The 106,326-nt window shown below is 46.2% G+C and overlaps 1 protein-coding gene across 1 annotated transcript; it reads left to right on the plus strand.

Annotated features, from left to right (window-relative positions):
- The first annotated feature begins 26,051 nt into the window (after nt 1-26,051).
- Nucleotides 26,052-74,124, plus strand: LOC141197758 (uncharacterized). The gene is made up of 7 exons (XM_073662847.1): nt 26,052-26,107; nt 28,829-28,963; nt 29,091-29,270; nt 29,354-29,477; nt 29,560-29,657; nt 35,230-35,320; nt 70,527-74,124. The coding sequence occupies exons 2-7, from the start codon at nt 28,862-28,864 to the stop codon at nt 72,053-72,055; spliced, it is 2,124 nt and encodes a 707-aa protein (XP_073518948.1). The 5' UTR covers nt 26,052-26,107; nt 28,829-28,861; the 3' UTR covers nt 72,056-74,124.
- Nucleotides 74,125-106,326: the final 32,202 nt, after the last annotated feature.

The raw sequence follows: 106,326 nt of genomic DNA on the forward strand, positions 1-106,326 counted from the left end.
GCGGAGCCGTGCGTGTACGAGGTGTACTGGGCGGAGCCGTGCGTGTACGAGGTGTACTGGGCGGAGCCGTGCGTGTACGAGGTGTACTGGGCGGAGCCGTGCGTGTACGAGGTGTACTGGGCGGAGCCGTGCGTGTACGAGGTGTACTGGGCGGAGCCGTGCGTGTACGAGGTGTACTGGGCGGAGCCGTGCGTGTACGAGGTGTACTGGGCGGAGCCGCGCGTGTACGAGGTGTACGGAGCGGAGCCGCGCGTGTACGAGGCGTACGGAGCGGAGCCGCGCGTGTGCGAGGCGTACGGAGCGGAGCCGCGCGTGTGCGAGGCGTACGGAGCGGAGCCGCGCGTGTGCGAGGCGTACGGAGCGGAGCCGCGCGTGTGCGAGGCGTACGGAGCGGAGCCGCGCGTGTGCGAGGCGTACGGAGCGGAGCCGCGCGTGTGCGAGGCGTACGGAGCGGAGCCGCGCGTGTGCGAGGCGTACGGAGCGGTGTGTGTACGGAGCGGAGCCTCGTGTGTACTTAGCCGTGTGTGTACGAGGTGTACGGAGCAGAGTCATGTATGTATGGAGCGGAGCAGAGTGTGTTCTAAGCGGAGTCCTGTGTGTACAGCATCGTGTGCATACGGAGCAGTGTGTGTACAGTGCCGTGTGTGTACGCTGTATACAGCTGTATACTCCCAGGTTCGGTCGGAGACAATGCGGCTCTTTATCAGACTGTAGAAGAACTGACTCTGGACACTCGGTAAAACTGCGCTCGGACGTCTCCTGTTTCTCGCACAGATATTGATAACATAAGATGGAGTCAGACGAACCCTCCTACAAAACCTGATAACAAAGTCATTACTACAGGACTGGATGAGAAAGGGATTTATTCTACAAGAAATGCTGGGGCCACAAATGAGAGAATCCGGGCCCCGTGGCTGGATACTCCGGGCCCCCCGCCGTGTTAGGACCAGATGGGGTCTTTGTCCCTGGAGCTTCTCTGCTCGGTATAATGAGACTCTGATCTTGTTCTTATAAAGAGGGTTGGAGTAAAATAGAAGCTGCCTGAATATGAGGACCTTGTCTGATCTCTATGTCCTTGTGTACAAAGCTATGGAGATAGCGCTATTCTCTGTATAATAGATGTGATGTCGCTGTAGCCCTAATATTCCTGTACAAGGGTCTCTGTAGAGATAATCTTACCCCAGCATTATGGATTGGGAGAAGGGAAAAAGGGATTGGGGACATTTTATTGTAATTTACCTTTAAAAAATGTGATAAAAAAATAACCGATTATAGAAAGTGTTTCGTTTTCCCGCCATGTTGGTTGTAGGAGAAGTAAAGAGTCGGGGCTGAAGATGCTTTAACTCCAGAAGTCTACAATAGAGGGAGGATTGGAAACTTCCAATGTCCTTGTCTATTTTGGGATTGGGAGTTAGGAAAAGAGGCAGGAGCACATTTTGGGATTTGCTTTGGGGGCAAGAGATGCAATATTTGTCCATATAGTGTAAATATATGAATACAGGTAGGTCCAGAAATATTTGGACAGTGAATCTTCATGATTTCAGCTCTGCAGGCCACTAATCTGGATTTAAAATGAAATAATAGTGATGAGCGAGCACTAAAATGCTCTGGTACTCGAGTCGAGCAAATTGGAATGCTCTGGTGCTGGACCCAAGCAACGAGCCCAATGTAAGTCTATGGGAAACTCAAGCATTTTTCCAGCGCCTGCAGGGGGCCTAAAATTTGCCGAAGTTGATGGGAACAGTGCTCAAATGACATGGGAACAGCATGGGGAAGACCCCTGGAAGCATCTCTGACTCCCAGGTCACTGCTGTGAACAATGTTGTCAGAGGTAATACGCCACTTTTACGGACTCACAATAAAACATACAAAAACGAAACCAAAATGGATTTTCCTGGGAAATATGTTAAGGAACATCCTTTCCATGGTAATGACTTGTATATAAGGCAAAATAAATAACCAAAAACAAAAATACTCCTCCACACCTTGGGCTATGTTCACACAAAGTGTTTTTGATGCGTTTTTGCACTTTTGCATTAATTTCAACTGTGAAAAATACATTCACCGGTAAATTACATTTTAACATTTTACAACCTTATCTGGCCATGTGGCGTGTGAGACATGATCAGGCTCATCCATACAGTGCTGAAAAGACATGGGAACAGCGTGGGCAAGACCCCCGAAAGCATCTTTGACTCCCAGGTCACTGCCTAAAACCATGGTCATCAGACGTGATCCTATATTACTGCGGTAATAATACAGACATTTTTGGCAACGTGACAAATCTTAAACTCCATTTAAAATGGGCAACACGCGTGGCAAGGGAGGGGGAAGTGGACATGCACGCCGAGGCCATGGGCAACATGAAACTGTTCCTGCTGGGGGAGCACAATAGGCACCCACATCATGTCAAACTACCTTCCTGTCCCAATTTCTAGGGGGCCGCGTAATACCACTCTTAAAGCCAGAGCAGTGTGAAAAAGTTGTTGGCAGGTGTTAGAAAAACTAACACTTCCTTACTTTAGAAAAGGGGTACGATGAGAATAGAGAGGAAAACAATCTTGAGTCGTGTGGATAAAACAAAAGCTTATTTAATGTTCATTCAAAGGTAATTACAAAAATGAAGAAAAATAGTTCATAGTGTAAAGGACATATTGATATTCATGCTACAGCATACTCCTTGCATAACATACATTCTTTCCTTCTTTTTTCATGCATCTTTCCCACACTAACCTTTTCTCACAAGAATATTCTGTGAGACACCCTGCTCCTGTTATCTAACTAGTCTGAGCCAGGATGGGTAACCTTGTAAATTTCCATTGTGCTTCAAACTAACGATGATATATGACCATATATGTGTTTTCGTAATAATTGCACTAACATTGGCTTAAGCCTGTAGTACGACTGTAGGTGATTGGCTATTGATATACTCAAAATAATATAAAATGCTAAGTAGAAATAAACGGGGTTAGAGATTCTCTGAATCCTCCCATACAGAGCACTGTCTCCGTCTAGTTTTCTGTGGATTGCAATCAACCTTATAACATAATAATTTGACACTCACTTGGTCAACCGTGAAGGGCCATTGCCCTCCCTCAACAATAGCACACAAGAAGAAGTATCAGGTTAGAAGAGAGAAAGGAAACAATTATAGGTTCTTACATATCCAGTATAGAAGCATGATTCGTGTTGGAGATACTCGAGGAATGAGTGATCTCCCCCATTCATTTCTGGCTCTGCTTATATACCATCTTGCCTCATAGACATACATTGGAGAATATTTTTACAGTTTCATAACCCAATATGGTGACTTGCTCGTATATTAGTAGCTTCTACCATATTAGAACAAAACTAGTAACTCATGAAATGTGCATGTAGCCAAAATGCATATCACCTCATGTTGGTATATTTTAAACATATGGTTAGTGACCTTTAAAGGGTCATACTCACTAGTTATCTCCAAATAACCCATATAGACAAGAGTCCTATAGGTTTGACAAACAGAACAGGTTTCTACCAAGGTCCCAGAATAACTGCACATTCTTTCTCTATATTTGAATCTAAGCATGGTTAGAGCCTAAGCATGTTAAAGCTTATGTATATATTTTTTAGCATTAGAGATTAATATTTTACAGTCCCCCCTGATTATGATTTAAAAAATATCATAATCAATCCTAAACTCATTCTCTCACCATTCGTATCGCATTCATTCTTTATTCTGAAAACCTTGTATCAACACCTGTTCTGAATGTCATATGAGTTCCCAAAAACTTCTAAATGAAAAATAAAAATTAAATCAAAAAGTTCTATTTTTTTATTTTAACATTTCTCTTAAAATATCATTGTTTTAATTTCTGTCTTTATCTTTTTTGAATATTTTCTTAATTTTACACATAATAAAAATCTGATAAAAAGTACACAGCAAGACTAAAATAAATATGATTATGATTGGATTTGTTAATACATTTCCTGCTGCCATTTTGGCTGAAGACTGTGACCAACTAGTTACTGATCTTCCTAGATTTTTCCACCAAGATGAGCCTGACATACTTGTCCATTTGTTACGGGTCCGGGTGGTGGAAGGTGCAAGGAGGGACCCAGAGGGGCGTGACTAAGTATCCACCCGAACCGACCCTGGTCGTACGGCAGCTAACGACACCGTGACCAGGGAGGATCCGGGCTGAGGGACCAGGTGCTACTCTGGGGACGACCTTGTAAGAGAGCAGGTGGCTCCCACGGGTCAGATAGCTGGGACTGACCGGTATGGTGGATGGACACGGCAAGCAGGCAGAAGTCTTTGGTAGCAGACAGGTGGTCACAGTTCGAGAAAGCAGGGCAAGTAGCAGTCTTTAGTATTACCAGGAAGGTGGTCACAGCAAGTGACGGCTGGGTCTCCAGGCAGGCTGGCAGGAAACAGGCAGGTGCTCCCAGGTGAGCGGGCAGACAGACGAAGCGGGTAACTGGCAGGTAACTGGTGGGTGCTCCCAGGTGAGCCGGCAGACAGACGAGGCAGGTAACTGGCAGGTAATTTGGCGGGTGCTCCCAGGTGAGCGGTCTGACAGACAAGGCAGGCGGATGCTCCCAGGTGAGTGGACAGATAGCCAAGTCAGGTAACCGGCAGGTAACAGGTGAGCGCTCCAGGTGAGCAGTCTGGCAGGTAACGGGCAGATAATAGGCTGGCAGGTGGGACGAGAAGTCAGGCTAGCAGCGGGACCTGAGGGCTGAAGCACAGATCAGACACAGTGCAAACAACTTTGCTCGGGCACCTCCATTTTGGAGGAGGTGCCTTATATATGGGAGGTCCTCCGGCAATTGGAAGCAGCGGGGAGAGAAGCGCTAGAGAGCGGGGAGGTTAGCGGGACGGCGTCTCTGCCTAGCAAGGGGCAGAGACGCCGATGCAACACCATTCATGTTCAATATCATTTAAATGATCTTGTTCATGTCTGAATACAATTTCAGCTTCTTTTAGTTGTTTTGTTAACAAATTTAACAAACCTTTGTCTTTCTTTATCTCATTTGTCCACATATCCCAAGGGAAATTATTTATTTGGCACAAACTGAACTGTATCGGAAGGATTTTCAGATTTCTTGTCCCTATTGATGTAATATTAATACTTCCTTCCTTCTTGGAGATAGTTTTCACATTTCCCTCCATACAATATAAACCTATTGTCAGATTTTCAGCATGTACACAAGAGGAGAAGAATGGCGAAAAAACTTCTTTTTCGGACATAACCTGGAAACAAATATTGTTCGAGCTTATTGGGGTCACCAAGTTATGTATCGTGTGCACATTCTCAACTCTGGCATGACATGAGGTATGATTATGGAAACACGAGTTATAAATGACTTTATCCTGTCCAGGTAGACACATTACCTTACAAACAAAATGTAAGCATGAAGAAATGTCTAATTGTTCAGTGTTTGTAACACCAAATGCAAAATCTGTGTACTGTAATAGATAATATAGTAATTGTGTATTACTAACAGGAATGCTCAGTAATAGGAACCATGGTTTCTTCTCTTCCCGATATTGGGATTAGTGATGTTCCTACATAAATGTTCTGTTCCCATCCTAACCACTTATTTACCCCCAAATCTGTATGATTTAACGCAAAATTATATTCTGTAGGCAAATTTCTCATTATTCCTAAAAGGGTAATTCCACTCTGCAATGCCTGTGCAATCATTTTCAGATTGGTGGCATATTCAATCTGAATTTCTAGACATGCTCTGGCTACTTGGGATTCCTGCTCACTTTCTATTAGAGCTAAAGAAGCATCTTGTAGATGTGACACCGAAGATCCCAGCACAGCAGCAGTGTTCAAAATCATCTTCTCAAGGAGTTGATGCAAACTTTTCTGAATTTTTACCCCTTTGCCTCCAATATACCCAATATTTTCCAAATCTGATTTAAGTGTATGAATGTCCATAGTATTAATTAAACTTCCTACTGTTCCTAATCCCCCCAAAATACCTTCTAATATCCCCCTCTTACTTCTAACATGTGTTGAAATTCTTTTCCCAAACCATTGTTCTATTCCCATCTCCATGTTCATGAGATGTGATTGACACTGGGGATATCTGGATGAGATTTTCCAACTAGACATGCTAAAAGTCCAGACCATAGTCATCAACACTCCATCTCTTAATAGAGGTTTAGATTGGAATTTATTGATTTGGAAAGGAGTAGATGGTTGAAACCTTGTCTGTGTACATACATTATCTAATCCTGACCAAACATTTACATCTTTATATTGTTTATAATTATTTTTAGTTAAAACGCAACATTGGTAAAGTCCCGAATCCTTAGGAGATGGATTATCTAGAGAAAAATCAAAATTCTTATCCAACCATCTCACATTCCCATATTGACTTCTATGTATAACATTTGTTGGACCATTTGAAAAACTTCCCAAAAATAATTTGTTTCTGGTCCATGTTAACAAAGACTCGGGAGGTAACTCTAACCTTGTGTTGCATTTCAATAAAAGAGGAGACATATTTTCATGACGATGTATTGCTTGTGGTGCAACCCTTACTTCTGGAGTGATATTATTTGTTACTGTAAAAACTACAGATACTTGTACTGATTCTCTGGTTATCTGGAAATTCCATGTTTTTACCCAATCTTCATCTCCTTCTGTAATAGAAAGTAATGAAGGATCCAAAATTTTCCCCAAAAGTTGTGTCTTTAACATAATCTCTGTTTCGGATGTTCTAACTGTCCCTTTTGTGATCATATCATTAGTAATATCACCCAACCACACAGCTTTCTCTTCACCTCTTATCTCTATATTCCAGTATAACACATCTGTAGGATTGCATTCCCATGTGCCTGTCTTATTATTATGTATATAATCTCCTTGTAACTGTGCAAATTTAGACTTAGGTCCTATGGCAGCATGTAATATTAAGTGTCGTGTATGAAGTGTAGCTCAATGCAGCATTTTACACCATAACCCATGCAAATGTTTCCAGTAATATCTACTGAATCGTCCGGTATGTCTTCATCTATTAGATTTTGTAGACTTGATCCTCTTGGTTTCCGTGAATGTAAAGTTCCTTTGATATGTCCATTCACTTCACTAGTATTTGTTCCATGATATAAAATGAATGTCTTCTGCGTAGATCAAAATTGAAATAGTACAAAGTAGCAGAAATATGGTTCCCATCAGATAGTAGCTTTTCTTGGGAAACTTTTTCTTTTCTTGAAGGATTGGTGTTGAATCCCTTCCATCAAGGACATGGTATTCCGTATTCCAGCTCTTATTGGAATCCATTTCTTCCTAAAAGAAATGCAGTATCATTATTTTGCAATATACAATTTGCATTGATCAACATGTTCCCACAATTTTTTGTTGTCTGCGGGTATTTTTAACCACGTTGGATGCTGGTTGCACTAGGATCATAACTCATCCCATGGTGTCGATTATTTCAAAGGGACCTTCCCAGTTTCTTTCCCAAGGTCCATTCTTCCTGAAAGTTTTAATCATGACCAGAGCCCCTATTTTAATTTGGATTCATATGGTGGCTCCATCCTCTGCATTCTTGATGCAGGATGTGGAAGAATGGTTTTCAAGTTTTCCTGCATCAATTGCAACCATTTGGACCTTGCAACAGCATCTTTTTGAGGTGTGGACAAAAATGGTTCATGTGGGAAAATCAATGGCATTTTCCTTCCTGACATTAGTTCAAAAGGAGTAAACTGAGTTGTGGAGGAAGTTGTTCCGTTAACACTCAACAGTACAAAAGGTACTGCATCCACCCAAGTATTACCTTTGTCCAATAACATTTTGGCAATTCTGGATTTTATTGTCCTATTCATCCTTTCCACAATACCAGCAGACTGTGGATGGTAAGGTACATGAAACTGTTGTTGTACCCCTAGAATAGTACAAACCCCTCAATAGTGACCCCTCTCTGTCCACTTCTATGGGAGCAGTTATGTAATGTGTGACCCCGCTCCGTCCACTTCTATAGGAGCAGTGGTGTAAGGTGTGACCCTGCTCCATACATTAGAAACTGTATCTAATCCCATCCTGTGTGATACACTCTGCTGAGCTCAATATCTAATCCCATACAGGACTACACTTAGTCCTGTATCTAATAGCAGCATGTGTTACTCTAAGCGTATCTAATCGCGCATGTGATACAGTCCACATATCTAACCCCAGTTTATGATACAGCAAGCAGCACCATCTATCAGGATCAGCTCTGCCGGCTGTCCTCAGTGACACTGTACTTGTCAGTATCGCTGTCGGTCACCAACAAAATGTGCGATACTCCCCAGACCCGTGTATTTAATCCCGTCATTGTGTGCAATATGCCCCGGACCGGTGTATCTCATCCCATCATGTGATACACTACACTGAATCCTATATCTAGATATGTGTAGTGTATCATGTGCTGTGAATAATCCCACTGTGTGTAACACTCCGTATTGTTATGGTAAATATTTATACTTTGATTTGATTATTATTTTAGACAATTAAATCTACCTATCGTATTTTTCGGACTATAAGACGCACCCTTATATTTTGGGGTGGAAAATATAAAAAAAATATTTTTTATAAGATGGGGGTCCATCTTATAGTCTGAATAGGTATGGTATCTTACTTGGGGGGCAGTGAAGCGAGGGTCACAGGAGGCAGGGTCACTCAGGAAGTCGGCGGCTGCAGCAGAAGAGGTCAGATGCTGTGGAGCCTGTGCCAGGCTGGGGCCTGTGCCTGGCTGAGGCCCTCAGCCTGGCCGATTCCTGTGCTCAGGCCTGTGGCTGGGGCTGAGGCCTCTGGCTAGGGTTGAGGCCTCTGGCTGTGGCTCAGGCCTCTATATGGGGCTGAGGCCTCTGGCTGGGGCTGAGGCCGGGGCCTCGGGCTGGGGCCTGTAGTGGACTGAGCCCGGGGCCTTGGGCTGGGGCCTGTACCGTGCTGAGGCCGGGACCTCGGGCTGCGGCAGGTGCCGGCAGTGAGTGGCGAATCAGTGCGGACTGCGCAGGTTTCCGGTGTGCGCGGCCATCTTCCTAGAGCTGTGATCTACAGGAAAATGGCCATCGGAGCTATGGTCTGCACATGCGTCGGCTTGGGCGGCCATTTTCCTGTAGATCACAGCTCTAAGAAGATGGCTGCGCACACTGGAAACCTGCGCAGGCCGCACTGCCTCGCCACCCGACGCCGCTCACAGCCCGACACCTGCCCCAGCCCCAGTACCGGCCGGGCACAGGTCCCGGTCCCGGCCCCACCTGCTCTGCCTCACCTCTGATGCCGCTGACGCCGCTACCACCACCGCGATCCTGGAGGGCCCTGCAATCCCACTTCACCACCACCGTAGGTAACGTTCGGACCATAAGACGCACCCCCAATTTTCCTCCTAAATATTGGGGGAAAAAAGTGTGTCTTATGGTCCGAAAAATACTGTATATATTTTTGATAATTTAATATTTTAATATTACACTTGTAAGTGTTACTCATAAAAGCGATAACACGGCATTGTATGAAATATAGAGCTGCCTTCGTGTTAAGCTTTCCTTCTTTGTTTTTTAAAGTATAGTAAATTGGACAGAGCTGCTTTCAAGGACTGTTATTTCTAATTAAAATAGTTTCTTTCTTAGGTAATGTTAGCCACCCCTTTCTTCTGGGGGTGTAATAAAATACTTGTTGCTTGGGTTCTGAGGGCAGACAAGAATTGAACACTCAGACACTGGCTGTGTGTTATTTTATTCCTCCGATGCGTCATATTTATTTATTTAATTTGAACCAAAAATGGCAGATTTGGAGATAATTATCTCAATCCAAATTCTTGGAAGGGCTACCATGACAGTATCTAACCCCAGCTTATGATACAGAGAGCAGCATTAACAGAGTTGGCACTGCCGGCAGTCCTCAGTGACACTGTACTTGTCAGTATCACTGGCAGTCACCAACAAAATGGCTCCACACTGTGATCCTAAATTTCATCCTCTCTTATCCTGTTACAAACACCCAGAAAGGGAGGAGAGGAGCGACATCACACACATGTACAGTGTCCATTTTAGGACATGATCAGATAGCAGAACGATGTCAGTTTGAGGCTAAATACCCTCTCTGACAAGTGATTCTGACAAGTGATTTTAAGGGACTTTTACAACTGTAATAATAAAAATAGTCACTGTTCGCTGATGGGACTTGAACCCAAAATTCTATGTCCAGAAACTAGTGCGCTAACCACAGAGCTATTAACTCAATTGAAGAAACCTAAGAGTTATATTTAGATATATAAGTTTCAGTGCAAACCTGATTGAAACTCATTGGGACTTATGCGCAGACTGCAAGCAAGCCAAATTCAAATGATGTTTGATTTTGATGTGTGAGTCTGATGTGTGACTTTCTTCAAACATCAGAATCACAATGACTTTTAGTCACCCGGAGTATTTTCATGGTTGATCTCATAAGACAAAAAAGCTTCTGGTTACTATCACTTGACTGGATACCTCAATGGTAAGGCGTCAGCCTCTGAAACTACAGTGTCACAGTTCAAATCCCAATAGAAATATTATTATTATTTTTTTTTAAATTATGCCTGTTTAGCACACAAACTACAGGGGTGTTTTACTTTTAATATGGGACATTTTGATTGTCATCCTGACGTGTTAAGAGTTTCAGACACGCTGTCTATTTGCATGGTAAATTACATAGCCAAACTAAATTGGAAGGCACTAATTTACTACATATCGATTTCCAAGTGACTGTACATTTACATAATTTCTTAAAAGGGTCTAATGATAACATTTCTTTGTCAATTTTTCTTTCCATCCACCCAAGAACTGTCTGCAAACTCCCAATTTACTTTTGCAATGTAATTATTATTATATATCACTACCTAAATAATCAAATAATGAACCTATAGTTTAATGGTAAGGCATCTGTGTCACGTAGTTTTGGTTTGAAAGGATAATAATAATAGTAATAATAATAATAATTAATAATAAAAAGTTCAGTGTCCCTACAGGTTTTTCTTGGCTTATGAGATTAACCATGATAATACTCAGGGGGTCTAAAAGTAATTGTGATTCTCATTCTGATGTGTGAGAAAAGTCAGATATCAAAGCCAAGCATCAGTGAAGTTTGTGTGCTAGCCAGCATCATTTAAAAAAAAACAAAAGATTATTTTTTCTGCACCAGGAATGTAAACTCAGAACGCCCACTCTGTGACGCAAGAGAGTTACCATTCTGCAATAAGCTCAAATGATGCTGCTAGATGTTTTTTCTTGGTTTATGATATTTACTATGCAAATACTCATGGTGTCTGGAAGTCCTTCTGATTTTGATGTGTGATGAAAGTCAGGTATCAAACTCATTCATCAAACTCATACATCATTTGAATTTGGTTTGGACAATGTCTGTGTTTAAGTCCTGCTTGCACTGGAAATAACATAACCAAGTAAAATGCCCACTTTTTTTTAATAAGTGTATAGCTCACTGGTAAGTGTGCTGACTACAAAACATATGCTTTTGGTTTCAAGTCCCTGTAGGGACACTCAACTTTTTATTATGAATTATTATTACTAATAATGTATTATTGTTATTATTAGTGTTGAGCCACCCCCGTAGTGTTCGAGTTCGGTTCGGTTCGTCGAACACCCGTGTGTTCGCCGAACTGTTCGTCGAACTGTTCGTCGAACACCTTCGAACACCGTTAAAACCAATGGCAGGCAAACAAAAACACATAGAAACACATAGAAAACACCTTCAAAGGTGTCCAAAAGCTGACAAACTGCTCAGAAGACACAACTAACACATGGAAAAGTGACAAGTACATATAGTCATGCGAAAAGAAAAGAGGTGGAGGAGTAAAAGGAGGGGGAGACACAGATATAGGCATGTCATGCCCTTCTAAAATCCAAAAAGTGAGAAGCCGACACGTTCAGTCCGCTCCTGCCCATGCCACCTCCGTGTCGCCGGGTTTGTGCCAGAGCCGCGGTGAACCCTGACGGCCAGCCCCCCTCTCCCAATACTGGTGCCTGTCCGCTGGTGGGTCGAGCGAGCCCCCCTGTGGTGGAGGCAGCTCTAAGCTTTTTAATTTAAATTGTCTCTCTAATTTGAATAAATACACTTTAAATCCATTTACAAGGATCTATTGGAGGGCAAGTCTCATGCCAGCAGCCGCGTAATTCCAGCTCCAGTAGCGTCCACTAAAGCTGCTGCAGTTAAAAAGCTTTTATAAGGATCGAGCTCGGCTGTCCACCGCAAGGCATCCTACTGCCAGTCCGAGCCCCTATGCCTTGGGGTGCCTCCTGATGCTCTTCACTCAGTATCCCGTGGTCCCGAAGCATTTCCTTTGAAAAAATGAAGTGTCCAAACTACAGGTGGTGTAGCTTGCTTAACAGCCGGGATAATCCGCTGACTAGCAGACACTGCTACTAGGCACAAAGTATTTCCTGGGCTAGATGCAGTTAAAAATTTGTAATTAGATACTCTCGTTGGATGCTGAGAAAGCATTCCATAGAGTCTCCTGGCACGCCATATATGATTCTCTTAAAAAGCTTGGGGTAGGGGTCCAGGGGACCCTTTTATAGCCAAAATCACGGCCCTGTATCGCAATACGTCACCTAGGCTGAAGATAAATGGAACTGTAGCACCCTGAGGGCTCGGTTGCTACAGAGGTATTGCACCTCACCCAGAGGTGTGATATCTCACTCTCAGGTAAGGATGTAGTGTGGATCAGGACCCGACACCTGCATGCATTACACCACATTGCCGTGGGGCAGGGCGACCAATATGCCCCTGAGATGGGCACGACAGTCCCTGTCCCTGGCTGGAGTGGGGGGAGTTAACACTGAGGAAGGGGAACCCTGTAGTGCAGGAGCAGGGAGGAAGCAGTTCCTGGGTGCATTGAGAAGGAAGTATAAAAGGTGGGCACCATCTTAGTTCAGTGCAGAGAAGTCTGAGCAGAAGTGGCAGGGAGCAGGGGCTCTGCATGAGCTCTGCTCCGGAGGCGGGCCTAGTAACAGAGGCCCAGGCCTGGAAGAGGGAGAAGGAAGGAAGAGGAGCGGAGAAGGCTCCAGGAACGAGGAACGAAGGGATCTCAGGGGTGCGGACGGGCGAGTCGCCACCGCACGCCCGAATCCACCTGCATGGAGGGGTCAGGCCAAAGGGGGAGACCGGTCCCCGAAACTAGTGGAGGCAAGAAACGACCCTCAGCTAGAAACAGGAGGCTGTGACATTTTATGTGGCGCAGCCCCTCGCTACACCCGCTAGGAAGGCACCACATAGGGTCAGGGAAACTGGCGCCAAGTTTACCAAGAGGAGGCCCGAGGCAGCCGGACAGAAGGGTTGGTAAGAAAGGCCAGACAAAGGACACACAAAGGGGGTCCTGTGAAGCACTCCAAAGTTATCTGGGAGTTGTCTGAGCCCCTCACCTGGTGAGCACAGTACGACGTGGGCAGCCGTTACCTGCAGACGTGGTCTGGATAATAAGAACTGTGAGTAAAGGCCCTGGACTGCATCACTGACTCCGTGTCATTACTGCTGCTGCCCTGCACCATCACCCCCATCCTCCGCATACACTGCCCTGAGGCTATACTCCTCCCGTGGGGAGTTATGCTACGCTCTGCTGCACCCACAACACCAGCCTCAGCGGTCTGCCCTGGAGCGGCGGTTCACTCTGACCGCAATCCACGGGTGGCGTAGTCGGACATTTAAACATCAAAACCACATAAATAGTTCCGCCACTGGTTTGACCGCCCTGAGCCACGGAACCGGGTTGCCGCCACGGAGACTACAACCACCAGCATCCACCAAAAAGGGTCCGGCTCTGGGTGTCCCAAGGCCCAGGGGGTGCATCAGAACATTTTCATCACCTTTCACAATCACCAATGGGACAAGGCAGGGATGTTCTCTGTCCCCTCTCTTATACATCCTAGTGACGGAGCACCTGCTCTCATCAATTCGCTATAACCCCAATATTAGGTGGATTGAGGTGGGAGGCACCGAGTACAAGTGCTCTCTATTTGCTGATGATGTCCTAATATATATCACTCAATCACATATATCCATCCATGCTGTTATGGCTGAAATAGATCACTTTGTTACATGGTCAAATTTTAAAATCAATGCAGCGAAGTCTGAGGCCCTCGATGTCTCCCTCCCCAAATCCATACAGGATTCCATCCAGTCCAACTTTCCCTTTGCCTGGCCCTCACAGGGTATCAAATACTTAGGAATTCCTATTTATAGAGACCTCTCCCATCTATGTTATTTTAATTTTGGGCCCTTTATTGAACAACTCCATACAGACCACGGTTGGCAAGTTAGAACTGTAAGATTCACTACGTGAACCACTGGTGTTTTGTGGAAAAGCACATGTACACTGTGTTCCAAATTATTATGCAAAAAGTGTTTAGGAGTGATAAGGGAAGAATTTGTTTGTTTGTCAGTTAAACTCATTGATGGTGATGTGTGTCAGGGCTCTTTATATCACTGTAAGCAATTGCAGACACCTGTGCTAATTAGTTTGGCAGGTGTGTCCAATGAAAGGCAAGACTACTTAAGAAGGCTGTCTCACATTATTAAGCAGCCTACATTTTCTGCCAAAATGGGAAAGAAAAAGGATGTGTCGGCTGCTGAGAAGCAACAAATTGTGGAGTGTTTAGGTCAAGGCATGACTACAATCAACATTGTGCGATGATCAGGATGAAGTGTCTTGGCAATCAAGAAGTATGTAGCTGATTCACAGTACACACGTGTGCGTGCTGATAAGGGCAAATTGAGGACTCTTTCCTACAGGCAATTACGTCAGGTTGAAAGAGCAGCGGCAAAAAAGCCTTGTCATAGCAGCAGACAAGTTTTTGAAGCTGCTTGTGCCTCCAACGTCCCCCGAACAACAAGATGCAGGGTCCTTCAGAGGTTTGCAGCTGTGCATACGCCATCCTGTCGACCTCCTCTATCCACTTCACACAAGCAGAAACGGCTCCAGTGGGCCAAACATTACATGAAGACTGATTTCAAAACTGTTTTGTTCACGGATGAGTGCCGTGCAGCGCTCGATGGTCCAGATGGATGGAGTGGAGGATGGCTGGTTGATGGACACCCCACGCAAACACGGCTACAGCGCCAACAAGGAGGAGGTGGAGTAATGTTTTGGGCTGGAATCATGGGGAGAGAGATTGTCGGCCCCTTTAGGATCCCTGAAGGCGCTAAAGATGAACTCCATAATGTATGTGGATTTTCTCAAACAGCACTTCCTGCCATGGTTCAAGAAGAAGAACCGTGTATTTCACAGCAAGATCATTTTTCTGCATGATAATGCACCATCTCATGCTGCACATAAAACATCTGCATCTCTGGCTGATATGGGCATAAAAGGGGACAAACTTATGGTGTTACCCCCATGCTCCCCTGACCTCTACCCCATTCAGAACCTTTGGAGCATCATTAAAAGGAGTGTCTATGATGGCGGGAGGCAGTTCACATCTAAGCAACAGCTCTGGGAGGGTATTCTGTCCTCATGCAAAACAATTGAAGCAGAAACCATCCAAAACCTGACAAATTCAATGGACGAGAGAGTTCAGAAGCTCCTTTCGAACAAGGGGTCCTATGTGAAAATGTAACATCACCTACAATAAAGTTTTGAGTTGAAAACTGTTTGATTTCAGTTTCTAACAACCTGCTAATGCTTATAATTTCAAAAATGACCATTTTTTTGGTCTTTATTAAAATTAAAAGGTTGATCGAAAAGTTTGGGGGATCTAAGAGTGTGGCAACCCAGTAGTCATGATTACTTCGAATTCTGACAATATGAGGGTCATGCTGCAGGTAGTGCAGCAAGAAGGCACTTATGTGTCTTGCGCATCTCGGAGCCCCAAAATTATTTTCCGGGCTAGATGCAGCTAAAAATTATTATTAATTTTAAATCTGGTGAAGCTTTAGTATAGATGGCCTAATAGGATCAGTGCTGCACACTGCTACAAAGCCCAAATTATTTTCCAGTCAAGATACAGATAAACATGATTAGTAATTTTAAATCTGGTGGAGCTTATTATAGATGGCCTAATAGAATCAGTGCTGCACACTGCTACAAAGCCCAAATTATTTTCCAGCCAAGATACAGATAAACATGATTAGTAATTTGAAAGCTTAAAACGGTTGGTAGGGTGATTTTAACCAATCATCAAGCTTTTACTCTCCCCAGGATGACACAGGGGTAGAAAAGTCGTTTCAGATCCATGATTTGTTCATCTTTATGAACGTGAGTCTGTCTACATTATCAGTGGAGAGCCGCGTGCGCTTATCTGTCAGCACACCACCAGCAGCGCTGAACACACGTTCAGACAGAACGCTGGCTGCGGGGCATGACAAGATCTCCAAGGCGTAAGTGGCTAGCTCCGGCCATTTATCCAGATTGGAAGCCCAAAAAGAGCAAGGGTCCAGTGACACAGTCGTGGCTTCAATGTTTACTTGGAGATACTCCTGTACCATCGTCTCTAGGCGTTGACTATGTGTCAGACTTCTTGTCTCCTGTGGCCTTGCAAAGGATGGGCTAAAAAAGTGGTGAAATGATTCCGCAAAATTGATGTTACCAGCAGATACTGTGGTTCTGTTACGGTTTGAGTGCTGAACACTTGACGGTCCCACGGTTGGCAAGTTGGAACTGTGAGATTCACTACGTGCACCACTGGTATTTTGTGGAAAAGCACATGTAAGATTCTGCAACAGTCTCTGCTGATACTCCTGCATGCGTGCATCCCTTTCTATGGCCGGAATAATTTCTGCAAATTTACTTTTGTACCGGGGATCTAACAGTGTGGCAACCCAGTAGTCAGGATTATTTTTAATTCTCACAATTCGAGGGTCATGTTGCAGGTAGTGCAGCAAGAAGGCACTCATGTGTGTTGCGTATCCATGAGCACCAAGTCCCTGTTGTGTTGGTGGCGAGGTAACAATCATGCTTCCTTCCTCTGTCCTCTCCCCCTAACCTCGCACAACAGAAATGTGATCAAGGTCTCCCTCATCTGATGAGTCTTCCATCAGTTCGTCCTCCACCTCTTCCTGGGCTCCTGCACCTTCCTCACTAGTTTGGCTGCTACCATGCGCCCTGGTAAAACCATCTCCCCCACCCTCACATGCCTGCCGCCTTGGTGCTGCCGACCGTCTGGACCTTGCAGATGTTAGCCCTTCCGCATACAACTCCTCCTCCTCTACTTCCTCCACCTCCTCTTGTGCCACCACCTGACTCCGAATTCTGTTTAACATGTGCTCCAGCATGTAAATCACCGGAATAGTCATGCTGATAATGGCATCGTCAGCACTAAACATCTTCGTCGCCATTTCAAAACTGTGCAGAAGGGTGCATAGGTCCCTGATCTGAGACCACTCCTCCAGCGTGATTTGCCCCACCTCTGGATCTCGTTGGCCCAGGCTATACGTCAGAACGTATTGCACCAGGGCTTGTCGGTGCTGCCACAGTCGCTGCAACATGTGCAGAGTTGAATTCCACCGGGTAGGCACATCGCATTTTAGCCGGTGAAGTGGCAGGCCCAACGACTTCTGTAGAGATGTAAGTCGCTGAGCTGCGGGATGCGAACGGCGAAAGTGAGCACACAGCGACCGTGCCCTCTGCAGAAGGCCATCTAGTCTGGGATAGTGGGCTAAAAATTGCTGGACAACCAGGTTCAACACGTGAGCCATACAAGGCACGTGTGTGACATTGCCCCGGCGAAGGGCCGCACCCAGGTTTGCAGCATTGTCGCACACGGCCTTCCCTGGTTTCAGGTCCAGTGGAGACAACCATTCATGAAATTGGTTCTCCAGAGCTGACCACAACTCCTCAGCTGTGTGACTCACATTTCCCAGACATTTCAATGTAAAAACCGCCTGATGACGTTGAGCCCTACTGCCAGCATAGTAAGGAGGTGTGCAGGATCCCTTCTGCGCAGTTAGAAAGCTTGTGGCATGACCAGACAGGCTTTGGGTGCAGGTGGAAGACCGAGAGGAGGTTGAGGAGGCAGAAGCAGTGGAGGAACTTTGACATAAAGAGGATTGACGCACAACTCGTGGGGACGGCAAGACTTGGACAGCAGCCCCTTGTCCTGCTGTCACCATAGTTACCCAGTGCCCAGTCAGCGACATGTAACGCCCCTGTCCATGCCTACTCGTCCAAGTGTCTGTGGTGAAATGCACCCTGTCACACACAGAGTTTCTCAAAGAAGCGGTGATGTTGTGTGCGACATGCTGGTGGAGCGCAGGCACACCTTTCTTTGAGAAGTAGTGCCGACTGGGCATCTGGTACTGGGGCACTGCGACGGACATAAGGTCTCGAAAATCCTCTGTGTCCACCAGGCGGAAAGGCAGCATTTCTGTAGCCAAGAACTTGCAGATGGTGAAATTCAACCTCTTAGCTTTCTCATGGCTAGGAGGAAATGGTCTTTTACTTGTCCATATCTGAGGGACCGAGGGCTGGCTATTGTGCTTAGACGGGGTTGATAAGGGTGTCCCCGGCAAACTGCCGGTCTGTGAGGAAGATGCAGGCGGACATGTTAGGTTGCCTTGATCCAAAGGTGGTGCTATCGATGTCGGACAGCGCTCAACACCAGCTGGTGTTACCACCTCCAAAGAAAATGATGACCTGCCAATCATGCTGGCTGTTGCGGGTAAAGAGTTGGCAGGTCTGCGCCCCAAAACAGGTGTGACTGCTGTCCCCCCAGTCACAGAGGATGAAGAGGCCGCGGATGCACAAGATATGGCAGACGGTGGTTGGCCCGGCCGGCTAGGCCGCATTGTAGCACACTGAGCTTCCCACTGCAACTTATGCTTCATGTCCATGTGCCGGTTCATGCATGAAGTACTCAAACTATGTATTTTTTGGCCTCTACTTAGCTTTTGCTGACAAATGTTACAGATAACACGAGTTGGGTCATCTTTATCGATCTGAAAAAATGCCCAGGCTATGCAAGGCTTAGCACCCATGCGACCTGAAGAGCCACCACGACTTGTGGTGAGAGGCAGAGTTGTGTTTGAGGATGCAGTTGTTGACGTGCTTCCAGTACTACGTCTCTGTCCAGGAAGGCGCAACCTGACCTCGTCGTCACTAGCATCTTCCTCCACCTCCTCTGCTGACCTCATCTCTTGGCTGACTGTGGGTTGACAGTAAGTGCGATCTCCAACCTCATCATCATCACCCTGTGCGTTATCACACCCGTCGTCCTCAGAGCCAACCTGTTCCTGCCCTGATAAAAAACAAAAGTTGTCGCTCCAATCAGGTATTTGAGTCTTATCATCGTCTTCCTCATTGTCTCCACCAACAGGAGTTACAGTTTGGGAATGAGGGTCTACATTATGGTCAGAACCTTCTGCGTCTGGTCCTGGATCCGACTCATAAAGATTCTGGGCATCAGTGCAGATCATTTCCTCGTCTGGATTCACAGAAGCGCTGGAGTCGACCTCTGATTCCCAGGCTATAGTATGAGTAAACAGCTCTGCAGACTCAACCATCTGTTCTACCTCATACTCAGAGGGGCAGCTGGAGATTTGGGAGCTGTGAGGAAGCAAGTGCGATTGGGGTGACACCTTTGAGGACTGGAGTATTTGTGATGTTGAAGTTGATGTGGAGGAGAGCCCACTTAAAGGAGCACTTGATATCCGTTGAAGCACCTGCTGTTTTTGTGCCTCATCTGGAATTTGTAGCGATTGGCATGGCCGTAAGAAAGGGATCTTATCACATTGTCCGCTAAAAGAAGTAGACATTTTAGTTTGGCTGGAAGATGGTCTTTCTTCTGCAGATGTTACTGTTGCTTTAACACCTACCCCACGGACACACCTTTTTTTCCCCTTCCCAACACGCCTATTCCCCTTTCCACCAGCAGCAGGCCTTTTTCCACTCATTTTGGTGGTTAACTAATTAACAACTCTGGAGTTGTTTGCACAAAAAAACAATGGATGGGAACCGAGCAGAGCTGAGTGGCCAAACTGTGGTATTAGGCCAAAACTATTGGCTGGGTTAGATGCAGAAAAAAATTATATTCAATTTGCAACCTGATGGAGGTCAGTATAGATGGACTAATAGAGAAAGTCCCACACACTGCTAGAAGGCCAAATATTTTTTCAGAGCTAGATGCAGAAAAAAATATATTCAGTTTTCAACCTGATGGAGGTCTGTATAGATGGATTAATAGAACAAGTCCCACACACAGCTAGAAGCCCAATATTTTTTCAGAGGTAGATGCAGAAAAAAATATATTCAGTTTGCAACCTGATGGAGGTCAGTATAGATGGACTAATACAACAAGTCCCACACACAGCTAGAAGCCCAATATTTTTTCAGAGGTAGATGCAGAAAAAAATATATTCAGTTTGCAACCTGATGGAGGTCTGTATAGATGGATTAATAGAACAAGTCCCACACACAGCTAGAAGCCCAATATTTTTTCAGAAGTAGATGCAGAAAAAAATATATTCAGTTTGCAACCTGATGGAGGTCAGTATAGATGGACTAATACAACAAGTCCCACACACAGCTAGAAGCCCAATATTTTTTCAGAGGTAGATGCAGAAAAAAATGTATTCAGTTTGCAACCTGATGGAGGTCAGTATAGATGGACTAATACAACAAGTCCCACACACAGCTAGAAGCCCAATATTTTTTCAGAGGTAGATGCAGAAAAAAATATATTCAGTTTGCAACCTGATGGAGGTCAGTATAGATGGACTAATACAACAAGTCCCACACACAGCTAGAAGCCCAATATTTTTTCAGAGGTAGATGCAGAAAAAAATATATTCAGTTTGCAACCTGATGGAGGTCTGTATAGATGGACTAATACAACAAGTCCCACACACAGCTAGAAGCCCAATATTTTTTCAGAGGTAGATGCAGAAAAAAATATATTCAGTTTGCAACCTGATGGAGGTCAGTATAGATGGACTAATAGAACAAGTCCCACACACAGCTAGAAGCCCAATATTTTTTCAGAGGTAGATGCAGAAAAAAATATATTCAGTTTTCAACCTGATGGAGGTCTGTATAGATGGATTAATAGAACAAGTCCCACACACAGCTAGAAGCCCAATATTTTTTCAGAGGTAGATGAAGAAAAAAATATATGCAGTTTGCAACCTGATGGAGGTCAGTATAGATGGACTAATACAACAAGTCCCACACACAGCTAGAAGCCCAATATTTTTTCAGAGCTAGATGCAGAAAAAAATTATATTCAATTTGCAACCTGATGGAGGTCAGTATAGATGGACAAATAGAATGATGCTATGCCCAAAAGATTTTACTTCACTGGGTGCAGTAAAAAAATTGGTATTCTATACACAGGTGGTATATCTTGCAACACAGATAGGCTACTCCACTGACTAACACACTCTGCAATAGGCCAAAAAGGATTAGCTTTGCTAGATTCAGCCAAATGCTGTGAAAAAAACTTGCACAGCACTGGCACAGACCTGCCTGGCAAAAACTGATAGGAACTGATGTAACCTAGTCCTGAAAAGGACTCCAATTACAATTAGTCCTTACTCCCACAATCAAGCTGACGCGCCCCTGGGCCTGTGCTGAGTAGCGTTGCGCACGCGGGAGCCTACCCGGAGCCGGATCTGATAGGGGTAGTAGTCTCGTGGCGGTGACCCGGTCCGTGCCCAGGGAGTCAAACTGTGTGGCTGAGTATTAGCAGTAGATGTAGGACGACTACGCCACCTGTTGAATGCAGCTATGGAGCTGCCGCTGCAGGGCAGACCGCTGAGGCCGGTGGTAGGATAGTGCAGCGTAGATGGTATAACCCCCAACGGGAGGGGTATGGCCTCAGGGCAGCCGACGTGGATGATGGGGGTAGCAGGAACCACTCAGAGACGATGCGGTGTAGTTCAGGGTCTATACTGGTGACAAAGATAGACCCTCCCGGAGTACTGGCTAGCGGTCGGGGCCTGGTCAGTCCTTGAGCAGATGGGATCCCCCTTGGCCAGGCGGAGTTGTAGGCCTCCCCAACTAATCGTACTCTTCTGGCTACCTTGCTAGAGGCGGGTAAAAGTAGCCCACATCCCTGAGTGTACCGTGTGGTGCTCACCCGTATGGCCGGTGACTCGGGGCCTTCTAGTGGCTTCCGCTCCACGACGGCGGTGCTGGTCCCACGCGTGTGACCGTGCCTTCGGGTTTCTTGGCCAGAGGACCTGCAATCCCCTGCCGGGCGGTTTCTGCTGCTGGGTCTGGGTTAATCCCCACAGCCTCGGACTCCGGGTCCGGTAGTAACTCTTCAATCAGGGCGAGCTCTTCAGCTGCCAGCCCCTGATTCCTTTTAGCCTGCTCCCACAGAGCTCCTGATCTTTCTTTCCTATGCTGCTTCTCTTCTTCTCAACTCTTCTCTTCTCACTAACCCTGCCTCAGCCCCAGTTTTATATAGGGGAAGTTCTTCCCCTCCCAGGACTGGGCAGGAGGTGTGGCATGCATAGGATTCCTGACCAAGAGACCTCCCACCTGCTCTCAGACATAACATTGCTATTACTGTGGAGACCAGACCCCTGGGGTGCCACATATCTATTTAAGAGCACAGACCTGCCTGATAAAAGTCGTAGGAAATGCTGTAACCTAGTCCTTAAAAGGACTGCAATCACAACTATTCCCTACTCCCAAGCTATCTGTAGATTTGTGCGAAAATTGGCTTGAAATTAACAAGGTATAGCGCACACAGCAATAGCGGTGCCGTCTAACACGCAGCTGCAGCAGTGAGAAAATGGTGGCGACGGGGAAAATGGCTTGGTCTTATAGGGCAAGGACATGTGACATACACTGCCAATGACACATGCCCTTGCTTGTGTGAAAAAAAGCACTTCGCTCCGTGTGTGCGCTGCTGATAGGCTGACAGATTGCACCTCCCCACTGTAAATGCGGGAAAGAGAAAAAAAATAATGGAGATCTTCATTGTTCCTGCAGAGATCCATCCCCTGCCCCTCCCCCCACCCCGCTGTACACTCAAACTGCGTATTAACATTAATTTTCATCATTACTGAGAAAAAATCCAGTTATGATTTTGGTGCACGAACAGTTATCGAACATAACCTCGAACAGCCGAATTTTTCTCAAATTGTTCGTGTTCGCCGAACGGCTCGAACACCGCCCAAAACAGCTCGAATTTGAGATTGGCGAACAGTTCGAGTAGAACAACGTTCATCTCTAGTTATTATTACTATTACTATTATCCTTTCAAACCAAAACTATGTGACACATATGCCTTACCATTAAACTGTAGGTTCATTATTTGATTATTTAGGTAGTGATATATAATTATAATAATTACATAGCAAAAGTAAATTGGGAGTTTGCAGCCAGTTCTCGGGTGGATGGAAAGAAAAATTGACAATAAAGAAATGTTATCATTAGACCCCTTTAAGAAATTATGTAAATGTACAGTCACTTGGAAACAGATATGTAGTAAATTAGTGCCTCCCAATTTAGTTTGGATTGTAATTTACCATGCAAATATACAGCATGTCTGAAACTCTTAGCACGTCAGGATGACAATCAAAATGTCAGATATTAAAAGTAAAACACCCCTGTAGTTTGTGTGCTAAACAGGAATAATTTAAAAATAATAATATTCCTAATGGGATTTGAACAACGACACTTTAGTTTCAGAGGCTGATGCCTTACCATTGAGCTATCCAGGAAAGTGACAGGAACTGGCAGCTTTTCTTGTCTTATGAGATTCACCATGAAAATACTCAGGGTCACTAAAAGTCATTGTGATTCTCATTCTGAAGTTTGAAGAAAGTCACACATCAGACTCACACATCAAAATCAAACATCATTTGAATTTGGCTTGCTTGCAGTCTGTGCATAAGTCCCAATGAGTTTCACTATTATTACAGTTGTAAAAGTCACTTGTCAAAATCACTTTTCAGAATCACTTGTCAGGATCACTTGTCAGACAGAGTATTTAGCCTAAAACTGACATCATTCTGATGTTTGATTTTGATGTCTGATCATATCCTAAAATGGACACTGTACTACAGAGACCCTGTACAGAAATATTAGGGCTCCAGCGACATCACATCTATTATACAGAGAATAGCGCTATCTCCATAGCTCTGTACACAAGGACATAGAGATCAGACAAGGTCCTCATATTCAGGCAGCTTCTATTCTACTCCAACCCTCTTTATAAGAACAAGATCAGAGTCTCATTATACCGAGCAGAGAAGCTCCAGGGACAAAGACCCCGTCTGGTCCTAACACGCCGGGGGTCCGGAGTATCCAGCCACGGGGCCCGGATTCTCTCATTTGTGGCCCCAGCGTTTCTTGTAGAATAAATCCCTTTCTCATCCAGTCCTGTAGTAATGACTTTGTTATCAGGTTTTGTAGGAGGGTTCGTCTGACTCCATCTTGTTATCAATATCTGTGCGAGAAGAGACGTCCGAGCACAGTTTTACCGAATGTCCAGTGTCAGTTCTTCTACAGTCTGATAAAGAGCCGCGGTGTCTCCGTCCGAACCTGGGAGTATACAGCTGTATACAGCGTACATACCCGGCTCCGTACACCTTGTACACACATGGCTCTATTTGCTGCAAAGGCAAATAAAATAAAGGGATGCATTAAAAGAGGCATAGATGCTCATGAGGAGAACATAGTTTTACCTCTATACAAGTCATTAGTGCGACCACACTTAGAATACTGTGTACAGTTCTGGTCTCCGGTGTATAAGAAAGACATAGCTGAACTAGAGAGGGTGCAGAGAAGAGCGACCAAGCTTATTAGAGGACTGGGGGGTCTGCAATACCAAGACAGGTTATTACACTTGGGGTTATTTACTGTGGAAAAAAGAAGGCTTAGGGGTGATCTTATTACTATGTACAAGTATATGAGGGGACAGTACAAACACCTTTCTACTGATCTTTTTACTCTGAGGCCAGAGACAGGGACAAGGGGGCATCTTCTACGTCTGGAGGAAAGAAGGTTTAATCATAATCACAGACGGGGATTCTTTACTGTAAGAGCAGTGAGACTATGGAGCTCTCTGCCGCATGATGTTGTAATGAGTGATTCACTGTTAAAATTTAAGAAGGGCATGGATGCCTTTCTTGAAAAGTATAATATTACAGGTTATATATACTAGATTCCTTGATAGGGCATTGATCCAGGGAACTAGTCTGATTGTCGTATGGAGTCGGGAAGGAATTTTTTCCCCCAATGTGGAGCTTAGTGTTGCCCCCATGGTTTTTTTTTGCCTTCCTCTGGATCAACATGTTAGGCTATGGGGTGAACTAGATGGACTTAGTCTTCCTTCAACCTTAAAAAACTATGTGTACACCTCATACACACACGGCTCCGCTCCGTACACCTCATACACACGCGGCTCTGCACACCTCGTACACACATGGCTCTGTACACACACGGCTCCGCTCCATACACCTCGTACACACGCGGCTCCGCTCCGTACGCCTCGTACACGCGCGGCTCCGCTCCGTACGCCTCGTACACGCGCGGCTCCGCTCCGTACGCCTCGTACACGTGCGGCTCCGCTCCGTACGCCTCGTACACGCGCGGCTCCGCTCCGTACACCTCGCACACACGCGGCTCCGCTCCGTACACCTCGTACACACGCGGCTCCGCTCCGTACACCTCGCACACACGCGGCTCCGCTCCGTACACCTCGTACACACGCGGCTCCGCTCCGTACACCTCGTACACACGCGGCTCCGCTCCGTACACCTCGTATACACGCGGCTCCGCTCCGTACACCTCGTACACACGCGGCTCCGCTCCGTACACCTCGTACATGAGCGGCTCCGCTCCGTACACCTCGTACACACACGGCTCCGCTCCGTACACCTCGTACATGAGCGGCTCCGCTCCGTACACCTCGTACACACACGGCTCTGCTCCGTACACCTCGTACACACGTGGCTCTGCTCCGTACACCTCGTACACACGCGGCTCTGCTACATCCACACTGTAAACCCCTCCTGACCCCACACATAAACTTCAGCTCATCCAGCACCATGACAACCAGCACAGCAGAGTCCTGCATCCACTGAGGCCCCTGATCATGTGACCCCTGACTCCTCCCCTCCTGTGACCTCATCACAGCTCCTGTGCGCACAGAGCAGCCATATATGTGGTGGCGGCTCTGCAGGTGGAGGTATGTGGAGATCCCCCATTACTGGGCGCAGGGGGCATTAACCCCTTCAGCACGGAGACTCTTTTGGGGTCTCTGTGTGGTGTGAACAGTGAGGTAACAGCTGTGGGCAGAATGCGGCTTTGCTGGTTCCCGTCCACATTAGATCCATTCAGACGACTGCAGGATGAAGGACCGAAGCCCAGCGCCATTATTCCTCTCCTAGCTCCAGCACAGTAATGTAGATACTGGTGATTTCTCTCCATTACTGGATCGAGTATCGGGGGAGTTGTAGTCCGCCCCCCGTATGTCTTGTATCTGTTATACGGCCAGTATACATTTGGGCATTGTCTGCCATACACTGTAGTGCTGTAGCCATGTTTTCTACTGGCATTACTGCGATTGTCCGGCCGCATCTTGTTATCGGTAGTGATGAGGGAACGTGCTCCGATAAGGGGTTAACCGAGCACGCTGGAGCATAACTGAGTATCATCGGAGCTCTCGTATATCATGTTCGAGTCCCTGTGCCTGCATGATTTGCGGCTGTTAAACAGCTTCAACACTTGAGGATTCCCTAACAAACAGGCAATCCCTGCATGTGTTGAGGCTGTCTAACAGCCGCATATCATGCAGGCACAGGGACTCGAACATGATATGCGAGCACTCTGATGATACTCAGTTATACTCGAGCGTGCTCGGTTAACCCCTTATCCAAAGACCATTCGCTGATCACTAGTTCTTGGGTCTTACAGAAGACCCTGCGATGCGATGCTCGGCCCACTGTCCTCAGAAAGTACGGTAGTTCAAGGAGAGTTGTTATAGGACTGAGTGCTTAGATTAATGTCCTCTCCCTCCCCCTAAATATTATAAAGTTGCACCCTTTAGTTCCTTCCATCTGGCAGTAAAGGATGTATTTCACCTTTTTTAAACCTATTAAATAAATAATGAATTTAAAAAAATGATGTGGAGTCCCCCCCCCCTATTTTTGATAACTGGCTAAGGTAAAGCAGACAGCTGGGGGCTGATATTATCCTGCTGGGAAGGTCCATGGATATTGGCCCCTTCCAGCCAAAAAATACCAGTCCGCAGCAGCCTCAGAATTTGCAAATCACATTAGATGCGACAAATTTTGGCACTTTGCCTGCCTCTTCCCAATTGCCCTGGTATGTTGGCAACCGGGGTAATATTTTTTGGCTTTACGTCAGTTGTGTATTCTCAGCTGTTATCAATCCCAAGAGTTAATATTGGAGAAACGTCTATCAGACACCCCCATTACTAACCCAGTAAACTAAAAGAAAAAAACCACACAAATATATTTTTTAGAAAACAACTCCCCGACAGACAACAGAGGAATAAAGTTCAGAGAAGAAGCTTCATAGAAAGACGTTGAAGTTACAGGCGTCATTTAACCCTTTGAGAGAAAGTGATTCCAGGGAGTAAATCCAGAACACGTCTCTGTAGAAGTTTACAGCGTTGTGATTGTGAATCCGATGCGGTCGTCTCTTCTAACACCGACCATCGGAGATCAGAACTTTTATCACCATCTCCGAGAAATGTCTGGCCACGGTGGTCTCCCCAAATGTCTGCTCTTCTTCATTCTTTTTCTTGCAGCAGCCGCAGTGGATTTCATCCTAGATTCATAGAGCCGAATAGAGGACGATGTTCCTTCAGTCTGTTTGTAACTGATCATTGTCCACTTTACCACAAGGGCACTTTACCGAGTAAATCACATCAGAACTGTAGCTGGTAAAAAAAACACCAATTTCCACGGTTGTCCCTTCTAATTGGTGGGAAAACTATCACCTCTAATAATCCTCACACAGTTCTGGAACGACAAACACGGAAAAGTGCCCCTTTATGGAAAGAAAGTCTGTTTAGACACTTTAGCTTAATAGTATCAGCTCTAATCAAATGGTTATATAGCGATTTACCCTGAAGATTCACAAATTGTGGGGTGGTTTTAAAAAATGTTATATTTAGGGTGTTTTTGTGAAGGAATCCTGTATTGCTCTCATAGTACAGTGCCCCTTTCATGGCCCCCACACACAGTATACTGTTCCCCTAGTACCGCCATCCCCCCACACTCTGTATAATGTTCCCCCAGTACCTCCATCCCCAATTGTATTTTTTTGGGGTATTTTTCATGTAATATATGGAAACCTACATGAAAATGCTAAAAAAATTCTATCATATCCAGAGAGAAAAAATACATTGTATATGGAGAATTTGGCATCAAATATCTCTTGTGTTGGTGTTCTTACAAACAAGCTTTTATAAATGTCTCAAATTTCTGTGTGTGAATCAGACCTGAGATCTAACGTGATAGAAGATTACAGTCCGGAATCATATAGACGGCCGGTGGTGATCTAGTGGGTGACAGGACTCTGGCCAAATATGTTTCTAGAGCTGTAGTTGAAGATCAAAATGTCATCCTCATCATGAAGTAGTTATTTGTCATGTGACGTGTAATGAATATCTCCTGCAGTATTGCTAATGCTGATTCCAGTGTCCGTAAATGAGACGAGAATTAGCGTTATGGAAGATGAGTCTATGAGAAACGTGTTCAGCTGCCGACTCCAAGGAAGAAACTGCTTGTTGTCTGTGGCCTAAAATATATAGGTTTTATTACTAGATGTAAAGAAGAAAACAAAATAGTAAATCTCATATATTTCCCTTATTATCTCCAGTGATTGTATTATTACACAGGATTTTTATGAATTTACATCGGCTCATCTTCTCATTCAGGTCTCTACAATATCGGATCCTCTAAATAAGAAAATGTTTCTGCTTCATCCATTAAGCATGGATATGGACAGGGACAAGATGGCGGAGAGGATATTACACCTCACCCTGGAGATCCTCTTTCGTCTTACTGGAGAGGTGAGAGATTCTGATGACGTCACATTACATCATTCTTATCTATGGGAATAAGAGATGGACAGAACTGGAGAGGTGAGGACTCTGGAAATGTCTGTAGTGGTATTTATTAATGTCTCTCCATAACCAGGATTACACAGTAGTGAAGAAGACCTCTAATGAGCACTGTCAGGATCCTGTGTCTGAGGGATGGGGAAGACCCCTGAGCCCAATCACGGGGCCTCCACCTCACCCCCTGATGCATGAGGACATCAATGACCAGAAGATCCTAGAACTCACCTACAAGATGATTGAGCTGCTGACTGGAGAGGTGACACTGCTGGGAATGCTGGGACTTTATACAGTAACGCTGTGAAGGGATCGGGGGGGTAACGGTATCATTGTATGTGTCAGGCTTCTATAAGATGTCAGGATGTCGCTGTCTATTTCTCCATGGAGGAGTGGGAGTATTTAGAAGGACACCAATATCTGTACAGGGACATCAAGATGGAGGTTCCCCAGCCCCTCACATCAACAGGTAATAAGACAGAACTAAATACACATGGCCTATTATCTGTATGTAAAGAATGAATTCAGTCCCTGTATGTGTTTTCCTTCAGATCTATCTAGTGAGAGGACAACACCAGAGAGATGTCCTCATCCTCTTCTTCCACAGGACTGTAAACCTGAAGATCCCGATGTTCCTCAGGATCATCAGGTAGATGGAGAGAATGTATCATGAGATCTCCCCTATGATGTGTAGACGGCTGTGAAGGTCTTGTGCTCAGTCTTGTTTTATCCACCAGTATTATATGTTTTATACTTGTGTAATGAGAATGGTGGAGATGGCAGGATTAGAGCTGATCATAGATGTGAATTCTCCATCTGTCTGTGACTGTTACGGATCCGGGTGTGAAACCTCTGTGCTGTGATACAAGGAGGGACCAGAGCGGCGTAACTAAGTGCCTACCCTGACTGACCCTGGCCACACGGCGGCTTAGTCGACTCCGTGAACCAAGGAGGGACCGGGAAGGTGAACCAGGTGCCACTCTGGGACCGACCTTGTGCGAGAGCAGGCGACTCCCACGGGACTGATGGCCGAAGCCGACAGGCACAGCAGATGAGCACGGCTGGTAGACAGGCAGGTGATGCGGGTAGACAAGCAGGTGGGCAAGGCTGATAGGCAGGCGGGCACTGGAACCTGAGGGCTGAGGAGAGTGTTAGCACACAAACAATAACCTTGCACAGGCACCTCAATTTTGGAGGTGCCTAATATAGGAGCAGTCCTCCGGCCATTGGCCGGGGACTCTTTTTAGGACTGATCGCGCGGCCCCTTTAAGAGGGAAGGAGCTCACGCGCGTGCGCCCAAAGAACAGTGCATGGAGAACTGCGTGTGGTGCACACACCCCATGCAGATGCAGCAGGGGAGCCGGAAGACGCCTGACCGGGACCGCGGTGGTGAGGGGATCGGCGTCTCTGCCTGGCAGGAGGCAGAGACGCCGACGCTACAGTACCCCCTCCTCTACGCCACATCTTCTTTAGGCTCGCAAGAATTTTTTCTAGAAGACAAGGAGCATGAATGTTCTCCCTGGGCTCCCAAGACCTCTCCTCAGGACCAAACCCCTTCCAATCCACAAGAAAGTCTTTCCTCTTACCCTCTTGATGGCCAAAATATTCTCTACCTCAAAGACGTCCTCAGTGGAGACTGGAGCTGGAGTGGTACCTGGATCGTCAGAGAAAGGATTAAGGACAATAGGCTTGTGGAGAGACACATGAAAGGAATTGGGAATCCTTAAGGAGGCAGGGAGTTTCAGCTTGTACGCCACTGGATTTATTTGGTTCAGGATCTAGAAAGAACCGATGAAACCCAGGCCCAACTTGTATGATGGTATCTTGAGATGGACATATTTGGAGGAAAGCCAGACCTTGTCTCCCGGATGAAATAGAGGTGGATCCAGACGTCTCTTATCAGCATGCTTCTTCATCCGTTCGGAGGACTGAAGAAGCGCGGATCAAGTGTCTCAAATTCACTGACGAGAGATTCCGCGGCAGGATTGTCCACTGAAGAAGAGATGGGAAACGGAATTCGGGGGTGTCAACCGTAAACCACAAAAAACGGAGACTTAGCAGCGGACTCGCTCACATGATTGTTATAAGAAAACTCGGCCCAAGGCAGAAGTTCTACCCAATCGCTATGATGAGCGTTGACAAAGTGCCGAAGAAAACTGGTAAGGATCTGATTAATACGTTCCATTGGACTGAGGATGATAGGCTGAAGAAAAGTCCAAAGAGACATCCAGCAGCTTGCACGTGGCTCTCCAGAAGCGAGAAGTGAACTGAACTCCTCTGTCTGAGACCATGTGGAGGGGTAAGCCTTGGAGACGAAAGATGTGACGGATGAAGTCCTTAGCCAGCACCGATGCGGACGGAAGACCAGGCAAAGGAATGAAGTGAGCCATCTTGGAGAACCGGTCAGCGACCACCCATATGACGGTAGAAACGACAGATACCGGAAGATCAGTCATGAAGTCCATAGCAATGTGTTGCCAAGGAGCAGAAGGCACGGGTAGAGGAAGAAGACGACCAGCTGGGAGGTGCCTGGGTATCTTGTTACAGGCACAGGAGGAACAGGCCACGACAAAATCCGCAACATCCTTGTGCAGGGTGGGCCACCAATAATGTCTGGCAATGAGCAGAAGCGTCTTCCTCTGGCCGGCATGACCAGCCAGTTTGGCCGAATGACCCCAGAGTAAGACCCTCTTCCGATCCTGAGCCGCTACAAAGGTCTTACCAGGAGCTAGATGAGACAGGTCAAACGGAGCAACAGTCATTATACTGGAGGGGTCAATAATGTGTAGAGGCTCCTCCTCTCGATCGGTAGACAGAAAAGAGCAGAATAGAGCTTCAGCTTTAATATTCTTGTCTGCCGGGCGGAAATGGAGAGTGAAGCTGAAACGAGCAAAGACCATCTGGCCCGGCCCGGATTTAATCTTTGGGCGGTCTGCAAGTAAGCGAGGTTTTTATGGTGAATGTAGATGACCACCGAGTGCAAGTAGCGCCACTCCTCCAGCGCTAATTTGATGGCCATCAGTTCTCGATTTCCTATGGAGTAATTGAGCTCGGACGAAGAAAAGAGTTTGGAGAAGAAGCCACAGGTCACCATTCGCCCGGACGAGGATTTCTGGGTGAGCACTGCTCCGGCCCCGGAGGAAGTGGCGTCAACCTCCAGGAAGAACTGTTTATTGCAATCTGGACGATGTAGCACAGGAGCGGAGGAGAAGGCTTGATTAAGAGAAACAAAGGCACTTTCCGCCTCGGAAGTCCATTCCCTGGGATTTGCTCCTTTACGGGTGAGAGCAGAGATGGGAGCAGTCCGGGAGGAGAAATAAGGAATGAAGAGGCGGTAATAGTTAGCGAATCCCAGAAACCACTGAATATCCTTAAACCCCTCAGGTCGGGGCCCCTTTAAGACAGCAGACACCTTCTCGGGATCCATCCGCAGTTCGGTCTCAGAGATGATATTCCCCAAAAATGGTAGGGAGGTCTGGTCAAAGAGGCATTTCTCGTACTTAGCATACAGACGATTCTTCCGGAGCCTCAGCAGTACCTGACGAACATCCTTCCGGTGAGAGGGAGGTCAGGGGAGAACACCAAGATATCGTTCAGGCACACCACCATGCGGGAATACAGGAGATCTCGGAAGATGTCATTCACTAACTTTTGGAAGACGGCTGGAGCATTAGAGACCGAAGGGCATCACGCGGTACTCGTAGTGACCATCCCAAGTGTTGAATGCCGTCTTCCACTCGTCTACCTGGCGAATCTGGACCAGATTGTACGCCCCACGAAGATCGAGCTAAGTGAAGATCTTTGCACCTTTTAGACGGTCAAACAGCTCCGAGATGAGAGGCATGGGGTACTTATTTTTGATGGTAATCTTGTTTAGGCCCCTATAGTCCATACATGGACGAAGAGAGCCATCTTTCTTTTTGACGAAGAAGAATCCTGCTCCAGCCGGAGAGGTGGATTTCTGGATAAATCCCCTAGCAATATTCTCTTCTATGTATTCAGACATAGCACGGGTCTCGGCCAGCGACAAGGGGTAGATTCGCCCGCGGGGAGGTGAAGCACCAGGTATTAGGTCGATGGGGCAATCATACGGCCTATGAGGTGGTAGTGTCTCTGCCTCCTTTTTATCAAAGATGTCTGCTTATGACCAGTAGGGTGCCGGCAGACCAGGTAGGTTAGCTTGAGTAGACGGAGGTCAAACAGGACGAATCGGAACCAGACAGGACTTATGACATTCCTGACCCCAATGGAGCACCTCACTCGAGCTCCAATTCAGGACGGCCTCATGTCTCTGTAACCAAGGCAGGCCAAGCAAGAGGGGATAAGAGAGACCGGACAGCATGTAAAAGGAGACCCTCTCCGAATGTAGCATTCCCACCTGAAGAGTTACAGGCTCAGTGACAAACAAGATGGTCTCAGAGAAAAGCTTTCCATCCACAGAGGAAACCGCTAAAGGATCAGCCAGACGTATGGTAGAAATCTGATATCGCTCCACAACGGCCTGTTGAATAAGGTTCCCAGCGGCTCCGGAATCCAGATAGGCAGTCTCGAAGAAGCGGGTCTCATCACTGGTAACTGAAACGGACAGAGTCAAAGGTGGAGAGGAAGAACTTTGGCCTAGGACGACCTCTCCAAGCGGTCCTAGACACTGGAGTTTCCCGGTCTCACCGGACAGGTGCAGATTGGATGCTCTATACTGCCACAGTAGAAGCAACTCCCCTCGGCACGGCTGATCTCCTGCTCAGACTTGACCATGTTAACTTGGTCTATTTGCATAGACTCTGGAGAAGACACCGGAGGGGATGCTGGTTGTGAGACTGGCCTTTGGAAGGTCAGTGCGATGCGCAGGGGCCTCCTCTCACGGGTCTTGTTCTTTAGAACGCTCCTGAAAACGGATGTCGATCCGTGTAGCTAATGACACCAGGTCGTCCAGAGAGGGAGGTATGTCACGACCGGCTAGATCATCCTTGATCCGTCCGGAAAGGCCCTCCCAAAAGGTGGACACCAGAGCCTCATTGTTCCAGGCAAGTTCAGATGCGAGGGTGCGGAAACGCGCGGCATACTGTCCCACAGAGAGACTCCCTTGGCGGAGTCGGAGAAGAGAAGAGGCAGTCGAAGATTTTCGTCCAGGCTCATCGAACACCTTCCAGAAAGCCGCGAGGAAGGCCTGGAGGTCGGACACCAGAGGATCCCCTCTCTCCTACAGAGGGTTAAGCCACGCCAACGCCTCTCCGGTGAGATGAGACATGATGAATGCCACCCTGGCCCGGTCGGAGGTGAACTGGTGTGCCAGGAGTTCAAAGTGCAGCGTGCACTGATTAATGAAGCCATAGGGCAGGGTGACCACCGAAACGTGGAGGAGCAGAAAGCTGGGGTCCTAAGCCGGATGCCACAGCGGCACTAGGTTGAGGTGTCGTCGGAGCGGGTGCCGCTTGGTTGGAGGCGGACACAGTCTGGGTGAACAGCGCATCCAAGTGGGAGTTGACTGTCCGCAGATAGGACAAGATAGTATCCTGTTGGGATCTCTGGTGAGACACCTCTTGGTACAGGTCTGAGAACGAAGGAGCCTGGGAGACACCGGATTCCATGGCCTGTGCAAACTGTTACAGATCTGAGTGGTGGAACCTCTGTGCTGTGACACAAAGAGGGACCAGAGGGGCGTAACTAAGTGCCTACCTGGACCAACCCTGGCCAGACGGCGGCTTAGTCAACTCCGTGAACCAAGGAGGGACCGGGAAGGTGAACCAGGTGCAACTCTGGGACCGACCTTGTGTGTGATTAGGCGACTCCCATGGGACTGATGGCCGAAGCCGACAGGCACAGCAGATGAGCACGGCTTGTAGAAAGGCAGGTGATGCAGGTAGACAAACAGACGGGCACAGCAGATACACAGGCAGGCGAGCACAGCTGATAGACAGGCTGGCGGGCACTGGAACCTGAGGGCTGAGGAGAGTGTTAGCACGCAAACAACAACCTTGCATCGGCAACTTCATTTTCGAGGAGGTGCGTAATATAGGAGCAGTCATCCGGGCCATTGGCTGGGGACTCTTTAGGACAGCAAGAACAGTGTCCGGGGAACTGCGCGTGCTGCGCACACCCCGGGCAGATGCAGCAGGGGAGCCGGAAGACGCCGGGACAGCGGCTGTGAGGGGATCGGTGTCTCTGCCCGGCAGGAGGCAAAGACGCCGACGCTACAGTGACTTTTACAATATTTGTTTCAGGGTGAAGATCTGACCCATATTAATACCACAGAGACATATGTGAGGGGAGATGAGAAGTGTAAAGAGGAGATTCCTACATATGACTACCCAGGTGAGTAGTAACCACTAAATACAGAGAAGTCACAGATTTTTCTCAGATAATAGTGTAGAAAACCGCAACACTGGTGGAATAGGTGCGCAAGTAGGGTCCAAAGCCATTCAAAAAGCAAATGAAACTTGACAGGCATAATTTTAAAGTATTTAATTGCAGTCCAACACAGGTACAATTGTTTTGGTCCTCAAGACCTTCATCAGTGTGTGCTGCAGCATAAAGAAATAAAAGTAAAAACTACATATATCAGACAAAAGCATAAAAAGTACTAGAAACAAACTGTCATAAGGTATTTCTGAAATTCATAATTATCTGAAAATCAAAAACATTGCAATAGAGTGCACATAATGGCTGTATAATAAGTGTGACCTACCAGACTGCTAGGAATATAGTTAAAGGTGAAAGCAGGAAGTACACAGTGTCTCAGTGGATAGACAGGATCTAGGGAGACAAACAGCCATAAGAACACCAGCCTCATAATGATTATCCAATAGGTACCAGCAGATATACAGTGGGTACGGAAAGTATTCAGACCCCTTTAAATTTTTCACTCTTTGTTTCATTGCAGCCATTTGGTAAATTCTAAAAAGTTCATTTTTTCTCATTAAAGTCCACTCTGCACCCCATCTTGACTGAAAAAAAACAGAAATGTAAAATTTTTTGCAAATTTATTAAAAAAGAAAAACTGAAATATCACACGGGCATAAGTATTCAGACCCTTTGCTCAGTATTGAGTAGATGCCCCCTTTTGAGCTAGTACAGCCATGAGTCTTCTTGGGAATGATGCAACAAGTTTTTCACAGCTGGATTTGGGGATCCTCTGCCATTCTTCCTTGCAGATCCTCTCCAGTTCCGTCAGGTTGGAGGGTGAACGTTGGTGGACAGCCATTTTCAGGTTTCTCCATAGATGCTCAATTGGGTTTAGGTCAGGGCTCTGGCTGGGCCAGTCAAGAATGGTCACAGAGTTGTTCTGAAGCCACTCCTTTGTTATTTTAGCTGTGTGCTTAGGGTCATTGTCTTGTTGGAAGGTGAACCTTTGGCCAAACCTGAGGTGCAGAGCACTCTGGAAGAGGTTTTCATCCAGGATATGTCTGTACTTGGCCGCATTCATGTTTCCTTCAATTGCAACCAGTCGTCCTGTGCCTGCAGCTGAAAAACACCCCCACAGCAAGATGCTGCCACCACCATATTGCACTGTTGGGATTGTATTGGGCAGGTGATGAGCAGTGCCTGGTTTTCTCCACACATACCGCTTAGAATTATCACCAAAAAATTCTATCTTTGTCTCATCAGACCAGAGAATCTTATTTCTCATAGTCATAGGTTTTGAGCAAACTCTATGCGGGCTTTCATATGTCTTGCACTGAGGAGAGGCTTCCGTCGGGCCACTCTGCCATAATGGCCCGACTGGTGGAGGGCTGCAGTGATAGTTGACTTTGTGGCACTTTCTCCCATCTCCCCACTGCATCTCTGGAGCTCAGCCACAGTGATCTTGGGGTTCTTCTTTACCTCTCTCACCAAGGCTCTTCTCCCACGATTGCTCAGTTTGGCTGGACGGCCAGGTCTAGGGAGACTTCTGGTGGTCCCAAACATCTTCCATTTAAGGTTCCTAAGAGCACAGTGGCCTCCATAATCCTTGAGTAATGCAGAAATTCTTTTATAACCTTGGCCAGATCTGTGCCTTGCCACAATTCTGTCTCTGAGCTCCTTGGGCAGTTCCTTTGAGCTCATGATTCTCATTTGGTCTGACATGCACTGTGAGCTTTGAGGTCTTATATAGACAGGTGTGCGCCTTTCCAAATCAAGCCCTATCAGTTTAATTAAATACAGCTGGACTCCAATGAAGGAGTAGAACCATCTCAAGCAGGATCACAAGGAAATGGACAGCATGTGACTTAAATATGAGTGTCTGAGCAAAGGGTCTCAATACTTATGACCGTGTATTTCAGATTTTCTTTTTTAATTTGCAAAAAATTCTACATTTGTTTTTTTTCAGTCAAGATGGGGTGCAGAGTGTACTTTAATGAGAAAAAAATGAACTTTTTAGAATTTACCAAATGGCTGCAATGAAACAAAAAGTGAAAAATTTAAAGGGGTCTGAATACTTTCCGTACCCACTGTATGTAGAAACATACCCAGTAGTGAGAGCAGGAAGTATGACAGGTGTGGAATGTGGTATTCCCCGCTGGTTCCTAAGGTCGCCATGTCAAGGGAGGAGAAAGCCTAGTATATGTGGTCAGAGGGCAGGACCTAATGTCCCAGGAGACCAGTCAGGGTGAACCGCTAGTGTAACGTTCCTGGAAGTGGACTGAAGCGATAGGAGGCGGTGTCTGGATAGCAGTGACGTCACCGGAAATGACGACATGTCGAGCGCCGCTAACGATTGCCTGAAGGCTTAGGAGGAGGCGTGGCTGGAGAAACTGAGGGCGAACGTGCGTTCCACGGTGCAGGATGTGCATGTCAGAGGCTGTGTCATGCGTTGCAACAGCAACGGTGTTCTGAGTGGGTGGAGTGCGTTCCAGAACAGGGGAGTTTGCATTTCACTATGTGATGAGGGATGGAGGTCGTGCAGGACAAAAAAATAATAAGCCTGGAAATGTGACAGGAGGTGAACATGTGTAAGTGGATCAGCCTGTGGGTAGTGGAGGATGATGATCAGTGATTAAAATAAGGAGAAGCCGTTCTGCAACATAAAGAATGCAAAATAAATACCATGATAATGAAAGAAAATCCCTTAAATGACATGCAAATACTGTATCTCAAAACACATATAAGTACACTCCAACAGTGAAAAACTCAAGGCTGAGAACAATGTGGTACAACTTATGCAGTTCTCTCTAAAATTATCACAGGAATGATAATAAAACATAATCCCTATTGAGCCCCCTGGGGGTAAGGGTTTGATGTTCATGGATCCAAAAGGCCTCCCTTACTTCAGTAGGCGTACACGTTCACCTCCTCGTGTAGGGGAAGCACCTGTTCAATGACCTGGAACTTGAGTTGAGATATGTTATGGCCTAATGTAACGAAATGTTGTAGCAAGAGTAGTAGTAGATTCTTACATCTAATTGTGGACTTATGCTTGTGGTTGTGTCGTCTCACCAATGTATGCCAGACCACAAGGGCATTTAATGAGGTATACTATGAAGTTGGTGTAACAGGTAAAATACCCTGTGACCGGGTATTGTTTACCGGTATGGGGATGGTAAATGGTGTTCCCATGTAGGACGTTGTTGCATTGGTGGCACTGCAAGCAGTGGAAGGTTCCCCTTAGGAATTTGTAAAAAACGTTGTTTGACCCCTGTATGTTTGGGGCCCTCGTCGACATGAATCCTTGAGATTGGGTACCCGATTGAAACACGGAAAAAATGATTATTGGAACTCTGGGATGTGGGGATAAGCAGATTGTAGGATGTGCCAATGTTTCCGGATGGTTTTGTGCAAAATGTATGCAAACGGATGGTAATTGTAACATAGTAACATAGTTTTTAAGGTTGAAGGAAGACTAAGTCCATCTAGTTCAACCCATAGCCTAACATGTTGATCCAGAGGAAGGCAAAAAAAAACCATGTGGCAAACACTACGCTCCACATTGGGGAAAAAAATTCCTTCCCGACTCCATACGACAATCAGACTAGTTCCCTGGATCAACGCCCTATCAAGGAATCTAGTATTTATAACCTGTAATATTATACTTTTCAAGAAAGGCATCCATGCCCTTCTTAAATGTTATTAGTGAATCACTCATTGCAACATCATGCGGCAGAGAGCTCCATAGTCTCACTGCTCTTACAGTAAAGAATCCCCGTCTGTGATTATGATTAAACCTTCTTTCCTCCAGTCGTAGAAGATGCCCCCTTGTCCCCGTCTCAGGCCTCAGAGTAAAAAGATCAGTAGAAAGGTCTTTGTACTGTCCCCTCATATACTTGTATATAGTAATAAGATCACCCCTAAGCCTTCTTTTTTCCACAGTAAATAACCCCAAGTGTAATAACCTGTCTTGGTATTGCAGACCCCCCAGTCCCCTAATAACCTTGGTCGCTCTTCTCTGCTCTAGTTCAGCTATGTCTTTCTTATACACCGGAGACCAGAACTGTACACAGTATTCTAAGTGTGGTCGCACTAATGACTTGTATAGAGGTAAAATTATCTTCTCCTCATGAGCATCTATGCTTCTTTTAATGCATCCCATTATTTTATTTGCCTTTGCAGCAGCTGCCTGACACTGGCCACTAAACGTGAGCTTGTCGTCCACCAATACACCCAGGTCTTTTTCAGTTACAGTTTTGCCCAGTGTTTTACAATTAAGCATATAATTATACATTTTATTTCCTCTGCCCAAGTGCATTACCTTACATTTATCCCTATTAAAGCTCATTTGCCATTTATCAGCCCAAGCTTCTAGTTTACATAGATCCTCCTGTAATATAAAATTGTCCTCCTCTGTATTGATTACCCTGCAGAGTTTAGTGTCATCTGCAAATATTGAAATATTACTCTGTATGCCCCCTACAAGGTCATTAATAAATATGTTAAAAAGAAGGGGGCCCAATACTGACCCCTGTGGTACCCCGCTGTTAACTGAGACCCAGTCTCAGTGTGTTCCATTAATAACCACCCTTTGTTTCCTATCACTGAGCCAATTCTTAACCCACATACATATATTTTCCCCTATCCCCATTGTTCTCATTTTATGTATCAACCTTTTGTGTGGAACCATATCAAAAGCTTTTGAAAAGTCCATATACACAACATCCACTGCATTTCCTTGGTCCAGTCCGGAACTTGCCTCCTCATAAAAACTGATCAGATTAGTTTGACAGGAACGGTCCCTCGTAAACCCATGTTGATATTGGGTCGTGAGGTTATTCTTCTTGAGATACTCTATTATAGCATCTCTTAGGAAACCCTCCAGGATTTTACCCACAGTAGAGGTTAAGCTTACCGGCCTATAATTTACAAGTTCAGTTTTTGTCCCTTTTTTGAATATTGGCACCACATTTGCTATACGCCAGTCCTGTGGTACAGACCCTGTTATTATGGAATCTTTAAAGATTAAAAATAATGGTCTATCTATGACGTTACTTAATTCCTGCAGTACTCGCGGGTGTATCCCATCCGGGCCCGGGGATTTGTCAACTTTAGTGATTTTTAGACACCGCCGTACTTCCTGCTGGGTTAAGCAAGTGACATTTAATGGAGAATTTTTGTTGTCACTAATCATGTTTTCTGTCATGCGATTTTCTTGTGTAAATACGGTTGAAAAAAAATCATTTAGCATATTGGCTTTTTCCTCATCCTCATCCACCATTTCACCCAGACTATTTTTAATGGGGCCAACACTATCATTTTTTAGTTTTTTACTATTTATGTAGTTAAAGAATATTTTGGGGTTATTTTACTTTCTCTGGCAATGATTCTCTCTGCCTCAATCTTTGCTGCCTTGATTTGTTTTTTACAGAATTTATTTAATTTTCTATATTTATTTAATGCCCCATCACTACCTACTTGCTTTAGTTCTCTAAATGCTTTCTTTTTGTCACTTATTGCGCCCCTTACAGCTCTATTTAGCCATAGTGGTTTCCTCCTATTTCTAGCATGTTTATTCCCAGAGGGTATATATTGTGCACAGGTCCTACTCAGGATGTTAATAAATGTCTCCCATTTGCTTTGTGTAGCTTTATGTCTCAGGATATCGTCCCAGTTTATTGCACTAAGATCATCTCTTAACCGTTGGAAATTTGCCTTCCTGAAGTTTAGTGTCCTTGTAACCCCTCTACTACACATCTTATTAAAGGTTACATGAAAACGTATTATTTTGTGATCACTATTACCCAAGTGACACCCAACTCGTATATTTGATATGCGGTCTGGCCTATTGGTTAATATTAGGTCTAGCAGTGCCCTCCTTCTTGTTGGGTCCTGAACCAGTTGTGAAAGGTAATTGTCTCTCATAGTTGTCAAAAACCTATTACCTTTGCTTGAACTACAGGTTTCTGTCCCCCAATGTATTTCAGGGTAGTTGAAGTCTCCCATAATAATGACTTCTCCTTGAGTCGCTGCTTCATCTATTTGCTTTACGAGGATATTCTCCGCTACTTCCATTATTTTTGGAGACTTATAACAAACCCCTATCAGTAATTTATAATTTTTTCCCCCTCCCCTTATCTTCACCCACAGGGACTCTACATTTTCATTAGATTCACATATATCCTCCCACAAGATGGGATTTAAGGATGATTTTACATATAAACACCCCCCCCCCCCTCGATTGTTTGTACGGTCATTTCTGAACAGACTATAGCCCTGTAAATTGACTGCCCAGTCATGGCTCTCGTCCAGCCACGTCTCAGATATCCCCACCATGTCATAATTATTTTCCAACAAAATTAATTCTAATTCCTCCATTTTGTTGTTGAGGCTTCTGGCATTAGTGTACATGCATTTTATGTATCTCTCTATACCTCTATTCCTTCTGTGGACAAACAGAATCCGGTTCATGGATTGAAGAAGGGTGTGGGCTGAAGGTGTGTTATGTTGGTGTAGAATTTCAGGGGGGATAGCCCCTTTCCTCAAATTTGTGGCACATTTCTGGTAGCCTCTGTGAGTGTAATTGATCATTGCTCACTATCCTATTTACCCGCTGGAGCTGGGATTTTGAATTGACCGTTTCATTTGTAAAGAGTGATTACTCGAAAAGTGTAAGTGACCGTTTCGATCGGTAGGTTTTGTGTATGTCAGTGATTAGTAATCCTTGTTAGTCCTTGAGGAACATGGTATCCAGGAAACTGATTTGATGAGATCTGTGAGTCATGGTAAAGCCCAGGTCTGTCAAGGAGGAGTTCAAAAGGTCATAGAACTCATTTAGAGATTCCTGTGGACACCCCCCCACCCCCCCATATGCAAAAAATGTCATCGATGTAATGTTTCCATGCGATGGAGTGAGTATGGAAGAATAGATTGGAGTAAACTATTTGGGCTTCGAAGGTGGCCATATAACAGTTTGCATAAGGGGGGGCCATGTCAGAGCCCATTGCTGTCCCTTTAGTCTGTAGGAAGTAAGTATCTTGGAACAAGAAATAATTTTTGTTAAGAACTAAGGTCAGGAGTTCAATGCAAAGTTCAATGATCTGTCTGTGACTCAAGCAACAGACTGTGTACAGCACGTATACCTTCAGAGTGTGGAATGCACGTATAGAGTCTGTTGATATAAAAAGAAACCAAGATGCATTTAGTGGGGGACACATTTTAGGTCCGTGATAAAAATGAGAAAAGCTCCTGTATCTAGTAAAAAGGAGGGACTTTTTTTTTAATTAAAGGTGTCAATATTTTGTCTATGAAAATTGCTAAAGGTGAAAGAAGCAAATCTGTTGAGGTTACTATAGGACGACCACGAGGATGGTCAAGGCTTTTGTGAATTTTGAGGAGTACATAAAAGGCAAGTGTGATGGAATGTTGCTTAGTGAGAAAATCATGTGCCTTACTATCAATCACTCCTCTGGAGAGAAAATGTTCCATCACAGATGTTATTGCAGTCCTGACTTGATGTGTTGAGTCATGGGGTAGTCCTTGGTATGTGGAGTTATCGTTAAGTTGTCTATTGACTTCCAGGAGATAATCCTCTTTATACATCACTACTATGGCGCCCCCTTTGTCTGCCGGTTTGATGATAAGATTGCTCTCTTCCTGAAGGCTTCTGAGGACCTGACTGTTAAGGGGAGAAATATTGGACTGGTAATGAAGCAGCCCTTTATCTACCTTGGAACTTTAGTCCTGAAAGGCACTATCCACAAAACCAATGAAGGTCTCGAGCGCGTATAAGCCATGTGGAGGACTGTATGAACTTTTGGGGCGTAGGCAGAGACTGGCAGCCGTGATGAAGGTATTAATATCAGAGAGGGTAGAGGGAATAGAAAAGGTATTGCCTACTGTGTCCTAAGGCGTAGTGAGAGATAAAAACATTGTAACTCCATATCAAGATTTAATATGTTGTACTTGTTAGTGACAAAAAATAACCCCATTTGTAGTACAGGAAGTTGTGCAATACTCAAAGTCCTAGAGGAGATATTTACCACCAACTGTGCTGTGCCTGGGAGCAGATAACTCGGATGAAGTCCATGTTTCCGCTTGTGTTGGCCACCTCTTCTGGTCTTCTGCATCGGTAATATCTTTTTCTTTGACCTAAATAATGAGCAGAAGTGATAAAAAGGTCCCTCCTGTCCGTGTCCGAACTGGAGGTAGAAGAATCTGTAGTGGATTTGGCAAATCTGGGAGCATAATTTCTTGAGGTGTATCTGTTTTGCCATCTATAGACCCATTCTTGCTCATAATCTTCGGTATCTCTCGCAAACTTATTCCTTTTCTTGCTCTCCTTATCTCTTTGACACTGGTCGATGCTCGTCTTGATTTTGTTTTGTAGAGTGCTGAGTTTTGTTGTAGAGATAGTAGCAGCAAGTTGAGTCTCAATATTTTTTACCTGTTCCTTGATAGATAGAATAGCCTTCTGTAAGTAGTCAACTGTTAGGGTCATAAGATTGAAAGAGCATTTATTAAGTATATGTTCAAATTTCAAACAGTACTCAGACTAATCGCTATACAGGGTTGGACGAATCAATCCCATTGGGATCCTTTATACTCTCAAGTATTCCGTCAATGTGGCACAATGCAACTCGATGCTGGGGAGGTGGCTAAATTCTCGCTTCAAGTTCCATCCTCGCATCTCCAACGGGGGGACTTTTAAGAAATCACATGATAGGTTAGATTGTGCAATGATATTGGAGAACGTAGAAGAGGACATGACACTTCAGCATGCTTACGTCCTGGAGTAGATAATAGTGTAGAAAACCGCAGCACTGGTGGAATAGGGTCCAAAACCTTTGAAAAGGCAAATGAAACTTGGCACTCAAACAGGCATAATTTTAAAGTATTTAACTAGTCCAACACAGGTACAAACGTTTTGGTCCTTAAGACCTTCATCAGTGTGTACTGCAGCTTAAACACATAAAAATAAAAACTACATATATCAGACAAAAGCATAAAAAGTACTAGAAACAAACTGTCATAAGGTATTTCTGAAATTCATAATCATCTGAAAATCCAAAACATTACAATAGAGTGCACATAATAGCTATTGTGAGGCAGTGACTGGGATCGTATACGAGGGACGGTATATATCCCCCAGAATATGTGCAGAGACCTATTAAACCATTGGAGTGCATTGCCGTCACAGACACAGCTGTGGCTGCAATGCAGGAATGAAGTTGAGCATTGACCTGGTCAGGCTATCTGGCTAAGGCAGATTAAGTAAAATCCGGCAGGGCCTTCATTTCTTAGAGGAGGCTACAGGAAGGCAGTAGGGCGGCCTCCTCACTCCAACCCGGGTTTTCCAGTGGCTCTTGCCACAGGTCCTTTAAAAACCCTACATTAAGGATTAGTGTTGTTCAGTGTTGGAACCTGCTAGGAGCATAGCAGGAAAGCTTGGTGGACCTGTGAGTAGCTGAACCCATGCCTGGGAAGGCTCTGCACCCGTCAGGCTCTGAGCCCGTTGTTATGGACTTGTGTTAACCCGGCTGCGAACTGGAGGACTTTTCTGTTTACCCGTGAGTCTGCTGAATAAAAGCTGCTTATGTTGGACTTTCTTGGGTCACTGCCTCAGTTACTGCACTGTGTGAACACCGCCGCCTTACACTGTATAATAAGTATCTCAACTCAAGTTCCAGGTCATTGAACTGGTGCTTCCCCCTACACGCGGAGGTGACCTTGTATGCCTACTGAAGATAAGGGAGGCCTTTTGGATCCATGAACTTCAAACTCTTACCCCCAGGGGGCTCAATATGGATTATGATTTATTGTCATTCCTGTGATGGGAGAACTGCATAGGATGTACCACATTGTTCTTGTTAACCTTGAGTTTTTCACTGTTGGAGTGTACATATATGTGTTTTGAGATACAGTATTTGCATGTCATTTAAGGGAGATTAATTTTCTTTCATTATCATGGTATTTATTTTGTATTCTTTATGTTGCAGAACGGCTTCTCCTTATTTTAATCACTGATCATCATCCTCCACGGCCCACAGGCTGATCCACTTACACATGTTCACCTCCTGTCATATTTCCAGGCTTATTATTCTTTTGTCCTATAGTCCTGCACGGCGTCCATCCCTCATCACACAGTGAAACGCAAACTCCCCTGTTCTGGAACGCACTCCACCCACTCAGAACACAGTCTTCCTGCTGTTGGAATGCATTACGCAGCCAAATCCGATGATACATTATATACGATTGTACACTACTGTCTGAGCACCTGGCAGGTTAAGAAAGGAAGATGCGCCATTTAGTTATTGGAATGCAGATTTTGTTGGAGTAGTTTGCAGACACAATGTATTGGGGCACTGTTCATGGTCACCTGGCAGCTCAAAAGATGGTGACCACAAACAAACTTGGTGCTATATACCCCATTTTCCAGATCCCAGGGATTGCCTTGCTCATCACCCTTTAACCTCTTCACGACATTGGACTTATCCATACATCCAGGTCGGTAAGATCTTACCGACCTTGGATGTATAGATATGCCCATGCGATTTTGCGTGCACAGGAGCTGTGCCGCACGATTGCTGCCGGGTGTCATAGTAACATAGTTTTTAAGGTTGAAGGAAGACTAAGTCCATCTAGTTCAACCCATAGCCTAACATGCTGATCCAGAGGAAGGCAAAAAAAAAAACATGTGGCAAACACTAAGCTCCACATTGGGGAAAAAAATTCCTCCCCGACTCCATACGACAATCAGACTAGTTCCCTGAATCAACGCCCTATCAAGGAATCTAGTATATATAACCTGTAATATTATACTTTTCAAGAAAGGAATCCATGCCCTTCTTAAATTTTAACAGTGAATCACTCATTACAGCATCATGCGGCAGAGAGTTCCATAGTCTCACTGCTCTTACAGTAAAGAATCCCCGTCTGTGATTATGATTAAACCTTCTTTCCTCCAGACGTAGAAGATGCCCCCTTGTCCCCGTCTCAGGCCTCAGAGTAAAAAGATCAGTAGAAAGGTCTTTGTACTGTCCCCTCATATACTTGTACATAGTAATAAGATCACCCCCTAAGCCTTCTTTTTACCACAGTAAATAACCCCAAGTGTAATAACCTGTCTTGGTATTGCAGACCCCCCAGTCCTCTAATAAGCTTTGTCGCTCTTCTCTTCACCCTCTCTGGTTCAGCTATGTCTTTCTTATACACCGGAGACCAGAACTGTACACAGTATTCTAAGTGTGGTCGCACTAATGACTTGTATAGAGGTAAAATTATCTTCTCCTCATGAGCATCTATGCCTCTTTTAATGCATCCCATTATTTTATTTGCCTTTGCAGCAGCAGCCTGACACTGGTCACCAAACGTGAGCTTGTCGTCCACCAATACACCCAGGTCTTTTTCAGTGACAGTTTTGCCCAGTGTTTTACAATTAAGCATATAATTATACATTTTATTTCCTCTGCCCAAGTGCATTACCTTACATTTATCCCCATTAAAGTTCATTTGCCATTTATCATCTCAAGCTTCTAGTTTACATAGATCCTCCTGTAATTTAAAATTGTCCTCCTCTGTATTGATTACCCTGCATAGTTTAGTGTCATCTGCAAATATTGAAATACTACTCTGTATGCCCCCTACAAGGTCATTAATAAATATGTTAAAAAGAAGGGGGCCCAATACTGACCCCTGTGGTACCCCACTGTTAACTGAGACCCAGTCTCAGTGTGTTCCATTAATAACCACCCTTTGTTTCTTATCACTGAGCCAATTCTTAACCCACATACATATATTTTCCCCTATCCCCATTGTTCTCATTTTATGTATCAACCTTTTGTGTGGAACCGTATCAAAAGCTTTTGAAAAGTCCATATACACAACATCCACTACATTTCCTTGGTCCAGTCCAGAACTTGCCTCCTCATAAAAGCTGATCAGATTAGTTTGACAGGAACGGTCCCTCGTAAACCCATGTTGATATTGGGTCATGAGGTTATTCTTCTTCAGATACTCTAGTATAGCATCTCTTAGGAAACCCTCCAGGATTTTACTCACAGTAGAGGTTAAGCTTACTGGCCTATAATTTCCAAGTTTGGTTTTTGTCCCCTTTTTGAATATTGGCACCACATTTCCTTCCTATACGCCAGTCCTATGGTACAAACCCTGTTATTATGGAATCTTTAAGGATTAAAAACAATGGTCGATCTATGACGTTACTTAATTCCTGCAGTACTCGCGGGTGTATCCCATCCGGGCCCGGGGATTTGTCAACTTTAGTGATTTTTAGACACCGCCATCAGGGGCGCACATAGGAATCATGGGGCCCCATAGCAGAAGTTCTAATTGGGGCCCCCCCCCCCCAAAAAAAAAAGTAAATAATTGTCGGGGTCACAGAAGAGCAGATCTCACAACTTTGCAGCCTTTACATAGTAATTTTCCTCCTGCTGAAGTCCTAGATTCCTTTTTCATTGCCCCATAAAGTGTGATGCCAACAATGCCAACAAAAGTGTCCCCAAACACAGTATGATACCCCCATGGTGAATTCCTCCACATTCACAGTATAATGACCCTATTGTACCCCACCTCAACTCCCAAGGCAAATTATGGTGACCCCAACACAGTATGATCCCCCAACTGTGACCCCCACACAGCCCTCCATGCAGTATAATGGGCCTACATACAATATAATGGCCCCACACCTCTCCACACTCCAGAGAGTATAATGCACTCGCCATGGTCCTCCATACATTATAAGGCACTCGCCATGGTCCTTCACACAGTATAATGCACTCGCCATGATCCTCCATACAGTATAATGCACTCACCATGGTCCTCCACATAGTATAAGACACTCACCATGGTCCTCCACACAGTATAATGCACTCGCCATGGTCCTCCACACAGTATAAGACACTCGCCATGGTCCTCCACACAGTATAATGCACTCGCCATGGTCCTCCACGCGGTATAATGTGTAATGCACACGCCCGGACTGACTGGCGTGTGCGTGTTTATGTAGTGATTCCACTGTGCCATGAACCGGAGAGTGCCTGGAGGGGCATAACTAAGTATCTGCCCGATCCGACCAAGGTCGCACAACGGCATACGACGCCAGTACACCAGGGAGGAACCGAGCAGAGGAACCAGGGTCTACTCCAGGTCAGACTCCGGACACGGCTGTTGACCCACACCGGGGAATACAGGAACAGGCAGACTAGGGCGCAGGCTGGGTAGGGTCCAGTACAGACTGGGAGACAAATTTGAAACCGCAGACGCGGTGGACAGAGCTGAGCAAAGCGAAAACCGCAGACGCGGTGGACAGAGCTGAGCAAAGCGAAAACCGCAGACGCGGTGGACAGAGCTGAGCAAAGCGAAAACCGCAGACGCGGTGGACAGAGCTGAGCAAAGCGAAAACCGCAGACGCGGTGGACAGAGCTGAGCAAAGCGAAAACCGCAGACGCGGTGGACAGAGCTGAGCAAAGCGAAAACCGCAGACGCGGTGGACAGAGCTGAGCAAAGCGAAAACCGCAGACGCGGTGGACAGAGCTGAGCAAAGCGAAAACCGCAGACGCGGTGGACAGAGCTGAGCAAAGCGAAAACCGCAGACGCGGTGGACAGAGCTGAGCAAAGCGAAAACCGCAGACGCGGTGGGGACAGGGCTCTGTACACACGGAACAGACTAGAAGGGAAAGGCAGAACCAGATACCCACAGGGTACTTGCAGAGAAGTAGCGAGTGGACCACAAACTCACAAACGGAAGTACAGTGACAACGAGCAGGAGTTAGGTATGAGTTCAGACTGCAGAAAAAAGGGAAAGTACGAACATAGAGAAAAACAAAACAGGCTAGGAGAGTATTCAGACAAGAACAGACACAGCAGCAAGATACAGGAGCGGGTCTAGGTATGCGGTCCCTAGAAGGCGGAACGAACAGGCAGGAGCGAGTTCACACAGGCCTGGAAATACAGCCTCCAGGATAGGCAGAAGACAACAAGCTAGAAGATAATACAGACAGGACACAGTTCAGACACGGGAACTGATACCGAAGGCAGGAAACATAAACGGGACCTGGCATATCAGTGACCAAAGGCCAACTGATAGAGCACAATGCTCAGGCAGGGATTCATTGGAGCAGCTGGGTTAAATACCAGATGGCAGACAGCAATAGGCTGAGGACACACAAGGGGTGTGCCTGCAGCAGGTACAAAAAGCAGGAAGTGATCGGGCGCCGCCCTTAAGCAGCAGACACAGAGGCAAACAGCATGGAGGGAAGCCAGGCTAGCAAACTGGACTGGAGATCAAGTGCGCTCTCTTGCACAGTGGGAGATGGACCACTATGCAAGGATGCCGCCAGGTATGTTACAGTACCCCCCCCCCTTACGCCCCCTCTTCTTCAGTCCTGCCAGAATGTTCCGCAGGGAATTCGAGGGCCAATCCTTTACTTCAAGGAGATCACTTCGACTGTCCACCGGAAAAACTGGTCTCCTCTGGGTAGCTAGGATGCTACCTCCTATCCAGCCATCCTCAGCAACAGACGAAACGGGTGGAGTACCAGGAATAGCACACAAGGAAGTCTCTCTCCACTTATTATCAGGTAGCACCCCAGAGGGTTCAGGAGACAACTGGAAGCCCTCCGACGGGTTGGAGGGGTGCAGAGACTCGGGGGTAACCTCTGCTTCGGGGTACATCTTGTCAAGCTCACAGGATGAAATGGGCTAGGTATCAGGTACAAGGTGTAGAAAAGTCACTGTCTCTTTGTTATCAGGTGGTACCCCAGAGGATTCAGGAAACAACTGGGGGTCCTCCGCCGGGTCGGAAGAGTGCAGAGACTCGGGGGTAACCTCTGCTTCGGAGTACACTAGGTCGGACTCACTGGAAGAAGCGGGCGAGGTATCAGATACCGAGTATAGGAGAGTCTCTGTCCATTCGCTATCAGGTAGCACCCCGAAGGGTTCAGGAAACAACTGGAGGTCCTCCGCCTGGTCGGATGGGTGTAGAGACTCGGGGGAAACCTCTGCTTCGGAGTACACTAGGTCGGACTCACTGGACGAAGCAGGCGAGGTATCAGGTGCAGAGTATAGGAAAGTCTCTGTCCATTCGCTACCAGGTAGCACCCCAAAGGGTTCAGGAGACAACTGGAGGTCCTCCGCCTCGTCGGAGGGGTGTAGAGACTCGGGGGTAACCTCTGCTTCGGAGTACACTAGGTCGGACTCACTGAATGAAGCGGGCGAGGTATCAGGTGCAGAGTATAGGAAAGTCTCTGTCCATTCGCTACCAGATAGCACCCCGAAGGGTTCAGGAGACAACTGGAGGTCCTATGCCTGGTCAGAGGGGTGTAGAGACTCGGGGGTAACCTCTGCTTCGGAGTACCCTTGGACAGGCTCACCGATTAAAGTGGGTGAAGTATCAGATACCAGGTGCAGGAAGTCCTCCTGTGTGGATTCTGGGTGGGCAGCAGTCTCTTCGGGCAGGAGAACTGGTGCGCTACCCACGCACATTACCCATCAGGGCTGCTCCGGGATACTGGGAAATGAAGCTTCAACAGGGACTTCAAGGTTGGGGTCAGGAGGTCTTTGGGAGGACAGACCCTGGTGTGACGGCTTGCCTCTACGCCTATCACGTCTGGACTGCCTCTTAAGGTTGGGAAAAGTATTCCGGAGAGCGTAGTCATCCTGTGTGGATTCTGATTGGGCAGTAGTCTCTTCGGGCAGGAGTACTAGTGCTCTACCCACACACATTACCCATCGGGGCTGCTCCGGGATATTGGGAAGTGAAGCTTCAGCAGGAGCCTCCGGGTTAGGATCATCGAAGACCATTAGAAAGGCCACAAGGAAGGCCATTATGTCGAGGACGATAGGATCCTGTGTTTCCCATAGGGGGTTGATCCATTCCAAGGCATCACCCGCTAGGTTAGACATAATGAATCCCACCTTAACCCAATCGGTGGGAAAACAAAGAGGGTAGAACTTGAAGTGTAGCATGCATTGCTCCACAAATGCACGACTCTGTCTTGGATCCCCATAGTACCGTGGCGGATCCGCAGGAACGAGAGCTGATAGATCCATCTGGACGGGTGCGTAGTTCGTCTGGAACTCAGCTAGAGAAAAAAAAAATTATTTATTTTTAATGCATGTATTCGCTGGAAAACGTCTCAGAGATCGAAGGCCGTGGGGCTCAACGGGAACCATGGCCTGAGCATGCTGTAATGCACACGCCCGGACTGACTGGCGTGTGCGTGTTTATGTAGTGATTCCACTGTGCCATGAACCGGAGAGTGCCTGGAGGGGCGTAACTAAGTATCTGCCCGATCCGACCAAGGTCGCACGACGGCATACGACGCCAGTGCACCAGGGAGGAACCGAGCAGAGGAACCAGGGTCTACTCCAGGTCAGACTCCGAACACAGCTGTTGACCCACATCGGGGAATACAGGAACAGGCAGACTAGGGCGCAGGCTGGGTAGGGTCCAGTACAGACTGGGAGACAAATTTGAAACCGCAGACGCGGTGGACAGAGCTGAGCAGAGCGAAAACCGCAGACGCGGTGGACAGAGCTGAGCAAAGCAAAAACCGCAGACGCGGTGGACAGAGCTGAGCAAAGCGAAAACCGCAGACGCGGTGGACAGAGCTGAGCAAAGCGAAAACCGCAGACGCGGTGGACAGAGCTGAGCAAAGAGAAAGCCGCAGACGCGGTGGACAGAGCTGAGCAAAGCGAAAGCCGCAGACGCGGTGGACAGAGCTGAGCAAAGCGAGAGCCGCAGACGCGGTGGACAGAGCTGAGCAAAGCGAGAGCCGCAGACGCGGTGGACAGAGCTGAGCAAAGCGAGAGCCGCAGACGCGGTGGACAGAGCTGAGCAAAGCGAGAGCCGCAGACGCGGTGGACAGAGCTGAGCAAAGCGAAAACCGCAGACGCGGTGGGGACAGGGCTCTGTACACACGGAACAGACTAGAAGGGAAAGGCAGAACCAGATACCCACAGGGTACTTGCAGAGAAGTAGCGAGTGGACCACAAACTCACAAACGGAAGTACAGTGACAACGAGCAGGAGTTAGGTACGAGTTCAGACTCTGCAGAAAAAAGGGAAAGTACGAACATAGAGAAAAACAAAACAGGCTAGGAGAGTATTCAGACAAGAACAGACACAGCAGCAAGATACAGGAGCGGGTCTAGGTATGCGGTCCCTAGAAGGCGGAACGAACAGGCAGGAGCGAGTTCACACAGGCCTGGAAATACAGCCTCCAGGATAGGCAGAAGACAACAAGCTAGAAGATAATACAGACAGGACACAGTTCAGACACGGGAACTGATACCAAAGGCAGGAAACATAAACGGGACCTGGCATATCAGTGAGCAAAGGCCAACTGATAGAACACAATGCTCAGGCAGGGATTCATTGGAGCAGCTGGGTTAAATACCAGATGGCAGACAGCAATAGGCTGAGGACGCACAAGGGGTGTGCCTGCAGCAGGTACAAAAAGCAGGAAGTGATCGGGTGCCGCCCTTAAGCAGCAGACACAGAGGCAAACAGACAGCATGGAGGGAAGCCAGGCTAGCAAACTGGACTGGAGATCAAGTGCGCGCTCTTGCACAGTGGGAGATGGACCACTATGCAAGGACGCCGCCAGGTATGTTACATAATGCACTCGCCATGGTCCTCCACGCGGTATAATGCACTCGCCATGGTCCTCCACGCGGTATAATGCACTCGCCATGGTCCTCCACGCGGTATAATGCACTCGCCATGGTCCTCCATGCGGTATAATGCACTCGCCATGGTCCTCCACGCGGTATAATGCACTCGCCATGGTCCTCCACGCGGTATAATGCACTCGCCATGGTCCTCCACACGGTATAATGCTCTCTCCATGGTCCTGTATGCAGTATAATGCGACAGTATAATGAACTCCCCATGGTCCTCCACGCAGTATAATGCACCCCATGGTCCTGTACGCAGTATAATGCAGCCCCCCATAGGGTAAAATGCAGCTTCCCCCCACTATAGGGTAAAATGCCGCCCCCAGTCCTCCAGTTTTATCAGTATTCACTGATTTATAAATAAATACATACTTACCGCTCCTCGTTCCCCACTGCTTCAGTCTCTGCAGAGCGTCTGTGTCATCACCTCAGTAGCTGCCAGCTCCACTGTCTGACAGAGCGTGGAGCGTCATCACGCCGCTGCGTCAGACGCAGAGGAGGAATGATGGGAGAGAGAGTGTCACATGACGTTCCCTCCTCCATCATTGCTATCAACCAGGGCCGACTCCAGATTTTCGTGGGCCCCGGGCGAAAGAGTCTCAGTGGGCCTTTTAATACATACACCATTCATGATGCACAGATACCGTAGAGAAATATAGGTATAGTACACAGGGCCCAGGCTGTCCCCTCATCCTTCATATACTGTATGCAAACATGCACACGCACACACACATTGCGCAGACATGCGCACACACACAGTACGCAGATATGCGCGCACACACAGTACGCAGATATGCACACACTCACAGTACGCAGAAACGCGCGCACACACACACAGTACGCAGACATGCACACACACAGTACGCAGACATGCACACATACAGTACCCAGACATGCGCACACACACAGTACGCAGACATGCGCACGCGCGCACACGGTACGCAGACATGCGCACACACAGTACGCAAACATGCGCACACACACAGTACGCAGACATGCGCACACACACAGTACGCAGACATGCGCACACAGTACGCAGACATGCGTGCTCGCACACGGTACGCAGACATGCGTGCTCGCACACGGTACTCAGACATGCGCGCTCGCACACGGTACGCAGACATGCGCACACACGGTACGCAGACATGCGCGCACACAGTACGCAGACATGCGCGCGCACACGGTACGCAGACATGCACACACACAGTACGCAGACATGCGCGCGCACACAGTACGCAGACATGCACACACACAGTACGCAGACATGCGCACGCGCGCACACAGTACGCAGACATGCGCACACAGTACGCAGACATGCAAACGCGCGCACACAGTACGCAGACATGCGCACACGGTACGCAGACATGCGCGCGCGCACACAGTACGCAGACATGCACGCACACAGTACGCAGACATGCGCACGCGCGCACACAGTACGCAGACATGCGCACGCGCGCACACAGTACGCAGACATGCGCACGCGCGCACACAGTACGCAGACATGCGCACGCGCGCACACAGTACGCAGACATGCGCACGCGCGCACACAGTACGCAGACATGCGCACGCGCGCACACAGTACGCAGACATGCGCACGCGCGCACACAGTACGCAGACATGCGAACGCGCGCACACAGTACGCAGACATGCGCACGCGCGCACGGTACGCAGACATGCGCGCACGGTACGCAGACATGCGCGCGCACACGGTACGCAGACATGCCCGCGCACACGGTACGTAGACATGCGCGCGCACACGGTACGCAGACTTGCGCACAAGGTACGCAGGCATGCGCGCGCGCACACGGTACGCAGACATGCGCGCGCGCACACGGTACGCTGCGCGCACACACGGTACGCAGACATGCGCGCACACGTTACGCAGACATGTGCGCGCGCGCACTCACATTACGCAGACATGCGCGCGCACACGTTACGCAGACATGCGCGTGCACACGGTAAGCAGACATGCACATACACAAACAGATACTCAGATAACTACACATACAGACATACGTACATATTTGAACACATTCTTAAAAACACATAAAACAGACATAAATATATATATATATATATATATATATATATATATATATATATATACACACAGTCATACACACTGACATACACACAAGACACATTAGAAATATACTTAATATGGGGATTGGTGAATCTAGCAACAAGCCTGTGTCCAGTCCAGCTGTGCAGGGCCGCCGGCTTGTCTGATGGCCATCACAGGCCCTGGACCATCCGAGCGGTCCACTCGCCGTTGGGGCCCACACCGCTTCCCCAACATCTCCGCAGGGAGGACCTCCGGCGGTGTTTGATTGCTGGCACGTCATCAGGGCCCCCCTCCTGCTCCACCGGCGCTGCTTAATTGATGGCACTTCATCAGGGCCCCCCTTGGGGCCTCTCTTCATCAGGGCCCCCATCGGGGCCTCCCTTCGTCAGGAACCCCCTCGGGGCCTGCCTTCATCAGGGGCGACGGCAGGGGCGACACAAGCACAATTAAAAGCACAGTGTCGCCCCTGCTGTGTCATTACTACAATACACAGCCACACAGCGCACTGCCATGCCTGAAGACAGTGCCGGTGGGAGGCGGCGGCGGCAATCAAGCAGCTGAGCGGTGAGTGAAGGAGGGGGGGACTGCTATGGGGCCCCCCCAGCTCACGGGCCCCATAGCAGTCGCTTGGCCTGCCGCCATTGGCGGATGCCACTGGCCGCCGTACTTCCTGCTGGGTTAAGCAAGTGACTTTTAATGGAGAATTTTTGGCATCACTAATCATGTTTTCTGTCATGCAATTTTCTTGTGTAAATACGGTTGAAAAAAAATCATTTGGCATATTCGCTTTTTCCTCATCCACATCCACCATTTCACCCAGACTATTTTTAAGGGGGCAAACACTATCATTTTTTAGTTTTTTACTATTTATCTAGTTAAAGAATATTTTGGGATTATTTTTACTTTCTCTGGCAATGAGTCTCTCTGTCTCAATCTTTGCTGCCTTGATTTAGTTTTTACAGAATTTATTTAATTTTCTGTATTTATTTAATGCCTCATCACTACCTACTTGCTTTAGTACTCTAAATGCTTTCTTTTTGTCACTTATTGCGCCCCTTACAGCTCTATTTAGCCATAGTGGTTTCCTCCTATTTCTAGCATGTTTATTCCCATAGGATATATATTTTGCACAGGTCCTATTCAGGATGCTAATAAATGTCTTCCATTTGCTTTGTGTAGTTTTATGTCTCAGGATAATCTGACAGCAACACCTCAACTGTTCTTGGAATCAGCATAGGGTATTAGTAATTTATTAACTAATTGCCATAAGCAAATAATCCCTCAACTCAAGATTCTCTATTAATATATATATATATATATATATATATATATATATATATATTTACCAATAACAATAAAAGAAAATTTGTGCAATTTTAAAATTACAATGAATGTGTGGTCTTTATATGGTCTTGATGTAAAGCATTCTAATTTATTATCGGAGATAAAGACAAAAAGCCGGCACCTGTGTATTTCAATTACCTTGCGCTGCTGATACTGCCTGTGAGCGGCGCTATTGGTGGCCGCTCGCAGGCAGCACGTGACCCCCGGCTGCAGCCGGCGCTGACATCCGCTGATGTCACGACAAGTTGCGGCTGCAGCCAGGGGTCCCTCTTCCGCGTTCCACCAGTGGCTGCTGGGTCACACCCGGCTTCCACCACGCGCTCTCATTCACTGGGAAAGCGTGCGGTGGATGCTGGGTGTGACGCAGGGGAATAACTCCGCCCACAACCCAGCAGCCACCGCGGGGACCCCAGCGCTGAGTCACGCCTCTCTTGTCGTGACGTCAGCGTGGGGTCATGTGCTGACTGTGAGTGGCCACCTGCTCACAGGCAGTATCAGCAGCGCGAGGTAATTAAAAGGAAGGTTGTATTTATCATTAAAACACACTGGCATTTTTTTAAAAGTACCGAACAACCCCTTTAAGCAGCAATGTTACAAAAGCAGCCAGGACACCTCATCCCACGCAAGTCGGGTGCATATCTCAATGGAAACAGTGAGCAATCGTCTGTGTCAGTAAGAGGATAGATAGCACTCACCGACTGTAAAAATACCAGTCTTTATTTCATCACTTTAAAACCTAAGAGCTGGGGAGTAAGTGGAACATATTGTGGATGACGGCCGTTTCGCGCTTCCTTGCGCTTCTACTTGTCTCAAGATGAATGCTATCTATCTTCTTACTGACACGTTCTAATTAGTGATGAGCGAGCATGCTCATTACTCGAGATGCGCGAGCATGCTCGTTACTCGAGATGAGCGAGCATGCTCGTTACTCGAGATTTACAAGCATGCTCGAGCGAGCACCTAGTATCTTCAGCATGCTCAGAGTAATGTTAAAATCACTCCCGTGTGCATGATTTGCCACTGTTTGACAGCTTTAATACATGTGAAGAATGCTTAAGAAGCAGCCATTTCTCACATGTATTAAAGCTGTCAAGCAGTTGCAAATCATGCACACAGGAGTGATTTTAACATAACACCGAGCACGCTGAAGATACTCGGTGCTAGCTGAAAGGGTTAACAGAACAAACTCGCTCATCACTAGTTCTAATTTATTAATTTGTCACCAGTGAGAGAAACTATATTATCTTTTCCATGGTATCACCTATATTCATTGATAATGAACACGTCCACTAGAGGGCGTCTCCTACTAGTTTGACGTCTCACTGCCAATAGTTCCCATATAATGAGGGACTAACCACATTACTGGTAGCAGAGAGGTTCTGGAAAAGTGAAAATGGCTCCTCGTCCCCCAAAAGAAATTCAGCAAATTCTACTCTTCCTAATGCAAATGCTCCCCTCCCTTCTGAGCACCACAGTGTGCCCAAACCGCAGTTAGCGTCCATATGTTTGGCATTTCTGTAGCGATGAGAGTCAGCCTAATTAACTGCTGCATGTCTTCAGAAGCATGAGCTGGGCACTATGTACAGGAACTACTATGTACTGGGTACTACAACGGCAGTTTGCAATTTTCACTCAGCAACATCCACTGCTGCTTGTTTCTGGAAAACACCCATGGAGTCAAAGTCTTCACTACACCTGTAGATAAATTCCCAAAGGGATATATTTTCCAAAATGGGATCACTTGAGGGGGGATTCTGTCCTTCTAGCACTTAGGGGCTTTGTATATGGAGTCCTTTGCTCTAGGAGGCAAATAGCGCTCCGTCCTTCCCGAGTCTCGCCGGGTGGCTAAGCAGTACTGTACAGCCACATATGGGGTATTTCTACATTGAGCAGAAATTGTGTGATTAATTTTGGTGCCATTTTTATCCATTTCCCAGTGTGAAAATGTAAAATCTAGGACTAAAACAAAATTTTAGTGGGAAAAATATTATTTTTTCTTCACTGCCCAATAGTATAAAATTCTGTGCCCCCCCCTGTGGTGTCAATATGATCACTGCACCCCTAGATTGATTCATTGAGAGGTTTAGTTTGTAAAATGGGGTCTCTTATGGGGGAGGTTCTATTGTTCTGGCACCTCAGGGGCTCTGTGATATGGCACCCTCAAACTAGTCCAGCAAAATCTGAACTCCAATATGGCACTTTTTCCCTTCTGAGCTTTGCACTGCGCCTCAAAAGTAGTTTTCTTCCACATATGGGGTATCGGCGTACTCAGGAGAAATTACACAACAAATTTTGGGGTCCATTTTTTCCTGCTATCCTTGTGAAAATGAAAAAAATTGGGGCTAAAACAACATTTTTGTGGGAAAAATATTTTTTTTTCATTTTCACAGATTAGCGTTGTAAAATTTTGTGAAGCACCTGTGGTTTCAATGTGCTCACCACACATCCAGATAAGTTCCCTGAGGGGTCAGGTTTCCAAAAAGAGGTCACTTGTGGAAGTTTTTCACTGTTTAGGCAAATCATGGGCTCTCCAAATGCGACATGACACTCGCAGACCTGAAAGATCTTGAAATTACCGTTGCAGAAGGTCCTTCAGCTGCTCAGCTCCTGCAGCCTCCGGTTTCTGTGATTGGGGAGGATGCGGTGTCAGCTTCCTCCTCCATCACAGGAAGCTGCCTCCGGACTATAAGACGCACACACTTTTTAACGAGTTTTTTTTGTTAAAAAAATGCATTTTATAGTCCAAATAATAAGGTAGATAAATTCCTTAAGGGATCTAGTTTCCAAAATTGGTTCACTTGTGGAGGTTTTCCTCTGTTCAGGCACATCAGGAGTTCTACAAACATGACATGACACCTGCAGACCATTCCATCAAAGAAACATCATTCCTTCCTTTCTGAGCCGTGTCGTACGCCCAAAGAGTAGTTGTCCCCCACATATGGGGTATCTGCATACTCAGGGGAAATTGCACAACAAATTGTGTGGTGCAATTTTTCTTGTTACCCTTTTGAAGAAGCAAAATGTGGGGCAAAAAAACATTTTTGTGGGAAAAATTAGATTTTCTATATTTTCACGGCTCAACATTATAAACTTCTGTGAAGAATATGGTGCTCACCATACTTCTAGATAGGTTCCTTGAGGGGTCTAGGTTCCAAAATGGTGTCACTTGTGGGGTGTTTCCACTGTTTAGGCACATCAGGGGCTCTCCAATCGCGACATGGCGTCCGCTAATTATTCCAGCAAATTTTACATTTAAAAAGTCAAATGGCGATCCTTTTCTTCTGAGCCCTGCCATGCGCCCAAACAGTTGTTTTCCCCTACATGGGATATCAGCATGCTTAAGAGAAAATGCACAACAAATTTTGGGGTCCATTTTCTCCTGTTGTGAAACTAAAAATTTCCTTCCACATTCCATTAATTCCTGTGAAACACCTGGAGGGTTACTAAACTTCTTGAATGTCGTTTTGAGCACCTTGAGGGATGCAGTTTTTAGAATGGTGTCACTTTTGGGTATTTTCTGTCATATGCATATTGACAAATTACCGAGAGGGTAAAAAAAACCCTGGTTGAGGGGTGTATAAAAAAATGTCTTATTACTGCTTTTACTAAAATGTGGTAAAGAAGTAAATTAAAACTACACTAGTTTGTCTGTGCCCTTACTGTGATATTAAGTCTCTAGAAACTGTATAGTATTACGATACATCTGATATCATGAGCTCATTATATTCATTATAGTTTTCCTCTGTCTGCAGTTTATAGATTAATTGATCAGATTATTTACTAGGACATACACAGGTTCCCTAGTGCTACCAAAAATATATACATAGCCACCCCAACAAGTTTCGCCATGTCTGGCTTCCTCAGGGGGCTGGGGCTATTAGTGGCTGGACAGAGCCTGCGCCGCCAAGAGCTTATTCCGACGTCTCTTCCATCACCAGCGTTGCCTGCAGAATGAATAAACGGTAATTACTTACCGGTAATTTGATTTTCCTGAAAGCCATGACAGCACCATACGAGAGTGTAGGATCCGCTCCTATTACCGGACAGGAAGCCCTGAGCACAAAATAAAAAGGCAACTCCCACTTCCTCCTTCAATGTGGTTTCCAGGAGTCAAGTAAGAGTCACCCAATTCATCATCATTTTTATTTATACATTCACTCAAGCACATTCTTCATTGTGAGAAGAGAAGACTAAGAACCATCAACCAAAAGCCAGAGGGAGGGAAAATTAGGGTACTGTCATGGGTTTCAGGAAAATCAAATTAACGGTAAGTAATTATCGTTTTTCCCTTCCCCCATAACAGCACCATACGAGAGACGAAAGCAACGGAGCCCTTCAATAGGGAGGGAGCACCCATGTAGGATCTTACACCTGAAGAAATATCCCTGAAATATCCTAGTTCAACAGATTGTGAATTTTTTAGATATCATTCAATCTTCCTTCTTGAAGCACTATCAACATAATCTCTATCGATTTGGAGCTTAAACCCAAAGCACCAACAAGAGTAAAAAGGATTTTTACAACACTCTTTCCTCTTTATCTCCCAGAGAAAGGTCTATATTTAGAGACCTCACTTATATGCATGGTTGAATATTTTTCACAGATTTGATTAGATATTCTGTTTTCATTAAATCAACTAACCAACAACTGAAATATATAAGAACTGGTACTAGTACTCAGCGTGTAATAGAAGCAGAAGTTAATCGATTCAGGGAACCTGGTAACCTTAACCAGGCTTTGACTAGGGTTTCTACTTTAATATTGTTGCCATTTTCAATTGAAGGCCCCACTTAAGGCCAAGATCTGGGCCCTAAACCTTTTCTAGGGTCAATGATCACATAATTATTCAAAACTACCCAACTCTATGCTACCAAGAGTAGATAGAGCATGCCAGATTGCCAAAATGGGGATCTCAAAACCAGCAGAAATATTTAGTACTTTATATCCCTTAAGGTGTAACGTTAAGTTCCCCCAAGAAATGTATTTAAGCCGAACGGACACTTTTATAGTTTGAGATTTCCATCCTGGGGAGTTTCTGGCTACCACAATCTAGCCAAGTACCAAGAGCTAATACAACTAGAAAGGGTAAGATACAGATCTGAGCTATTCCAAAAGAAAAGTCACAATCCACCGTTCATTCAGGAATAGTGTTGAGCGATACCTTCTGATATCGGGAAATATCGGATCGGATTGGATCGGACCGATACCCAAAAAATATCGGATATCGGATATCGCCGATTCCAATACCGGAAACCAATGCATGTCAATGGGACACAAATATCGGAATGCCATCCCAGCGTGAGAGAATTCTCCTGATTGTTTAAAAGCCGGCGGGCGGTAAAAAGCCGCCGACTTTTAAACAATCACACAGCCCCATACTGCTTCCCCGCAGCCTCCCATCCCGATCCTCTGCTCCCCACGCCTAAGTTAGGACCGGGCGGGGAGCGAAGCACCAAGGAGCGGGGAGCGAAGGACCCGGGCGGGGAAGCCAGCAGTGAAAAGACTTTCCCGTTCTGTGCTGCGCTCCCCGCTCCCTGATGTATGTGGTATGATGTATGATTGGTGTGTGCGCGGTGTCTGCGGGTGTTTGTGGGTGTCTGCGTGCAGGCAGACATAGGCCGATGTGACACTACTACTCCCATCGGCCTATGTCTGTCCCCCGTCCACTCGTGCCAGCAGGATCAGCTTGATGGGAGCAGTAGTTCCCATCTGCCTGATCCTGCTATTTAAATTGCCCTACTGTGTCCTTTAAACTACCCCATATGTTATTTTGGCCCCCATGGGTTTATATTTTTGGCCCTATACATGTTTTATTTTTTTAGGCCCCCATAGTTTTTGTTTTTGGTCCCCAATAAATTTTAAATACATTTCATTGGTGGCCAGTGGTTACCTAAAATAAATTAGTTTATACATTACCTGTCCCCGCCGATCGCCACATAAAATAAAGTAAAAAATAAAAAAATACACCTATACTCACCTAGACACCTAATTCCCCGAAGCCATCAATCTCCTGTTATAAAATATAAAATAATAAACCATAATTTTATCCTTACCCCTCCGTAGTAGTCCAAATCGAGTGTCCCACGATGATCTCCAGTTTAGAGCAGCCACATAAAATGTGACCGCTCTAAACCGCTACCGCCGCTACAATGACGGGGCCGTAAAGCAGCCCCGTCATTGCATAAGCGGGTTCGCCGGAGTTCAGGCAGCGCTGCTCCGGTGAGCTCCTTTACGGCCCCGCTGACCGTGAGAAATTCCCACGGTACAGCAGGGCCGTAAAGGAGGTCACCGGAGCTGCGCTGACTGAATGCACTCCGGTGACCTTAGTCAGGGGCTCACGCTGCCGGGAGCGGACGTGTTCCCTGCAGTGTGAGCTTACAGCAGCAATGACAGCTGTCACATCTCCAGATGTGACAGCTGTGCATGGGAGATCAGCGCAGGAAAGTGGACAGGTAACTTTTATATTTTTTAGTAAACTAAGAATTAAATAAAATTGTGTGTTTTATTTCAAATAAATTATTTTTTTCTGGGTGTGGTGTCTGTTTTTTCTTTTTAACACTTTGTAGGTTAGTAATGGGGGTGTCTTAGAGACGCCCATCATTACTAACCTGGGCTTCATGGCAGCTGGCGCTGACATGAACCCCACCACTATTACCCCCTGCCACCGCACCAGGGCAGCGTGGAAGAGCGAGGCTAAGAGCCAGATTTGGCGCACAAATAGGATGTGCCAAATCTGGGGCGGCTGAGGGCTGATATTATAGCCTGCGAGGGGGCCTATAGCCATGGCCCCTTTCTAGGCTATTAATATCAGGTCGCAGCTGTCGGCCTAGCCTTTGCTGGCTCCAATTTATAGGGGGACCCTATTTTTTTTTTTTTTTTTTTTTTGGGGGGGGGGTCCCACGTGTAGAATGGGCTGTAAAGGCTAAGCTAACTGCTGCGGACTGATATTAATAGCAAGGGAAGGGGCCATGATCCTTGGCTACTTCCCAGACTATTAAATCAGCCCTCAGCTTTCCCTCTTTTCCTTAAAAATACGCATGAGCCCACCCTTTTTTTTTTTTTTTTTATACATTGAATAGGGGTTGGAGTAGGAAATGACATCAAATTGGCCTTTTTTTTCTTCACTAATTTTATTTGTCTTCAAAAACGCACATAGAATCCGCATGCGTTTTTCTGGCAAGGAGATGCGGAAATGGTCAGGAAAATTTCTGCTTCATTTCTGCATCGTGGGCACATAGCCTAATATTGGCGTGACCCCATGAATTTCGGGCTTAGGGCCAGTGGATAATACAAATCTGGCCCTAACCCCTTTATTACCCAGTGAGCCACCGAACCAGGGCCCTGGATGAGCTTGATACAGCGCCAGAAGATGGCACTTCTATGAACGCAACATTTTCTGGGGTGGCTGCGGACTGCAGTTCGCAGCAGGGGGGTCCCACAAAGCTTGGGCCACCCTGCACTGTGGATTCCAGCCCCCAGCTGCTTAGTTGTACCTGGCTGGACACAAAAATAGGGCGAAGCCCCACTTATTTTTTTTTTAATTATTTCATGAAATTCATGAAATAATTAAAAAAAAAGGGCTTCCCTATATTGTTGTGTCCGGCCAGGTACAAATAGGCATCTGGGTGTTGGGGGCAGCCCGTTCCTGGATGCTGTACCTGGCTGGCATACAAAAATATGGCGAAGCCCATGTCAAAATTTTTGGGATAAATTAGGTAAAAAATAAATAATAATTTAGGGACTGCATCTTTATTAACCCCTCAAGTGTCATTTAGTGTTAAAATAAAGGATTGGCGTGGGATCCCCCATAATTTTAGTCTCTAGCGGAGGTTAAGCAGACGGCTGGGGCAGATGTTTGAAGCCTGGGAAGGGGGTAATACCCACGGAGCTTCCCAGGCTACTAATATCAGCCCCCAGCTGAATACCTAGCCTTTACTAGCTATTAAAATGGGGGACCCAAAAAAAAATGATGTGGGGTCCCCTTATTTTAATAGCTAGCAAAGGCTAGGCAGACAGCTGGGGGCTGATATTAATAGCCCAGGAAAGGTGCCATGAATATTGGCCCCCTCCCAAGCTAGAAACAGCAGCCCTCAGCCGCCCCAGATTTGGCACATCCTATTTGTGCGCCAAATCTGGCGCTTAGCCTCGCTCTTCCACGCTGCCCTGTAGCGGTGGCAGGGGGTAATAGTGGTGGGGTTCATGTCAGTGCCAGCTGCCATGAAGCCCAGGTTAGTAATGATGGGCGTCTATAAGACACCCCTATTACTAACCTACAAAGTGTTAAAAAGAAAAAACAGACACTACACCCAGAAAAAAATAATTTATTTGAAATAAAACACACAATTTTATTTAATTCTTAGTTTACTAAAAAAAAAAATAGTTACCTGCGCTGATCTCCCATGCACAGCTGTCACATCTGGAGATGTGACAGCTGTCATTGCTGCTGTAAGCTCACACTGCCGGGAACACGTCCGCTCCCGGCAGCGTGAGCCCCTGACTGAGGTCACCGGAGTGCATTCAGTCAGCGCAGCTCCGGTGACCTCCTTTACGGCCCTGCTGTACCGTGGGAATTTCTCACGGTCAGCGGGGCCGTAAAGGAGCTCACTGAAGCAGTGCTGCCTGAACTCCGGCGAACCCGCTTATGCAATGACGGGGCTGCTTTACGGCCCCGTCATTGTAGCGGCGGTAGCGGTTTAGAGCGGTCACATTTTATGTGGCTGCTCTAAACTGGAGATCATCGTGGGACACTCGATTTGGACTACTACGGAGGGGTAAGGATAAAATTGTGGTTTATTATTTTATATTTTATAGCAGGAGATTGATGGCTTCGGGGAATTAGGTGTCTAGGTGAGTATAGGTGTATTTTTTTATTTTTACTTTATTTTATGTGGCGATCGGCGGGGACAGGTAATGTATAAACTAATTTATTTTAGGTAACCACTGGCCACCAATGAAATGTATTTAAAATTTATTGGGGACCAGAAACAAACAAAAAAAAAATATGGGAGCCTAAAAAAATAAAACATGTATAGGGCCAAAAATATAAACCTATGGGGGCCAAAATAACATATGGGGGCAGTTTAAAGGACACAGTAGGGCAATTTAAATAGCAGGATCAGGCTGATGGGAACTACTGCTCCCATCGAGCTGATCCTGCTTGCACGAGTGGACGGGGGACAGACATAGGCCGATGGGAGTAATAGTGTCACATCGGCCTATGTCTGCCTGCACGCAGACATCGCGCAGACACCGCGCACACACCAATCATACATCATACCACATACATCAGGGAGCGGGGAGCGCAGCACAGAACGGGAAAGCCGGCGGTATAGTCTTTTCACTGCCGGCTTCCCCGCCCGGGTCCTCCGCTCCCCGCTCCTTGGTGCTGCGCTCCCCGCCCGGTCCTAACTTACGATCAGGATGGGGGGAGCGGAGGATCGGGGTGGGAGGCTGTGGGGAAGCAGTATGGGGCTGTGTGATTGTTTAAAAGCTGGCGGCTTTTTACCGCCCACCAGCTTTTAAACAATCAGGAGAATTCTCCCACGCTGGGATGGCATTCTGATGACAGGCTGGATCGCAGCTGAGCGCTGCCATCCAGCTTGTCATCCTTCAGAGACACTGTATAGTGCAGGCATTATGGGAACTTCCGATTCCGGTATCCGATATCCTAAAAGTATCGGAACTCCGATACTGCGAATATCGGTCGATATTTCAGTATCGGAATGCTCAACACTATTCAGGAATGATCGTATTTACACTATTCCCCTATAATAGCATTAATTCTGCAACTTTATAATCCAACCATGGAGATTGTTAGATGAAAATAGTTCAAATGAAAAATAGATTCGTTTTCAAGCAAAGAAACTAAGTAAACTGAGTGATAACCATCTCCTCTGATACACTTTTTTTTCCAAAGCAACTCATTCAGAAAGAGATCTAGATCTCTTATGGTATTTGTCAAATCTCAGATGGTCTTAAGCTAAGGTATTAGCATCCCGTCCCGTTAAACATGTACCTTAAGTACGTATCATCCTGTGCTTGAGTAATAATCAGAACAGTCTTACCTCAGTGTGAAGGCATTCGTCTTAACTAGCAAAGATGCTTCTCCTTCACCACAGGAGTCTCACGGATACGGGGACATTTTAACTCATCCACTGATTCCTCCTTTTATAGGTTTATTGCAGCGCTGCCATCTTATCACTCCAAGAGCGCACCGACTGGATATTTAACCAACTCGCCACTTAGTTGAGTCTACCAGTTTATGACTTTAATCGCAAGAATACATAGTGTAATATGGTTCCATTGACTTAATTTCCAATTTGTCCATCTGCACTTCTAACTGGGAGGATACACTGGTCTTGAAATAATTTTACCAGATCCTGCATAATCATGTCTGTCGGGCAACTCCATTAGGAAGATGGACTGGGATATTTACTGGTTCGTCAGTCCCATACCAGCGAGTCCAACTCGTACCTCCCTTAGTAGGGCAGGCCGTTAGTGCTGCCCGACTCAGTACAATCAAGTTTATCTTTCCATTCCGAATCAGGAGGGTAGATTGAGGCAATTTTTGGATTATCAACCATAGTTGCCAGTGAGTCGAGCTCGCACTTCCCTTAGGAAGGCCGACCGGTATGGTGCTGCCTTACTTGGCACAATCAAGTTCATCTTACCATTCTATACCAGGAGGGTAGATTGAGGCAATTGGTAGTTAGTCAGCTCCCAATACTGGCGAGTCCAGCTCGCACTTCCCTTAGGAAGGCTGACCGGTATAGTGCTGCCTTACTTGGCACAATCAAGTTTATCTTACCATTCCATACCAGGAGGGTAGATTGGGGGCAATTGATGGTCTATCAACCAACTCATACCTCCCTTAGGAGGTCAGACCGGTATAGTGCTGCCCTCTTGGCACAATCAAGTTTCTTATCACTGTAAGCCAGAAGGGTAGATTGGGGCAAATGTTGGATTTTCAGCCCCCCACCGGTGAGTACAACTCGCAGCTCCTCCTACCATTTCCTATCAGGGGGATATGGGATATAGAGAGTTTAATCACTTAAGGTCGAAAAGGTCATTCGAAGACTCCAGGTAGGAGTTTTAAGTGGACTTATAGTGGTTTCTTTTAAGCTTTGCACAGACATGTTCCTCTTGCACCTTCAACCAGGAGGGGGTGGGGGGAACTGAGCTGCAGATGTTTATCAGCCAGTTCATCTAAAGAGATGGAGGCCTCTCATATGATGAGAGGTTGAAAAAGTTGAGCTTGTTTAGCTTAGAAAAATGACTCCTCAGAGGGGGATCTCATTTACATCTATAAATATATGTGTGGTCAGTACAAAGGACTAGCACATAACTTATTCCCTCCAAAGACCATACTAAGGACCAGGGGCACTCATTTCGGGTGGAAGAAAGGCAATTCCAGCACCTAAAATATGAAAGGGTCCTTTACTGTCAGTGCAGTCAGACTGTGGAATGCCAACCACAAGAGGTAGTAAGGGCAGACACTAACAGCTTTTAAAAAAGAAAAGGCTGGATGATTTCCTCGATACACATAATATTGTGGGTTACAGTTAAATTAGATAAAATATTACACCTATAGTAGTACATTTGATCCAGGGTTCTAGGACTGATCACCTTTTCTTGGGGTCAAGAGGGAATTTATTTTTTTTCCCCTTGATGCAAATTGCTGAATGTGACCTGGGTTTTGCCTTCTTCTGGATCAACAGTTTTTAGGTATAGGGATTTTAGTAAAACCATTGTTACAAATACAAAAAAATAAAACTAATTAAAAATTATAAACTGATTCATTATAATTGTAATAGTGAAGTTATAATTATAAAGGTAATAATACATTTGTGAGGCCTAGTCCCAGTAAGTTAGTAAGTTAGTGTCAGAGTGCAATTGGGGGAGAAAGGTTGAACTTGATGGACCTAGGTCTTTATTCAATCTGTTACGTTACTAATGATCCCAGATTGTGAAGATAAACTGAACTTAAATTGGTATTATTCTTTTAGCGCCCCCATTCACACCTTTACCAAGAAGACCACTGGGACATAGATGATAAATGCAGACTAGTTCAATATGCTATCCAAGTATGAAGGATTGACTGGACCTGTTACTCAGCAGCTATCCTTTGGACTGTATTTAATAGAATCACCCCAGACCGAGGGCATCGTCCAGAGACCTTATTTACCAATATCAGTAATATTGCTAGTAAAGGGCAGTGAAGTTTTGAGACCTTAGTGAAACAGATCTACAAGCCCCAAGTTGTCTTGCTAACCGGGCAACCCCCCGTGAGGCAGACAGCTGAGGAAAATCCTAGACCTAACGTGGCAGGTTCTTCCGCAACTATTAAGCGGTCTAAAAAAACCTTCAGACAGGCCAACGTGAGTCATAAACCTACACCTGAATTGGCATGAGGCCTAGCTGTGAGGCTCTATGCAAACCATGAGGTCTAGCCATGAGGCTCAATATGCAAGCCATGAGGCCTAGCCGTGAGGTTCAATACGCAAGCCGTGAGGCTCAATACACAAGCCATGAGGCTTAATACGCAAGCCATGAGGCCTAACTGTGAGGCACAATACGCAAGCCATGAGGACTACCGTGAGGCTCATTTCGCAAGCCATGAGGCCTAGCCGTGAGGTTCAATACGCAAGCCATGAGTCATAGCCGTGAGACTCAATACGCAAGCCATGAGGCTCAATACACAAGCCATGAGGCCTAGCCATGATGCTCAATACGCAAGTCATGAGGCCTAACCGTGAGGCTCAATACGCAAGCCATGAGGCCTAACCGTGAGGCTCAATGCACAAACCATGAGTCCTAGCGTGAGGCTCAATACACAAGCCATGAGGCCTAGCCTTGAGGCTTTATACACAAGCCATGAGGCCTAACCATGAGGCTCAATACACAAGCCATGAGGCTTAGGCCAAAAAAACGTAGGTAGGTACGGAATCATTAAATTTAGATTCTTCCAGACTGATGTTATCATTTCAGCGCCCAACTGGGCCCCTGCTCATTGCCACTCACTAGAGGTAGCTATAGAACTCAGCATGGTGTTCCATGATTCACTGGTGTTCCATGATTTACGGCTGCTCCAGCCGTGAGCTCCAGGCTTCTACATCCTTGAGGACAGGAAACCACATTGAAGGAGGAAGTGGGGGTTGCCTTTTTATTTTGTGCTCAGGGCTTCCTGTCCGGTAATAGGGGCAGATCCTACTCTCTCTCGTATGGTGCTGTCATGGGGGAAGGGAAAAAGGTGGCTCCTGGTGACAGAAGCAGATGTCACAGTAGGAGATCCCAGAGGAGATAGGACACACCATTTGCAGAAGCTCTTATATGACACAATGGCAGAAAACCAGATCAGTAGAAATCACCTTAAAGTGGCTCCATTTTGGAAATTATAACCCTCAGTGAATTAATCTATAGGAGTAGTGACTATTTTGACTCCAAAGCCACTTTCCTGAAATTAGCACGCTGTGGATGTTGTAGAGTGAAAATTGCACATTTGTTGTTTTATAACCCAACACATAGTGTCCAGATTGTGCTCCAGGAGACACACACCATCAATTAAGTGGGTTCTTCTCACTATAGTAATGCCAAATACATGGATGATAAATGTGGTTTGGGCACACTGCAAAGCTCAGAACAAGGGGGAGATTTGACTTTGGGAGAGCAGATATTGCTGGATTGGTTTATGAAAGCCATGTTGCTTTTCAAGAGCCTTTGAGCCACTAATAATGTGGAAACCTCTGTTTTTCAGATGATGGACCTGAGTGAGGACTTGTTTTTTTGTGAGATGAGAAGTTTTTTTTGGTATTATTTTCGCTTACATAACATTGTTTGGTGGCTTTTTATTCCATATATGGGAAGCAGAATGAACAAACAATTGAACACCACGCTCTTCTGGTTCATCCTATGAGGTTATCTATTAGACTGTGAACTGTCATTGTCTTGGTGAATAATTCAATTTTTTTGCATAACTTCCCATTTTTACAGACAGTTTAAGTAGAAATGTTCAAAAATATATAATTACACGGATTTTTTATTAAAAAATAATAATTGGTTTTATTATTGGCAGATGATTGTACCAGGAGATCAGAGGGACAGCTGACATCTTCAATTTTCAAATCAGATAATTTTGAGATCTCAGAGGATACAATTGAAGTGAATAGCATTACTCCAGATATACCATCATCCCTTCACATCAAAGATCTGTCTTCTGATCCTTTGAAACAGGTTCTGTCTTCTGATTCATTACCGACTACTCAGAAAAATCAGAGTCACAAAATAAGCATTAAAAAACAAATTGCTCCTAAAGCAAAGAAGCCATTTTCACGTTCAGAATATAGAAATAGTTTTCCCCTCAAAAAGTCTTTTCTTAAGCATGAAAAAATTCACAAAGCGAAGAATAGATTTTCTTGTTCCAAGTGTGGGAGATGTTTTAATCAGAAATCAGATTTTGTTAGGCACCAGATAACTCACACAGGAGAGAAGCCATTTTCCTGTTCAGAATGTGGGAAATGTTTTACAAAGAATTCAGATCTTATTGGACATCAGAGAACTCACACAGGGGAGAAGCCATTTTCATGTTCAGAATGTGGAAACTGCTTTACAGTGAAATCAAATCTTATTGCACATCAGAGAACTCACACAGGGGAGAAGCCATTTTCATGTTCAGAATGTGGGAAATGTTTTATAAAGAAATCAAATCTTATCAGCCATCAGAGAACTCACACAGGGGAGAAGCCATTTTCATGTTCAGAATGTGGGAACTGCTTTACAGAGAAATCAAATCTTATTGCACATCAGAGAATTCACACAGGGGAGAAGCCATTTTCATGTTCAGAATGTGGGAAATGTTTTGCAAATCAATCAAATCTTATCAGCCATCAGAGAACTCACTCAGGGCAGAAGCTATTTTCATGTTCCGAATGTGGGAACTGCTTTACAGAGAAATCAAAGCTTATTACACATCAGAGAACTCACACAGGGTTGAAGCCATTTTCATGTTCAGAATGTGAGAAATGTTTTGTACAGAAATCAAATCTTATCAAACATCAGAGAATTCACACAGGGGAGAAGCCATTTTCATGTTCAGAATGTGGGAAATGTTTTGTACAGGAATCAAATCTTATTAGACATCAGAGAATTCACACAGGGGAGAAGCCTTTTTCATGTTCAGAATGTGGGAACTGTTTTACATTGCAATCAACGCTTATCGACCATCAGAGAACTCACACAGGGGAGAAGCCATTTTCATGTTCAGAATGTGGTAAATATTTTGCAAAGAAATCAAATCTTAGCAAACATCAGAGAATTCACACAGGGGAGAAGCCATTTTCATGTTCAGAATGTGGAAAATGTTTTGTACGGAAATCAAGTCTTATCAAACATCAGAGAACTCACACAGGGGAGAAGCTTTTTTCATGTTCAGAATGTGGGAAATGTTTTACAGAGCAATCAACGCTTATCGAACATCAGAGAACTCACACAGGGGAGAAGCCATTTTCATGTTCAAAATGTGGGAAATGTTTTAACCAGAAAGCGCATCTTGATAGCCACCGGAGAACCCACACAGAGGAGAATGCCGCAGCTACACCCAACTAGTCTCTGTACAGACTAGAAAGGCCCTAGCTGCACAACTAAAAATACTACGGACCTAATTCTCTAATTGAGGAGTTTCTCGTACCTCCTGAGGAACCAGAGGGGAGGCCACAACATACTGTCAACCAGGGGAAAGGAAAGTATGAAGTAAAATACGAAAACCCTGAGTGAGAAACTAAAACACATTCATATAGGGCAAAGAAGGCAAGCTAATGAGAGCCACAAATAAAAGGAACAAGTATAATCTCCCAGAAACCTAACATTGTTAGAATGAAAATGTACTAGGAGGGAAAGCAAACTGACCGGGAGGATAGTTTCACCTTTGTGGTGAAACTTATACAATTCATCCTCACCAACTGTAAATGTAAACCTGTCCATTTATAATGACCACGGACAAGATAAAGATTCCCAACTCACATCAGGACCACAAGATCCCAGGTACTTTCAGCTGCATCACAACTAATGTAGTGTACTTAATTATATGTACCAAAGGTCCAACTGGGGGTCTGTATGTAGGGGAGATGGGGCAAAAACTTAGAACAAGGATGAATTCTCATCGCCACACAATAAAAGAAAAAAAGAATAGATCTACCTGTAGCCAAACATTTTTGTATCCCTGATCACAGCATCATGGACATGAAATTACTTGTATTAAAAGGTAACTTCAAATCTCAGAGAGACAGAGTTATGACAACCTTTTACACACTCGGAGCAGGAATGAATGTGTCACTTGGATTTATGTCTTTTTACTAGTGATGAGCGAATACATTCGGCACTATTCTTTACTCTCACGAATAGTACACAATTCAGGCTCTTCGACGAGTCATTAGCTATTCACCTCGGTATATTCGAGTGACCCGCCCAGCATGTTTGGCGCTTTATTTGCAGCCAATGAACATGCTGGGCTTGCTTGCCAATCACAGTAATGCCGTTGCCATCTTTGTTGTGGCATTACTGTGATTGGCTGGCCTTACAGCATCATAGGGGGATATTTAAGCCCTGCCGGCGCTATCTTGCGCATTTTACATGCGGACTCAACGTAGTGTGAGCGTAGGGAGAGTGAAAGCAGCGTATAGGGAGTGTCTTTTAAGAGCTATTTAGAGTGAAGATTAGTTCTCTGTTAGGTTGAGATAGCGCAGAGTGAGATTTAATACGAGGGAGAGGAAAAGGGAGGCAGGGTGTTAGCATTGCAAGTACATGCTGCAGATCTCTGCTAGGTTGCATTGTGTATAGTCAGAAGCATATAAACCGAAGAACATGGCGGTATAGATAAACCATAGTTCATATGTGGGCACTCCCAATAAAGTACAACCTACAAAAAGAGTGGAGTGACAGAGCCCCAAAAAGAGTCAGGTCACCATCATAATGTTTTATTGTGTATCCAAAATCTAAAAAGAAGGTCCCACGGACACTCCTAAATAGAGCACAACCAATAAAAATAGTATGTCATGGGTGAAAACTACAAAAAGGACAGAGAGACAACCATGTGAGTCTACAAATATGGGTACATGAAAAGAAGTGACAATATTATCAATCCAAGTATCAATTATTCCAGTTACCAAGTAAATGGACAACGTAACTTACAATTAATTACATTAAATGTCCTATGTTAATCCATTCCTGGACACTTCAACATGAATAAACAACCAAAATATCCAGATCAATATATACTAAACGTCTGGACAATGAAGAGATACCAGCTGCTTATAAAAGATATAGATTTTATTTCATCAAATTGATAAAACCAATTAACAAGACAGGGCAACAACCTCTATAAAGGAGCGACACATACATGAGCTGGGAGGGAAAATTAACCCCCAAAAAAGGCCAAAAAATTGAACATCACTAGTAAACAAGAAATTAATTAATATAATGCCATATTCATACAATGTATTTGTTAGTAAGTGGCATGAATCATACACATGATGGTAACATAACTTAATTTAAATCAATACTGAAGAGACTATCCTAATGAAAAAATACAGCCTAAAATGCCAAAGTTTAAGGTGCCAGTGCTTCAGTGACTCTGATGGTCATACAGATAATAGATAGGTATGTCATGATGTAAAACAGGCCAATGCATACAGGTAAACTGCAGACTGTGATATTTCAGTTTTTCTTTTTTAATAAATTTGCAAAAATTTCTACATTTCTGTTTTCTTTCAGTCAAGATGGGGAGCAGAGTGTACATTAATGAGAAAAAAATGAACTTTTTAGAATTTACCAAATGACTGCAATGAAACAAAGAGTGAAAAATTTAAAGGGGTCTGAATACTTTCCGTACCCAGTGTATATATTAGTATAAAATAACCCCTATACATTTAAAACCCATATCTAACATAGTGATACAATAATTCACATAGACGACTATATTGTCACTGTAGTCTTCTATCCCACACGTATAGGGTCATCCGCGAGGATAGACGTTCAACTGCCTTGCTCGTACAGTTGAGCTGGTCCCCCAGCCACTGGAAACGCACATCCCGCCACGACCCATCAACCCAGGCAAAAGCTTTCCTAAGGATGAATAAAAACAATTAAAAACACCAATACATCTACAATAAAACCATAAGATATTAAAAGAAACCCCCATCTACCCATTAGCCTCTATTATAGGAAGGTACTGAACCCAAAGCTTTCATTAAGTCCTGCCGGTGCTAGGGTACCCCGTCGATAGATCCACTTACTCTCCAATTGTGCTAAAATCCTCCCCAGGTCCCCTCCTCTTGCTCCCATGGTGACTTGATCAATATCTATGATGCAGAATTCTCTTGGGCTGCATTGATGGTGATGTAAAAAATGGCGTGGTAAAGTTTTGAGTGCTAGGGTCTTCCACCGTTTTGGCTTTGATAATGTCCCTAACTTGCTCTCTTACTCAAATTTTTAATTCTTTAGTAGTAAGTCGACATATATCTTTTTACAAGGACATTGGGCATAATAAATTACGCCCTTCGAGGTACAATTTAAATGTGCCCTTATTTCAAATGTTTTGGAGCCACCAAAACTATCAAACTTCTTTGCCTTCTTCAAATAACCACACGCCTTACAAAGCCCGCACGGAAAAAAAACATTAATCTCTTTCCTGTTATCCTGTTTATCTCTACATCTCTCCGGATCATAGTGACTGTGAACCAACAGATCTTTTAAGTTTGGACTTTGCTTCTCCACCATTGAGGGTGCTGGGGGGAGGATTTGACGGAGGATCGGATCTGTTAATAGAACTTACTAGTGCTTCTGTAAAATTGATCTCACTTCAGGCCACTGATTGTTATATACCAAAATAAATCGTACCTCCTCTGATTTGTTGATGTTTTTTTTTATTGCCATAAATTAATTGATCTCTTGGGGTTCGTGCTGCTATCCTGTAACCCCGTCTGATTGACCTACAGCTATATCCCCTCTTCAAACCGATTATCCAGTTCTATCGCTTGTTCCTCAAATGTTTTCTCATTAGAGAATATCCTTTTGGCCCTAAGGAACTGACCTATTGGAATTCCTCTTATAGTGGAGGGTGGGTGTGCCAATTCTACGTGTAACAACGAGTTTGTCGCAGTTGATTTCCTAAATATGTCAGTAGTTATAATACCATTCTCAGATACCCCGATTTTTAAATCCAAGAAGTCCAGACTTCTTCCGAATTTATATGTTAGCCGAATATTCAAATTGTTATCATTCAGCTTGGTCATAAGCCTCTCCAAATCTCTGGCTGTAGCCTCCCACACAAACCATATATCATCAATGTATCTGATCCTTCCCTGGACGATGTCCATCTCAACAGGTGGTATCCGCCTGGAATATATCCCGCTCCCACGAACCCAAAAAAGGTTGGCGTAGGAGGGGGCACAGGAGGCCCCCATATTGGAGCCCTGTTGTTGTAAGTAGATGTTCTTTTTGAAAATAAACACATGTCGAAGGACAAATTCCAGGAGGACCACGAGCAGCTCGGCAGGGACAGCTTGAGACCACTTGACGTCAGATACCACGAAACCACCCTAATACCATCTTCATGTTTGATGGACGTATAAAGTGTCTCTACATCTGCAGTGACCATGACTATATGGTCACCGAGGCAGAGGTGATCCAATCTTTGCAGGGCGGCCATGGTATCTTGTAGGAGGGCAGGCCAGAGACCAAGAGCTTCAAGTAGTGATCAATTACACTAGATATAATTTCACACAAACTGCTGTTACCGGCAACAATTGGCCTACCTGGTGGATCAATCGGATTTTTGTGATGTTTTGGAATTAAGTCAAAGGTGGCCAAACGGGGCTATAGTTTACGCACCGTATCCAACAGTTCTTTTGGGATCACACCCTGTTTGAATGCCTCTTCGAGGATAGACACCAATTCATCCTGGAAAGAGGATAGGGGGTTATAAGAAAGTTTTTTTATAGCAATGGGGGGTATTCAGAAGTTTATATGCCTGCTTTTTGTAAAGGCTGACTGGCCAGACAACGAGGTTTCCCCATTTATCCGCAGGTTTAAAAATAACATCTTTCAATTTTAGTAAATATTTTAGCTCCATTTTTTCCATTTTACTTGGGTTAGATTTCCAAGGCGTGCATTGGGAAAGATTTTCAATGTCCAAAGTGACCAACTTAGTGAATACCTCAATGGCAGGACATAGGCTGAGGGCTGGAAATTTCTTAGATTTGTTACATAGATTATGGGGAAAGTCACTAACCTCTGAATTACTTTCTGCCTCCAGAGATTCCAGGGTTTCCAATGCTTCCCTTTCTTCTCTGGTAGGAAATAGGTCATGTAACGCTGTTTTGTAATGTAATTTTTTGTAAATGAGTTTCCTTGCAAATAGATGTGTAACTTTCACCTTCGTGAACGGGTCTAGGTGATAAACAGGAGAATAGGTAGGGCCCTTCTCTAAGAGTGTTAGTTGAGTTGTGGATAAGGTATGGGTAGATAAATTAATTACCTTACATCTGTCACCACCTACCTTTTATATGCAGCTGGTATCTCTTCTTTGTCCAGACGTTTAATATATATTGATCTGGATATTTTGGTTGTTTAACGTAACTTACAAGAACGGTATACAATCATGCATATGTGTTATCCTGGCACAACGTTGTGGACAACGCCCCCCGAAGAGCCTCATGCGAAACGCGCGTCGGTGCCCCAGCGAGACACCAGTCCATACAGCACTATGGGTATGTTATGACTCATCTTTATGTCAATGTCAATTTCTCTTCCCAGGCAATGTCAGTATATTTCTGGACATCATAAAAGGTTACACATGTCTTATGGGCACCTTTACTGTTATGATGCCAAGATAACACATATGCATGATTGTATACTGTGCTTGTAAGTTACGTTGTCCAATTACTTGGTAACTCGATTTATTGATACTTGGATTGATAATATTGTCACTTCTTTTCATGTTCCCATATATGTGGACTCACATGGTTGTCTCTGTCCTTTGTGTAGTTTTCACCTATGACCTACTATTTTATTGGTTGTGCTCTATTTAGAAGTGTCTGTGGGACCTCCTTTTTATATTTTTAATCCACAATAAAACTGATTTTATTATCTGGAATCATTATGATGTTGACCTGACTCTTTTTTGGGCTCTGTCACGCCACTCTGTTTGTAGGTTGTGTATAATGTAGGAACAGATTATGGGAGTTGGGAGAGAGGCCGGGTTTCATATCCAGTACCATAATATACAAAACAGCTCTTTTTTAGAGCAAAATAATATTCCTTAGTACCTGCATATACTAAACAATTTTTTCAGCTAAATAATATTCCTGGCCTATTGCTAAAATAGCGTATATTTATCTAGCAGTTGTGCGACTGGCGCAAAGCCTGCTGAGCTATGCAAACTAAACTATTTACCAGTAATTTTCCTGAGTCTGCTGTTGGCGTGTGTCATAAAGGCGATAGAACAAAAATTACTCTACTATTGGTAAAGTAAATGGCGTATATTTATCCAACAGTTGTGTGACTGGCGCAAAGCCTGCTGAGATACGCAAATGTCGCTATTTACCAGTAATTTTCCTGAGTCTGCTGTTGCTGTGTCTAATAAAGCTAAAAAAAATTACCCACACATTACTACCTACAGGGAATTTATACATAACACATCTGTGAGAGTACTTGTAAAAAATAAAGCCAGGGAATTTTTTTTCATAAAGCATTCAATATGGGAAAGGGTGACGTTAAGTAACGGGGATGTGGATGTGGTGGTGCCCAAAGATCAGAAGTAGTGATGAGCGAGCGTGCTCGACACTGCTCGGTACTCGCCTGAGGATCTCACTGCTCGACATGCTTGGCGAGTATTTCTGGGATGCTTGGGCGGGAGCTCGGGTCCCTGCCCTGCATGTTTGGTGCTCTTAAGAGAGCCAGTGAACATGCAGGGATTGTCTGCCACTCACTGTAATGCCGTAGCCATCTTGGTTGTGGCATTACAGTGATTGCCAGGCCCCATATCGTCATCGGGTCTATATAAGACCTGGTGCCCCTATGCTCATCACAGTCTAACCCGGAAACAGGCAGAGTAGGGAGAGGTGCTGCTGTGTGAAGGACAGAATTGGCAGTGTAATAGTTAGGTATAGGTATTCCACACCAAGATAGATATCCATCTGAACTAACAGTCCTTCTGAGGACTAATCCAGCTGCATATATTCAGTGGTGATAGCAGGAGCTAGGCAGGCAGGTTTTTGTGGACACTGTATACAGCACAATAGGGTCCATTGCACGTTCTGTCTGCTCCTGCTGTTACAGATATCTGTAGACATGGCCCCAGATAATTTTTTTTTTTTATCTTAATCCTGATTAGTAGCTTAAAAAGCAATACAGTACACCATTTTGCTGCTCCATATGCTTGTTAGCAGAATACAGGCATTTTTTTTTATTTTACTCACATTGCTGTATTGTAAAGCAGAGACAATTTTCCATCATCACACCTGATCCCATATTACTGCCGTAATAATAGACATTTTGTGGAGCATACCAATACTCAATTTAAAGTCAGCCAGCAGTGTGTTGTTGAACCTATTCACACTTGGTGGTTGAACAATACTATACTAAAAGGTCCCAGTCTAAAACCGTGGTCGTCACACCTGATCCCATATTACTGCCATAATAATACAGACATTTTGTGAAGCATACCAAATATACTCGATTTAAAGTCAGCCTGTGTGTTGTTGAACTTATTCACACTTGGTCGCTGAACAATACTATACTAAAAGGCCACAGCCTAAAACCGTGGTCGTCACTAGTGTTGAGCGAATTTGTTCGGCGGATGTTCGAAAGTTTCAAATTCGGCACGAATATGGCACATTCGGATTCGTGATCACAAAGGCGAGCAAACTTTCTTAAAATCTGAAAAGTTTAAGAATTTGCACGGGACTGCGAATACAGGGCAACCACGGCGTTTTGAAATGTTTTGTTCGCATAGTGCAAGTGTATGATGGGCCGTGATATGTGCCAGGTGAGTGTGGGGGCTGTGGAGAGCTTAGAACAGGTTACTTTTTTTTTCTTTTTTCCGGTGGGCGGTAACTTTAACTGAAGAAAGCACAGCCAGCCAATCATAGTGCAGGAAGCATCTACACTGTCCAGACATAAGGGCTTCTGCGATTGGCTGCTGAAATCACATGTCCTCTCAATATAAAAAGTGGCCATGTTCCCTCAGCGCCATTATATCCATGTCACTGCTGGAGACAGACGCAGCTCAGTGTTCTCCTGTGTAATGAGAGATATTAGCTAGATAGATGGGCGCTTGTGTGGCAGTCAGATAGTGTAGATAATTCCTGGCCTGTGTACCTCTGCAACCGCTGGTGCAGCACATTTTGGTGTTCTTGTGCAAGTACTGAGATTCTGACAGAAACAGAGGGCCAATGCCATACAATAGTGCTGTGCACCGCTGGTATAGAGCTCCATGTCTCAGTATACCTTGAATCTTTTTTTGCTCTTGCTAATGTGATCAAGTAAGCGCAGTGCACCTTTTCATTTAGTGGGGTTGACATTGTGCTCTGCTATTTTTCTGTTGCTATTGTGATATTGAAAGCTATGCGCACTAAAGTTTTTTTAGTGTCAGATACTATTTTAGTGGAGTTGAACTTCAGGTGGTTTCAGAGTAAAAAAATACATTTTTACTCATGCTACGCCCAGTCCAAAAAATATTTTTTCCTGTGCCAAAAGTCATACAGTGCTATAAGCCTGCTACTACGTCAGTGGCGGTCAAATTCAGCTTGTACGCACAGTCAAACCTATATTTATTTTTGGTTGGCAGGCAGAGTCCACCAAAAGTTTTTTACTGTGGCAAAGTTGATCCAGTCTGTTAAAAGGCAGATCCTATTTTAGTGGAGTTGAACTTGTCCTGGTTTCACAGTAAAAAAAACAAAAACTTCTCTTACCTGGCCCAGTCCAAAAAATATTTTTTCCTGTGCCAAAAGTCATAGAGTGCTATAAACCAGCTACTACGTCAGTGGTGGTCAAAGTCAGCTGGACGCAGAGCTTATGCAGAGTAACCGAAATATATTTTTTGCTCTGAGTAAAGTGATACAGCTGGCTAGATCTGAGTTTGAAATATTTTGGAGCATATATTCTATGTCATACTGGCCTCATCCACATTCAAAAAAAATAATTTCTTCTGTTCCTAAAGTAATACAGCAGGGGACATCTCAGTTTGAAATTGTTTGGAGAACATCTCGTAGGTTTTATCGGCCTCATGCACACTAACAAATTTCTTTTGTCTGTTAGTAATGTTATATGGCAGGCCATATCTTACCTTGTCATTTAGTGTCACTGAAATTCAGGTGTGTGCTGAGCTATTGCACAGGAAAAAAACGTATTTTTCTTTAGTTAATTGCGTGCTCCTACCACTGTATCTGACCAACATGAGTGGGAAAAAGAGAGGGCATGGTGGAAGGGGGAATAGGCTTGGTGTTCAAGGTGTACGTGGGGTATGTGGTAATGTTAGTGAAAGCACTAGTGAACCAACACAAACAGGTCCTATCCAAAGACAACTGACAACTTATGTTAGTGGATGGCCTACTGCACTCCCTTCCTTTGGCAGCCGCACAGCAATACGCCTTGTTGATAAGGCCTAGAAAGAGCAGGTGCTCCAGTGGATGGCAAGCTCTGCTTCCAGTGGCCTCTCCTCTTCTTCCTCCACCTCAACATCACACGCAGTACAGTCCTCAGAGGTGGCACCCCAATTACTCATGTTTCCCCCCGCGTCACAACTGGCCAACTGCCCAGCTGACTGTAGCGAACCACAGATGGGTGAGTCTGTAGAACTCTTTACCCATTCTACACTATGGGCATCAGAAGTGTACTCCAAACAGTCACGGGGAGGAAAGCATCTGCCCCGATGCCCAAAATTTTTTTTAGCTTGGATTCGGGGCAGGACGAAGTAGGGTCCGAGCAGGTTCCTGACCCTCGTCACCAGACGTTAACCTCAGAGGAGAGAGGTGATCCCGATTAGACTCAGATACCTGAGGCTCATGCGGACTGTACTGTGCTGTCAGAGCAACAAGAAGAGAGGGGTCACTCTGAGGGCGAAGAATAGGATAACACATTGGATGATGACAAGGTTGAAGATCCTACTTGGTGCGAACCCAGAGTCACGCAGCCGAGTAGCTCATCGAGGAGGTGGAGGAGGAAAACGAGGAGGTTACATTTTGCCCTATGGCGCAGACATGGAGTGTTGCAAGCACGAGGAGCACTACATCCTTAGCCATATCCGTGGCTGTGGCCAGCAGTGGTCACGGATCTGCAGCTTGCAGGGGCAGCAAGGGTTGCCTAGCATGGGCCTTTTTTGTCGCTGCAAAGGATGAGACAACTCACGTTATCTGCAAACTTTGCAATAAAAAACTCAGTAGAGGGATAAACTGCAGTAATTTGACTACTACAACCCCTGGCAAAAATTATGGAATCACTGGGCTCGGAGGATGTTCATTCAGTTGTTTAATGTTGTTGAAAAAAAGCAGATCACAGACATGGCACAAAACTAAAGTAATTTCAAATGGCAACTTTATGGCTTTAAGAAACACTAAAAGAAATCAAGAAAAAAAATGTGGTACTCAGTAAGGGTAATTTTTTTTTCGGGACCAAGCAGAGGGAAAAAATTATGGAATCACTCAATTCTGAGGAAAAAATTATGGAATCACCCTGTAAATTTTAATTTCCAAAACTAACACCTGCATCAAATTAGATCTGCTCGTTAGTCTGCATCTAAAATGGAGTGATCACACCTTGGAGAGCTGTTGCACCAAGTGGACTGACTACTGGCTACACCAGCATGTCGCAGACAACATCACCTGTTCTTTGTCTAAATCTATGTGTGCCAGGGTGCATTTCACCACAGACACCTGGACGGATAAGCATGGCCCAAGGGCATTACATCTCGCTGACTGGGCACTGGGTCAGGGCCGGCGTCAGCACCCGGCGTACCCGGGCAAGTGCCGGGGCCCTGGAAAATCAGAGGGGCCCAGCCGCCCACTCACTGTCGGGGCCCGGCCCACACACCCACCCGCCCACTCACTGTCGGGGCCGGGCCCACACACCCACCCGCCCACTCACTGTCGGGGCCCTGGCCGCATCCTCGGCACCTGTTCAGGGACGCAGGCGCTGCTTGATTGCCGGCATTCCCCCCAGACATGGCCGCGCGCTGTTCGGCTGTGTCTGCTAGTAATGACACGGCAGGATCGATGGCACTGCACCTTTAATTGTGCTTGTGTGTCGCCCCTGCCGCGTCATTACTAGCAGACACAGCCGCACAGCGCGCGGCCATGTCTGGGGGGAGTGCCGGCAATCAAACACCGTCGGAGCGGAGGTCCTGCACAGATGGGGAGGAGCGGCCCAGACCCGACCGCAAGTGGGCCCCTCTGATGTTCCAGGGCCATGAAGTGTGACACGCCGGGGACCCTGCACTGCCCCATACCTGAGGAGCTGCTGGACAGGACACTGGACCGGGGACAGGTGAGTGAGGCTTCCCCAATCCCCATATTAAAAATACTTGTAATGAGTCTGTGTGAGTGCATGTATGTGAATGTCAGTGTGTATGACTGTGTATATATATTTGTCTGTTTTATATATGTCTTTAAGAATTTGTGTAAAAATATGTGTATGTCTGTATGTGTACATGTCTGCGTACCGTGTGTGCGTGCGTTTGTCTGCGTACCGTGTGTACGTGCGTGTCTGCGTACCGTGTGTGCGTGCATGTGTCTGGGTACCGTTTGTGCGTGCGCGTGTCTGGGTACCGTGTGTGCATGCGTGTGTCTGCGTACCGTGTGTGCGTGCGTGTGTCTGCGTACCGTGTGTGCGTGCGTGTGTCTGCGTACCGTGTGTGCGTGCGTGTGTCTGCGTACCGTGTGTGCGTGCGTGTGTCTGCGTACCGTGTGTACGTGCGTGTGTCTGCGTACCGTGTGTGCGTGCGTGTGTCTGCGTACCGTGTGTGCGTGCGTGTGTCTGCGTACCGTGTGTGCGTGCGTGTGTCTGCGTACCGTGTGTGCGTGCATGTGTCTGCGTACCGTGTGTGCGTGCATGTGTCTGCGTACCGTGTGTGCGTGCATGTGTCTGCGTACCGTGTGTGCGTACCATGTGTGCGTGCGCATGTCTGCATATGTGAAGGATGAGGTGGCAGGCTGGGCCCTGTGTACTATATATATATATATTTCTCCGCCGTATCTGTGCATCATGAATCGTGTATGTGTTAAAAGGGCCCACTGAGACTCTCTCGCCCGGGGCCCAGAAAAACCTGGAGCCGGCCCTGCACTGGGTGACTCTGGTGGCTGTGGGGTCAAGGGCTGCTCCACAAATCTTGGAATTCCCAAGGCTTGCAGAAGAAACCTCTGTATTTCCCACTTCCTCCTCTGCTTCTGCGTCCTCCACCTCCTCTAGGGCCTCCACCTGCGCACTCAACCTCTGCCTTAATGAGACATGCGTTCCAAGGGTGCGGAGCGAATACACACCACCTCCGTACTGCGCAGTCAGGGCTCATCGTAATCAGGCAGTCTTCAAATTAATGTCTTGGAGATTGCAGTCATACAGGTGAAGAGTTGTGGGCAGCTCTCCAGGCTCAGTTTGAGCAATATCAGTCTCCGATGAACCTAGAGCCAGGGAAGGTCGTGCCTTGCATGGCTCACATCCTCAATCTGGTGGTACAGCGATTTCTCCGCCACTATCCTGGCCTGGATGAGCTGCCTCACAAAGTACGGAAGCTATGTGCTCACTTACGCCGTTCGCACCCCTCATGTCATCGACTTGCATCAGTACAGAGGTCTGTGTCAGTGCCAGTTAACAGGTTGATCTGCGATGTGCCGACGCGGCGGAATTCCACTCTGCACATGCTGTGCCAGCGGCAACGAGCTCTGACGCAATTTGTCATGACATATAGCGTGGGGCAACGCAGTACGGACTTTGGGCATATCACGTTTGTGGAGTGGGAACAGATTAAGGACCTCCGTACCCTTCTGCACGGTTTTGAAATGGCTACTAAACTGGTTAGCGCTGACGATACCGTCATCAGCATGACTATTCCGGTCATATACATGCTGGAGCAAACTTTGAATAACCTGTGGCAGTAGATGGTGGCCCCAGAAGAAGAGTAGGATGCGGAAGGGATACCAATGTCTCAAATTTCCAGACTGTCATCACACAGGCGGATGCCAAGTGATGGTGGATTACAGTGATCGACAGGGTTTGGTGATACCAGGCAAACTGTTAGTGAAGGTGCAAGAGCCGAGGAACTAATGGAGGAGGAAGAGGTGATGGGCAGCTGTCAGAGGATAAAGAGGATAATCATTCCCTCTCGTTTGAACTTTGTTGGCAGGAGGGGACGGAGGAAACAAGCATCAGTGTTAAGCAGGCCACAATACAGCCTGGCATTGGACCTCCTGGAAGAGCCCGACATATGAGTGCCTTCTTGATACACTATCTGCAACATGATCCCCGTATAGCTAGGATTCAAAATAATGCTGACTACGGGGTTGCCACTCTGATAGATCCACGTTATAAAAGTCAATTTTTCCAGATGCTTCCTGCCCTGGAAAGGGACCCGCTTATGTTGGAGTATCGAAACAAGCTTTTAAGCAACCTTAGTAGAGGTTTTCCTCAAGATAACAGTGAGACACACAGTGTGCATCACAGCTGTAGTCCGCTGTAGTCTTTCAACCTCCCGCACGTCAGTTTGTCAATGCGAAAACATTAGCAGCAGCACCATAGTAAGTGGCAGAAGCTATTTCTGGGAGTCCTTTCACACATTTTTTGCACTAGTACAAGTCTGACATGTGGTGAATGACTGGAGAGGATGGTGGAGGAGTATCTAAAGCTTAATATGAATACAATCAGGGAGGATTTTGACCCTTTTACATTTTGGTCTTCAAAAATGGATGAATGGCCTCTCACGTTTTGGAGGTTTTATTATGCCCGGCAGCCAGTTCTCTCTGAACGTGTCTTCAGCGGTGCTGGTAGTGTATTAACGGATAAGCGGACCCGGCTGTCCCCTGAAAGTGTAGACCGCCTAACTTTCATCAAGATGAACAAGTCATGGATCTCCAAGGACTTTTGCACCCCAATTGCAGACTGTACAGAGTAGGCGATGTTGTCGTTTTAAGTGTGCTGCATTGATCTCTTGAAACTGCAGTCTGTGATATAGCTTCTGTGCCTGCTCTTGTTGCTGCTGCAGGTTTTAGGCCCTAATTTTGGGAATGTGGAGAATTTTGATTGTGTCTCCATAGTGATGAGCGAGTATGTTCTGTTAACCCTTTCGCCGAGTATGCTCGGGCCGAGCTCCGAGTATTTACAGCTGCTCGGTGATATGCTTGAATCGCTCCCGTGTGCATGATTTGAGACCGTTTGACAGCTTTAATACATGTGAGGAATGTGTAAGAAATAGACATTCCTCACATGTACTAAAGCTGTCAAACAGTTGCAAATCATGTACACGGGAGCGATTCAAACATATCACCGAGCTGCTGTAAATACTCGGAGCTCGGCCCGAGCATACTCGCCGAAAGGGTTAACAGAACATACTCGCTCATCACTAGTCTCCATCCATTTTGTTGGCTGTAGTGAGACAGGTTTGGGTCTGCGTTAAACTACTTGTAGTCTGATGACATTGATGCCATTTCGGTGGTGTTAGGCCCTCATTTAGGGCAATGTGAACACTCCTGGTTAGGTCTCCATCTCCTGGGTTGGCTGTACTGGAAGAGGTGTGGATCTTATTTACACTATTTCTACCGTAGTGAAATTGATTAGACATTGCTAGTGTCTGCCACTAATTTTTTGAAATGTGGAGAATCATGATTGGGTCTCCATCTATTGGGTTGGCTGTAGTGGAACTTGTTTGGGCCACCTTTGCAATACTTATACTCTAGTGAAATTGATGTCACTTCGGTGGTGTTTGTTAGGCCCTCATTTAGGGCAATGTGAACACTCCTGGTTAAGTCTCCATCTCTTGGGTTGTCTGTACTGGAAGAGATGTGGGTCTCATTTACACTATTTCTACTGTAGTGAAATTGATTACACTTTCCTGGCGTCTGCCGCTAATTTTTGGAAAGGTAGGGAAGCCTGAATGGGTCTCCATCCATGGGGTTGACTGTAGTGGAAGAGGTTTTGGTCTCCATGCATTTCTATAGTTATACTGTAGTGAAATTGAGCATTTGGTGCAGATATTGTTCTCCCCAAACGGGTACGCAAACATGATAAACTCTAAATTGATTTTCAATAAACAACCATCAGCCGCCACATCAAACACCTCTGTTGCTTCTTCCTCCTCCTCTGTTACCGTTCCAAGTTGTGTCACGCAGGTGTCCGACAGAACCAGCTGTATACCCGCTGAAGTTAGGCTGAGTGACAGCCCGTCACCTGTAAGTGAAGCAGACATGCCTGCTGTGTCACTCTGAGCACACCACACGTTTCTCAATCCACCGTACCATATCCGCCTGCACCTCACTCACGGTTTATCGGTTTGTCCGTTTCACCGTACTCTGCCCTCTCCCAGCACTGCAGCCAGCCCTCAATCCCGCTGTTGTGGTCACGTAAAAGATTGTATCATCCTACACGACAAAGCTAAGAGGTTGAACTCCACCATCTCCAATCTGTTGGCCACGGAAATGGTGGTCTTAGGCCCTATTTTTTTAAAATGTAAACACTTCCGATTGAGTCTGCATCTCCTGGGTTGGCTGTAGTGGGACAGGTTTGGGTCTACATTAAACTACTTGTAGTCTGATGACATTGATGCCACTTGGTGGTGTTAGGCCCTCATTTAGGGCAATGTGAACACTCCTGGTTAGATCTCCATCTCCTGGGTTGGCTGTACTGGAAGAGGTGTGGGTCTTATTTACACTCTTTCTTCTGTAGTGAAAATGATTACACATTGCTAGTGTCTTCCACTATTTTTTTTAAATGTGGGGAATCCTGATTGGGTCTCCATCTATTGGGTTGGCTGTAGTGGAACCTTCCTGTTCTGCAGTCTAAGTTGTGTAAGGTTGCGTACCAGTCCTTGCTGCACTCCTGATACAGACTCTGCCTGCTGCACTCCTGATACAGACTCTGCCTGCTGCGCTCCTCGTACAGACTCTGCCTGCTGCGCTCCTGATACAGACTCTGCCTTCTGCGCTCCTCATACAGACTCTGCCTTCTGCGCTCCTCATACAGACTCTGCCTGCTGCGCTCCTCGTACAGACTCTGCCTGCTGCGCTCCTCGTACAGACTCTGCCTGCTGCACTCCTGGTACAGACTCTGCCTGCTGCACTCCTGGTACAGACTCTGCCTGCTGCACTCCTGATACAGACTCTGCCTGCTGCGCTCCTCGTACAGACTCTGCCTGCTGCGCTCCTGATACAGACTCTGCCTTCTGCGCTCCTCATACAGACTCTGCCTGCTGCGCTCCTCGTACAGACTCTGCCTGCTGCGCTCCTCGTACAGACTCTGCCTGCTGCGCTCCTCGTACAGACTCTGCCTGCTGCGCTCCTCGTACAGACTCTGCCTGCTGCGCTCCTCGTACAGACTCTGCCTGCTGCGCTCCTCGTACAGACTCTGCCTGCTGCGCTCCTCGTACAGACTCTGCCTGCTGCACTCCTGGTACAGACTCTGCCTGCTGCACTCCTGGTACAGACTCTGCCTGCTGCACTCCTGATACAGACTCTGCCTGTTGCGCTCCTCGTACAGACTCTGCCTGCTGCACTCCTGATACAGACTCTGCCTGCTGCGCTCCTCGTACAGACTCTGCCTGCTGCGCTCCTGATACAGACTCTGCCTTCTGCGCTCCTCATACAGACTCTGCCTGCTGCGCTCCTCGTACAGACTCTGCCTGCTGCGCTCCTCGTACAGACTCTGCCTGCTGCGCTCTTCGTACAGACTCTGCCTGCTGCGCTCCTCGTACAGACTCTGTCTGCTGCGTTCCTGGTACAGACTCTGCGTGCTGCGCTCCTGGTACAGACTCTGCGTGCTGCGCTCCTGGTACAGACTCTGCGTGCTGCGCTCCTGGTACAGACTCTGCGTGCTGCCCTCCTGGTACAGACTCTGCCTGCTGCCCTCCTGGTACAGACTCTGCCTGCTGCACTCCTGGTACAGACTCTGCCTGCTGCACTCCTGATACAGACTCTGCCTGCTGCACCATCTAGTCTATCTTATTGGATCCAGCTGCTGCGTGTCCGTTGGTCTGTCCTGGAGTGGCACCTGGTGTTCATTGGGAGCCAAGTGTAACCTCACCATCAGAGGCTCTAGTAAACAGTCCGGTGCTCGCTTAGTCACCCCCCTCCAGGCTCTCCGTGGCCCTGTGGTTCCACAAACCACGTCCGTGACAGTGCGACCTCGCAGGTGGGGTCCTCTCTCCTGTTGTACCAGTCGATGACCCCTTTTGAATTGTAAAGCGCAACTGAATAAATGTCGCTGTCACAGTAATAATAATTATAGTACTTGTACTCTGGGTCAATTGATGGCACTTCCCTGGCGTCTACACCAAATTTGATGTGTTTTGGCAGCTTTTGGTTCCGTTTCTAGGTGTTGTGTATGCATTTTTTTGGTCCCCCTTTGACTCCTGTGGGATTCAGAAATGTTCGACAAACATTTGGCAAATAAATTCGGCAAATATCAATTTGTTCGGCAAACTTTTTTGAACCGAACATTGAAATGTTCGCTCATGCCTAGCTCAGATATGGCAGAAAACACAATACAAAGCAACATGTGTCGCCATGAAAAAACTAGCAGCAGCTTGGAAGTGATGGAAGTACATACCTCCATGGTAGAGAAATGCCCCCTCCCCCCCCCCCCGGCTGGAGACGTCCATGGGGGCATTCCTCTACCACTACGGTATGTACTTCCCTTCACTTCCAAGCTGCTGCTAGTTTTTTCATGGCGGCACATGTTGCTCTGTATTATGTTCTCTGCCATATCTGAGCTTTCATATGATCTTAATATATCTGGTATTTATGAATCTTGTGTGCACTGTCACTTTATTTGCTCTTGGTTGCAGATTTGAACCATAGTAACTTTTTCCATCTTGGTTGTACTTTTATAGCTGTCGTGATTTTGCTATTGTATTCTTTAACATCAGATATTCTATATTTATTCTTATATTTACCAACAATTAATTTTGACACTTTATTAGCCCTACATGGCTGGTTTGAAATCATGTTGGTAGCAGTGAATCAGTAAGGATATATATAATTATGTACTGTATGTATTAGTCCCCATGATTTGATTGTTACATTTTTCTCCCCCCTGCTTTATACTCCACCTGTGTGATTCTTTTCTTTTTTCCCTCCTTTGGTTACTATGTTGCGGTAATATGTGGTCTGGTCATGGTGTGGTGGTATTTGTTCCTTGTATGTCCTATTATTTGGTTACTATGTGGTGGTAATATGTGTTCTAGTCATGGTGTGGCAGTATTTGTTCCTTGTATGTCCTATTATTTGGTTACTATGTGGTGGTAATATGTGGTCTGGTCATGGTGTGGTGGTATTTGTTCCTTGTATGTCCTATTATTTGGTTACTATGTGGTGGTAATATGTGGTCTAGTCATGATGTGGCAGTATTTGTTCCTTGTATGTGGCAGTATTGGTCATTTTAAAAAATGTACGTGACACATTCTCTTAAAGAAAAATAAATACAAATATACCTAAAAAGAGTACTGGATATTTTAACAAATGTTTAATAGGTTAGAGTAGAGAAGGACCCGGCCAGAAGAGTCTCCTTGTTGTGGTGGTGGCTTAAAAAATCTTTTGGCTATGTATGTGATCTGGTGTTCAATGGGAACTGTTAATATGTGATTGGTGAGGACGTGGTGCAGAAATAGACTTTTTCAAAGAGTGAGGGGTGGGACTTTGGAAGTTCTGAGATGTGGTTGCGGAGTTTGGGTGGAGCTTGGGCAGAGTCTCAAGGGGGCCCAAAAATTTTGCCAGTATGGAGCCCTGAAATTCCTGGTGGCAGCCCTGTATACAGTACAGACCAAAAGTTTGGACACACCTTATCATTTAAAGATTTTTCTGTATTTTCATGACTTTGAAAATTGTACATTCACATTGAAGGCATCAAAACTATGAATTAACACATGTGGAATTATATACTTAACAAAAAAGTGTGAAACAACTGAAAATATGTCTTATATTCTAGGTTCTTCAAAGTAGCCACCCTTTGCTTTGATGACTGCTTTGCACTCTTGGCATTCTCTTGATGAGCTTCAAGAGGTAGTCACCGGAAATTGTTTTCACTTCACAGGTGTGCCCTGTCAGGTTTAATAAGTGGGATTTCTTGGCTTATAAATGGGGTTGGGACCATCAGTTGTGTTGTGCAGAAATCAGGTAGATACACAGCTGATAGTCCTACTGAATAGACTGTTAGAATTTGTATTATGGCAAGAAAAAAGCAGCTAAGTAAAGAAAAACGAGTGACCATCATTACTTTAAGAAATTAAGGTCAGTCAGTCCGAAAAATTGGGCAAACTTTGAAAGTGTCCCTAAGTGCAGTTGCAAAAACCATCAAGCGATACAAAGAAACTGGCTTACGTGAGGACTGCCCCAGGAAAGGAAGACCAAGAGTCACCTCTGCTTCTGAGGATAAGTTTATCCGAGTCACCAGCCTAAGAAATCGCAGGTTAACAGCAGCTCAGATTAGAGACCAGGTCAATGCCACACAGAGTTCTAGCAGCAGACACATCTCTACAACAACTGTTAAGAGGAGACTTTGTGCAGCAGGCCTTCATGGTAAAATAGCTGCTAGGAAACCACTGCTAAGGACAGGCAACAAGCAGAAGAGACTTGTTTGGGCTAAAGAACACAAGGAATGGACATTAGACCAGTGGAAATCTGTGCTTTGGTCTGATGAGTCCAAATTTGAGATCTTTGGTTCCAACTACCGTGTCTTTGTGCGATGCAGAAAAGGTGAACGGATAGACTCTACATGCCTGGTTCCAACCGTGAAGCATAGAGGAGGAGGTGTGATGGTGTGAGGGTGCTTTGCTGGTGACACTGTTGGGGATTTATTCAAAATTGAAGGCATACTGAACCAGCATGGCTACTACATCATCTTGCAGCGGCATGCTATTCCATCCGGTTTGCGTTTAGTTGGACCGTCATTTATTTTTCAACAGGACAATGACCTCAAACACACCTCCAGGCTGTGTAAGGGCTATTTGACCAAGAAGGAGAGTGATGGGGTGCTACGCCAGATGACCAGGCCTCCACAGTCAGCAGACCTGAACCCAATAAAGATGGTTTGGGGTGAGCTGGACCGCAGAGTGAAGGCAAAAGGGCCAACAAGTGCTAAGCATCTCTGGGAACTCCTTCAAGATTGTTGGAAGACTATTTCCGGTGACTACCTCTTGAAGCTCATCAAGAGAATGCCAAGAGTGTGCAAAGCAGTCATCAAAGCAAAAGGTGGCTACTTTGAAGAACCTAGAATAGAAGACATATTTTCAGTTGTTTCACACTTTTTTGTTAAGTATATAATGTGTTAATTCATAGTTTTGATGCCTTCAATGTGAATGTACAATTTTCATAGTCATGAAAATACAGAAAAATCTTTAAATGAGAAGGTGTGTCCAAACTTTGGTCTGTACTGTATATATACAGTTGTGCTCAAAAGTTTACATACCCCGGCAGAATTTTTCCTTTCTTGGCCTTGTTTCAGAGAATATGAATTATAACAAAAAACTTTTCTCCACTTATGGTTATTGGTTGGGTGAAGCCATTTATTGTCAAACTACTGTGTTTTCTCTTTTTAAATCTTAATGACAGCCAAAAACATCCAGATGACCCTGATGAAAAGTTCACATACCCTGGTGATTTTGGCCTGATAACATGCACAGAATTTGACACAAATGGGTTTGAATGGCTACTAAAGGTAACATCCTCACCTGTGACGTGTTTGCTTGTAATCAGTGTGTATGCATAAAAGCTGAGTGAGATTCTGGGATCCAGACAGACTCTTGCATCTTTCATTGAGCCACTGACGTTTCTGGATTGTGAGTCATGGGGAAAGCAGAAGAGTTGTCAATGGATCTACGGGAAAAGGTAGTTGAACTGTATAACACAGGAAAGGGATACAAAAAAATATCCAAGGAATTGATAATGCCAGTCATCAGCATTCAAACTGTGATTAACAAATGGAAAATCAGGGGCTCTGTAAAAACCAAACCACGGTCAGGTAGACCAACAAAAATTTCGGCCACAACTGCCAGGAAAATTGTTCGGGATGCAAAGAAAAACCCAGAAATAACATCAGCTGAAATTCAGGGCTATGTGCCCACGATGCAGAAATGCTCAGGATTTTTTCCTGAGCGTTTCTGCATCTCCCTGGCAGAAAAAAACGCATGCGGATTGTACATGCGGATTGTACATGCGTTTTCCTGCCAGGGACATGCGGAAGTGAAGCGTTCTTCACTGGCATTTCCGCATGCGGGTTGACAAACGCTTTCCAAGCGATTTTAGCATCACTTGGAAAGTGCTTGTCATCTTGGTCACACTATATAAATCCATGCAAACTGCATGGATTTATATAGTGTGTCCGAAAGAATGTTAAAAAATAAAAAAATAAATATATACTTACCCTCTGATGGCCCCCGGAGTCTTGCTTCGCTCCGTCCTGGCTGCCGGCAGCGGTACACTGAAGGACCTGCCGACATCAGCGTCACGTGACCCTTCACATGACTATGATGTCAGCGCAGGTCCTTCAGTCCATCACGATCTGCCGGCATGGGAGGACGAGCGCAGTGGGGGCCGTCAGAAGGGAAATATAATATTTATTTTTTATTTTATTCTTTTTTTCAGTTTCTATGGTACCCGGGTCCGGAGGAGAGTCTCCTCTCCTCTAGACCTGGGTACCATCCGCACATTAGAACGCGTGTATTCCGCATGTCCTTATCTAGTGAAGCGGAATACATGCGATCTAATGCAAGTCAATGGCGGCCAAAACACAGCACTTCCGCAAAATACAGTAATTGGTAGTGCTGCGTTTTTTTCCGCAATGATAATCCGCAGCGGAAATTTCCGCAGAATGTGCACAGCACATGTGGATTATCATTGGGGAACATGGCAGGCCTTCTACCATGCGTTTTTTAAGCGTTTCTGCAGCATTTTTGCCGCTGTGGAAACACTTAAAAAACGCATCGTGGGCACACAGCCTAAAGCACGGACGTGGATTGCTGATATTTTGGGGATGTGTGAGCTATAAAGGCACAAGAAACTTGGAAAAAGTTGAAGGAAAGATGAATGCAGCATGTTATCAGCAAATACTGGAGGCAAATTTGCACTCATCAGCCCGGAAGCTGCGCTTGGGACGTACTTGGACGACCTGTCATTGGCTACAGCTGAACAAAGTGAAGGTTCTGGAGAGGCCATCTCAGTCTCCTGACCTCAATATCATTGAGCAACTCTGGGGAGATCTCAAGCTCGCAGCTCATGCTAGACAGCCCAGGAATTTACAGGAACTGGAGGCTTTTTGCCAAGAAGAATGGGGAGCTTTACCATCTGAGAAAATAAAGAACGTCATCCTCAATTACCACAAAAGACTTCAAGCTGTCATTGATGTTAGAGGGGGCAATACACGTTATTAAGAAATGGGGTATGTGAACTTTTGATCAGGGTCATTTGGATGTTTTTGGTTGTCATTAAGATGTAAAAAGAGAAAACCTAGTAGTTTGACAATAAATGGCTTCACCCAACCAATAACCATGAGTGGAGAAAAAGTTTTTTGTTATCATTCATATTCTCTGAAACAAGACCAAGAAAGGAAAAATTCTACGGGGTATGTAAACTTTTGAGCACAACTGTATATAGGGGAATAACCTGTACCACAGGATCAGTATATACAACATGATCTGTATGTAGCATAGATGGAGGTCACATAAACATGTGTAGCACCCTGAGGATTCGGCTGCTACAGGGGTATTGCACCTCAACCCAGAGGTGTGATATTCCACTCCCAGGTAAGGATGGAGTGTGAAACTGAGCTCGGTAGGCTGCATGCACTACACACATCCCATTTCCGAGGAGCAGACCGACGGTACTCCCACTTAGAAATGTGCAGGTACGACCGAGTCTGTTCCTGGCTGGAGTGGGAGGGGGGTGGAACATCCCAAGTAGTGTAGGGGCAGATAGGGGGAGCAGCCTGGGTAAAGATAGGAGCTCATTGGGTGCTGGTCACCTGAGCTCACACATAGAGGGTGTATATAAGGTGGGCACCATCAGAGAACAGGGTCAGTCTGTCAGAGTAAGAAGCAGAGGAGGAGCAGAGAAGCCCCAGAGAGTGAGAGAGGAGAAGAAAGAGAGACCCAGAGGGGGAAGCAGAAGAGAGGACTCTAAGACCCCAAATCCAATCCACGGGTGAAGAGTCGGCATCAGGGTACCGGAACCCAAGCTGGTGGGGGGCAAAAACACACCCCAGCCAGAGACCGGAGGCCGTGGGCAGCGTCTGCCACGGCCACCCACCATATCCACCACGAAGGCATACCACGAGGAGGGTCAGGGAACCCAAGGCCAAGGGTCTCCCAACAGAAGGCCCGAGGGAGCTGGACCTGGGTGGATCACTAGTGGGGACGGCCAGAGAAAGGACAGAAGGAGAGCTCAGGGTCACGCTCCGGACTTGCTTGGGGGTTGGCTGGATCCAGGACCTGGTGGATGCAGCACGGCTCGGGAGGTCACTTGAAGCTGGAGTGACCGGAACATCAGCAGTGAGTAAATACCCTAAACTGCATAACCCGACTCTGTCTTCCTTTAACATCTACGCTGCACCACCACAACCCCCATCCTCTGCTCCTGACCCCCTGAGGCTATACCCCACCCGTTGGGGGTTATACCATCACAAGCTGCACCTACACCATCAGCCTCAGCGGACCCTGCTGCAGCGGCGGCCATAGTGACCGCAATACAACGGGTGGCGTAGTCGACAATAAAGAACTTAATAACATCTGTAGGACTGCCACATACAACTGAGTTTGACACCCTGGGCACGGACCGGGTCATAGCCACTCGGAAGACTACAACTCCCATCTGATCCGGCTCCGGATATTCCCATAAAGAATATGGCCCAGGGGGCGCGTCAACTTTGGCGTAGTCGGCAGGATAACGTGCCCACAACAACCGGGTACTGCGTGCCTGAAGAAAAGAACGAGTTTACCTCAAAAAGAAGTCTCCTGCCGGTTCCGGAGGGTCCCCGCCATCGGACTCCATCACAGGTCGATTCCCGCCGGTTGTCCGCCATTAACAGCTTTTTCCCGCCATCTGCAGAGTTTCCCGCCACTGGGAGACGATTCCCGCCATTTCCAAAGGTTTCCCGCCTTGGAAGAGCGGACGCCATTATGGGCGTGCCAGAGGGTGGCGAGAGGCCACCTCCCATCGTGGGCCAGGACCGAAAATGGCGCCAAAAGTGGAAACCGCCCCCACCAACAGAGACTGTGATGCTAGAGGTGTCTGTCAGCGTGAAAGAACAGCCCCTGGAGCTGACAGTCACCAAGTGGCCCCGGGACCGCCCTCGAAGGGGGAGGAGACGAAAGGAGAGAACAAAGATGGGTGCCGCCTGGAGCAGTCTAGAGCGAGCGCACCCGGAGGCAAGAAGCCTGGAGAAGAGTATCGGAGGAGCTTACCCGGAGATGGCGAGAAAGCAGAGCAGCACCGGCCCGTTGGCCAGGAGCCTGCTAGAAACCGAGGAGGGAGAGCAGAGCAGCACCGGCCCGCTGGCCAGGAGCCTGCTGGAGACAACTGTAGGAGAGCAGAGCAGCACCGACCCGTTGGTCAGGAGCCTGCTGGAAACAACGACCCCACTAGGCCTAGTGGAGGTCCTAGCACAGCTCCCCCGAGACCGGGAGTGTGCACAGACCGCTCTGGAGGGCCTCGCAAGGAGGATGGCCCGGGTGCAGCGAGAGACGTTGGCGGAGTGGAGCCGTGAGATGGCCCAGCAGACCGAGACCTGTCAGCGGAGCACGCCACCCGAGACGAGGAGACAGACCGCCTCTGAGGATGGCGCAGGAGGACTCAAGGCCGGAGACGGCGCCGAGAAGGGAGCCGAACGAAAGGAGGCAGGTAAAGGGGACGTCTCTACCCCAAACCGGGAAACCGCGTACCTGCCCCAGCTCCCCGTCGCAGAGCCCGAAGTACCCCCTGCCGTGCCCGTAACCGCAACGTCACCGCCACAGACTAGGCCTCAACCGGAAGCCGCAGCCGCGACCCCTGTGACGTCACACGCCTCGACCCCGAGCGTGACCAAGCAGGAAGTACCACCAGCCTGGTCGCAAGGCCTAGTACCCCCGGGCGCCGCAATACCAACAGCGCCCCCTACCTCCGCGGAGCCACCGGCCTGGTCGCAGGGCCAAGTAGCCCAGGGCGCCGCCGTCCTTACGGTGCCCTTCACTTTCCAGGTGCCCCAGGCCTGGCCGCAAGGCCTGGGCAACCCGGGCGCCACCACCACCGCGCCCATAAAACCTAAAGTGCCGCATCTGGGAGAAGATCTGTTCGCCCAACACACATGGCCGGACGGGCAGCCCCTTGTCTGGCCCAGGGAGTACTACGAACAAGAGCTCCAAAAGAGGGCAAGGCCCATGTGTGAACCCCTGATCCCAGCTCCAAAGCCCGTAAAAAGGATCTCGCCCCCGCTAGCAGAAGCGCAGTTTGAGTGGGACCCCACCGGAGAAGATCTCATGGGGTTCACTCAGGAGACCCGGGCAGCTGCAGCGGAGCGTGCAGAGTGCTGCCGGCAGCAGCTCGAGGTCTTTGAAAGGGAGCGGAGAGAGAGGCGGGTCCGGGAACAACAAGCCCAGATAAGGAGCGCGGAGCAGAAGAGCCGGGCCAGGAGAGACCCCCGTGCAGCGCATAGTCCCCGCACCACCGGGACTGTGATCAAGTTTAACATGCAGCATGGGTGGGGTTTCATCCGAGACCACCGCACCCCAGGCGACGTCTTCATGACCAGAAGAGACGTTGAGTCCCACCTACCGGAGGGACACAGAGGTCGTGACCTTTACATAGGGGTACCAAAGAAACTGTTGCTGATAATATAGTCCCCGTTGGGACCAGCAAGTGTGAACTGTTTACCCGTTTATCCCTTAAATACCTGGCCGAGGACTGAGAGCGGCCATATCCCTTGTAAATAGTTGCGCGTCCTAAAGCGCCCCCTACTGGTTTTATAGGAAAGCCACGAGTTCCAAAGACTGTCGCACTTTACCCGGTCACACGTTGCACAGTGACCGGAGGAGGAGCCAGAGGCGACGAGAATGTTATTAATATGAAAAGTTTTATGATGATGCTGATATATATATGATATTTTATATGTTTTTATTATGTTGTTTATATGAAAAAAAAAATGTATGTTTGTGGATGTTTATCTCTTACAGCCCGAGGACGTGCTGTGATTTACCAGGGGGGAATGTAGCACCCTGAGGATTCGGCTGCTACAGGGGTATTGCACCTCAACCCAGAGGTGTGATATTCCACTCCCGGGTAAGGATGGAGTGTGAAACTGAGCTCGGTAGGCTGCATGCACTACACACATCCCATTTCCGAGGAGCAGACCGACGGTACTCCCACTTAGAAATGTGCAGGTACAACCGAGTCTGTTCCTGGCTGGAGTGGGAGGGGGGTGGAACATCCCAAGTAGTGTAGGGGCAGATAGGGGGAGCAGCCTGGGTAAAGATAGGAGCTCATTGGGTGCTGGTCACCTGAGCTCACACATAGAGGGTGTATATAAGGTGGGCACCATCAGAGAACAGGGTCAGTCTGTCAGAGTAAGAAGCAGAGGAGGAGCAGAGAAGCCCCAGAGAGTGAGAGAGGAGAAGAAAGAGAGACCCAGAGGGGGAAGCAGAAGAGAGGACTCTAAGACCCCAAATCCAATCCACGGGTGAAGAGTCGGCATCAGGGTACCGGAACCCAAGCTGGTGGGGGGCAAAAACACACCCCAGCCAGAGACCGGAGGCCGTGGGCAGCGTCTGCCATGGCCACCCACCATATCCACCACGAAGGCATACCACGTGGAGGGTCAGGGAACCCAAGGCCAAGGGTCTCCCAACAGAAGGCCCGAGGGAGCTGGACCTGGGTGGATCACTAGTGGGGACGGCCAGAGAAAGGACAGAAGGAGAGCTCAGGGTCACGCTCCGGACTTGCTTGGGGGTTGGCTGGATCCAGGACCTGGTGGATGCAGCACGGCTCGGGAGGTCACTTGAAGCTGGAGTGACCGGAACATCAGCAGTGAGTAAATACCCTAAACTGCATAACCCGACTCTGTCTTCCTTTAACATCTACGCTGCACCACCACAACCCCTATCCTCTGCTCCTGACCCCCTGAGGCTATACCCCACCCGTTGGGGGTTATACCATCACAAGCTGCACCTACACCATCAGCCTCAGCGGACCCTGCTGCAGCGGCGGCCATAGTGACCGCAATACAACGGGTGGCGTAGTCGACAATAAAGAACTTAATAACATCTGTAGGACTGCCACATACAACTGAGTTTGACACCCTGGGCACGGACCGGGTCATAGCCACTCGGAAGACTACAACTCCCATCTGATCCGGCTCCGGATATTCCCATAAAGAATATGGCCCAGGGGGCGCGTCACATGCAAACTATATAGTGAGGAGTGACAAACTGGATTCACAGTATCTGTATACATGATACATATGCCACACAGGGATGGCACCTGTACACATATTACACACACGGTATATAGTGTGAATACCCTTGATATACTGGCTCTGCCTACATGATACGTATACCACATAGGGTTGGAGCCTGTACCCATATTACACATACAGTATACAGTGTACATATAGTATACTGAGAATACCCTTGATATACTGGCTCTGTATATAGTATAGTGATATACTGGCTCTGTATACATAAGTATACTGAACAGGAATGAAGCATAGACCCATATTACAATAATAGCATATAGTGAGAGTATATATACCCTTGATATACTGTCTCTGTATACATAAGTATACTGAACAGGGATGAAGCATAGACCCATATTAAAACAATAGCATATAATGAGAGTATATATACCCTTGATATACTTCCTCTGTATCCATAATTATACCACACAGAGATGGTGCTTGGACCCATATTTACCCATAAAGTATATAGTGAGAATACTGCATCTGTAAACATAAGTATACCAAATGGGGATGGAGTATATAGTCAGAGTACCCAGATCATACATATATAGTGAGAAAATACATACACTGCTCAAAAAAATAAAGGGAACACTTAAACAACAGAATATAACGCCAAGTAAATCAAACTTCTGTGAAATCAAGCTGTCCACTTAGGAAGCAACACTGATTGACAATCAATTTCACATGCTGATGTGCAAATGGAATAGACAATAGATGGAAATTATTGGCAATTATCAAGACACCCTCAATAAAGGAGTGGTTCTACAGGTGGGGACCACAGACATCATCTCAGTACCAATGCTTTCTCGCTGATGTTTTGGTCACTTTTGAATTTTGGTTGTGCTTTCACACTCGTGGTAGCATGAGACGGACTCTCCAACCCACAGAAGTTGCTCAGGTAGTGCAGCTCATCCAGGATGGCACATCAATGCAATCTGTGGCAAGAAGGTTTGCTGTGTCTGTCAGCGTAGTGTCCAGAGGCTGGCGGCGCTACCAAGAGACAGGCCAGTACACCAGGAGACGTGGAGGGGGCGTAGGAGGGCAACAACTCAGCAGCAGGAACGTTACCTCCGCCTTTGTGCAAGGAGGAGCATTGCCAGAGCCCTGCAAAATGACCTCAAGCAGGCCACAAATGTGCATGTGCCTGCACAAACGGTTAGAAACCGACTCCAGATGGGGGTTGTGCTCACAGCTCAAAACTGTGCAGGACGCTTGGCATTTGCCACAGAACACCAGGATTGGCAAAGTCGCCACTGGCGCCCTGTGCTCTTCACAGATGAAAGCAGGTTCACACTGAGCACATGTGACAGAGTCTGACGACGCCGTGGAGAGCGATCTGCTGCCTGCAACATCCTTTAGCATGACCGGTTTGGCAGTGGGTCAGTAATGGTGTGGGGTGGCATTTCTTTGGAGGGCCGTGCAGCCCTCCATGTGCTCGCCAGAGGTAGCCTGACTGCCATTAGGTACCGGAATGAGATCCTCAGACCCCTTGTGAGATCATATGCTGGTGCAGTTGGCCCTGGGTTCATCCTAATGCAGGACAATGCCAGACCTCATGTGGCTGGAGTGTGTTAGCAGTTCCTGCAAGATGAAAGCATTGAAGCTATGGACTGGCCCGCCTGTTCCCCAGACCTGAATCTGATTGAGCACATCTCGGACATCATGTCTCGCTCCATCCACCAACGCACCACAGACTGTCCAGGAGTTGGCGGATGCTTTAGTCCAGGTCTGGGAGGAGATCCCACAGGAAACCATCCGCAACCTAATCAGGAGCATGCCCAGGCATTGTAGGGAGGTCATACAGGCACGAGGAGGCCACACACAATACTGAGCCTCATCAGGAGCATGCCTAGGCGTTGTAGGGAGGTCATACAGGCACGTGGAGGCCACACACAATACTGAGCCTCATCAGGAGCATGCTCAGGCGTTGTAGGGAGGTCATACAGGCACGTGGAGGCCACACACATTACTCAGCCTCATCAGGAGCATGCCCAGGCGTTGTAGGGAGGTCATACAGGCACGTGGAGGCCACACACAATACTCAGCCTCATCAAGAGCATGCCCAGGCGTTCTAGGGAGGTCATACAGGCACGTGGAGGCCACACACAATACTGAGACTCATTTTGACTTGTTTTAAGGACATTACATCAAAGTTGGATCAGCCTGTAGTGTGTTTTTCCACTTTAATTTTGGGGGTGACTCCAAATCCAGGCCTCCATTGGTTAATAAATTTGATTTAAATTGATGATTTTTGTGTGATTTTGTTGTCAGCACATTCAACTTTGTACAGAACAAAGTATTCAATGAGAATATTTCATTCATTCAGATCTAGGATGTGTTATTTGAGTGTTCTCTTTATTTTTTTGAACAGTGTATATACTGGGGATAATACACTGGATATACCGGATCTGTATACAGTCATGGCCAAAAGTTTTGAGAATGACACCAAAATTATATTTTCACATGATCTGCTAGCCTCTGGTTTTTATTAGTGTTTGTCTGATGTTTATATCACATACAGAAATATAACTGCAATCATATTATGAGTACCAATAGGTTATATTGACAGTTAGAATGAGTTAATGCAGCAAGTCAATATTTGCAGTGTTGCCCCTTCTTCTTCAAGACCTCTGTAATTCTCCCTGGCATGCTCTCAATCAACTTTTGGACCAAATCCTGACTGATAGCAGTCCATTCTTGCATAATCAATGCTTGCATTTTGCCAGAATTTGTTGGTTTTTGTTTGTCCACCCGTCTCTTGATGATTGACCACAAGTTCTCAATGGGATTAAGATCTGGGGAGTTTCCAGGCCATGGACCCAAAATCTCTATGTTTTGTTCCATGAGCCATTTAGTTATCACCTTTGCTTTATGGCAAGTTGCTCCATCATGCTGGAAAAGGCATTGTTGGGCGCCAAACTGCTCTTGGACGGTTGGGAGAAGTTGCTTTTGGAGGACATTCTGGTACCATTCTTTATTCATGGCTGTGTTTTTAGGCAAGGCTGTGAGTGAGCCGATTCCCTTGGCTGAGAAGCAACCCCACACATGAATGGTTTCAGGATGCTTTACAGTTGGCATGAGACAAGACTGGTGGTAGCGCTCACCTCTACTTCTCCGAATAAGCTGTTTTCCAGATGTCCCAAACAATCGAAAAGGGGATTCATCAGAGAAAATGACTTTGCCCCAGTCCTCAGCAGTCCACTCCCTGTACCTTTTGCAGAATATCAGTCGGTCCCTGATGTTTTTTCTGGAGAGAAGTGGCTTCTTTGCTGCCCTCCTTGAAACTAGCCCTTGCTCAAAGAGTCTCCGCCTCACAGTGCGTGCAGAAGCACTCACACCAGCCTGCTGCCATTCCTGAGCAAGCTCGGCACTGCTGTTAGTCCGATCCCGCAGCTGAAACAGTTTTAAGATACGGTCCTGGCGCTTGCTGGTCTTTCTTGGGCGCCCTGGAGCCTTTTTGACAACAATGGAAGCTCTCTCCTTGAAGTTCTTGATGATGCGATAGATTGTTGACTGAGGTGCAATCTTTGTAGCTGCGATACTCTTCCCTGTTAGGCCATTTTTGTGCAGTGCAATGATGGCTGCACGTGTTTCTTTAGAGATAACCATGGTTAACTGAAGAGAAACAATGATACCAAGAACCAGCCTCCTTTTAAAGTGTCCAGTGATGTCATTCTTACTTAATCATGACTGATTGATCGCCAGCCCTGTCCTCATCAACACCCACACCTGTGTTAATGGATCAATCACTAAAACGATGTTAGCTGCTCCTTTTAAGGCAGGACTGCAATGATGTTGAAATGTGTTTTGGGGGTTAAAGTTCATTTTCTGGGCAAATATTGACTTTGCAAGTACAGTAATTGCTGTTAAGCTGATCACTCTTTGACATTCAGGAGTACATGCAAATTGCCATTGCAAAAAATGAAGCAGTAAACTTTGGAAAAATTACTATTTGTCTCATTCTCAATACTTTTGGCCATGACTGTAGATAAGAATACTGCACTGGTAGATTACCCATATATAATGAGGAATGATAACCTTCACATACAGGATCTGTACACACAACATGCTCAGAATATAACAGAAAACCCATATATAATAACTTTCATACCCAGGATCTGTACACACAACATGATTAGTATATAACAGATTACCCCTACAGCATTATCAGGATCTCACCATACCAGTGACCAGACTCCATACATTTGAAGGTGGGGAAGGCTAAAACAGCCCACAGCAGGATGAGTATACCTTGAGCTGACATTGTGTGTAGCATCTCCTTTTACATACCATCCCCCCGACCCCCTCTCACCAGTCTCTAGAAAATGTGTCTGTCCAGCTCCACTATAGAGAGCATTGTAATGGCAGACACTGTATGTGTCCATGATCTGTCCTGTACTATTACACTGTGATGGCCATCGCTCAGCTTTCCTAGAAGGTAGCAGTGTACAATCAGTATATAGATGACAGCAGTGTATAATCCGTGTATAGATGACAGCAGTGTATAATCCGTGTATAGATGACAGCAGTGTACAATCAGTATACAGATGACAGCAGTGTATAATCCGTGATGAGTAGTGTTGAGCGATACCTTCCGATATCGGGAAATATCGGATCGGATTGGATCGGACCGATACCGAAAAAGTATCGGATATCGCCGATTCCGATACCGGAAACCAATGCAAGTCAATGGGACAGAAATATCGGAATGAAAATAAACCCTTTCTTTCCTTGTAGGTTAATTCTACATGAAGGAAAACAACTAAGAATAATGTAGAATGTATTGGGGGAGGTGGGGGAGACAATAAAGGCATAGAGGTTTAGCCCAATCAAATGGAATAGCAGGAATTAATATTTTTTTTAAGACGTTCTGAGTTACGGAAATATTGACTATGTTAAATATTTTTATATTTTGTCAGATATTTATGTTTCACTACTTCCATGCTCTTCACCTTCTTTTTTACTTCTCCCACACTTTCTCCTTCATCATCCTCAGCATCTTTTTCATCCTCTTCTTCTTCACCTTCTTCATCTTCTTCTTCTTCACCTTCTTCGTATTATTCTTTTTTTTTACATTCTTCATATTCTACTTCTTCATCTTCTTCATCTTCTTCTTCATCATATTCTTATTTGTGACAGGCATTCCTGTAGTTGTTATCTATAAAAGGTTGGACATTACACCTTTCGTTCTGCCCGTCACAAAAGATTTACAACAGGATTTGTCCGCGTTCAGTTTGGCCTGCAGCAGCAGGTCTTTTCCAGGGGCACCACGAGGAGGAACGGACTCACCCCCATACACTGCTTAGTCATCTTCTGCTTATAATTTAGATATTATCTTTTGCTCTGATTTTTAGTCTTATGCTTAATGTTCTTACGCTTTTTGTTCTGCAGCTTCTTGTATTTCTGCTTCTTGGTTTTCTGTCTCTTGTTCTTCTGTATCTTGGTGCTTGTCTTCTCTTCTTTGTCCTCTTGGTCAACTTCTTCAGGGTCATCTTCTTGGTCTTCTTCGGGGTGGTCTTCAGGGTCGTCGTCTTCGGGGGTCGTCGTCTTCGGGGTCCTCGTCTTCTTCGGGGTGGTCTTCAGGGTCCTCGTCTTCTTCGGGGTGGTTTTCAGGGTCCTCGTCTTCTTCGGGGTGGTCTTCAGGGTCCTCGTCTTCAGGGTCGTTGTCTTCGGGGTCCTCATCTTCTTAGGGTTGGTCTTCAGGGTCCTCGTCTTCAGGGTCCTCGTCAGGGAGATCCAGAGTGATTACCAAGAACCATTTCAAAAAGCTTGAACTTGGAAATGTAGCAGAAGGTACAAGAAAGCTGAGGAACTACCGAGAACCAGCTGACGGTACTGGAACCCGGATGGGTAGCAGAAGGTACAAGAGCCAATGGAACTGCCGAAGACCAGCTGACGGTACTGGAACTCGGTTACTAAGCAGGAGGTACCTGTGCCAGAAAGCACTACCAAGGACCAGCAGACGTTGGTGGAACTTGGATACCGAGAAGGAGGCACTTAATCCAAAGGCACTGCCGAGAACCAGCTGACGGTACTGGAACCCGGATGGGTAGCAGAAGGTACCCATGTAAAAAAAAGTTCAAGGCTGCGACCCGGCCGCAGTTACCAAAACCCACAGTCCTACAGGGGGTGCTTGTCCTATTGGCACTATGGAACCAGCCTTCATTGCCTGATCCCGCAGCCCACATAGGAGTCACCTAAACTGCAGGCACCATAGAGTCGGCTAACCCGACCGCAACACGACAGGACAACGCATTGGAGGCAAAGTGACGTTGACACTACCCGGAAACAGCTGGCGTGCTGGAAGCAGGCTGGGCAGGAGGGAGTACCCGTGCCAAAGTCACTGCCGAGAACCAGCTGACGGTACTGGAACCCGGATGGGTAGTAGAAGGTACAAGAGCAAATTGAACTACCGAGGACCAGCTGACGGTACTGGAACCCGGATGGGTAGCAGAAGGTACAAGAGCCAATGGTACTGCCGAAGACCAGCTGACGGTACGGGAACTCGGTTACTAAGCAGGAGGTACCTGTGCCAGAAAGCACTACCAAGAACCAGCAGACGTTGGTGGAACTTGGATACCGAGAAGGAGGCACCTAATCCAAAGGCACTGCCGAGAACCAGCTGACTGTACTGGAACCCGGATGGGTAGTAAAAGGTACAAGAGCAAATGGAACTACCGAGAACCAGCTGGCGGTGCTGGAACCCAGGGTAAATACTAAAAACAGAGTGGAGCCAGAGGTGTAATTGGAGCAAGTTTTAAATCAGTAGTACAGTGGATGTGGACAAAGCAGGAGAATTTGCCGGACACACAGCAGGGGAACAGCTGACGTTACTGAGCCCCAATAACACTGGAGCAAGCGTTGACTGTGCAGACGGCACTTCTGAGCAGCAACTAGCGGTATTGGAGCCCAGGGTAAATACTAAAAACAGAGGAGCCAGAGGTGTATTTGGAGGAGGTTTTAAATCAGTAGTACAGTGGATGTGGACAAAGCAGAAGAAATTGCCGTCTGCACAGCAGGGGAACAGCTGACGTTACCGAACCCCAATAACACGGCAGCAAGTGTTGACTGTGCAGACGGCACTTCCGAGCGCCAACTGGCGGTGTTGGAGCTCAGGGAAAATACTGAAAACAGAGGAGCCAGAGGTGTATTTGGAGGAGGTTTTAAGTCAGTAGTACAGTGGATGTGGACAGAGCAGGAGAAATTGCCGT

The sequence above is a fragment of the Phyllobates terribilis genome, unplaced genomic scaffold (genome assembly GCF_046119375.1).
Source record: "Phyllobates terribilis strain yellow unplaced genomic scaffold, ASM4611937v1 Scaffold_86__1_contigs__length_6382490, whole genome shotgun sequence".
Taxonomy (NCBI): domain Eukaryota; kingdom Metazoa; phylum Chordata; class Amphibia; order Anura; family Dendrobatidae; genus Phyllobates; species Phyllobates terribilis.

Coding starts and splice junctions, on each gene's coding strand:
- LOC141197758 (XM_073662847.1), top strand. CDS start 28,862: ATGTTTCTGCTTCATCCATTAAGCATGGATATGGACAGGGACAAGATG. Junction 28,964..29,090: donor TCTTTCGTCTTACTGGAGAG/GTGAGAGATTCT, acceptor CTCCATAACCAG/GATTACACAGTAGTGAAGAA. Junction 29,658..35,229: donor ATGTTCCTCAGGATCATCAG/GTAGATGGAGAG, acceptor TATTTGTTTCAG/GGTGAAGATCTGACCCATAT.